Source organism: Pelecanus crispus, chromosome 14 (assembly GCF_030463565.1).
Source record: "Pelecanus crispus isolate bPelCri1 chromosome 14, bPelCri1.pri, whole genome shotgun sequence".
NCBI classification, from domain to species: Eukaryota; Metazoa; Chordata; class Aves; order Pelecaniformes; family Pelecanidae; genus Pelecanus; species Pelecanus crispus.
In genome coordinates, this window is record NC_134656.1 from 13,761,887 (window position 1) to 13,906,065 (window position 144,179).

Here is a 144,179-nt window from a genome sequence, read left to right on the forward strand (position 1 = left end):
GAAGAGGAAGGATGTAGGTTTAGAGTAGGGACAACAGAGTTGAATGGTCAACATTCAGTATGCAGGAGTTCAGGCTTTCATTAGCAGGAAAAGGCCAAGTATTATTGAAAAAGAGGGACGTATTTTATCTTTTCATTTACATGTTGTAGATGGTAATGATGTAATGACTTATTAGATTATAGAATTTTAATATCCTGTTTTATTTGTAGTGGTAGTAACTTGAGGTCTAACTTATTTCTGATATGTGGCAGAATTTTACTGTAATGTATTTGGTGTTAACTTTTTGTTTGGTTTATTGGGTAGGGTTTTCATCCCCACTTCAGGCTGATTTAATTTCATCCTGGTCTGTAGAACAGAGTTTAGAATATCTGTCTGTGTTGCCCTGCCAGTTGGCAGTTCTCATACGGTGGGTCCTCTGCAGTGTTTGGCCAGACCAAATTAGTGCAAATGCTACTCTGGATGCTTTTCTAACCCTTCAAGAGCCTTCAGATTATTCAGAAGGTTATTTTTTTAGTTACTTTCCTGCAGTACTTCTTTGAGTTGTATTCCATCTTCTGTTTAAGCAGCTCAGATATTGACATCCATGGAATGAATATTTACTTGAGAGGAATATAAAGGGAATATTCTAAAACTAATTTAAATAGTGTTAAGATTTTTATGTGGTCTTGAACTTAATACATTTTCAGGGTTCTTCTCTTTTCCCTTGCATTTCCAGTCATACAGAATCTTTTTGATACTTGTGAGTATTGAATCTCCCACCTTTAAGTGATTTTGTGCTATTTATTTCTCCTGCATAGGTCAACTTCTCAGAGAGACTCTTGTTTGTGATTCTGTTGAGCCGCTTCTGTTCTTGCACAGGTGCATTCACCAGTTTATCAAGCTGTTGTAGAAATTTGAGGAAAAAAATCTGCACATCAAACTGAACAGTGAATGTAATATATGCTACCTTTTTGTTTCATAAATTCTGTCAGTGGAGACATCAGAAAATAGTGCTTGTTGGGTGTAAGACCATCCCAGGGAAGCTAGATAGCAAGCTATCACTCAGTGTAGTATAGCTCATGTTTAGCGTTTTTACAGAAATGAACAGCCAAAGGATTTAATTTTCTGTGATGTCCAAATGTTTCTGATGCTACATTTTAAGATTTCTTAGATTTTTCTCCTTCTTCTTTTTTTTTTTTTTTCTTTGTGCTTTTGTTCTGGTTTCCATGATTAGCAGAGGTTCATTTAGCATAAAATGGTGTTATAGAAGTCTTTAATTAGGAGACAGTTTACTCTTGATGCTTACTCTTACGTGACCACATTGTCAGTCAAACTTCTAATTGGTAATTCCAGTGCATATAAATAAAGCTACAATCAGTATTGTCAAAGGGATGGTTAAAACAGCAGATGAATGCATATGCAACCAGTTGATATGAAAAGCCTCAGTTTAATTTCTTAAGAAATGAGCTACTTGAATAAAACTCCTTTACCTGCCTGCTAGTGATTACCTATTAAGTAGTCTGGGTAGAAGTATCAATTTTGAAACTCTTGATTTTGGATAGGACTATGGTGTGTGCTTACATGTGAATGTCTCATAAATATTTCCCAAGAGCACTTTATTTTTCTAATTAGCTTGAACTGCCTCTGCTTTACGTAGCGCTTTAAGCAGTTTTCAGTAAATCAATTCAGTCACACAGCTGTTGTTTAAAACTTTTCCTGAGTTACTGTAATTCTCTGTAGAGACCCAGAATCTCACTAATTAGTGCACTTAATCATACCTTGTATAAAATGCGTGATAATATGGATTAATCATTCTTAGAATTTCATAGAAAAACAGAGTAACAGAAACCTGAGTGTTCATAGCTCTGAAACCAGTTTGCACTTCTCATTTAATAATTACGTACCAAGCAGTGTGTACAGGCTGACACAGAGTGGCCATGCACTTAATTTTTACTTGCCAGTCATAGCTTTAAAAAAAATTAATTTGGGGCTGCAGCTTTTTATATTAAGATTTACAAGTTACTAAGATCAAATATCTATAACAGTTTCATTATTTCTTCCAAAGTTTAAAACAACAAAAAAACCACATTTAAAATAAATATATGTGAAAGGAAATCTAGCTTACTGGGTGTCATTTGTGATGTTAAGATTCAGACTTTTGAGCTGTTTAGCATATGGCAGAGATGACAGTTACAGTTATTGTAAGTGAGTTTTAAACTCATTTAATATTAAAAGATCTCAATATTGAGTGTTTACTTTTTGGTAAGATTATTAATATTAGATGAAAAAATTGAAAAGCAGGCACTTGTTTTTTTAAAGTATGGCCTTTTTTGTTTTTCAGGATGTGACTTAAAATGACTTCTGATTCTGAAGGTCCTCTGAAAAATATGTTGTGCTTGAATGTTTGCTAAGGACAAGTAAGTGACTGATTTCATATTTGGACTATATGTACCTGAATAGTTATTCCCTTACCATTCTTAAAGCTACAATTTACAAATTGTACATGGAAGTATATAAGAAGCATATTCTTAAAAAGGAGAAAAGGGAGGGCAGGAGGGAAGAAAGAAGAGAAAAAAAAAAAAAAAGAAAAAAAGAGAAAACCCTTACTTCACTACTGCCAGAAAGTGAGTTTTCTAAGTTTGTTTCCTTGTGGATTCCTATCTGTGGAGATGGGTATATCAGTCGTTTCTGTGGTCAGTTATAACAAAAGAATCTTTGCATAGTTTCAAGAATATTTTCAATCAGAAATTTCACTGGAAAGCTGTCATACTTTTTATATACGTGTATTTGAGGGAAATATAAGTTTGAAATAACAAATTTTCACTAAGAATATGGAGTTGCTGAATGGAATGCCCTCTAGTTTTATTTATATAAAATAAAATTTAATTATTTGGGACTAGTATTAGCGTAAACCAGTTAGTTTATTACAATTTGCATCTTAAACTGTGTGAATTATGTCTTGATTTTAGAAAGGAAGATTATATTTAGTATTTTAACATTATATACAATTAAAAAATTCCAGACCATCTTCATGATTCATTGAAAAGGACTGGTTTGATTTAATTCTTTGTAATTGGCTTATTGTGGGGAATGCTAAGAGCCAATTTATGCTTTTTCCCTAGTGAATTTTTCAAACAAGAAATCAGCTCAGACAGAAGAGCTTCCAAGCATGCAAGATACCATGAGTACATGTATTTAGTGTAGGGAAAAGTTGATGCTTTCATGGGACCAAAGAAGTGTTAAAAATGTTTTTATGCAAATAATATGATTTTAAAATAATTTAGATATGCTTTAAATTAGGATTGTATGGTTGTGCTTTGTGGGTTTTGGTGTTTTGAGTGTGTGTGGTCAACTATTTCAGCTAAACAAATACAAAACAAAACAAAACAAAACAAAAAAAAAACCCCAAATCTGAAGCATCTAAACGTTTGTATTTTTGGGCCCCTGTTGTGATTTAACCACAGCCAGCAACTCAGCACCACGCAGCCGCTCGCTCCCTCCCCCTGCCCCAGTGGGATGGGAGAGAGAATTGGAGGAGTAAGAGTGAGAAACACTCCTGGGTTGAGATAAGAACAGTTTAATAATTGAAATAAAATAAAGTAAAATAGTAATAATAATAACAACAACAATATAATAATAATAGTAATAATAATATACAAAGCAAGTGATGCACAATGCAATTGCTCACCACCTGCTGACCGACACCCAGCCAGTTCCCGAGCAGCGATCGCTGCCCCCAGCCAACCCCCCCCAGTTTCTATACTGGGCATGGTGGCGTATGGTATGGAATGGCCCTTGGGCCAGTTTGGGTCAGCTGGCCTGGCTGTGCCCCCTCCCAGCTTCTTGGGCACCTGGCAGAGCTTGGGAAGCTGAAAAGTCCTTGACTAGCATAAGCAGTACTCAGCAACATCTAAAACATCGGTGTGTTATCAGCATTATTCTCATACTAAATCCAAAACACAGCACTGTGCCAGCTACTAGGAAGAAAATTAACTCTATCCCGGCCGAAACCAGGACAATATCCACCCCTTATTCTATACCATCTACATCATGCACAGGTCCTACCCTTTCCAATGTGTTCTAATTAATCACCACCACTTTCCCTGTCTTGATATATACACGCAGATATCATTGCCTTTATCTATGGGCCATCCCTCTAAAATGTCCACTGAGTTCATTTAGTCCATGACTTTGGGTTCCATCTGTCATCACAGTCTTTCAGAGCAGGAGAGGTGGTGTGCGGTGTTGGATTGTTGCATGCTGAAGCCAGGTCTGGTTCCAACACTACTGCACTTTGCTCAGTTTCATCAAAGTTCCTCTTCAATGAGCTGGGCGATTCTTACTGTAATAGCATTGATGTGGCATATAGCATCCATAAAAGAGTTGACATACAGTATTATATAGCAATTAACATCATACAGTTCAGTTCATTAGCTGTTTTCACCCAAAATCAAATCCCCTTGATGTACACATTGGACTTCCCATCCTTTCGCATCACCCACCAAGTGCACCCAGGTCCTTGAGCAAAAGCAATCCCACGAATGGGTTTGCCTTTGCCCGAGGCAGGAATAACCCAGACTGTCTTCCCCAACATATTTTTTATGTGCACTACAGGGACTTTATCTCCTTCTACAGTACTTAAGAGTTTTAATTGGGCAGGGCCAGCTCGATTGGCAGATCCCCTGGTGTTGACTAACCAGGTGGCTTTAGCTAAATGCGTATCCCAATGTTTGAATGTCCCACCACCCATTGCTCTCAGGGTAGGCTTTAACAGCCCATTGTATCGCTCAATTTTCCCGGAGGCTGGTGCATGACAGGGGATGTGATATACCCACTCAATGCCGTGCTCTTTGGCCCAGGTGTCTATGAGGTTGTTTTGGAAATGAGCCCCGTTGTCTGACTCGATTCTTTCTGGGGTGCCATGTTGCCACAGGTCTTGCTTTTCAAGGCCCAGGATGGTGTTCTGGGTGGTGGCACGGGGCACGGGATATGTTTCCAGCCATCCGGTGGTTGCTTCCACCATGGTGAGCACATGGCGCTTGCCTTGGCGGGTCTGTGGGAGTGTGATGATACACATTCATGAGTAACCTGTGCAATACTGTCCATAGTTAATTCCCTCCTCGATCATGAGCCCATCTATATGTTGCATCTCTTCCTTGATGGCCTGAGGTGTCATGGGCCCACTGAGCTATAAATAATTCACCCTTATGTTGCCAGTCCAGATCTGCCTGAGCCACTTCAGTCTTAGCAGCCTGATCCACCTGCTGGTTGTTTTGATGTTCTTCAGTGGCCTGACTCCTGGGTACGTGAGCATCTACGTGATGAACTTTTGCAATCAGGTTCTCTACCTGGACAGCAATATCTTGCCACAATGCGACAGCCCAGATTGGTTTGCCTCTGCGCTGCCAGCTGCTCTGCTTCCATTGCTGCAACCACCCCCACAGGGCATTTCCAAAAAGGACTGTTGTGATTTAACCCCAGCCAGCAACTGAGCACCACGCAGCCGCTCGCCCACTCCCCCTGCCCCGCTGCGATGGGGGAGAGAATCAGAGGAGCAAGAGTGAGAAAACTCCTGGGTTGAGATAAGAACAGTTTAATAATTGAAATAAAATAAAGTAAAATAGTAATAATAATAATAACAACAATATAATAATAATAGTAGTAATAATATACAAAGCAAGTGATGCACAATGCAGTTGCTCACCACCTGCTGACCGACACCCAGCCCGTCCCCGAGCAGCGATCGCTGCCCCCAGCCAACTCCCCCCAGTTTCTATACTGGGCATGACAGTGTATGGTATGGAATGGCCCTTGGGCCAGTTTGGGTCAGCTGGACTGGCTGTGCCCCCTCCCAGTTTCTTGTGCACCTGGCAGAGCATGGGAAGCTGAAAAGTCCTTGCCTAGCATAAGCAGTACTCAGCAACAACTAAAACATCAGTGTGTTATCAGCATTATTCTCATACTAAATCCAAACCACAGCACTATGCCTGCTACTAGGAAGAAAATTAACTCTATCCCAGCCGAAACCAGGACAGCCCCTGTTAGGACAAAACCTTCCCAGTTGCCATGTGCTGTTTGGTGAATAGGTCTTTGATCTGCAGCTGCTGAGAACGTGGGCATGAGGGAATAATGCTGGAGTTGGAGAAGGAAACCAGGGCACTGAAAGACAACCTAGCTGAAAGTGATCTAATGAATGTTGTTAAGTTAGCAGCTTTCCAGTTTGTGTGAGGGTGAAGTGAGTAAGACCAAGGAATAAACTACAGTATCAAGCTGAAAACTTACTGCTTACGGTGCTTAGTACTTCGTGATGTCCTTTTGACTTAAGTTCTCTCTAGGAAATGGCTTTAAGAACTTTCCCGATTTCAAACATACTGTATTGTCGACATGCACGTCCTTTTCTTGGTAGACCAGGACAGAATTTTAGGAAAAAAAAAATTTTTTTTTTAGCCTGTCAAAATATTGAAATCCTGGCAGGTTGAAAAATGCTAGTCCTAAATGTTGGTGATTTTTTAAAATTCTGTGTTTTTGCTTGGAAACCTGTACATATGTTGTTGCAGTGGGTGGATTAATGATTACTAGAACTTGTTTTACCCGTCATGTGCAAAACCCAGTACCTTTTTAACAATCCATCTATAGTTTTCACTGAGAAATGAACAGACCTCATGTGAAAACTGTATAGTACATTGCCAAGGATGTAGAAGGGTGCTCCTTATTAATAAGGACAAATGTTTTTTCAACCCACTTATTGATAGGTAAAAAGGTCTTTGGTCCCCCCCCCCCCCCCCCCCCCCCCCCTTGTTTCCCCTTTTTAATAAGTGAGAAAAATTTTGGAAAATTTAGGATTATATCTGAAAAGATAAATCAAATGGTAATGCAGAAACCAGTACTTAGCATTTGCAGATAACCATGGCAGTTTGGGACTTTTTCTCCAAATATTGCTGCCTTTGGTTCCACTCTGCTGGTGGGGTTAGGAACATCAGTATAAAGTGGTTCACTGCTGCTACAACTGATGGAATTAAACAATGTCTTGCTTTGAAGAGTTTGAACCGTCTCCTATATCATCTTGGTTTTTCTCAAATTTGCTTTAAGTATAAACTTTGGAGGGCTCTGGACATACTTGCTTCCATTCAACTTTAACATTCTCTATTTCATACAGATGTATACCTTTCAAAATTATTTGGCAGGAGCTAGGGCTTTGTTTTCTACAAATAACTTCTGGAAAATCATATTGGACAGAACAAAGTGTGGCTTTGTGTCATTGTTTTCAATAGGTAAATGGAGTGTAGCATAAAATGCTTTTATTTTATAAAATATTCAATGAAAATGGCAAAGTATTCTAATACAGTGGAGTAACATGGGCAGTTTAATTTAGAAATTAAAATTAATTGCTGGTGCTGATGACATCAGACTAGCAAACATTTAAATATTATTATATATATAGCAATTATTGTTCATGAAGTACCTGGCTTTAAGATTTGGCAGTCCCAAGAAATTTGCTCTATAAATTATATAAACTAGGAACAGATAAATTTTAGAAAAATCTAGTTGTTTATCACTGGATAGAATTTATGTTCAGCATTTCTTCATCCTTATATGTAATCAATCTGCTGTAGCTCCTTGCATTTTAAGCAAATACTTGCATAGAAATTTCATTTTCAAAGTGCGTAATAGTATGTATTGATAGCTCAAACTCCTAATACAGTCCCACTGTTAGTTATCCTTCTATGCAGTAGGTTTGCCATCCATTTTTTGAGCTTGTACATGCAACTTCTAAGAAAAATAGCAGAACAATTTTCAGATTTTTCATGAAAGTGGTTGCTGTCATATCTGTATTTCCATTATTCTGAGTAAGAATAATATTTTGTGATGGAAGATTATCATTCCTGTGTTTTGGGTAATTTATACTTATCTAAAATTTAACGTAATTTCTTATGTTTGCCTGGTTTTATGTAGTAGCTGAGTTATTCATTGAGTCAAATTAAGCTAGTTTGTAGATTTATTTTAATTACACAAGTAACGTAAAGAACTTCACTGTGTAATTCTTTCCATTAAAAAATGCTTCGCTTGGGTAGATAATACGGTGCAGTGTAACTAGCAGAGGAGTCTTTCTAGCCAGCATTATGGGTTCCCGAGCAAGAAATAACGCTATTGCCTGTTAGCTCAGAAAGTAAGTTTACAAAGATGGCTGTGTTAATTTTCCTTTGCTTTTAGTATAAAAATCCATTGCAGTTTTAACTTTTGAAAACTGTGTTTTGGAGCTGTCTTTTGGAATAATTAATTCAGGAAAACTCCCCCAAGCCCCCCAAATACATTTCTTTTTGGAAAAAGCTTTTTGGCCCATTAGAAATTATAGGTTGCTTTTCAATGAATAAATATAACACCTGGTACTTTTTAACTGGTGATTTCTTTTATTATTAATTCACCGAATAATGGCTTCTTTTGCTAATACTTCCTGTAGCAGGGAATTAGTTTGACTGTTAACAGTTTGTACTGTAAATGCATCTGTGTTGGGAAGCAGCTCCTGTAATTTCCTTAGCTAAGCAGTTACAGAGTTGTTCTAGGCATTACACGCCTTCTCAGCTTGTAATGATACTCTTAGGGAAAGAAAATACATGTGTAGGAACTCTGCCGCTTCAGGCCTGAATAAACTACCACAAGCTACTTGGGTGTAATAGTAGGGAGACAGTCTACACAAATTACCTAATTTTTCCTTCCTTCTCCCAAGCTTCTATATTTAGGCACCAAAAGGTTTTCTTAAATAGAAGAGTTGTATTCTCTGACATGTATAATGTTTCTGAGACAAAATGTAGTAATTTTGGGTTTCTACTTAATCATATTGTTTATATTGTCATATTCTATTTAATCATTGAGTTATCTCTCAGTACAGGTAGATGTTAAACCAGAAATGATATTTCCATTCTAAATCATTTAATGCAACCCTGTTACCTGCAAAATTATGTTCTGGTGAAATGTCTGTCCCAGCTCATTTTTTTTCAGCTATTTAATGTATTTTAAATCTTTCCTCCTCTTAAATAGAATTTACTCTCGGCTTCCGACATACTTGCTGTGCCCACACCCTTCCTGAGCTGTCCTTATATTTTAAGCTCTTCCTTTCTCTTTCCGCAGTAGCTCTTAACCCTGCAGCTCTGTACTCTGCCCGCGGATGCAGTTACGGGGAGGGAAGCGCCAGTCCTGGAGCGCGGGCCGGTGTCACCTACAGAATGACTCGCAGGATTCAGCCGTAGCTGGGAGCTCTGTAGGCGTGAGATCTTAGGAGCCGGGTGTTCTGTTGAGTGTCAGCTTCCGATAATCAGCTGCTTTTTGCGTGATCACAGCCTGTTTATATAGCGGTTTTTGAAACCGCTGACTTGTTCAGGTCAGTAGTTTTTCATTCAGCTGCTTAATTAAAGAAAATATTATCCCTGCAGTTGTTCAGTGCTGCACTGTCATCTAGTGGCTCACCAGCGTATTTTTCTTGAACTTCACATAAGATGGGCCACTATAAATGTATTTGAGAGGTTTTTGCCCTGGAGGAATATATGATTGAATGAAAGTGTTCAGGCTTGCTCTTCCATCTCTCTGTATATTGGGTTTTGTCTTACTCATCCTGGTTTTGTATCAAATATTTAGATGTAAAACCAACTTCTTCTCTGTGCAGTCCATGACCATAGTTAGGGAGTTAGGCATCTTTTGTAACTGTTTATTTCAAATGCAAGATTATGTTTTACTACTGTTTTTAATTTTATTGTGATGTGCAAAGTATATTATCCTTCCTCTCCTAATTGGGATGAGGATTGGTTATGAATACAATATGTTAAGCATTGTAACATTTGCTTAGCTGCAAAGAGAACTTAAAAAAGAATTTAAAGAGCTGCCATTTGACTTCTGAGCTTTGTACACGTGCCAGAGTAATCCAGTGTGTGCTCCTCTGCAGTCAGCAGTCCTCTGTCCTGTCTAGCTTTCAAAGGTTTGTACTGCTGTAAGAAGAATGTCCTTTTAAATTCTCCACCCGTAGCTAACATCTTGCAATAACAGTACCAGCTATTGCAAGCAACCCCCATGCTGCTTCGTGCAAATACGTTCTTGTGTGTCTTTGCCCTTTCAGTTTAGACTTTAGAAAGAACTATAGCACTATTATTTTTTGCCACAAAAAGCCAGTAAGCAAAAAACCCAATCAGTCAAGGTTAGTACATCAGAAGTAGTACACACACTTCTTTTTTTTTAATTTAGATGTCTTGTCCTGGAAGCACTTAGTGGACTAGGGGCCTTTCTAAGCGGTTGGTTTTCTTTGCTGCAAAGGTACACTGCTGACTGGTGTTTAACTAACTTCTTGTTCACCGGCGTGCCCAGATCCTGTTCTGCAGAGCTGCTTCAAGCCAGTTGGCTACCAGCCTCCGATACCTTAACATAAACTTCACTTAGATGAAAGCCTGTCTGTCAGTTCCTTGTCCTTGTGATATGTGATCACCGACTCGGGCATCCTAAGCCAGTTGTTTTTTAAATAACTGTAGTAACTGTGGGTTTTGCTTGTGGAGATCCTTAACTTTTTTTTCCTGAAAGATTTATTAGTGCCTGGGTTATATGTTATGGAAAAGTTTCTCTCCAGCTGACAAGTAAGAGTGTCTTACCTAAATGTTTAAGACCAGTTACTGTTGTTGCTGTATGGTGTAAAGAACTGCAGTCTGAACTAGATTGCAGTAAATTAAATTTACATTTAATATGGAAATTTCTGTAAGAAGGATAAAATAATGCTAAACTTCTAACTCTCCAGATCTGTCTTGTCATTGTGGCACAAAAAACCAAATACAAGTTATTAGATTACTTTATAGTTCTAATTATGTTGTAAAATACTCTGGCCACATAAATAGCACAGATCCATTAAAAAGTTTTTTTCCTCCCTCAGCATGTCATTGGTTGTAGCATAGCAGGATCTGCTATAGGTGTCTTCACTCCTCTGTGACTCTTTTCCTCTTGGGGAGTGAGGGCAGATGAGTGTCATGGATATATAATCTGCCAGGCTTGTTTAACATAATTAGCCTTTAACAAAAGCAACCTATTATTTTATTGGATTATGGCCCAATCTTTGCTGCAGAAGCAAGAGAGTTGAAAGAGTTCTGAAGTCTTTGCTTGCCTTGTCCTCAGGGTTAGAAAATTTATCTTCATTTTAGAAGGTTTAGCAAGAGCTGTGAAGTTTAGACTGTAGTAACCTGTTGAGTTAGAGATGGTAATAGTAATCTGTTGGCTTTATACCAAGCCAAGCGTGAAACTCTCATTTAAGCCCACTGATTTACTTCTAAGGGTGGAAATTATTTGTGGCTGCAGTGGTTACATTACATGAAGAGGAAAAATGAGCATACAGAAAAGGAAATTTTATTCAACATTTCTGTGTTTTCAGTGTTCTGATCACCCATCCTTTGTCGCCTTAAGAGTATCGCTTGCATTTGTCTTTAATGGTATCTAACTTTATCCTTAGTATTTAATTAGGTTTTGGCATAACGTATTAATTTACCACTTTTCTTTTCAAGTTATCTAAACATACATTGAAACATTGAGAATCTTTTTATTTTCAGGCAAATTGGAGCTATACAGTGGTCCCAGTACTATGGTACAAAACTTTAAACATCTCTGAATCAAATTAAGTGCATTTTTTACATTTATTTTTGCTCACATGATACAAAGCTTTGTAAAGCTATGTTTTGGTAAGATACAAAATAGTTTTTTAAAAAAATGGTAACCAAATTTTTTTTTAACACTAAAAAGGTATATGGATTTCCAGTAAAAATACTGACTAGTAAATCCAATAAAAATCAGTAACTTACCTGAGTAAGTTCTCTGCGTTTTAAATTATTATTTTGAGAGGTTCATTCACAATTCTTATTTTATTGCTTTTAGTTGCTGATGCATGGTCAAGATGAGTGGATTAGGAGAAAACTCCTTGGACAGCTTTACCAATGAGTCAAGGAAGCGCAAACCATTGCCCTGCGATACACCAGGTGCAAGGTAGGTTTATATAAACCTCTCTCTTTTTTTGTGTTATGAATTTTCAAAAATTTCAAGTTTTCATTGCAATTTAGAGTAACTTCTAACTAAGCATTTTGTTCAGTTGAAAAATAGGTCAGCTTCTGTTGTGAAGATATAAAACTTTACTATTATGTGTAGATATGCCAAAGCTGATGAAATATACTCTATAATTAGACTCTTGCAGAAATCTTAATAGATGTAACGAATCACTGTTTGAAGCTGTGATTGCAAGGCAAAAGAAGAAAAACTTCTTGCTTCACAGAAATTTCAGAGGCAGCATCTTATATGCGGTAATTGCTTTGGCAGGCCTCATTTCAGGTGGTTATGGTCAGCACAGAATACTGTAAGAGGTTGAGCACTTTTTTTGACTTCCATTTCTCCAGATTCGTTCTTTGCAAGCTCATCTTGAATTTTGGCATTCCGTGCTGTCTTCCTACCCCTGACTCAACTCTGTCAGGGATTGTTTTCTGTCCCCTCCAACATCATTGCTTTGCACCACATGTTAAGGGTTCTGTGTTATCCTTTCATGTTCTTGTTCCCACAGAGTATTAACTTTTATTAAATTTGTCTCCAGTTTCACCAAAATACCAGGCATCATGTGTACTCATATTTCTCCCTTTTATATATGTTCCCACTGTCCTATGCTAATTACCTTCATCATGCAACAGATCGTGTATGAGATCCTCGGATTCTCCCATTGTATCCCAGTATCTCTTTGTGAGGGTCCTCCGTTCCCATTTCTCTTTCCTTTTGTCCGGTGTCTGTCTGTCCATTCAGGAATTCTGTGTGTCAGTTTGTCACCCTTCATTAGCTTTCTTTATCTTTCAAGCCCCTGCTTTGTCGTGTGTTTGTTTTCTCCAATGTTGGTCCATGCATACTTTCCTAACTCTTTCGCTTGGTTTCTTCTCAAAGAATATACGTTCTTTTGATTCCCTCCATGTGCCCATTCTTGCCTCTTCCCTTTGTCCCGAGTCCTTCTTTTCCTACTCTTGGCATACTCTGTGTATGACACTGTTCTCTCTGTTAATTTAGGCTGTAGGCAGTGTCTTTACTCAGCACACTAATCGATGTAGGAGAAGGAATTTCAGAGAGACTTTATCCAGCAACATTAGGTTGTCTGGAATTCTGATTTTCTTGGACGTTGAGGTGGCATTTTTGTCCTGATGCCTAGAAATTTCTCTGAGGTGTCACCTTCTGTAGTCTTCTCGTTACAAGCAAACCAAAGGGATTTCATAGAATGTTAAAATTTTGTTTCATTTGTCCAATAAATTACAAATAAATCTATTTTAAGGCTAAAATGTGCTTTCTGTATGAGTGTTATGGTTTTATAACAGGCAATTGCTATTTTCATTAAATTTAACGATAGAGTTAGCACAGGAGGATTTTTTGGATGAGTAACTTTCTCGTATTCTCTTAACATAAATTTGTACTTAAAGTTCTTAAAAAAACCCACAAAACCCAAACCAAACAACAATGTAACAAAACACACACCGCCACCCCCACCCACTCTCCTTCAGATTTATGTTTGCTGGAAGTGTTACCTCGGTTTAATAGGTAGGTGTTGCATGAAGTACATTTAAGTTCACAGAGTGAGCACAGCTTTTGTATGTGATGGTATGTAAGTGTATGAAATGATGTTTTTGGTTCCTAGTCTGACCTGCAGTGGTGAGAAGCGTCGGCGTGAGCAGGAAAGCAAATACATTGAAGAACTGGCTGAACTGATATCTGCTAATCTGAGCGACATTGACAATTTCAATGTCAAACCAGACAAATGTGCTATTTTAAAAGAAACCGTGAGACAGATTCGACAGATAAAAGAGCAAGGTACAGCTAAACCAACATAAATAATTTCATTTTCTTGTCATTCCTTTTCCAAAGCAGTAGTTACTTGGGAAATTGAGTTGTGTTTTTCACAACAGCATGTAACTGAGAAAGTCTTCAGACTTTGACTTGAACCAGACCTTTAATATGCCTTAAATGATTTTCTGTTTAAAAGCAAGCAAGTATTTACCATCACTTTTTTTACTGGGAGTAGGGGCTTTAAAACTTTGTTTGGTCTTTCTTACCAGTTTCCTGAAAATACTAGGAAAGCTTGAGATAGTCCGCAGAGAACCTAAAAATTTTGTACCATCAGCTGGTACCATATACCAAATACCCACTGGTGTGAAGAATATATACTGTTGTCTTCCACTTCAAGGGACTTCATGCTTAAAGGGACTTTAATGCTTTGAACTAAATTTCTTAAAAAATACCTAGTTTCTTATGGGGCACACTTCCAATCAGATGTATATTAATTCTTATTGCTATTTTTTCCTATTATGTTTCTATGGACTTTGCTTTCTTGTCTTGTGCTGTTTAAGACATGCTCCCTAAATGTTTAAGTATTGGACTCCAATATATTTAAAATGCATTTAGCTTGAGATGAAATAATTAAATAGTGCAGTTGACTGTACTCAGGATATAGTTAAGTCAACAAAGGAGAAAATAGCAGTGCATCAAGTTTTGGTAATTTTTGTCAGCTAGTGTAAACTAAGTGTTATAGTAATATTTTTTTTAAATGGGCAAGTATATGCAAAACCTGGTTTTTGATATGTATAGTGAGGGGTATATATATATTTACCTGTCTTGGTAAATGGCCACATCTTTTGAAAATGTATTAAAACAATTCTTAAAAAAAAAAAAAAAAAAATCTTAACTTCGGTTTTTAAGGTTTTTCTAGTGTAATGTAGTGTATTCTAATGTAATAACTCTGTTTGATTATAGAGTTGAGTATGTGATAATCTTCCTGCAGGATGTTGTACTCCTCTTGTGGTCTGCTTAACCAGCCAGCAAGTACCACAGAACAAAGGTTACTCTTTGTTTTCTGTAATTCTGCTGCCTGGTGTGGATTCCCATTCCACCTTCCCCTGCAATAAATTTATTTAGGATATTTTGATTCTTAAAATATAATTTTATTACACACACACATATATGCATACATATATTAACGTGAGCCAAAGCCTTTTTGTAGAACAATGGTGATGGCATCTGAAAACGGTGACCAATGATGATGAGGTGATCAAAATAAAACCAGAAGGAAGAGATATGTATAATGAGTGTGTTTAATGGCCGTTGAAAGATTCAGTAGGGATTCATCAGACAGATGATCTCAAAAGCAGCAGAAGAAATATGGGTAACAAAACAAGTTGATCCAACTTTAACTGTCAAGTCAATTTATGTAAGCAAAGGGGTTGGCATTGTGTAGCCATGACATTTTTTCTCATCTTAAGCAACTAACAATACATGAGACATCCTCTCTTATTCGTACCTTTTTTTGCCTTTGTTCACATGCTTCCTAGAATCTGGCTTGTAATAAGAAAATGTGGTCTTGATATGAAATGTTGCTTTACTGAAATGTATCTTTTGGGTTTCAGGAAAAGCAGTTTCTAATGATGACGATGTTCAGAAAGCTGATGTATCTTCTACGGGTCAAGGAGTTATCGATAAGGATTCATTGGGACCTCTTTTATTACAGGCAAGTACAAATTAGGCTGTAGTAAATCCCTGTGGAAACAAGTACTTAAGGCAGGTGAAAATATTACAATAAAGTCTGCAATCCTATAGTAATAAATAGTATGCAAGAACTACACAGAACTATGTTTGAAAGGGGCAGGAATAAAGTCTGTCATGTTTTCTTAATTCTGCTGAAATTTGCTGTAGAAGGAAAGAGAAGAATAGCATTTGGCTTTTTCTCATATTCTTGTGCAGCAAGAATTCTTTCTCCAGCAGTCATTAGCAAATTACTACTAAAACAGTGCTTAGTTATATGAGGAATGTTTTGCTTTTTTTAGGGGATAGGCATTAAAATAAATGGATGAGGTTTTGCGAAGACTAGAGTTTTGTGATGTGTGTTGGGGTTTGTGTTTCTAAATTGTGAAGCATTTTAAACAAATGTTGACATCAAGTAAAATAACCTAAGAATAATTGTAAAAAAAGGTACATAGCAGACGCCTTTTCTTTATGCCTAGAAAACCAAAACCATATTTACAAGTCCATTAAAAAGCACTTTTGAAACTTAACTGTTCTGCATAGATATTAGATTTTTCTTTTGGTTAAGAAAATACAATATTTTAAGATATGAATAGATGTTCTTCTTTTATCTTGTCACTCACTGGTGGAAATGTCTTCATGTTCATGTCATACTACTTGTTTCTACTGGATTTCTTCTTGTTTCAATTTGCCAGCTACTGAAATAATGTTACAAATTCATTATCTTGTGTTCAAATAAAGCAAGAACGAAATAAGAAGGCTGGTTGTCACTGTGAAAGAGCTCACTGGAATAACAAATGAACAGATAAATTTTTAATATTGAAATCATTCCTTACCAGGCACAATTTTCCTCACAGAAAAATTTAAAACGTCAGCTCTACCCTTGAAAAGAAATGCATGTATTGTAACTTGGCATTTATCACCCATGTAGTCTTTAAACTAAATTACGTCAGAATTATGCAGTGTGTCATATATGATATGTTGTCATGTTAATATTTAGGCATTGGACGGTTTCCTGTTTGTTGTAAATCGAGATGGGAACATAGTATTTGTGTCAGAAAATGTCACACAGTATCTGCAATATAAACAAGAAGATTTGGTTAATACAAGTGTCTATGGTATCTTGCATGAAGAGGACCGGAAGGACTTTCTTAAAAACTTGCCGAAATCTTCAGGTAATAAAAGCTGACCTACTACACTGTTACTAGGCTATTTGAAAACAATCAGAGAAGAAGAAAACCAACTGGTAACAGATAACCTATCAAAACAAATTACTTATACAAACAATATTTGACTATAGAATTATGTTAATTTTGGAAAAATATTACTGTGTGCTTACTAAAGCACACCACCAGAAATAAATGTGCTGGAAATTCACACTGTACTTTAGCCTTTGCAGTTTGTTTACCTGTAACTTAAAACAAGCATACTAAAGGAAACATTGCCTAAAGCCACAAGGCTAGCTGAGGGAACTGCTTGTTTTTTAAATACGTGAATGACTTTTCAGCCCTTCTTTAACTGACAGAAAGTGTCATGTAAGGGAAAGAGTTTTTTTTACTTGGTTCTCAATACTACTACTCCCTAGGTATAAAACTGAGGGTATATTTAGAAAGCATCTTAAAATATTCTTTAATCTCTCTAATCTAGGAACAAGGTATCTAAATTAAGAAAACTCAGTTATGAATTGATTTTATCTGAAAACATTTATAAATTCTTACTGTGTTCTTTTAAGTTAATGGCGTTGCTTGGACCAATGAAACACCTAGACAGAAGAGTCATACATTCAATTGCCGGATGATGGTGAAAACCTCTCATGATCTTTTGGAAGACGTAGGCAGCCACCAGGATACACGTCAAAGATATGAAACAATGCAGTGCTTTGCTTTATCTCAGCCAAGAGCTATGATGGAAGAAGGGGAAGGTAGGGAATTTTATGGAACTACTGTGCACAAAAGAAATCTCCGAGTAAAGCCTTCTGGTATTTGGTATGTGTTATGAAAACTGTAGCTTCTGCAATCCATTTTTAAGTAAGTAGGAACAGAATGCAAAAACTTAAATTCTTATCGCTTATACTTCCATTTTAACAATGAAGGACACTTCAGCTATTTTATTAGATGCTTTAATAGAATCAAATGAGAGAAATTAAAGAAGAAACATTCTTTTTTAAATACAGATTTGCAGTCCTGCATGATTTGTGTGGCACGTCGTATCACAACTGCAGAAAGGGTATTTCCAACAAATCCAGAGAGCTTTATTACAAGACATGATCTTTCAGGTGAGAAATGTACCCAAGGTGAAGGTATGAAGGTATCTTTTTTGTCCGTGTTCTCTTGTTTTAAATAAATCAAGTATGTAAGTCGTGTATTTGTAGTGACTAGCAGAATTCATACTGAGAATTCCCAACTGGTTTTTGCAATGTACCTCTGTTGGCAGTGGAGTATAACGACAACTGGGGGACACATTTTCTGTCTCTTTGCTAGTATGCTATTGTTCGGCATCTTGGTATAAAGCATTACTTGTGTTTTAACTTGGCAGCATTTCAAATGGTTGTCATTGTGCTTTCCTTTACACATAAGAAATATTTTAAATCATAACTGAAGCTAATGAAAGTTCTTCAGAATGCTTGTACAGTACATGAGCTAATGTTTAAAGTGTTCTATGCTGTTTAAATTGAAATATTTATATAATCTAGATGGGCCTTTTTCAGATGCCAGTTGGCGTCTATGGTGTTTGTTTGTGGATATAGTTGGTCAGTATTTTTGAAAATTTTACTCTGTATGCATCCTTTGGGTGCCTGTAAGCAGAGACTAAAGTTACTGTTTTCCAAAGCTCTGGCATTAATCTGTGGGTGCTTAACTTCCTCTTATTCAGTTATCTAAATCCCTTTGAATATTGAAGTTTTAAAAAGCAGCAATATATTCTCACATGGCAGATAATTCATAAATGTAACTTCTGCATACTCAAAATTTGGTGTTAGGCTGATGAATAATTAAAATGGTGACATTGGAGCCTTCTGAAACGTACCATATTTATACAAAAGGATTGGCATAGTCATAAAGGGTTTAACTTGTATATTTTCTTTCCTGTTACAGGCAAACTTGTCAACATTGATACAAACTCATTACGGTCTTCCATGAGACCTGGCTTTGAAGATATAATTCGTCGGTGTATTCAGAGGTTCTTATGCCATAATGATGGACAGTCATGGTCCAACAAACGCCACTATCACGAAGGTAAAAATCTGTTTGCGGTGTTGGTCATGCTGCTTCTCCTGGTGGCTGCATTTTTTTCTGAAAAACAAAAATGCTAAATTCTGCCTGTGTTCATTTTTTTCATATTTTTTGTTAGTGTTAATTGCTGTGACTCATATTTATAAGCTGAAGGAGGATGACCTCTTGAGAACTAGGAATTCTGATGGAAGTTAGTTGTTTTTTCTAATGTGTCTCTTTTGACAATTTCCATGGAAAAGATCAGATGCATCATCTGGGAGCCTGAAGTAATCTGTTTTTCTACAGATGGATATAGCAATGACAATGACAGATATATTTCTGTAACAACATATGATCCTTAATTATCATTAGCTTGTTCCCTTTGTTTAACATTAGTTTGATTTCCTTTTTATTTAATTAATCCTTTCTTTTATTAAGGGATAGCTCACTAAAAGTGGTAAGTTGTGTTGATGCCGCCTTCTTATTCAAGGCACAAGGGTTCAAAATATTTTCAGTGTACCAGTGTTATGTATTTTTTTAATGCTGATTTGATAACCTTGATAGATAGTGAAGTACAGCCACCGTCTTCAGTAAGAAAGATGCTATTTTCTAAGGTTTCTAAACTCTAGGCTTTTTGAATGATTCACAAAGTAATTCAAGTAAAGGGGCTATTAAATACAGAGAAACTCATACTGGCAGAAAATGGAGTTTCCATTCCATTGGAAGTTCTTCGACTTATCTGATTAAATAAATCCTAAATTAACAAGAAATTTAGAGCTCAGATTAAAAGCAGTGGATTGCACATTTTTTTGATTGAAATAAAACCTCTAAACTTAAAAATACTTCATCTGAAGGGTTCCAAGTTTCACTTCTATTCCGTATTAATTACCTGTATATTTTAGTGCAATTAGTACTTAAGTGTTGATTAGTCCTTCTCCCTAAGGAGAAGCCATGGAAACCTCCTGACCTAGCCTTGGAAGTCTGTTAACAAATGTAGAACTTTGCCAGCTGTGCATGGTGAGCACAAAATACTGCAGCATCAAAATAATCTTGTTTGCTTTTATCTTCCCTCTACTAATTTAGGAGAAAATGTGGAATACTTCCTTTTTCTGAATATCTATCGGGGTGGTGGTGGTGGTGTTATTTTTTTTTAAATCTTCAGCAATTGAAGGGTATTGTGTTAAAAATCTGTAGAGTGCACATTAATAATTCTTGGGTTTTAAAATATGAACTATATTTGTGTATTTCCTTTACAGCTTATACACAAGGTCATGCAGAAACACCATTGTATCGGTTTTCTTTAGCGGATGGTACTATAGTGACAGCGCAAACAAAGAGTAAATTATTTCGAAATCCTGTAACTAATGACCGCCATGGATTTGTCTCTACCCACTTTCTTCAAAGGTGAAACCAGTCGTATCTTTTTGTCATTTAAGTGTCATAGCTTTTAAAAATATTTTAAATCTGATTAAAATTCAAACAGAGGGGGAATAACTTGGGAAGCAGCGTTGCATAGCGTACAAATAAATGTGTCAACCTAACGCTGACGCTCCCAACTTAACTGTGTGGCTGAAAGACAGTCACAGTCAAAAAGAGAGGGTTTTCCTCAGTACCTGCATAGAGCCTGTATTATGTATTCATTATTCTTTTGGGTTAACATTTATAATGATGAAACACTGAAAACAGAAATGCTCAGTTACATGCTTTGTCTTACTCTTTTTAATTGCAGACCAATTAAAAAGACAACAAAACTCCCTCAGATGTATCATTGATGACTCAAAGTTAAATGTACCTTAAATAGCACTTCCTGTGACCTGTTCTTGTTGATGGCAAGAATAATTGAAATGCCACTCTGGAGGGAATCTGTCAGCTTCTGGCATTAAAGTGTCTCCAGATGCTGAAAAATGAGTGGCTGAGGTTGTTCAGGGCATCATTAGTGCACAGTGGAACGGTGTCATGCATTGACTCAGGAAGGGAGTAGAAGAAGGAAGATGTTTAAACTGATAAATCTGACTAATGACTGTTGATGAAAGCCTTTTGAAGGGGTGATACTGTATGTACTTAAATCACCTAAAGGACCAAGCGCTTCTGTAACGAATAAATGAGTGGCATGGCTTAGTTCTGCATTTGTGGAAGCTTGAATTCTCACTGCTCTTTTTGAAGAAATATTTGGAAAATTATTTAATGTTATTCTGTCTTTGTAGCACTTGATTCCAAATCAGGTTTTAATTAGTTTTTTGGGGATTTCTGGGGATGTTGTTGAACTTGCAGAGAACAAAATGGATATCGGCCAAATCCTAATTCAGTTGGGCAAAACATCAGAACACCTGTGGCTGGAAACACAAATTCTGTCGGTGGTCTTATGAACATGTCACCTGGTCAAGGCATGCCAATGCAGAACAGGAACTATGGAATGGGAGATCCCAACGCGGTGGGTCAGCTCAGCAGCACTCGATATGGAGGCCCTGGTAATATGGGGCCAGTGAACTCTGGGCCTGCAATGCAGTCCTCTGCTTATCAGAACAACAGTTATGGGCTAAATATAAGCAGCCCACCACATGGTAGTCCCGGTTTAACTTCCAACCAACAGAATCTAATGATATCTCCCAGGAATCGAGGGAGTCCAAAAATGAGTTCACACCAGTTTTCTCCAGTTACAGGTATTTTATTTTTGCTATAAGATTTTTTTTTTTTTAAGCTATCTTTTCTTATGTTTATCTGAATTCCATCTTTCGTCCTTTTTAACAGTTCTGTATGACCTTGTATGTGTTACTTAAATGTAGTATACCTAATTTCATGGTAAAAATTTATTTTAAAATACTTAACTCAATGTGGCAGTCATACATAATCCAAAGGACAAGTAGATACAGACAGTACTGTAGTCTAATAAGTTTGATCTCTGTCACGTGATACAGGTATGCACTCTCCAATGGGATCCGCCAGCAACACCGGAAACAGCACTTTCTCTAGCAGTTCTCTTAGTGCTCTTCAAGCCATTAGTGAGGGTGTTGGAACCTCCCTTTTATCAACGCTTTCTTCACCAGGTCCAAAATTGGATAATTCCCCAAACATGAGCATAGCTCAGCAAAGCAAAACGAGTACCCAGGACTCCAAAAGCCCTTCTGGTTTGTATTGTGAACAAAACCAAGTGGAAAGTTCCATCTGCCAGTCAAACAGCAGGGATCTCCTTAGTGAAAAAGATAGTAAAGAGGGAAATCTGGAGGCATCTGAAAGTCAGAGAGGACCATCTGAAAGCAAAGGGCATAAAAAACTGCTTCAGCTACTCACGTGCTCCTCAGATGAAAGAGGACATTCTACAGCATCAAACTCGCCTTTAGACTCAAATTGTAAAGAATCTTCTACCAACGTTACCAGTCCTTCAGGAGTTTCCTCGTCAACATCTGGAGGTGTATCTTCCTCCTCAAACATGCATGGGTCGCTCCTGCAAGAGAAGCATAGGATTTTACATAAATTGTTGCAGAATGGTAATTCTCCTGCAGAAGTAGCCAAGATCACAGCTGAAGCTACTGGTAAAGACACGTATCATGATGCTAGTAATACAGCCCCCTGTGGAGAAGGCACTGTCAAACAGGAACAACTGAGCCCAAAGAAGAAGGAAAACAATGCTTTACTAAGATATCTGTTAGATAAAGATGATGTTAAGGACCCGCTTTCCAAAGAGTTGAAGCCTAAAGTAGAAAGCGTGGATAGTAAAATGGGACAGTGCAGTAGTTCTACAATTCCTACTTCTAGTCAAGAAAAAGAGATGAAAATAAAAACGGAACCAGCAGAGGAGGTACAGTATAATGTAAAATGATGGTAGTGAACAAACCGATATTTTGTTTTTACAGTGAATGGCTAAATACATAAAACACTCTTTTTAGTATGTGTGCGTAAACATTTCTATGAAAGTTCTGTGCAAAAGGTATGAAACTATACTCTCAGGTTTTATTCTAACAAAAAGCACAAACAAAGAGAACTACAGGATATGTATATAACCAGATGTGCTGTACCGAAGTCCTGGACTAATGCTATCTTTAAGTTATGGTACAATTAAGGTAGCATATGCTTACAAATTATTCCTTAAAATCAGATCTTTAACATCTGCTATTTCACATAGCACGTGTTTATTTTTATGGCTTATTAAGAAATGGAGCTGTTACTGCCTCTCTAATTAGTTGGTAATACAATGGCAAAAAGTAAAACATGATTTCATTTTGAAAATATAAACAATGCACAACAATGTGTAATACTTAAAATAGCTATAGATTTGGTTAATTAATTGGTTTTAGCACTCCCCCCCCCCCCCCCCCCCCCCCCCCCAAATGAGGGAAAATATTGTTCCAAGTACATTTATATTCAGCATTCAAATAAATATATGTATATTTATTTGTTTCAATGTTTTTAGAGCTGAAATTCCAAGAAATGTCATGATATAGCAAACTAGGTCACCATGGAACAACTGCCCTGAAAGCAGCAGTACACTTGTTAGGGATGGCTGTTCTTAAAATTATAAAGTGTTTTGTATTTAGTTCCTAAGTCACATGTGGAACCACTTCAAAGTAAATTAATATGGTCAGTATGGCAGAGTTCACTGAAAACATGTTGATATCTTAGAACTTGGATCTCCCAAGTCAGTAATAACTATGTAAATAAAAAATTACTGCACAATTTTTATGATAGCTAATGGCTGACTACAAATGAAACACCTTATAACATTTTTTTCAGTACCACTTATGGAAGAGTCACTAACAACTGTGCAATAATACCAAATGCGTAGTTTCAGTACTTGCTCCTGGGATCTAATTAACATATTCAGAGAAGCTTTTTCTATGAAGATATGAATCCACTATATATGTAGTTCTTTTTCTGTTAAAACTGCATCTGATTAAAAAAAAAAATTTCTGAAGAAGATTAGGGCTCCAATTGACCAGAAAAATCTGTGGGTACTTTTCATGTGGTGGTGTGTTTACCAGTGATCAAATTAGTTTTTTTGACTATGACAGTGCATTGTTTATCACTGAATGGTACACATTTGTGATGCTGTTTGCTCTCATTAGTGTTTTTATCTTTGTAATTTGTGATGACTGAAATGTTTATATTCAAAGGTGCTTTTCATTTTATTTATGTATACCTCCAGTTTCTCCTAATTCTCAAAATTAGCCAAGCAAAATACTGTAAAAAAATGTAGCTACATGATATCTGAAGTTCTTTGGAAATTGAGAGATAGCCCAGATGTCTCCCAGTTATATCTTTTAAGGTTAGCAAGGAGCTGAATAAAAGCTGAAGGACAGCTATATGATAGTAAATAACCTTGGTATTTTACTGCGTCTTTTTTAGATGAGTGGAGACTTGGATAATTTGGATGCAATTCTAGGTGATCTGACTAGTTCAGAGTTTTACAATAATGCTATGTCTGCAAATGGAAATAACCTTGGAACAAAGCAAGCAGTATTTCAAGGAAATGCCCTGTTGGGTAAGGAATTTCATCTAATATCACTTAGGTTTTAAAATTAGGGTTTTCTTCTTACCTGATGTAAACATAATGCATCCTCAAATCCTTAGAGAATAATTCCTTCATCTCCTGTATCTTCAAGGAAAAATGTAATGCAAAATGGCTAATTATGCTTTCATAGGTTATGTACACTATTAGCTGTCTTGACAGCACTCATCTACTGTATACACAATGAATAACGTTCACTTCTGTTCCTTACTTTATGGGTGGTTCTAGGTTTGTCTGATGTAGATTTCTCAGAGACATGACATCAGGAAAAATGTTTTGTGAGTTGTAAATGAAAACTGAGAATTTTTGTTCCTTACAGATGACTATGGGATTGATGGCAAGCTTTTGATTTCCCATTATTCTATGTGAAAACATCTTGTGGCCTGCAGATTCTAATCAGTACTGCTCCTCGACATTGAAAGGAATGCCCTTCCTTAGTAGGAAGCTGAGCGGGAGGGAAAGATAACCTTGCTAATAGACCAGTGTCATTGCAGGTGTCACTTCCTTTTATAACATTGGTCACCTCTTGATTATATAGGGCAATAGATTGCTGAGGTAACCTAAGGAGGTGAAACGTGGATAATGAAAAATATAAAACCAGGTACAAGAACACCCAAGGCCAGTGATGTTATTGGCAGTGGAGCACAAGGATTTCTGGGTTCATTAGTCCATTAGTTCATTAGTATACTGTGCTCAGGAACACGCTGCGCCTGGATTCAACCTGTTCCAAACAGAACCATTTGACTTGTTTCTGTGTCCACGTCAGAGTTATCCAAAGGCTGGGCAGTCCACTTACATATATCAAGGAGTCTGTAATACTAGTGTGTTTCAAAATGTTAAAAACATGGTTCATTGCAGAACTGAAATGAAAATGAACCTTTCATGTCTGGGGCCAAAGGGAACCGCATTTGGCTTTTCCTGTAAAAGGTCTTAACTATGTACTCAAAATGTGATTTGTGTAGTGAGAACATAAGCAAAATAACTATTCCTGACTTGTTTAAGGTCAAATATAAGTGTCCATAAATAGATCAGACTTATTTATTGAAGTCATTAATGGTACTTTCTATTTAAAACATACAGTTGTATGCATCTTTTAATTCTTTAACAGGTATGAGGAGTCCCCAGTCTGTGCAGGCTACCCGCCCACCTTTCAACAGAGCCATGTCTTTAGACAGCCCTGTGGGCGCAAGCGCTCCAGTGAGGAATGTCAATGCATTCTCCATGTTACAAAAGCAAAACTTGATGGGTGGAAGTCCAAGAAGGATTGAAAACCAGGAAAATTTTGGAGCAAATCTGGGTTTGTTGATTGTGTACAAACAGATCTCATTGTAAAGGAACAAGCTTTTATGTAAAAATGTTGCAAGATTATAACACAAATTTTGGTTAGAAGAAACCTTAACGTTAAAGAATATTAATTTTACCATCAGCATACAAGTACTTCCTAATTATTATCCCTAGCTAAAATTATAAGAACGTAACTGTTTACCATCTGTGTATTACTGTCAGTACTTTACTTTTGTTTAGGAGTCACATTATTTTTTTAGCATTTTGAGTTTTGAATTTAAGATATGTTTTTGATATATAGAAGCAAGAACAGGTCACAATGGCAGTCAGTCATTAATATTTTAAAATATATTTAGATTAATATAATTGTTTGATGATTTAGAACTTGGCATGGTAAACTTCAGATGCTTTTGTAGGAGTTCAGTGAATTGCTCTGTCATTGGCAGGTGTCCTTGTTGGTAAAACAAAACAAAACCCCATAAAAATAATTCTAAACCCAAAATATATGATGTATTATAGATGAAAAATTATGGCATTTTCTGCTCTTCATTGTAGCAAGTGCTCCCAACAGAAATGTAGCTATGAATCAGCATCAGTCAGGAGACTGGGGCTTGCCAAACTCAAAGGTGAACAGACTGGAACCTACAAGCTCTGCTTCGATGCTGAGACCAGGACCCGAGTTCAGCGCGTCCCTTCCCAGAGCCACGGTGGGTGGCTCTATGTCTGCGCTGCCCGTTCGCTCCAATAGCATACCTGGTACAAGACCGATGCTACAACAGCAAATGATTCACATGAGTAAGTTCTTTCCTTTTTATTGTCCTACTTAGCACAATCTCACTAGTTTCTTAGTAAGCATTCATCATCAGAATCTTTCCGGTTTTGGTAGAATACCAGCTTTTCATCCAAAGGCACTTTGAGGTAAAGACTGTTATTGTTCACTGACTGGGACATTTGATGACTTTTTGGTGTTCTTTTTGTTTTCTTCTGGTGATAACCTGTGTGCTTCATACGCAGATAATTCATGCTGGATCTCCAGATTTTTGGGGGATAATTTCTGTGTATTTGTTTAGTGTAGCAATTCTCTGCTAAATTCCAGGAACTAAATGCCATCTGTGATTATATTTGAAGATACTAGTATTCTGATTAATTTAATTCATTGTACTTGATACAGATGTTTTTTTGTTGTTAACTTCTTGGTAATCAGGGTTTTATAAAGCTTTTTCTTAAGTATTCCAAAACTCTTCTCACATGGAGTATCCAAATTTCATATAAAACCACATTGCAAATACAGGTTCTCTTTTAAGTATTCATGTTTGCATGGGAGAAAATAAGCTGCATGTCTGAAATATGAAGAGAGTCGTAAAGCCTGTGGGATTTTCCTGTTTATATCTCTAACAAAGGTTTAACCTAGAGCGGAAATTGTCCTGTCTAATGTGCCAGTGTCGGCATGCCCAAAAAGGGCTCAGATAGACAGTGGCATTCCTTTTTTATCATGGAAGGCTACCAGGGCTGTTGCCAGTTCTCTTAGACAGACTTACTGTCTCGGTGTGACGTGGATATAGGGCTAAATCCGGAAGAAATTTGTGCAGTCCTGACTGAGTCAGAATTCCTCAGCTTAGCTTCCTAGAAATCATTATTGCTTGGTGATTCCTACAAATGCTGGGAAATAATGCGATGACACAAACTCTATGTAGTGCTGTATGTCTCTGAATAGGTAGAAGGAAGACCGTACTCCTAAAGAGCAAAACGTTGTTACGTACCTTTTGTTTCTTTTCATGTTCACCCTGTTTTAGAATTTAAAATGCCAAATGTTGATGTCACTGTGACTATGTATATTTGCTAGTACCCAGATTTCATTGGCCAGAAAACTCCTTTTTTTTTGGGATGTAAAGTTGCTGTATCTGTCAAGTTCCTATTTTAGGGGCTTAAGGGTTAGAAATAGCAATTCTGCTCTAACAGGGTATCAGCTTTAGATCACTGTCATATTTAAATCAGTGGTCTGTTATACTTCTGAAATTATCTTGAGAGTGAGTTTACGTATGTATACACTTCAAAACATGCTAATGGAAAGCTCGTGAAGCTGCTTGGCAATTTGTGTGATCATGCACAATGCTTTATGTCAACACTGGGAGAGCAAGATGTCACCTTTTGTTTTTAAAAAAACATGCAAATGTTTTACCTCACAGGACCAAATGAGATAAACATCGGCATGGGGGGGAATCCGTATGGACAGCCAGGACCGTCTAACCAACCAGGATCGTGGCCTGACAACATGCTGTCCATGGAGCAAGCATCGCGGGGTTCACAAAGCAGGTAGAATTGGGGAAGGTTTTAAGATAAGTTTTAATACAACTGTTCACTGTTTGTCAGAAGAATTTAAGACCTGGAAAAGAAACCTAATGTAGCACATACAGTGGGGATAACAGATTGGAGCCAGAATCTATTTCCATTTCTGGTGATGACACTGGATATCTTTTAACCCCAGCTCCACAAAAGGCATTGCTGGGAGGCACGGAGAAAAGAGGTGGGAAAATCTGAAATTGGCTCTGTGGCACATGCAGAAGCCAGGAGAAAACAGAATTTACATGTGTTCAAGGATACATGGCAGTTGAGTGGACATTTTAGGACCTAAATTTGGGACTTAAGTTCTTAAGTCTTACTTACTTACTTAAGTCTTCTGGGTGATTACTATATTGACCTGGAGATGATTAAGTACTATGTATAAAAACTATGTATATGCCTTTATAGTCCATAATGGTTGTAATGTTTTTACATTTATAGGCAATTAGTCAGAAACTCTTTGGATGACCTCTTATGTCCAGCACCAAATATGGAAGGCCAGAATGACGAAAGGGCGCTTTTGGATCAGCTGCACACCTTGCTGAGTAACACGGATGTCACAGGTCTGGAAGAAATCGACAGAGCGTTAGGAATTCCTGATCTTGTGAACCAAGTAAGTAAACACAGATTTTGGCCATTTATTTTCCAGAAACCTGTATTATTTTGTTACTTGAAAAGAAAGTGAAGAGGGCCTCCTCACTCACTTTTGTCTCCTCACTTCCTTGTCTTCATTTTCCTAAATCTGCCTTTGGAAGCATTTACACTGAGTAGTGATTTTCACTGGAGAAGCTCAGTTTTGATTAAATTTCTTGTGTGTTACAAAACCATAAAATGGCATCTTCTTCTCTAAGTTTATTGTAATATGCCTTGGTATATGGGGGTTCTTTGGGTGTAAATCATTATAATTCTATAAGCAGAGAATTGCGTTGGTTTTCTTTAGTAAACTGTTGTCAACTGAGCTTGGGTTGTGAAATATTTGACCGACAGTGGTGTGTTAGTGAGTAGCACACTTCCATCTCCTCCAGTTCCAGCTTGAATTTGCATGGCTAGCAAATAGGAGAAAGAAATTCTATGAATAATTTGGAACTTGCTAAAACCCACAAAAATCACATTGTCATTCGTACAGATAGCAGTTTAAAAGTGTAGAACGGCTTGAATAATGATACTGGTCTGCAGCAGAACTGATTTTAAAAAAAGCCATTATTACTACTAATAACTTTTGCTATTTCATTTGTCTGGAGACAAAACTAATAGTAACCTGTCCATGCTGTGTTCTACCCAAGAAACTATTGGTTGTTGCATGCTGTGTTAGCTTTATTGTTTCTTTAGGAATTCCTACTTAAAGAATATACTGCTAGTGAAAACACTTTTGTATCTGTTGAAGGGACAAGCCTTGGAACCCAAACAAGATTCATTTCAAGGTCAGGAATCTTCACTTATGATTGACCAGAAGGCTTCGTTATATGGTCAGCCCTATCAAGGGCAAGGGGCAGCAATGCCAGGAGGTTTTAGTAACATTCAGGGACAACAGCCATCCTTTAATTCAGTGATGAATCAGATGAGCCAACAGAGCAATTTTCCACTTCAAAGTATGCATCCTAGAGCAAATGTGATGAGACCTCGAACCAACACACCAAAGCAGCTCCGCATGCAGCTCCAGCAGAGGCTTCAGGGGCAGCAGGTAAGCTTTTGCTCCTGCGTTTACGCTTTCTTCTTGTTTCGGAATGGAACGAGGTGCACGCTGAATTGTGTTGCTTCATGAATATGAAAATTGACATTACAGCAGATAATTGAAAGGGCGGATCTTTCATTCTGACAGTGCTTTTCGCACTGAGTGCCTAATGGCTATAGGAGTGAAAGAACCTTTATTAGGACAAGTGCTTCTCCTTCATCAGCCTGCTTAGCTACAGATTGGATTGGCTGCTGCAGCACAGAACATCGTTGCTACTTAAAACGGTACTCTTGCGCGATGTAGCTCTGGATGATCTCTTTATCCATGTTAAGATTTAGTGTTTTTTCTGAATCCCACCGATATCTTTAAAAGGGCAGCCGCATTTCTCCTGTAAATGTTACTTCTTTTTCACTGTGTTTTCTAACTATAATCATTTGGGCTTATTGAAATATGGGTTTGCTTTCCATTTATTGGTTTGATGTCATTTTAGGTATTTTCTTAGGATGAAAGTGAGAGTAGATACAGACACATAGATCTTAACACTGGGTTGAAGGCACTGCTTAAAAACTGGCTGCGTGATTTCAGCATTGAATTCCCCATGTGAAAATGCAGTCCTGCTATCAAATACAGTGTACAATTAAAACTCGGAAAACTGAGATAGTGCTGTGTGGCAATGTTTAATCCTTAGGAAATGCCGTGTTCTCTCTTGCTTGTTCTGTGACACTAATTCAATCTGTATGGGTTTTTGTGATGGAGAGGGAAGGAGACAAAATTTTATTATTTTAAGCACAGCTAATGGTTATACCCTTCTGCCCAAAACATGATTTGGAACAAATAGATAGTCTGCTCTACATCTATTCTTAAAAAGTGCTAATTTCAAGGGAAGGAAAAATAAAGCCAGTTAGTGCTGCACTGTTTGGCGGGTTTTTCTTTTTGTGTGTGTTTGAGGTGCTTAACCAAATAGTGTGATACTTCAGGTACATCAAACAAGGCAAACATTAACCATTGCACTTTATGGATTCAGGTGGTCTGTAAAGAATGTTTTTTTGGAGGAGTTGCCGTTATAATTTGCAAGCTAATAGTGCTGAAATGTCTTTTTCCAAGTTTATGAATCAGACCCGTCAAGCACTTGAAATGAAAATGGAAAATCCAGTCAGTGGTAATACCTCAGTGATGAGACCAGTTATGCAGCCACAGGTGGGATCGCAGGTAAGTAATTATTACAGTATCCATCTGAAACAGTAATTTTTAAATGGACACATCTATTACACGTCTGTTTAGAATTTGGACCTTCTTTCATGGTTCCACAGCATTCCTTTACGTTTTGGTTTTTTCCCCTGTACAATTAAAAAAAGGTGGTTTTTTACCTCTCTTACTCATGATATTTCAGAGGGATTTGTTCATTAGGTCATACTATCAATACAGTGTGCCAATAGTCTTTTCCATGTAGGATATGATAGCTAATCTACTTTATCATCTGTTTAGCACAGTGACAACTTAATGAAAACCTTTGTCTTGTATTCGATGATTTTTGTACTGGCTGTGGGTTTTCTTAACTTTCTGCTCTGGTAATGGATATACTGGGTCTTAGAGTTAGAAAGAGTGTACATGGTTTGATTGATTCTGACATGATTTCATTTGTAGAAGTGTTTTCTAATATGATTTTTCTTTTCTTTGGGGGATAGCAGCAAGGTTTTCTTAATGCTCAAATGGTGGCTCAGCGTAACAGGGAGCTAATAAGTCATCATTTTAGACAACAGAGGATGGCAATGATGATGCAGCAGCAACAGCAACCTCAGGCCTTCAGTCCACCACCAAATGTGACTGCCTCAGGAAGCATGGATAGTGCTTTGACAGGCCCTCCAATGGCTCAAGTTCCTCCACAGCAGTTCCCCTATCCACCTAATTATGGTACTAGTACTAACATGGCGTTTTTTTGTCTGTCGGGTGTTCTTTTGCCTTTCTTAATTTATTAGTAATCCAAACTACCTAAATACCAATCATTTTGAAAAATGGAAAATACTTCTACAAAAAAAGGATGACTTTTTCCCTTCCCATCATTGCAAGAAGATAAACTAAAAGTACTAGGTGGTGATAACTGAAGTATATTGTCTGTCCTTCTTTTAAGGAATAAGCCAACAACCTGATCCTGCATTTAGCAGAGTGTCAAGCCCTCCCAACCCAATGATGTCCTCAAGAATTGGACCCTCCCAGAATCCTATGATGCAGCATCCTCAGACAGCAACAATGTACCAGTCCCCGGAGATGAAGGGCTGGCCATCAGGAAGCATGGCCAGGAGCAGGTGAACTTCAGACTTATAACCTGTAGCTCAAAAACTGTCTTTCATTTTGCCAACAGTAGAAGCTATGTTAAATAGCTTGTAGTAGGAAAAGGATTTAGAAGAGGGAAAAATAATTCTATCTCTAGTGTCTGTATTGTCCTTGATCCTGCTCTGGTTTAGGAAATAGACTGATTAAATGTATCTTATGTATAGCTCCATTTATTCATGTTGGACTTCTGCAATCTTTGTAACTGGAAGCAACACTCAGTCTTTGAATATTGAAAAAATAACTTGGGGGGAAATACAAAAGTTCAGAATAGTATTACAGTGGACAGTACAGCCCTAACAGAAGCTTCCAAAACGGTTACAATAGGAAATGCGTACACATACTTCTGTGCCTATCTAATAAATTCAAAATTCCTTTTGGTGGGGAATTTTCTGTTTCTACATTAAACAGATATTAGGCAGAAACAAGCAAATGTAAAAATAGTTTTATCTTTCACGTGTTGACAGCTGGTGCAGGGAAGGCAGTGTATCAGTGTGTAAACTTCTTAGAAAGTGATTTTATTTGCCCTTTTGTGCTTCAGTTCTTTCCCACAGCAGCAGTTCAGCCATCAAGGTAATCCAGCAGCGTACAGTATGATGCACATGAATGGCAGCAGTGGCCATATTGGACAGATGAATATTAATACCATGCCTATGTCAGGGATGCCTATGGGTCCAGACCAGGTAAGTTGTACATAAAGATTGATGGAAAGATCCGTTGACTCATTTCCCACTGAGTACAACTTGCTTCAAGCCGTTCCTCTGGCACAATGTTGTTCTGTTATCCTGTTTGTATTTACATCTGTGGGCCTACCATTTGTATGTCCCATTATTTCTGATGATGTTTAAATCAAATCCACAATGAACCCAAGCTGTGTGCTGTGATTAGCTGTTGACTTTGAAGTATCATAGGTAGGATCAAGGCTTAAACTGCACAAAGGATGCTTAAATACTTCTGAGCCTGGAGAAAGCCCAGAGAGCAAAACACGGAGAGTGTGAAAAGCATCTTCAGCAGATGTAAAAGGTTAAATACAACAGCTCTCATCAGCTGGCCCAAGAATCCTGGTAGCATGGTATCCTTCTTCTAGCAGAAGCTGATTATGATACTTATAATACCGTACAGTAGCTTGTGTATGCATAGCAAGAAACTATGGAAAACTTCCTTTGTAATGAAGTCTAATGACATCTGCTCCATTTTCCACCGACACTGCTCCTAGTCAATGGAAAGGGACCCATTAAGCAGCCACCTCCGTGCAACCCCTCCGCGGCTGACAAAGGCGAGAGGCTGGAGAAGGAGCTGGCACCTATGAGATCGTTTAGAGCACTGCTAAATTAGAAGGCAGTGGATTCTATGGTGCTGTGTTAAAACTGTCCCTGCTCACTGCAGGGGGGTTGGGCTCTAAAGGTCCCTTCCAACCCAAAGCATTCTATGATTTAGGCCCCTTATTTAAGGGAAGAATGAGCTAATAACAGGCACTCAAAGAAGGCTGAGATACTAAATATACTTTTGCTGTAAGCCTTCCACAAAATACCAAGAGATGAGCAATGTAATACTGAGATAAGCTAAATATATTCAGATAGGAAGTACCTCATGAAATTTTATCTAATCTAAGGAACCTAAGGAAGCAGCCAGAATAATCTGAGGACTTCTGGGGAATAACTAAGGTACTGGAAGACTTTGATATAATAAGTACCTTTTATAAAGACAGCAAAATGAAGGTGAAATGTCAGGTTTTCCAAACCCATAAGTCATACAGTGAAGATACCCAAAGAACATGTTTAGGAAATTCTGGGACAGCATTTCTTTTCTACAAATTTATCTTCAAAGTGGAGCACTGAAACGCTGTTGTTCTTAGAAATTGACTGTCAGTACTTTCCTCTTCAAAATGCAGTATGTTGACTAGTTTTTTCAGCAAAGGTGTGGTTTTTTTTCTCTGATGACTATTTCTTCTTTTCTTTCACAGAAATACTGCTGACACCTAGAACCGTATCTTCAAACAAGAATGCGCTGTATTAATGATGCACTAGTGTTATAAAGGAAAGCTACGCATTCTTCATGGCAACTAGTACTGGCCTTACAGAAATAAGTTATTTTTCCTGTTAATCACCATGATGTCCTAAGTTACTTCATTCAGAGAATAAAAAAACAAAACAAAACTAAACACCCACCCCGCCCCCAAACAAAAAAAAAACCCCAACCCAACTAAAAACCGTTTTAGTAGAAGCAGTCTCTGTATTACTGTATATTGTGGTGTACAAAAAAGGTCATAAATATTTTTGGCGCTCTGCCTCTAGAAATGTGAATTTGGCAATGGCATTTTAGTAGATACATGATGGGTAGACTCCTGGTATACCTTATCTGTTTACTGTAGCTATCCAAAGCCCTTTAACTACAGGCAGACGAAAGTGCCTGGAGAAGTCACGGTGGTAAGAATTTTCTGATTTCTCTAGTAACAATATCTGACAGAGAATGTAGTTCCTAGCCTTGACTCTTTTATAGTAATTCCTGAATATAAATGCTGCTTTTAATCTCTCACCCCCAAGAGCCAGGATTTCCCAAGCAAAGTAGCAGTGCAAAATGAATTGGCACATACTAGTCCAAAATCCTGTCCATTGAAGCCAAGGGGTAAAAAGAGAGGATAATAAATTTAAATTATTTAAACAAACACAATTGTGACTAATATTTACATATTGATGTGCAGCTGAGTGCACTTTATAAAAGACTATATAATGGATTAATGCAATATCTTTGATAAGGACTTAATATGAAGGTAGGGTGTACTCATGTTCCTTCTCAAACACAATCTCTTAAGAATTATTTGAAAAGACTGCATAATGTAATGTTTTCTGTGTATGGAAATTAGAGCAATAATCTTTCATCTTTTTGAAAACAACTTCAGAAAACTCAAGGCAAGGCACTGCAGTCTGAATCAGAATTTTGCAGTCTTTTTGTGAATAAATTTTGTAAATATGATCTTTAAGATAATGTATTATATATATGACTTTTGTAGGTCACTAACTCATTTTTGCAGAGTTTGTGAGGCTAAATATTTAACAAAATTGATTTCTGTAAACTCAGTGTAGTTGAGGTCCAAATAGAAATTATTTTTTTTTTCTTAATTAAATTTAATGACTTTTTGAAGCTGGGTGACTTTGGCCAGCATCTTTCTCTTCTTTGGTCTTCAACACTTCATTTATTTTTACATCTTTAACATATAGCTTTTTATAAAAGACCAGTTGTTAAATGCTTTCTCCACCTGTGAGCACTTTGTTACATTTCTTTTTACATAAGGCAATTTAAGAAAAAGGCTCTGCATTGTAAGCTGTTATTGACTTGTCAGGACCATCATGTCTTTCTATAATATGTTGCCTTTTCAGTTGATGAATCTGGATTGTGTCGTTTTTGGTCAATTCTAATGAACTCTAAGTGTTCTTCAGAAAAGTTTGTCTGTTGCAAAATATTTGTTGTTACGTGACATCCAGAAATCTTTAAGGATATTAAGCCACACTTTAACCAAATGTCTGCACCTCATTGCAATGTTCTAATAGTAATGAATGTATTTTCTAAGCAGGTTTCTCTCATATCAGTATTTAAGTCTGGTTACAGATTTATTCATATTATTTGCTGATAGGTCCTCGCCCCAACCCCCGATTTTGGTTCCTTGAAATGAAGATCCCTTTGCAGTTTTCCCAGTTTCAGGCAGTTACAACGAGTCAAACCTCTCAGCTTCCATAAGGGATGACCCAGAAATGTTTAAGATGTGTGGTGCTTTTGTTCTGTTGTTCACTGTGTAGTGGAAAACTGACTTCTCCCAAGTGAGGGGGGGGGGGAAAAAATGGTGTTCTTGATTGCTTCTTCTTGGTACTGTAAGCAAGAGGTGGTTTTATTGTTCAGCATATTCGGCGATCTTCCATTTTAATACAAATAACTAGAAATATTCTTTAAAAGTTCATCCTTAGCATACAGCCAGTTGTGTTCCAAAGGGAATGTCGATTCAATCAATCTACTTTATGCAACCCTGTCTCTGCAATTAGTACTGAGTTTCTAGATTAGGCGATAGTATTTATTTGAAACCTTCAGTCCAATTCCTGTGTGTTTTTTAATGCAAAACTTTTAAAAGCCTAAGGAACTTTTATCTTCTTTTTTATTTCTTAGGACGTATCTGTTTGTTGAGTAAGTGCTGCCTACTGAAGTTGAAAGGCAACAATCCCTTGCTTTTTATAGCAAATCAGAGTAGAACAATCTTTTATATTTTGTAGTTGTTCATTATATTGATGGAAACTACAAACCCTGATTGCTTTCATTAGGTGAGCTCTTAGACTATCTACTACTTTATACATCGTGCCCTTTTAATTTTTTTTAAATGAGTGATTCTATTTATACATCTATGTATAACTGGTACCTGACTGGTGTTATAAAGGATCATCATTTTCTCACCTGTGTTTAGAATGTTGGAGCTTTCCAGTACCTACTTTTTTGCTGAATCCAAAGATTTTTAGTTTAAACTTGATTGGGGGGGGGGGGGGGGGGGGGGGGAGGGGAGCATTTTTAAAATGCTTTGATGACATCTTTCTTGGCAGCACTGATCCTAAATACTGCATCTAGTTTGAAAATCTTATCTTTGCAGTAACTAAAACTGACCTTGAAATCTGTTGACATTTAGTATCTCCACCAATTCTGTTTTGGTTCTGTAGCAGCAGATTTTTCTGAATGTTTTTAAAAACCAACCTGTGTAGCGTTTTTCAACAGTAAGAGAACAAGTAGTACAGCCACCTCTGATCACTGCTGCATAACAGGCATTGTTTTGCTACATGTCACTCTTTTGATCACAGAAACCATGTTTTTATAAAATTCATACATAGTATTTTTTTCCAGTCTTGGCCTAAAATACTGCTTTTAAAGTTAGAAAATCAGGAGCATTTTTCAGTCATAAGACAAAACTATTTGAATGTTGTACTGATTAGCACACATTTTATTTTAGAATTTATGTGCAGACTACCAGATGACAGAATGATACAGCAAGTATGAAACCATGTAATTCTGAGAGCAATATTTTAAAAAAATTCTCAGGAGAAGGCATACAGTATTGAGAATTGCATTTAAGTTTAGTTTACATTAAGTATTGCTTGAAATATCTGTATCTTTATGTTGCAAAACAGAAAAATCACAGGGACTGATTTATATAAGAGTTGGTTGTAAGGTATTACTGCTCTTCTGATTTTTGTGTTTGGATGTTAATAATAATGTAAATAAAGGTTTCTATTTAAAATCAGAACTTGGTGACATAGTGTATTAGCTGTCTAATACTTTGAGGCCGATAACTGTATCCTGGAAAGGTCAGAGAAAACCAGTGCTATTACCGATGCAAGCTATGTATAGCAAACGATTTAAATGTTTTCCTAGGTGGCCGTGAAAGCTCAGGGAGTAAGCTTAGACCTTCCACCGATGAGACCCATTTAGCAACTACAGTTGCACTGGCACCGAGTGGAATTTATGTCTTTTTCAACTTCGCTAGCAGCCTTTAGCAGAGCTGAATGGCGAAGAGGTGGGAGCTTTCCCCAGAACTTGGCAACAACCTACCTTGTCACATGCAAGGCCCACAGCTCCACATTTGGTATAAAGGGACGGGGTAGCTTTTCAAGCTTCTGCCTGGTGTGCGACAGGAGCAGTAACACTGGCCACGCAGGCTTTTGGCAGTCACGCCCCCATCTTGTCAAAGACTATAGGCTGAACACAAAACAAAGGTAAGTGCAAATTTTTTTTAATCTAGCCTAGTATTCTGCATACTCACTGGGAATGGTAGACAGCTAACACTTTTCTCTGGAAAGCAGCAAAAATGTGTTTCTATTGGTGAGTTTAAATTCAGTAAGTTTTACTTATTTGCGTTGATCATGTAGCAGATGCTTCTGATACTCTCTGAAATCTGTTAGAGGTTATAAAACAAAATCTATGGCTAGGTTAAGACAGACAATCATATATTACTTCCATAATTAAAAAAAACTTGCAAGAAGATTTTGGGAAGTGTATTCAACTTACGTGTGATACAATACAAGCTCAAGCCTAGTTTGTCTATATAGCACATACAATGAAAGACCCCACTGCCCCTTTCTGAATAGTTTTTTTTTTTCCCCTCAGTTCCTAAATTCAAATATATCTTTTCAGTATGGGGGTGTGGTACCAGAGATCTATCTCTCTTGTGAAGTAATTCCACTTGAGTTTCCTAATGTGCAGAACCAGGAGGGGTATCAAAGTAATTTCCGTAATGTATTTTTACACTGTGTTTCTAGAAGTGCAAGGTAAGTTTCTGTTTTGAAAAAAAGTACCTCTTTGTTAAGAGTGAAGGCCACAGTTGGTCGAGTCTGTCACATGAGCTCCCTCCTGCATGCGCCTTTAAAACAGGTAGCAGATTAACATGAAAAAAATTATAAATACAACTACCACCACTAGAGCCTGTACTACAATGTATTTAATAACATCTTTATGAAAATACTCAAATAGACTCTGTACACTGTGCTTCCTTAGCAAAATGATTTTTTTCCCCTTTAAAAGCCTTTAAGCAATAACTGTCATTCAGAACATCTACTTTTTTGTAGACTGAACTATAACGAGATTATTCTTTATTGGCTACAAGTATTGAACTTCTTGGAGCTGCCTGTTTTTTTAAAGTAAATGTAAAAGTTACACTACTGAGCAAATGCTGCTTTCTCAAAGGAATTGTTTTGGTTTTGAACATACAATATAATATTACCACATAAAAAAACTTCATACAAATCTGATTTCATTAAAATTTAAGATGTACATTTACTGAATTTTTTTCAGTACTTTTAAAAATGGATAAATTCTGAAATGCACTATGCAACATTAAGCAACATTTTGAGAAATGGTGTGTGGGCATTCCACTCTTTTTTTATTAACAAAATTCTTCACAACCTGAAGGAATTTATTTTCAAACAGTATATTGATCAATATTTACACAACCCCTCCAAAAATCTGGTGTCCTGTTAGTCAGAATTTTTCTCTAATTTTCCTAGAGGTGTCAATAGGAAGGACAAGTAGTTGTGGAACTAAAACGTATCCTCAGAGGAAATTTGAGAATCACGGTGTTGAGAATATTCAGTGCTGCTCACTTCAATTCCTGCATCTCTTAAAAGTTCTTTTCCACTGTTACCTTTACCCCAGTTAGAAGCAAAAGCGTCCATGTTTTCTAAATCTTGCTTTAGAGTTATACTTGGCTTTGAAGTTTTCCCCGTGACATCTGAAGATACAGTTGACCTGAAAAACATTTTAAGTTTACTTCTGCTGCCTTTGCGTACACTTTGCCCCCTGGGATGGCAGTCGTCTTTGGGATGCGGCTGTATTTCCTCTTCTGGCCATCCTGGATCAGTGTTAGTGGTGTCTTCTTGAAGTAAAACGCCTTGTGAAGCAGGTGAGGTATAATCCAAAGCAAAAAGCAGGTACAATAGTGGATTTCAGAGACCTGTGGTTCTGACGGCATTTCCCATAATTTCACTGCATCTATTTAATTCACTCACCAGTGCAAACGTTCTATCTATTTCAGCCTCAAAGTTTATCCAGTCCTCCAGGCTAACGTTATAATCCTTTCTGAAGTCATACACGTTTTCATTTAGTCTGTACATGGATTCAAGTTCTGGCCAGTGTGTATCCTCATGGAGGTGCAGCAGTTGGGGCAGGTTAGCCCTCCCAGCCTTCCCACAGTTGGCCTCTTTAAAATAAAAGAAACAGCATTTAGCGTATAACATTCTAGAAAGTTAGAAGGTATTTTTAATGGTTCCGTGCAGGAAAAAAACAATTGAAACACTGTGGACCACCTATAAAAATGCAGCAGGTATATCACAGAAAAAAATCCAACCCTGTCTGAAACTTCACAAAACTTGTATCTCATTAATTCGAGCTTCATTTTGGTTCTAAAGCCAGTCTTGGATCTCTTCAGCTAGGAATAAAAAATACTACCTTTAAATGAGCAAATCCTCTTGGGTGAGTCGAGAATGCCAGACTGCCTATTAAGGTACTTGTACATATTTTTTCACTGCACAGTTTGAGAGCACCTTACGATTTTTAATGAGCTGAAGTCTCAACCTTCTGTTGAGGGGAGATTCAGAGACCGTGACTGGCATGGCAAAGGTAGCTACTTCTCATGTCTTTGAATTTGTATCTCACCTTCGGGCTCTGGCAAGTTGAGAACTGAGTATCATCAAGTTTTAAAGGGCAGTTAAGTAAGCAAAAAGCAATCTTAGATTTTTAGTATAATGTCAGAATAAAACAAATGCACAGATTGGTCTTGTAGTCTACTTTCTGTTCTAACTTTTTGTGCTCCCAACACATGAGGCTGTGGTTGGGCAAATAGCAAGAAAATACACGACACACTCTGAGAAATTACAGTCAATTTTGTTCTTTCTGGATGGTGTGGAAGACCACTAGGTAGCCGCTACAAGTTTAAAAATTTAGACAAAACCAACATAATGGTCTCTAATTTTTAGTGGCAGTTAACCAGAATTGGTTTGTTCAACTGGGCATCCACCTTTGCTCAAGTTTGACGTTGCCTTGACCTTAATGCTCCTAGATTCCCAGAAAGCACGTGCCGAGCTTTTGTACAGCAGTGGTTGTCTGTAGCGATGGCAGTATCGTATTTCTTGTGTAATTTAGAGGACTTCCCACTTAAACATTCCATGAGAATAGATGATGATGATGATGTTAAAAAGGGTGTTGCATGCAAAAAGACAAGTGAAGGAAAGAAAGGTAAGGAAAAGCTTTTCGTGAACTGCTCCCAACTCACAGTGACTTGGCAGATGATGGTCTCTTCACATCTGGCCACTTTCGACGCTGAAACTGCCTAATTTTCAAGCAGCAAAAGGAGAAAAAAAGTTAACCATCACCAAGAAAACCACCAGCACTACAGTCTGAAAGATGAGGAAGGAAGAGAGTTCAGCCTGAATTTTGACCACAAAGATTAGAACATGCTGGAACACTGAAACAGAAATAGCTCCAGTATTTCAAAGCAACTGGGATGGAAAAATCTGGCAGACGCCATTCCAGGCAGTGACTGTTCACGTGGTTCCCAATCCCACACTCCTGACTCCTTTAGCATGAAGGTAGTACTTCAGAAAAATAATTTAACTATTTTTTTTAAAACGTACCTGTACTGCTCGTAGCTTCCATCTTTAAGTCCTAGATGAGGAAAAAAAAACACCAATGTTACTAACTATTGCCTGCAACAGAGTAAGGTATCGGGTAAGGCACAATCTAAAAAAAAGACCTAAGACTATGAACAGATTAATGCGTATTGCCATCCATCTTAACTGGAGCTGTTATTTTCATATTTAATCCCTTACTCTAAGTAAAAGAGGTTGTAAATTGGGGTAGTTATCTTTCTTTGAAACTTTTCTGTAAGTGTCCTTCAGTGGTGTATTTAAATGCCAAAACCTGTTGATTTCAAAATGTACAGCTCTGTGTGGTGCACGTACTAAATAAGACCCGAATTGGTATTTTGGGCTTGAGTGGACTCGGGTAGATAACAGTATTTTTGGGGTGGGGGTCTTCAAGCTCTAAAGGCTATACATTTTTTAAAAATAGCATTTCTTATGTCAACTTAATTGTACTAAGGGGTAAAAGAAATGCAATGTAAAAAGAAGAAATACAAGTAGCTGTACCTTTTGGTTTGCTATCATCATTAAACGTAAAAAAAATCACAGGCAGTATAAAAAACAGATCCATTGAGTAGACCCAGAGAAAACATAAGGGGTAGGAAATGATGAAACTAACCTAGAACAAGAGTGGAGACCCATTTTGCTTTTGGGAATTTAAATCCATAGTTACAAGAGCACGTCTTTCGGTAGCATAACGCAGCCCTTCTTAGATGGGCGTTATTTCACAACTACCTTGCAGTAACACAAGTAGGGGAAAACTGATCAGCTTAAGCACTAGCAACCTTTTTGAAGTTAAAGTTATTTTTAAGCCAGTTCACCACAAGAGCCTGCCCAAAAGAAGTATTTTGAAAAATTGTGCCTTCAGTTGGAATGCTGAAACTTAATTGCCAAACCAGTCGCCCAGAGAGGTTGTGCAGCCACCATTCTTGGAGGTTTTCAAGACAGGACTGGATAAAACCCCGAGTAACCTGGTCTGGCCTCACAGCTGACCCTGCGTTGAGCAGAAGTTTGGACTGGATGAACTCCCACCTGGAGTCGTCCTCCGAGTCTGTGAGCTTGGAAGCAGCTATTAGGGTATTCTTTCCCCCTTTCGCCAGTCTTGTTCCTTCCTCATCTCCTTCCCCTGCATCTCAGCAATACTCCTCACTATACTATTTAAGTATCATTTTTCATTGATATGACGTAACACAAATTGAACAAATATAAAAATGGGAGCATGCAGCCATCAGCCTCAGCAGGACATTACTAGTATAAATAAATACTAAAGTCCTTTTGACTGATACAAGTTTCACAACGATACGGAAGAGCCCCATTTCTTTTGGGGAGTTTTTGAGTGTAATGGGAGAGGCGCTTACCCAGATCCATGTTCCTAGTTCTTGGATTGCACTGTTTATACCCTTTGCAGCTCCTCAGTTCCATGAGCTGGACGTGCAGTTGATTGAGAACGTCTCTATCTAGCGTATTCACCGCATTAATTAGCTGCAATAAACAGGGGTTCTTGTTAGTAACTACTGCTCTGTAGTTTGGTACCTTTCATACATGGAACACATGCTGTTTATTTGTAACGGAAAGAAGCCAACTCGTACTACGTTCAAAGATTTAGGCCTCATCTACATCCTGCAGCAATACCGCGCTATTTCAATTTATCATCGGTAAGGCACGATGATGTATTTCTAGAGCTGTTCTATGATCAGGTACCTGATATGGATCGGTATTGAGATCAAAATACTCCAAAAATCCAGTAGCAAATTCACAAAACAGGAAGTTGTGGGTCTCGTTGATTGTCCTCAAACACCAGTACGTGTTGTTGTTGGCACTGGTACAGGCACAGAAAGGGCCCACTGCAAATTGAAGAGTTAGAAAGACATCAGCACTGTTTATTACTTTCTGTTTCTGGTACTACTTTATTCACAGACAGTTACTCTGTCTGACTGCCAAGCTTTAAAGCAGAGAATGCCTTCCAGCATCAGCCTCTTGTTCTACGCGTACCTAACCCACACGACATGGCTAATTTAAGCACCATCTCGGCTAGTTGCTTCTGTCTGCTCTGGTTGGGAAACGTTCCAGCTGGTGAGATGCTGCACATAACTCTACTGTACACAGTATCTGCGGGTTTTTATTTGCAGTTGGTTTTGGGTTTAACTCCCTTGTCTTTTGGGCGAGGATAATGCCAACACTGAAACAGAGATTATTTAGTACGAGGAAGGCTGCGTGGCTTTGGCGACAGAACGGATGATATCGCTGACTTCTAGTACCCGGAGTCCAGCCCAGCCGAGCCAGTGCCCGCCTACCTACTCCTCAGTTTCAAGTATCCTTACGTGTCCACAGGGGAGCAGTTTGCCAGTGTTGGTTGTCATGGGTGAAGCAGGTCAGACCAGGCATGCTGCATGTGTCGTTATTTTTTATTCTCTTAAGCAATTTGCGCAGTTTCTTCTTCCGTCTTTGCTCTCGAAGCAGCCACAGCCTGTCTTTCTCCTGTAGGGTTTTCCTGCACACATGAAACAGTAGGGTCATGCAGACTCTGTTATACTTGAAAACACCTAAAAAAAATGAAGCAGCTAATAAAATAAGCTGCTTTGAGGGAATGAAATAATGGGTATTTTTTAATTATTAAATGGCTTCTCTTCCAGATGCCTCTGGATATAACTCTTTGCAGTTCAACATCACTGAAAAAAAAAAGTGAAGCCAAAGGGGTTTATAGGCTTGCCTGCAGTCTGTGACCTGACATTTCCCAAACCAGGAACCCTCTCTCAAATTTACAAGCATTTCAATACGGGCTTAGTTCCTTGCCCAGGTGTCTGCGTGTTTATTCTTTTTAATACAGGATAAATGAAATACTGCTACTTTTGCTTAGTTTGTAACTGGTGTGCATGGACCCAACGTTAACGTCTTTGCATTTCCTCTTCCAAAGGAACAGGCCTTCACTTACTTGAAAGGATGAAGACTGGATCCCTTGTGCCTCAGTTTGCTTTTGTGTTTTGAATGGTAACTGGAAAATAAAACCAGCATTGTTGATGAGCAACAGAAAGACAATCGCTCCTCCTGATAGCATGCTTCCCGACTGGATCTGAAGCAGATTTAATCCTGTGTCACTTCTCCCCTTCAATTTAGTCCTGTATGTGGTGAATGCAAAGCAGCCTTGCTAGATGGGGCCAGGCACCTCAGAGCCTTGTTGTGCCTCTTGCTTTCCTGGGATCACGCGTGCACCGTGACATGGGTGCTCTGACACTGTGTTGCACAACGTACCCAGATTATTCCAGCTACAATTTTCAATGTTACTTGTCATTGGTTCTTGTTTCCCTACATGGGGCAGATAAAATCAATAGACTTATAATTCAATTACAACATTTTTTCAACGGAATATTCACTAATCTGTTCAGATGATGACAAGCATAGACCTCCTTCCTTCTGAATGAAATAATTTAAATACCAGTTGTACTTTGCAGGGCTGGTTTTTTCCTCCATTGTTACTAGCCAGAAGTTCCAGGAAAACTTTACCAAGATGCATGGAACTGTCCCAGCAATAGCAGTGTCTCACATGCTCTGAGATATGGAGGGTGACACACGCATTCTAGCTGGGTGGCTCTACTGAAAACTCCAGAAACTCACAAGATTTTGCAGAAATTTCATTTCTGTGTAGTTTGCAAAGTTAAAAAAAGACAAAACAGCCATAGTCAATGGCAGTGTTTTCTGACTGATAAAGCTACTATCCACACAAATCAGCAAAGGCAAACTAGAAGTTCGATAAATGTTATTTTCTAAGCAGTGCATCGGAATTTAGCTGACAGCTGAAAATTCCCTTCAAAACAAATCTTCTAAATTATTAATGCTAATGGGAGCTTTAATAAATGTAATCCTTACAGAAAATCAACAAAATAAAATTACTAAAGAACTACCTATCTTCAGTCAATTTTTTTATCTTGCACAGACACTGGGTATTTCATTAACTAATCCTAAACGCTAAATCCTGATTCGATGCAATTCTGCAAACACTGAAACAGATGTAACTCACGTGATTAACTTATTGATTTCAGTGGGATTATTCATCTGAATAATGCTATGCACAATACAAGTGCTTCCTATATTGGGCCTGAAAAATATAACATTCTTTACATTTACTATAACACATTCACTAATAAAAATAACTTCATCGTTACAGTATACAGTAAATAAACTCAGTTGCTAACATCAGTTTGGAAAGCAGTGGAATATGAAATAATACGAACTTTGGGGGGATCTGCCATTTAGACTGACACTGATTTCATTTTTAAACACTCGTTGCCATGGGTTCCATGGATGGGTTGACACAACCCAAGCAATTGGTGTTCTCCATATTTTAGTCATCCGCTGCTGAAGCTGCATTGCAGAACCCACCCGGGCCACGATGACCGCGCACCCACGTCTGGAGCACGCTGCGCCTCCAAGGCTTTAGGTGTTATGCTCAAAACCTCATTCCGTTACACCCACGAGACAGAGACTTTCATCCGTACCCTCTCTTAGAGGCTACTGAGTTAAAGCTGCTTTAGCCACAGATAACGGCACGGCTGCCCTGTGGTTTTGAGTCCATCCAAGTGCGGCTTTTTTGGCGATACGTGTACCGCTGCTGGCGGCGGGCTCACAGCAGCCTCAGAGATTGCTCTGTGATCACTATGAGCAGGAGCAGCTGCTCCTCGTTTCGGAACAGCTTTCTCAGGGGCAAATTCTGTTTGATTTTGAAAGATTTTCTGCTGTGCTTTTTTTGCAGAGCAAGAGCTTGCTTGCTCCCCAGAAGGATCCAGGTGTGCTTGAACCTTCCATGCAATCCGTAGGCAGTTGGCAAATATTTGGCTATATGAGAAACCAGCTATGCAGAGACCTTAATGCATAATCACTATTTGAGCAGTTGCACTTAAAACTCACAAATCATCTGCACCGGGGGACAAAAAGATCTGGGGCACTAAGTCGGCGGTGGTTACAAAAATACAGTTACTCTGCACCAGCCGTTAAATTCCTGCTTCTCCCTCCTGGCATAACTGCGAAATATTGCAGTGATTGCTTCCTATGAGATAATCCATCCAGCCTTGAAGAAAATGAACGGGAAGAAACGCTCTCATCTCTCACCCTATTATTCCATATACTTTACACGTTATTCTTTTTAAAATGGATTTGTGTAACACTGCACCATACTGACAATTTGCCCTCGCGCAAAGCAATTTTTCAGAAAAAAGCCTACGGCTTAAAACATTAAGCTCTGGTGTCTAACAGCAGCATCTTCAGCCCAAGAGCATAACTAACTGGTTTGCGAGCCGTGTTACGCGTCCGGTTACGTCACCACCGCCCGACACAGAGGCGATTACCCTCCTGCCTGGCAGAAGGTGGGCCCTGTGCTCCTGCAGCGGTCCAACCGCCCCAGGTGTTACACAGGAGCGCAGTAAGTAGGCAGCCACTTAAAACAGGTTCTCATCTCTCCCGTGAAGACACAAATCAGCTACAGCTGCACACCACGAATCCTTACTCTGAAGTGCACAAGAAATACCTGATCTTGTTACAGTCACACTCTTCAGGTCGCTTCTTCTTCAGATGACCTCTCACCTCCCTCAGGTTTTTTATTTTATTTTGCAAAGTTTCAATCTAAAAAAAAGTAAAGATACAAGTTAAAAAAATGCAGCATGATTTAGTCTTGATTCTAACCTTCTCAAACCCATTCTATTGTCACCAAACGCTTCCTTTTCACCTTCTGCCATGACTCCCACCACTAACAAGTGCTTTCAGATTATCTACCTTTCCAAAAAGAAACTACAGCAGGAGGAAGGCTCGCGGTGCGGTTTGCCTGCTTCCGTTACTGAATGTGACAGCGGGATGCGGCGTGGGGGAAGGGGGGGCACAGAGCTGCAGGCAGCCAGCCACTCCTGGCTCCATTCTGATCTCTCCTCTTGTGCCCTACAGCACATTTGCAAGGGGAGAAGGTTACTCAAAGGAAAATGAAGCCCTTAAATTTCAGCCTGTTATGAACCTGAAAGGGGATGGGCAGGGAGTGCTCTGGAGTCCCCTCTTCAGAGCTTCTGACAAAGAAAAGCAGCAAGGCTCCGGCATTTTGCATGGCAGCCTTTAGCAACGTCCGGCCACATGGGATATGGATTAGCAGTTAATTGTGCCACCCACACGGTTTATTTTTAACTGCCTGGTTTTTTTCAGTAAATGAAACTCCTGCTTTTGTTCAGCCGAGCTCACACACAGCGTGGCCTGTCTCCACTCAGACGGGTATTACAGGCTTCTACCTCGGTTCTTTACACAGCAGAAAAAACCCAGGTAAGCCAGTGTGAACCACAAAGTCACTGCAAAGCTGCCCTTAGACATCAGTGACCATAAGTCTACTGGAAGCACGCGGCTGCTGAAGCACAGGCAGGACAGAGCGTTCAAGAAAAATACACAACGAATCCAGCCCTGCGACCCTAAATCAGAAGCACAACAGGATAGGAGCGAGCTCTCATTTTGGCACTCCGTGTAGCCTACATTTTCTGAAGAAAAAAGAATTAGAAGAGTATGGCGATATTGAAATTGCCCTTTTTTAATCCTAGCAGAGCTAGTAAGATTTTCAGTATCTATCTGCCTTGCTACGTGTCAATCTGTACCATAAAAGGCATCCAACAAGTTCTTTGCTGTGAAGTCATGTAATCTGGTAAGAGATTACAAAAGGTCCTTTCTTTATGCTTCTCTTTGGCATTTTTTCCACCATTATCTGGTCCTTAGAAGACTGCCTCTTTCATACACAACATGCATCAAGGGTTTGAGCTTGTATTCTTCAATATTAGTGACAAAAATGTCAGATTAAATTTTATAGGCAAATTTCATAGGGCAAATTATCTCCAGGTGCTTCATATGCACAAGCCTAAGGAAAATTAATTCAATTGCAAAGTGCAAGGGTTAAACAGAAGCAAGCAAAATAAATAATTCTAGAAACTAATGAAGCTCACTTCTGCTTGGGCTTATGTTTGACAGCTGAAGGCATCTTTTTGAGAGGTACATTGGGGAGCAGGGCTGATAAGATGTGAAAAAGATCCAGATGAAATTTTTCCCAGGATGGGGACACTTCTCTCATTTGTCTCATAAGGCTTATGACATTTCTCAGCTGGCGTTGCAGTTTTCTCCTCCACTCAGCATCTTGTCTTCACAAACTTGTAATAACTTTATTATCTCTCAAATACCTGTTCTGAAATCAGCCAGCAAGTTCAAAAGGTTCCAGGGAGAGACACAGATACCCAGAGGCAGATAACAAAGTCACAAACAAAGTCAGCAGGATCCTATCAGCCCACAGAAAACCATGCTAAAAACACACACTGAAAATGCATGACGGATAACATCACTGACCTCGTGGTCAATATGAAGTTTATGGTCCTTCCAAGCTTGCAGTGACCTGTACAGATCCGTGTCGCACTGAACGGTGTCATTCTCCAGGATATAGCACCTTGGCACGGGAAAGCAAACGATGTTTATTGTTGTGGATACACTCATACAGAGCAATGCAAACAGCTGGTTTTAATAACACAGCTCCAGGACAGATGAGAAGCCAGATTGGAAATGACACGCAGAATTCAAAAAACCAGTGTTCATTCAAGAGGAGAAGAGCGTGCAGCCAGGAAAGAAGTTTGGGTTGGAGTTGCCATGGAAATTTTTCAGAAGTAGAAAAATTCATGGAGAATATTCCTATCAAGCAGAACCTGTTGAATGCTTAATTTCTGTATGTAAATTGTGCTGCACAGAGTGCTGGCTTATTCATTAGGCTGTCTACATAAATAATCTCTACTAACTAGCAAGCACAGAAAGCGTTACTCAGAAGCAATTTCCCAATGCATAATTAAGTGATACAGGGGTAGGGGCAAGGATAAAGTATTTCTTTATAAGATGTATTACTACACCATAAAGAAGGGGGGGGAGGGAGAAACAAAAACATTTTGCTGTTTTCTACAAAAGGGATAAAATTTTTCAAAGACATCTCCCTGGCTTCAAAGGCAAAATACCCTCTGAAAATTGTAAGTGCTTATGTTTCACTAACCTCTAATGCAATCCAGATTTTAAAATTCTTTCAAAAACAACCAAACAACAAAAAAGCTTGACAGATTTACCCGAGAAGTTTATTAGGAATCAACAAATACCATGGTACTAATTTCTGAATGCTTGTTTAAATTAAAGCTGAGTATTTTCAATGCTCCTTTATGTTCTTTTAACCACCTCATGCATGTTGTCCCACTGCCTTCTTTTCTGCAAGTGTTCCTGGGGACTCCTCAGGAATTATGTGCAACCTTCCTGACAGTTCCTTGTATGGATTTGGGATTCACCCAGTAAGGCAGCAAAAATCAATTTAACTTGTTCAGAAGAAAAGCACAAATGGTGATTTATGGGCCCTGAACATTCACGAGAGCTGGGGTAAGAGGGCACAATCCTCTGATGTCAGCCTAGCTACGTTTCCTCGTATTAGCGAGTCTCTAACCCTGTAAACAGAAGTCAAATGGAAACAACTGATTTCAACAGCCGCTAACTGGCTCATGCACGTTTACACGAGCTAGTCATTAAACAATTTAATGCACGTAGTCAATAATAATTGGTGGATTTCCTGATAATTCACAAGCACAAATGGTGACTAAACTAATTAAGTACAGTGGAAGATACATCGTCAGACCCTAGCCTTGCACACTGAGGAAAAGATTTTTAGCTATTCAAGTGCCCAGACAACTCCCTCACCTCTCTCTCAATATGCTCCATTTCCCAATACTCCCGGTCCATCCAACTTCATTCATAATACAGGTGCTCCCTTCCTAGCACGGGCTACAGAAAGCTCCGAGAGGCTGCCTCCTCCCTTAGGAGTGGTTTGGTGTTTGAAATACAAAGCCACCACTGACACGAAGCCAGGTCGTGCTCCAGTTAGAGCCTTCGGTCTTCAGCCAGGCCAGGTCACCCGCTGCACACTCAGATTTCCAGGGGTAGAGCCTTTCCTGGTTTCACCTAGGTGTACACACAACGGTTGCAAATAGTTTTGCTTGTCCTCGCTGGAAACGTGCCCTGATCAGTGATTACTGTCCCCAAAGTGCAGGAGACATAAAAACACTGCTTTAGTTCTTCGGTAGCTTCATGGGCCTCTGCACATGACAAAACTAAAACCAAACCGAAAGCTGTCGTACAGATGAGAGTAAGAATTTCAGTGAAGCTAGAGTGGGTATCCAAAAGGGACACAATATGCTTATCACGAGTTAACACACCCACTTATTTAAAGCAGCCACTTGAGCAGCAAAAGCTTTGAGAAGTACCCCGCGCGCTCACCTGTGCGTCACTTTTATGAGGTTAGGGGCTGTATACTCCGCAATGCCACCGGTGCCGCTGTATTCCCCCATGTCTTTATCTTCCTCCTCACGAAGAACAGCCCTCTGCATCTTGTGCCGCTTGGTGATGTTTCTGGGTAAGACGGGTTGGTATCCATCCTCTAAACCCAAGTTATAAATGGCTCCATTCAGCTCAACAGATACAGAACGGATGGAGCGATTCCGGACATAGCTTGGTTTGTATTCTGCATGGAAAAGGAAGGGAAAGGATTAAGAGGGGGAGAAACAGCACGGTACAATTTGGTCCTCTTCGTGGTTCTTGGGAGAAAAAAACCAGCCCATACTGTGACATTTGCAATTAACTGGATGACAAACGGTGTTTGCTCATTACCTTTTGCATGGGTAGATGGATACCTTGAGGCAGCAGACGGAGGGCAGATATAACGCAAACGCACAAGGATGGCAGAGGGAAGGAAAATGTTCTTGTCCAGTCCCACGTTGAGAGCAAACAGCTCATCAAAGAGACTCGGCTCTTCCTGCCAGGAGTCACCAGATGGCAGTAAGACCTTGAAAACGAACCCCGGCAGTTCCCGACAGCAAGGCCTTGGGTCACCCTTACAGACTGGTTCTCTGCTGTTTTCTACCGTCCACCGTGCAACGCTCCACTGCTAGGATTCCTGCAACGCTTCCCTGAAGTTGTCCCAAGTATTCCCAGTGGTTAACCCGAGCCTTTTCTTAATTCTATGCTCGTTCTTCAGGGTAAGATGCTTGATTTTTTTCAGGCGGGACTAATATCTGAATCTACTTTTATCCACATCTAATTCTTTTCTTTGCAATTATTTTCCTGATGTGCAGACCAGTCAGTGAGTTTCTACAGGAAGCACCACCTTCCAGTGCTGTGCACTCCCTCAGACTTTGCTTCTGCATTTACAGCCCAAAGGCAAAATGAAACATTTGCTACGAATTGTAACTACGCAGTATGAGATTCACATTGATCTTTTCACCATTAGTGCTTTCCAAAGTTCTCCGTCCCAGCCCAGATCCCCAGAGGTCCTCTTCTGTTTGGTCTGGAATGGCACAAATATATCCTAGTTATGGAGTCTAAATCCATATCTGAACTTCCCTACTGGGTGATGGGGTCCATCTCTGACGATATTTCCTGCTCACCGCCAACGACTGCTGAGGGTCACTCGTTACACTAAGCATAATCATCTCATTCCTTGAGAAAAAAGTACAACCTAAGCACCATAGCCTCTCTTCTCCTCCCTGCTGAGTGCCTGAGTCTTTGCTCTGTACGTGACGCTTAGACTCATCTAAGACATTACTGGAAACAATCGAGTCCCTTGGCTCCTCTGGTCACCTCTCCTTTACACAGAGCCAAAACACATCTCAAGAACGGGACTTCCTTCTGCAATCTGATAAGGGGAAAACTCAACCAATGTGCCAAATGAGAAGACCGATCTTTCTTGCTATCCCAAGCTCCACAGAGAAACCAACTTTCTCTATGGGATGATCTCCACAGTGAAACAGTCAGGGGGAAAAAAAAAAACCCGAGTGGGAGGTAGAACAACCAAAATTGACAAATATTCATGTCAATTGGCATGCTTTGGCATTAACGCAGAGTGACTTTTTTCAGAAGCCTTACATAAATTCCAAACGGATCGCAAAGTCTCAAAAGGCATTTTTGCAGACTGTGGGAAGAGAAATTAACATCTCCTCCCACCTGAAACTGGTCCAAGCACTATATTCTTGTCAGCGCCACACACAGAAAGTAGCATACCAGCTGGATTGTCTGGCTTTGCACATTTTCCACCTGTGGTTCAAAGTTTATTACTGATATTAAGCCAGGTGAGTCACTGCCGAAGGGAAAAAAAAACCCACCCCAAAAGACCAACCCTGTTTCAGGCACCCAGTCGGGAAACGTTTGACTACATGAGAAGGAAACTCCCATCTTTTCAGAAATAGAAGTTCCAAAAAGCTACACCCTAACAATTATATTCAAAGTATAAACTCCCATTGCTTTAATTGTTCCCTCATTTCATCTTGTTAAGCTCAGCCAACTAACAATTTACCTTCCTTCCAAGCCTAATATGCCAATCCAGCATGTTGGACCTCAGCAGATCGCTGCAGGGAACTGTCGTCTACACACGTCCCTGAAGGATTGGAAGCCAGGAGTTACTCCTCCCTTGCAGCCAAACTAACCCAGCCTTACAACGAACAAATTGGTCTGGAGTGAGACTGCTCGTAAAGGACTTGTATCGCTTTACTGCAACGTGCTATCCACAGTGCTGACTCAGCGCTATGATTAATACCAAACTCCATTATTTTCAGAGGAAGTGGTTAGAATATTGAATAGGATCAATATTCATCTGTGCTGTGCTCTCCCACCTGCAAAGTGCACCGCAGGCATAAATACCAACGTCTAATTACTTATTAGTCGATCCTCCCCCAGGATTAAGTTTTACTCTCCAATTCATTTACCTGTGTATGCAACCCACAAACAAAGTCGATCTAGGGCTGTTAAATATTTGGCCCAGAACACCTCTTCAAGTTATTAAAGTTTGGCTTTGGTAAGTTCTGTGAGTCCCGATGCCTCTCTTCCTTTGGTCTCACAGAAGCCAGCTGTCTTACAGATGGTATGGCTGAAAAGTTGCATCCTCAGAATTGAGTCTGGAAATGGAGTCTGGAGAATTTTAAGCTTAAGGAAGCTAACTATGTTTCAGTGCTCCACTCATCCAGCTGTGTCTTTTTGGACCACCTGACAAGCATGCTTGTCTTCGCTGGAGCCTGAAACAAAGTACACTGTTCTGGTCCAGATTTCCCCAGACTGTCCAGAGACTCAAACACACCTGAATTTTTACAACTATTTTTTAGTAGCATCTCAGGTTTCAACACTGTCTAGTGAAAGCACGAACTACAGTATCCAAAATTATTATTCAACTGAATAAAGCAAGGCAATGTTGTATTATAAAACCATAAACTTCATATCTGACAAACATAGAGAGATTATCATAGAATGCTTTGGGTTGGAAGGGACCTTGAGAGATCATCGAGCCCAACCCCCCTGCAGTAAGCATGCCCAGCCTTTGGGCTTGTATTTAACTCTCCTCACATCTTCATCACTCAAGACTTATTACTTATTTTGCAGCCACCAAATTAATGATTTAACACTGAGATCATTTGGAAATGATAGTTTTCTCAGGGGTAACTGAGCAGACTGTAACCAACTGTAACTACTGTATGGCAATTTCACCAAAGCAGGAGCAGGACTGCTCAGCGGAAATGCTGCAGAAGACAGAGAATTCTTGGTCTTCCCTGTTGACACTTGCTCTATGTAGGTATTTTGGATCCGATGTATTTTCCAGCATCACAATGACGATAGAATAAGCCAGTATGCAAGGATTCTGCTTCTACACGTACCACGAGGAAAATATTCACCACTGGTCTCATGAATTCCTGCTTGAAATTTCCTAGTAATGTCTATAAATTTTCCAGAATTTTGTAGAGAAAAAGCATTTTTTTCTATAACACCAAAGTGAAATTAGGCACTTTGAAGTAAAATTTTTTAAAATGTCTCGAGTGTCTAGAAATATGGATGAAGGTTTAGAGGTGTTTTTTCTTGTGCAATTTGTACCTAGGGATTTTGAGAAATCTTGTTTTGAATCTGTATCCTTAGATATTTCAAAGAGGAAAAAAAACCAACCCAAAACACTTTCTTACTCCAGTTTCTCATAACTGCCATTAAACTTCAGATGCATTATCTTTAAAGTAGCTGATGTTCAGGTTTGTGGGTTTTTTGGGTTTTTTTTAATAACAAAGAAGGTCATTTTGCTCCAGCATTGAGACCACCTCAAAAGAAAAATGAATGACATGAAAATTGGAATAAAAATGCACTAGGCCCTTTGTACACACTTCTGTTTGTTGTTTACAAACCTGTGTGGCCTATCACCATTTCTCTACATTCAGCTTAATAACTCCTTTAATCACATGCACTTGTTCATCACAGGAGGAGGAGATCAAATCCACAGCAAGAAAAACATAATAGGCCACAACACCGCCAAAGATTTTAAGTGCTCACTCTCACTTTAAAGTTTCTTCCTACTGCAAAGCTTTCTTTCATCTTTCTTATAAAAATAAAAACATACTAAAGAAAACAAAGAGGACACAGAAATGCAAACATCCCTGACACCCAAACCCAAATATACCAAATATTAATGCTTATGTGTTTCTAGCACCTAAAAGCTTTGCAGGCGAGTTGTGTATATGTACATGGCCCAAATGGCGCGTACGTGACAGGACCCTCTTCTGCAACTGCATTTACTCAATTGAGAAAACATTGTGCCTGCTAAGTGCATTGGTGCACATGGCAATGGGTCTAGACCATGCCTACAGTAGAAAGTAATTATTTTATCAAAACATTTGGTGCTCCAGCCCCTCTATCAGCAATTTAGTCTGGTCTTTTAGATCACAGGTTCTCACTACACATAGCTGGTTTTAATCTTTCTGGAGGACCAATCCGCATAAGCCCCATCAGGGTTTGCAACACACTTGATGCACCCTAGAAGCAGGGCAACCAATTTAGTTCTCTGCAAATGACTGTAGATTAAAATCCGTCAAAATTGCTCTGCAAATCCATCTCTATTGTGCATGACAGAAGGCAGTGATCAGGGTGTTTCCTTCAACTACGCTATTGCTGTGAACTAAAGCATTCATGTGGATGTGACCCTAGTCCAGTTTGAAATTTCTGCGTTCTATTTAGCTATTGTTCAATCTGATGAATAGCATTCAAGTAGGGCTGCAGTATGATCCCATGCACTCATCAAATTCTGAGTAGCAGACTCCAAAGATGCCCTCAGAACTATGTAACCCAGCACAGACTGCACTTTATCCCAAGCCTCATGAAACAGGGCATAAAAATCCAAACACACATCATCAGTATTCAGGTCACCCTCTTACCATTCACAATCCAGTGAGGCAGCTTTCTAGGTAAGCGGTTTAGAAAAACCTTGCTATGTTACCTTGACTTGAATTGCTTTGTGCTCATTTGCGTTCCGTGTGTGATTTATTAGATAAGTGCATGTAAAAGAATAGCCAACACCAAATCAAAGAGTATGTCAATAGGTCCAAGGTAACCTCTTCCACTGTATGGCACACCCTGGACGTGGGCAGAGGGAAAAACAAAGCGTCTGTGGAGTCAATTATTTTACTCAAGACACAAGCAATGGGAACGTGATTGTCAAGATCTTATCTCATGCTGCTACAGTTTATGCCTTATGGTTCAATAAGGCAAGTGAGCTGAAGGGTGCAGTATAAACTCTGCCTCTTCTGAGCAGAACACAGGAAAAAAACCATTCTGATCCCTCTGCTAGAGGGAGCAACCTTCACTTTTTTTGTACCTCAACCTCCTTCATACATAAACTAAAGGTAATTATACACTTAACCGCCTCCTCTGGATGTTGTGAAAATGAGTTAATGTTTAGGAAGCACGACACAGATGAAAAGTACTTAAGTGAGTGTTAAGTATTATCAGATAGCATTGTGTTGCCCTCACTTAAATTGTTTTCCTCTTGTTATTTAAGTGCCTTCGATCTACTCCTGTTATTTGACTCCCCATGTGTGAACTTTCTTCCTTGCGATTTAAAAAAACAAAAAAGTTAATTGAACAGCAAGTTCCAGTGTTATTTAAAGATTATCTGCTGTGCCACATATTTAAACAGCAAGTACAGTTGAGTAATTTCTTCCTGGAACCAATAATTTTTTTCAACTAAAAATTATCTTAGTAGGTACTAATCAGCTTGCAAGGCAAATATAATGGGAGAAAATCAATTTAAACTCTCTGTTTGAAGCTTGTGCCATGTCATTATACAGAAAGACTAATCTGCTAAATAATTAAGGCTCTGTATTTGTGGAGTGAGACGAAAGAAACATTACAAGTGAATAAAAATTCTGTGCTGCCGTTTGCCTCCTTAATCTATAATTAGACTATGTACTTCAAATATAGATGTTAGTCTGACTAAGATTTAATACAGAGCCAGTGGAATGGGCTTTCTGAAAAAGCACCTGATCTGTGCCAAGGAAACTAGAAACAGAGTCATCCCCTTTGGACGTGATCTCTGGTTAAAAGTCAGCCTTGTCTCTGCTGACTGAGCACAAGGAAAGGATGTCAGAAGCTAGCAGCTTCTGTAACAAAGCACGCGCATCCTTATTAAAAATAAAATACTGCAGTAATGGCTCCAAGCATTGCAATACCTACTGAAAATTGGAGTATTTGCTGTAAAACACTGTTTGTGTTTCATGGCCTATGTAAGCACGCGGTACTTGCCGTTTCAGGGTGTGTACTGCATTTTCCATTTTTGAAAGAAATAAATATAGGACCCTATTTTGGATCATAACACTCCTCTTCCTACAGACAAGGATATTTCCAAATCCGATTGTCCAATATGTGGCACACTGTTTCATAGGTAGATACACAGTAAATATGCTGATAGAATTCAATGCCCATGAAAGTCAGGACAATTATGCGTGTTAGCAAACAAACTCATAACAGTTTTCTAAGGCAGAGAGGCAGTAGGTTTGCTTACTTTTCTTGGAGAAGAGTTTCTTTCTCCGACCGACATGGCTCAGCTTGTATTCATTCTCTTCACAATTGCAGTCTTCACTATTCCTGTTGTAATATTTGGGCAAAATGTTGGAGGTGCCTTTGCTGTTGCCTACAGCTGCCAAGTTCACCATTCCCTTGCACTTGTGTAGCTTGAGCTTTCCACTGGCATCTTCCACACACTGCCATTTCTGGAAGAAAAATTTGGTCATTAAAACCCTGTCCCAACTGTGCATTGTCTAACGGCCAGCTCCGGTAATCTATCAGAGATTGCCCGTTGTAGTAAGCTGGGGCTCATCTATCACCCACTACCATTTTTTGTAATCTTCCATTTTCAGACAAAACAGGAACTCTTTGGAACACTCCTGCATTTGTTTCTTGAAGGCAGAACAATGGGAATTTCTTAACAAAATCAATACTACAGCTAAAAACATGGAGGTGACAAGCGACAACTTTCAGAAGCGTAAACCAAGGACGTTCAAGCCTTATCCACAGGTTTGAAAAGAACCCTTTCCTACCAGCAAGTGTGTCTGTCAGGCTGGCAGGAATCTACGCCACTATTATGCCATTAAACCATCCCCAAGCTCCAGGCCTGCATATAATCTCAGCCCCAGCCCATACTCTACAAGAAGGGAAAAAACTTTACAGAGAAGTCTCGTCTTTCCTAAGTTCAAATGCCTGATGGTGGGATGATTTTATCCGAGTTGTGGATTCCTTACTGTAAAGATCTGGTCTGAGCTGGTTATCGAGACTCGTTCTACAGTTAAAGAAGAGGAACAGTCACTCCCAAGGGTATAATTCACTTCATCCTAAAGTGGCTATATAAAAGAGGTAAGAAAAAGGATTGCCCCGCAGAAGTGCCTATTTCTCTTCACTGACCTTTAAAAGGGTCAGTATGACTGGATCAGCTATGGAAGTCTGTAGTTAGATGAGTTTATCTCAATCTTGAGTGTTTCTCTTAATAGCTTTGCCCATTCAACACCCTTGGGCTTGACTAGCAATGGTGAGCTGCACTGGATGACTGTGAAGCAAGAATCCCCTCCCTCCTCCACTCAAACCAGAGAAAATCTTGTCTCTCATCTCCAATTCCTGCTGTTACTCAAAACCTGAAGCAATTTGCTTATAGCTCCCTTTGTGCTGCTGTCAGAGCTGTGCCAAGGGCAAGGGAGTTTAGCCACCTTCAAGCTGGCTCAGAAGTTTTACCCACTTCCTAGATACATCACAAAATCATTTCACCTACTCCTTTATTTATCAACACACTACTAGCTACAGAGCTAGGCTTTGAGACACATAAGACAACCTCACAGTAGCAGTTGCAACAGAGACTCTGGGAGACACTTCAGCTTTTTGCTGAGTCTTGAGAGGCATTCTTCTTTTTCTCTATTACAAAATCCTAAGTGTGTGCCTCCAGGACTCACTGGAATATTGAGAATTTTCCAAATAAAAGAACAGAATGAAAACCAGGAACAGCTCCCAGATGAGATGACATTTTACAGCAGCCTGCAGCTCTACAAGGGAGATTCAGTCACTTCAAGTCCCACAGAGAGGTGCACCCAGGCGAGGACAACAAAGCCTACATTTTCCATTGAAATTCACTCCATTGTTTGCATGACAGCAAAGTAAGAAAACACTATCACTGTGCTTTTATAATACAGAATTTAACAGGAGTCAGAAGTGAACTGGCCAGTTACAGTGGATTTATCTATGTCCACAGGAGAGCCTCTCATTTAAAACAATCAGAGTTTTATGGTGTGTCCACTTATTTCCTCAGACAATTGGATGCCAGGGTCCTGAGCTATAATTACTTCTCAGGTGCAGATATTGTGTCCAACCTCCTGCATGATCCAAGCCTTGCACTGATGCAGATAAACCTGGCTTAACTTTCAGCACAAGGAGAGAGACAATAAGACAATAAGACATCGGAGTCAGACGTCTTTGCATGAGTGTCTTCATCTGCAAAGCATGACACATTTACCTAGATGGGGTGTAGAACAAAAATAACCTTTGAAGAATAAATTGCCGAGTCTTTTTTGTTATTATTTTTTATAAATGCCTACCTTTGATTGATGCACAGACTGAGGTTTGAAGTAAAAGTTATTTTACTAGAAAAAGCAAGGGTTTCTTTCACAAAGAAAAAAAGATGTAAAAATGTTTGTTGCTGTTTCCCATTTCAATTCATCTGAATCTTATTTTTGAAAATATACCAACAAACTGCATTTCCTGCTCAATAGAGCTGTATGCTGTAGGTGTCTGATACATGAAAAATGAAGATTCAACAGAGGGCAAGTTAAATGCCATGATGAGAACTACGTAAGTGCTCTGATGTGTGGCCCAAAAATATTTTTTCTCCATTTCTTTCATCTCCTGTCAAGAAAGTGACGCTTGTTTTTCCCCTCCAGGTGAACTGGAAAATATCCTTTAATTTTTGGTGCAGTTTAAATCTTTCCAAGGCAACTGTATGCTACAGTGAAAACATCTTAAAGGCTTTGCTGGAAGGGCACATTGTATGCATTAACAGGCCCACTGCTCAATGACTGCAGTGCAGAACTACGTAAATTACTTTAGAAGCAAACATTGAACACATGTGGGGGGAACAACAACAACAAAAAAGTCTCAAGCTTTTACTTTTTTCCCAAAACAGCTATGGGCATGTGTGTGAACGTGTCTGGGATTCAATGACTCACCCCTGGTCTGCCCGTAAGTACAACCACAAACTCTCCAGGTCAATATCAGGGCTGTATCAGTTGCAGTCGTTTCCACAGGATGCTCTCAAACTTACAGAAAAACAACAGTAATTGCAAGGGAACTGTGAAAACCTGTGCTTGACAGTCAAGGAACTTTAAACATTGCGAATCCTGGTATTTTAAATTGGTTTGTAGTGCACAGCATACCATCATGCAGAAACCTGTGTCAAACCCTGGAAGCAACTAAAATACTTTGTAAGAGGTAACCACTTAAATAATTAGATACCTATATGAAGAACTCCAGAGTGCCCCAGAGGTACTTTGGCTCACAGGTACAAATGATAACCATCCAGCAGCAAAACATAATTACTTATAAATACTGGAATAACTCAACCAGTCAAGAAAACAAAGTGCCCTTAGTTCACCATTTGTCCCTAACTTCTCAGGTCTTTTCTTCATTAGACCAAAAGATGTGTACTTAATTAAAGTTCTATAGCTTGTAATATCTCACAAGAGCTAAGTCCTGAAGGGAGGGCAGTTTAACATAAACTAAAAGTCAGTGGAAAACCCAAACTCCCCCACAGTCTTCACCTGAGCTCATATCAGAACTCCAGAGGAAGAACCTGTCTTTCCTCCTGCAAAGCCTTACAGAACAGCTACTCAAGCCATCAGATAAATGGCTTTTGCAATACATCCTGAAGTTCATCAAGCTCACATTGTGCAAAACTTTCCAGACACCTCATTTAATCATTAAAGCTGTTCCAGCTGGAGATTTCCTACCATCTTCAGGCAGGCCAAGTTAGCTGCTGTGCTTGTGCTTTCTGCTACCTACTGTGCTGGGCTTGTTCTAACACTTCTACTCCATCCTCTACCCTACCTCCCACTGCACAACACATGCTACTCAGTTATTTGTGTGCAAAGCAGAAGAGTCTGGGCTTTAGCTTAATGAAGAAATTAGTGCTGCTGAACAGAAATCTTGTGCAAAGGCAAAAAAAAAAAAAAAAAAAAAAAAAAAAAGACAGTTTGTAACATATATTCTCCCCTCTAGCCCAAACTACCTGCTATATATATATATCAACAAGAGTAAATTAGGACTTGAACATCTATGAAACATGAATCTTAACAGCAGCAGCTATAGACTGAACAGATGCCCTGTCTCCCTCCAGTAACACTATTCACCTTGAACATGCAGATGACCCCTTAGCAGAAAAAGATGTGTTGTATTTTTCTGTGTGTCAAAACCCCATTATTTCCTTCACAGCCCCCATCACCATAAAGTGGTTTTTGCATTATTGTGCATCAATGTCTTCTTACTGCTACAGCAATCACAGATGTTAATTCAAAGTCATTACTTGAGGCCCCAGCCAGAAATAAATAGCCATGACCTTCCCTGTAGGATTTTTTCCTACAATTCACTTATTTCCCTCAGTGAATCTCTCTCAACTGACATTGTTTTCTTTGGGGAAAAAGGGCTGATCACACAAGCCTTGCTAAGAAAAGATTCCAGTTGAAACATACAGCTTTCAGAGCTGAGCCCTAAATCATCATGCTGTGTCTCATCAGCTCCTCTTTTTGTTAAGTGAAAGAGATTCCATTCCCTTTTACAGAGAAGTGAAAAGTGAAACTGTCTGATCAGTTAGCTGCCAGCAAGGCTCCCTCCCTAACAGTTTTAGGAATATAGGCTCTAGGAATCAAAGTTTCTGCAGGATAATAAAGTCCTCTATCCCTGCCAGCAACCTGACCACAACACTTCAGCAATATCCACCTTCTTCAGTTTATGCAGATGCTCTCTGAACCCCATCCTTTCTGTGACATTGCATGATGAGCTAGAGAAACTCCTTTAATGCCTAGAAATAGTCTAACTTCCAGTCTGAATTAATTTATGGGTAGTCAGGATACATTTTTTTCTTGTATGAAATGGTACAGTTACAGTTTAGTTAGTATGAAACTGTTGAAGCTACAGTTTAATTAGCTCTTCTCCTTCGCTTTGGTTTGCTCCTTGTGTTATTTTTTATTAGGCTAATGAGGACAAACCAGCAAAATCCAGAGAGACACGCAAGTCCCTTCTCCACAACAGGCAGAACTGCTGCTTTTGCTGGCAGCTCGTCCTACTGCTCAGATGTTACAGGTTTCAGGAAATAGTCAACTTGAATTTCCCACTCTGTCTCATACACGTTACTACTTCTCTGTTCTTGTTGACTGAAAATAATTGGCTCATGTCTTCTGCATAGCGTCTCTTAGATTCATACAGATAGATTCCTCTCCTCTCAGCTATTGTTTTGAGTGAATATGCCCAGTTCCTTAGCTCTTCCTCAGAGGTATTATTTTCTTAATCTTTTAACATTTTTGTTGGATTTTTTTATTGTTCCTCTCCCCGTACCTTCTTCCAATTTATCCATTGGCAAAGGACGAGTCTAGTTTCCTCTATTTCATGTCATCAGTACATAAATAGCACTGCCTGGTCTTCATGCCAACCGGACATTATTTCGTTACACTGGCTCATGATTTTTGGAGATTCGGGCCTCTAGGCTCTCAGCTCAATTTCAGTTGTCAAACATGACATATCACTCAAACCTTAAAACTGTAAGATGGATGAACAATTTATTGACAGAAAATTTGGAGGGCTTTTTAATGCCCCAAACTGTAGCTGAAGTGAGGCAGGTGGGACAATCAACTAACACACAAATGAAAAATCAGGTATTCAGCTTAAGATTACAATTATATAATTCATTTATTATTAATATAATAATTGGGTTGTGGTATCAAATGGTCCCAGCTGCTGTGTTAGGTACTGCAGAAGCTAAGGAGCGAGTGCAGCCGAAGCAGAAATTACATTAGTGGTGAAGGAAGAAACCAGCAGCACCAGAAGAGGAACGGATTTGTTGGAGGCCCCACGTTGTCTGTAACAGCTCTGAGACTGAAGCCAGCCTCCCGACCTCCAGCTCGTTTTCTTTTGTACTAAACTACACTGCTGCTCATGTCAGGATATTTAAAAAATTTGGCAGTTTTATTAAATGTTGGTATTGATTTTGGCAAGCTACTTGCAACATACACTACATGACAAGGAGTTTAAAAATCTCACTTAACAGGAGATGCAAATTTCTTGGTTTTGTGAAGCAACAACAAGCAAAAAACCCCATAAGTAAAATAGCCTCTGGAAATCATTATAGGCTATTTCTGGCTAAAGGAGGAAAACAGTTTTGTTAATTATAATTCCTGATAAGGAATACAATCCTTGAATAACAGCTCTTAATAAATCATCACTATTTTAATTTTCATGGTTTGCTGCCTCCTAATGTTACCAGTTTGAGGGCTGATAAAATTTTTAATGTATGAAGTTATCAACAAGTCATTTCTTGTTGCAATCACAGATTAAGAACCGGATCCTGAAAGTTGCTGAGCACGTGCAACTGGCACTGGAATTCAGGAACTCCAAAGATCCACCCAATGAGCTATTAAAATTATCTGGATTCTAGCTGGTTTGATATGCTTCACTTATCAACAGAACCTAAATTCTTTAGTAACCTCAGGATATCTCTGCCGGGTACCAAAGAACCGGACAACCACAGAAGATACACAGATCAAAAACTTTCTTCCCGGTTTTTAAAGAAATTCCTTATAAAACCTGACAGCTTCCTAGGTCTGGCTAACGCAGGTTCAAGTACAGTGCCCTCAGGAAAAGGAGAAAATGCAAGTAATTTTTTCTACTGCTCCACCTTTGACACTAGGCAAGGGCTAATGATGATGATGGTGACAGGAATATGATCTAGAGGTACCATTTCTGAATTGCTGTAGGAAAGGACACATTGATCAGAACAGTTTTCATCACTGCTATGGCACGGTATGTCAGAGAATTGGGGGGACCAACTGAGTAAGTGACATACTTTTACTTGTATCTTCATGCTAGTTACAAAAGAGAATATCCCTTCATGATCCTGGTACAGCACAAAGCAATCAGAGGGAAGACTGTGCATCAGAGATTTCATTTGCAGAACATCTGAAGGAAACAAAGTACAAATTCTTGCATTTTGAACGTTCTCCTGGTGAAAACTGTCACATAAAATATTTTTAATGCTATTTAAAGGCAAATTCTATTTGTATCAGATTTGCACACAGAGATTTGAAAATAAAAAGGATTTGAAAAGGAAATAATGTGAATTCAGACAGCTATTTCTCTTCACAAGTTAGCAATATTATTGTACTATACTAGGTCCTGCTAAAGACCTTTTTTTTTTTTTTTTAACATGTACAGCATAGATTCCCTATAGCAATCAGCAGTGCTGCAGGTATTGCATGTTTAACAAATGCGCACACAGTTGGCAAATGACTTAGAGAGAGATTTTGTGCAGCTGTTGTTATGATACTGTGGAGTTGCTGCGAATACTCTACAGAGCAATGCTGATATCATAATTGGCTTCCACAAAAGCACATTAATGCAGGCCGCCAGATAAAAGTGGGTCAGCTTCCACTTACCAGCCAGTTTAGAATGAAAGGCCAAACTACACTGAAGAGAAAAGATTTGTATGGAAGCCATTAGGTAGTAGGATAAATGTTTTTTATTTCATGTGGGAAGAAAGAGCTCATCTCTTTTAAATCCTTGAATATAAATGCTGAGCTGCTCTTTCATCTGAGCCTACAGTCACCCTTTGTTGCATGCAAATAACTAACACAGACCAAACCCTACTAACTGGAAAAGAAAACATGGCAACACACAGATTCCCATTGCACTCGGAAGAATTTACATATATTAGTGTTGCCAAAAAAATCCCGCATAATGGACTCTGAAACAAGGTTCTAAACAGCGTGAATAGCCTCATCTCCATGATCCTGGTGCTCTCTTATCAAAACGATTATAGGTCAAGGAGGGTGACAGAGATTTGCCAAGGAAGAGCATTTTGTGGTGATAGAACTGTATTCACAAACTTGCACGCTCACAAAGCAGAATTTCAAATTCCCCATCTCACATTCAAAGCTTTCTTTACCTCTCCTTTACTCTGAGCTCTGTCCTTGTCTCTTCTCATTCACTCCCCTTCTGAGTCTTTGTCCTCCATTTGTGCTTCTCGCCTCCTGCTCACGCTTCAGATTCCCTGGCACTGCTCAGACTTTTCTGTTCATGGAATAGCAGGTCCCCAAAACTTGCTTAAGTCAAAAGAAAGAGTCCCAATGACTTTAGTAAGCTTTCACCTAATTCTGACCCAGACTTCTCTTCATCTTTGCATCGGGATGTGAAAATGCACCTTTTGCAGTGAACGCTCCAGATACTGTTAAATGCATAATAATAAAGTGTCCTGCAGGATCAGGAGACATCTGCTAAATAACCACTGTATCTGTATACCACAAACTCCCCCGAGGCAGCGGTACGTTACTCATTTGGGCTCGTTCTACTTACTATGCAGAGCTGTGAGCAGCACCAGCAAACAGACAACACCCATTTGTCATTTGAGAAGTTAGTCTTGCTTCACTCTGAAAAGACTTTTGGGGGCACCCATATTTAGACACAATTTATCCTCAAATAAGCACATTCATCTCCCACTATTCCTGCTGTCTAGACAGACTACTAGGACATATTCTCTAGAGCAGGGGTTAGATGGATTGAGACTCCCTTGAGAGCCCTTCCTAGACTCTAATTGACTTGATTGTTAGGCAATTTTTCCTGATGTCCAACTTAAATTTCTTTTTTGCTCAATTTCATCCTATCACTTCCAATTACGTCTGACTGAACTGCTCAAAACAATTCTTCTCCTCTCTGTCTCCTGACAATGAGGATGCAGCACACGCACCTCTTATTAGCACACCTTCACTTCGGAATTTATTGGCAATTCCGAGTACGGAGTTGACATTTTATGCCCACTTCTTACAGATGTCAAAGATATTTTATTCTCCATGGAAGAAAACATAAGCCTGTGAATGTGTGTAGACAATACAGGGCCTTCCCCCTTTCTTCCATAACCGAGACATGTGGTAATTAGAGTAAGAAAGCCTGAATGTAGCTAAGTTACCTTATGCAAAGAGACAGCTTCAGTGACAACACGGACTTGGAAAGTCTCTTTTCCCCTCTGTTCTTACAATAATGTTCAAAATAATTGGGACGATGAAGACAAAAGGAAGAAGTTGAAACATCTCTCAAAGGGAAAATACTGATGGAAAAAGAAAAGCTGTATTTCCCAAAACTACTTACTGGATGATATTGTAGCAGAAACAATGACTTTTCCCCCAGTTTCTCAAAGAACATTGCAAATTCAAAAAACAATGGCTTGCTCCCACCCATCTAAAATTTCAGCTCAAGGCATCTGATGACAATAAACTGCTACAGTTCAGTATTTTTAGGAAGAACGGTCCGTTATAATCTGTATCTCTGTATACTAAATCTGACAAAGAAGCTGCAGGAAGAAAAGAGCATCTGGAAAATGCTTATACATATAAATTGGATCCAAACACCTAAAGAACAATGGACTCATTTCACAGGTGCACTGAACTACAAGATTGGTAGAGCCAGAAGCAGGAGTCTGGCCTCCGACAGCAAATAATGAACTGTTGTAGCCTGAGTACCCATTACTGACTATAGCCTTGGTAAGATGTCCGGATCATGTCTGCAAGACCGGTGATATTCCACAGACTGACTTACCCTGACAGCCCTCGGAGCTGCCAGGATATGAGGTAATGCCAGTCTAATAACAGACACATTAGCACGTGGACCCATCTACCTTCACCCCTTTGTCCACATGTCGACGGGCAGAATGTGTTACAGTCCTTGGAGGGGGGTACTCTGACCGGTACCTGCATGAGAAGGCAATGGCACAGAGTCAATTTTGCCATGTTTCCAGAGGATGAGAATTCCCCCAAAAGCAGAGAAATCTCTCCAGGAGTGGAGCTGCTGGAGATAGCTTTGCTGTGCCTTTGCACTGCTCTGGTAAATTTGGAAAACCTTCTCCTGTGCTGAGACCATGTATTGATACTACTCTAAATTTTTTTTCCTGAATTTCTTCTACATAACTTGGATTGAAAGTAAACATATTTTCATATCTACCCAGAACAGTTATGTAGCAAGAAGAGAAATGACACACAATCAATGAGCTTTCTGCCCATATACACACAGACTGCCTGCAGTCATAACCACACATGTGTTTTCACAGTATATTTTTGTTAAGAGGAGGGATATATTGAGTTCACGGAATGTTAGGTTCCCATTATTACATGTAATTCCAAATAGTAACAACAAAATCAGTTAAATTAAGAATTCAAAGCAAAGGGAGCTCTATGTATTTGGAGGAGGCCAGTCTGTTAGGTTCATTGTAGCTTCTCAGCACTAACGAATCCCAAACCACGTCCTATTTGGGGAATCATATGTTAAAATAGGCTAGGCAGCTCTGTAGTGGAGTTCCTAACTGTAGTCAGGAATTAATACAGAGGCACTTGAATCAGCAATTTCCTGACTGACAGTCGGTCTCATAAATGCTGTAATACAGTTTTGAGCAAAGGCCACAGAATGAGCCATTTGATTTATAAGCTGGCACTGATGACAAGGTGAAGGACATTGTCACACTTAAGGTGTTAAGCTTAGCCCAGCCACAACCGCTTGCTTTCAGTCAGGGGTACAGTCCTACCTGGCCAAGCTGTTCACAAGCCGTTTGATACTCAGCTCGCTGACAGAGGTCTTTCACGCGCTGGTATTTGGGTAGAAAGTTTTCTTCTTGGGCATCTACCTTCTCATTCTCCCTCTTATGCAGCAGTTTACTGGAAAAGAGAAAAAAAAAGATTTATTTTTGCATTAATATTAATTCCAAGATACACATCCAGTTTGCTGAAAAGGCTCAGAGGAGTAGGTTAGCTGCTAAGTCCATAGCATCACTGGTGGCCAAAACCGAATAGTCCAGTAGAAACTAGCACTTATCATCATCTCCAGTAACACACAAGTTATTCATATCATGCTCTCAGGGAGCCTACAAAACCACACAAAAGCGGGACAGTGTGTTTCATGTCTGATTGGCAGGCAGTAACAACAGTCGATGCAAAGAGACCATATCCTCCTCACTCTAAGGGCTGCGTGTTGCAAATCCTTCATGCCCCATGTTACGCACTAAGGCAGAGACACAGAGATGAGCACGCCGAGAGGAAATGTTATTCATACTCCCATGATACAAGCAGGAGGGTCGGGGAGGGGCAGCAGCTGAAAGAAAAATGGGATGCCTTTCCATCTCTCCGCGCAAGCACAGCTCCCCCCAAGAGCACATTTACGCGGGCTGTAGGCAAAGGCCATACATCCCCTCCTATCACACAAGCACGGCCATTAGGCGTACTGCAGCCGCGTCCCTGCTGGCACAGCTAAATGGCTTTGAGTCTGTGGTAGAGCGCTGCTTTGGCTTTAGCTATTCAGTATCCTGCTATTTAAAAAGACTGGGCTTGGTGGTTAACACTTTCCTTACCCTCTTTCCACTAGGAACGAGTCTCTCCACACCTTCATCTTTTTCTTTAAATGGAACCTAGGAGGAAACGAGGAGAGGAAGCAGCCAAACCAGTAATCAACTCATGCCCAGTTTTCTCTTCCACCCCCAATTCAGGTGAGAAACATTACAGATAACTGCACAGGGGGACATCCAGCTTTATGAAGCAGGCACGTATGCCTCTCCAGTGCAAATTATGAGCAAACATAGGACAGATTTGTTCTCACAGGGACAAAATCCACAACAGATTCACACAGTACAACTATTTCAACATAAGCATGTTTAAGGCACAGGGGATTAACTGAATTGTCCTTGATCACAAAGGGTCGTAAATTCAATCAGGATTTCCTGACTCCAGTTTGGGCTCTTAACCTGCACACTACCCCCAACGTATCCTATTTTAAAGCAGCTGCTCCTTTCCCCCGCTCCCTCCACCCAACTACTTGTAAAGCAAATCTCCTTCTGCCCTTTTTCTGCTGACTTTCCCTAGCATGCATCCAGTCTAATTCTCCTCCTCAGTCTTTTTTCCAATGAAAGTATTGATGGAAGGTCTCAAATAATAACTGTGCAATTCTGAGTGCTAGCCTGTCTTTACACTATAGTCTGATACACAACCAACACTTTCAACTCAATTATTCTAAAATGTATTCAATATGAAACGCTTTGCTATAAATGATGCCACAGAGACATTTAAAATCTATAACTCACACAGCTAAAGACCTTCGTGTGTAGCCCTCTCACTGCTACGCAGATTACATTTAGTATACCCAGAAGCCATACATGCCATATAGCTAGTATATGAACCCGATAAAATGAAAATAAATAACTGAAGTCAGTCATATATTGCAAATTGGTCTTTAGATTTTCCAGTGAATGATGTACTCATATAGATGGTAATTTTATTATATTTTTCTTTAAATTTGCTGCGTGTTGCTGAATACTTGCTCAGTCCCCTGTACAAACACATGCATGTTTACACGCACGTTTTTATTTCTTACCTATTCACTGGTCTCTCAGAATCCAGAAGCTTCAGAATGGATTTACCATCCATATCAGATGGAATATCCAATCCAGCAATATCTAGAATTGTAGGTGCGAGATCAATATTCAACACAATGTGAGGATTCCTGAAAAAACATATATGAGAACCTGGTTTAAAGTCTATGCAATGATATCAAGCCACACCAGCTCTTCCACAAAGACCAGGGATCTGAAAAGGCTTATTTTGTGACATCTGCAAAGAAGAAAAGAGGACACAATCCAGTTCCTTTCCATGAGGGGAAATGCAGAATACAGGCAAGTTGTGTCACCTCAAGAGGGACTAATATGAAGATTTAAAACTTTAGCACAGAGCATTTTTGAGAAAGCAAAGTAGTTCATAAGGCAAAGTTAGTTAATTATTGCAAAAGAGGGTTCAAAAGTCTTTCAAAACATGAGAAAGCATTGGAAAAACTCCTTGGGTGTCTTATAGAATCAAAGGGTCTGCCAAATTCGCTGATGACGTTATTAAAAAAGTAGATTTGGCAGGTAGCGCATGCTTTATCTGTTTCAAAATATGGTATAGAAATAAGTACCTCAGCTCACATCACATGTTCTGAAGGGAACATGAGGAGAAATATATTGCTAGATGCTACAGTAAATAACTAAAAGTTGCTGTTAATGTAGAGTGTGAGACAGAAAAAGGAAAGCAATCAGGAAAGAAAAAGCAGAGAGGAAGCAGTTATGGAGGGGGGAAAAAAAAGCAAAGCAAAGCACAGCCTTAATTGAAATAATGTCAATCTTCCCAAGTGCACAGTTATCCATTCTGCAAGCACTTAGAAACAGCCGTGCCCTGTTACTTTAGCGGAGTAGTGGCATATGCTCCTCAGCCCCCACAGTTAACAAGGACAATATTTGAACTTAAATTGACTTCAAATTTGGTTAAAACATTGGCATCAGCTCCAGAGGAGTACAGACAGCTCCTATCCCCAGATCCCTTGAATGCCACAGCTAAATGAGTGTGTTCATGGATCGGAGCATCACAGCCTGGCATTCAGTAGCTAAACGAATGCCCAAATTTCCAACCGTGTGACTTGGTTTTACTCTGGGTCTGGTTTCACACAAGTGTTTTCAGTTTATGTTGAACCTTCCAAACTTACTTCAAATGTGTCTAGGACAGTGTCGTGTAATTACTCACAATATTACATATGTACATACTGTTTATCAGCTGTGTACTATTTCTTTTCTTTATTTCTTTAAAAAAAAAGAAAATCAAGGAAGGCACTCAATTTCTTAAAAGGCGGGGGGGGGGGGGGTGGGGTGGGGGGGGTGGGGTGGGAGAAAGTGAGCACGCTGCTATACAGACAGTCTTCTACAGCACTGAACATAAAGAATCCCCGTGCTGTGATCTGCAGGCACAAAGGAACGATGGGACCAGATGGGCTGCTATACGTGTCTGCTGTACACGTCAGTGCAGAATTCTAGCTCAAAATACAGGACAGAAGAAAGCTGCTAAAGTCACACTAATTAATGAGGCACCACTTAAAAATTACTACACTTTCGAGCAAGCGAGCAAACAGGCACTGACAAGAGCATGGATGACGAATTAAATTGATGTACCTAATTTGATTTTAATTACTAATAATTGTGGTGTAGCATATTTGGTAATAGAAATGAGAGCCTAGTAATGACTTGCTACAGTGACTGCTATTAAATCTTCGTTGGTATCAAAAGGGAGTCATGACAATTACTCTGCAGGAAAAACATAAGGTTCACGCAAAACATGGAAGATTGAAGTTCTACCATTTAAAGAAAATCAGGCTAAAAGGGAAGATCAATTTATTATCTGATATATTCCCCCTCCAAGGTATTTTATCCTGTTCTTCCTATTTGTTGTACTGCGACAGGCTCTGTTCTGTTAGACTCTGTCAGGCTGACTCCTCTGATTCAAACAGAAATATTTTTTCATCTCCAGAAGCCACTGAAAAATAAAATTCAGTGGGAAGGTTTCACAGCTTTGACATATGTCTGGGTGTAAAGATCCTTGAACTAGAGCAGCCGTGATGTGGCTGGTCTCTAGCATTGCATGTTGCAGAAAAACTAGCTCAGTCCATTGGGCCACATTAACGTTGCCTCTCCAGTAAGACCAAAACCGCAGCTGAAGTGAAAGAGAGCATGTTCTTAGACGGCTAATCCGGCTCGCTTGAAATTCTGCGCTGCTGCACACGAACTTCTTTCAGTGCTGAGGCAGTACGTTTAATTCCACCTGAGGAATCCCTCCCCTGATCTTCAGAGAAGTAATATTGTTTATTTCACATGCATAACTGCTGTAAATAAATTAAGAGACACAGTGCAGTATCTACAGAATTTAACATTTTTGTGCTTACTGATAATGTGAATCAGTGAATTTAACCAGCAAATGGAATGAGACTTTTTTTATAGCTATTTGCTATAGTATTACACGCTAGATCTGCTCCTCTGTGGTAAAGAAAAAAATTGTGTGGAAGACTTTGTGTGTGTTCATTATGCTAAAACATGCATACTGATATAAATAAAAGGCAGCAAATTATGGCACTCTGTCCAAAATCATTACTTAAGTGCAAATATTTGCTATTGAAATAATTGCTTAGAAAGTGTATTTACATAATTTCTTAGCTGATCAAAGCTACCATTTTAATTAACAGTCGTATTCTGCATGCTTGCGTGCATCCGACAAACAGCCCTAACCACGTAATCTCAAAGGATGAGCCAAAAAGAATCTTTGTGGATGACAATATATGAACTATTATGTGCATTCTGCTTTATAAACTGAAACAAGTGACTCCACTAAGTGATTTAGTGTCCGGCAATAATTATCTACTGTGGCAGTGAACATTATGCAATATATTTTTTACCTTGAAAATGTGACAGTTATGTGTATTATTTGCAGTCCTCAAAAGGAGGCAAATAAGCGTTTCCTAGATTGGACATATTTCAAAGTGGCTTTTTCAGCTACATCCACAAAAGCGTAGTGGCTTGTGCTGCACACCTATGCAAGCAAAAAGGCAATGGCATAAAACCTTGACTACGTTATACCAGCGCATGCTATCAGTTCTGCCGTCTGAGTAGATGTATTTTTCTGCCAACGATGAGCAGGAATTCAGTCAGGATGAGAGAACTTTGTGCCTCCATTTGGATTGGATGCCAGGTCAATACGACTAGAGATGTGAACATAAAGGATTTTTCTGCTCGCTGCATACACATACACACACACAACACCCAAGAGCTTACAAGGATCCAGCCTCCACATTTGGACCTCGGACATAGAAAGGAACTCTGATATCAAACTCATATGGCATGGACTTTCCTTTCACCAGCCCAAACTGCCCAATATGATAACCATGGTCTGCTGTGTATATTATATACGTATTGTCCAGTTCACCTGTTTCAACCAACGTATTGTAAATCTGAAAAAGAGCAAAACAAAATATGAAATTCATTCCACTGGGTACTATATGCAGAATATTGGATTAATTTTCTGCTTATGTGTAATATGCAAATAAATAACAATGCTTTTACTAGGCCACTGAGTTATCACAATGAACTATTCTGAATAATCCATAACCACATAATAATTTTACTAACTGAATATTGTGGCTATGACAAGACAAACTTCTGTTTTCTGTTTTGAGGTAAACACATTAGCATGCCATATTTTCAGAAGTGTTTGGGTTCAGTATTTTGCATGAGAGCTGTCAAGATAGTACTAAATACATATGGTAACAGAGATAAAAGCTTCAAGGTGATAAGCATTTTTGAAATTTTCTCTCCACCTTTATCTTTTTTCTGCAGCAAACAATTTTAATAAAATGACAGCATTTTGAATCTCACACTTATTTAAGCAACAGTCGACGATCTTGCCTTCAGACAAATGAGTCCCCATTATGCAGACTATTTGCAAAATCTCTTCCAGATAAATATTACTCAGTCATACTTTCTCACTAGCTGGAGAACTAACATGGAGAATTAAGAGGAACTTTAACTCTGTGGTTGCTTCTATGGATTTACATGAGAATCTTTTTGGGAAAAGTACCAACTTGAGCATACAGATCAATTTTTATGTGACATTTTCACTTGCAAACATACGAAGGTGGTGGGGCACCACCAAAGTCGTGCCTCACACAGATCCAGAACACATCAGCACAGAAGAAAACAAACTCTTTTGTTGTTGTTGGCTTGGATTTTTTGTTTTCTGTTCTTTTTTGGGTTGTGTTTTTTTGTTGGTGGTGGTTGTTTGGTTTTTGTTAAAAAATTTTCGAAGACTATTAGATGCATATAATTCAGTAGAAAAGATCAGGCTAACTTGGCAATTACAACTAAAAAACCAACCCAACTGATTTTGCCTGCAGTGAATCACTCAAAGTGAAACCAATTTACTAAACAGAAAATCAAAATAGCGTAGTAAAATAGCCAGTCTCCCCTAATGCTGGTATCTGATCCATCTAAGCAGGTTCATTAGTGTGAAGCAGAGATCGTACTTGCCTGAATCAGTAATTAGAAGACATTACTAACAAGCTGATGCAATGCCATCCAGATAATCTCATCTTTGCCTTACAGGACTCCTCTCATTTTATGTTCTACCTTTTTTGAATAAGAATGCCAAAAGATAAGCAGTAAATTGCAACACCTTTAAATCTGTCTTCTTGCAACTGGAAACCCATTCTTTTTCAGACTAGCTTTTAGCTAATTCAGATGTTTCTGTTCAAGACACCCAGCTTGCAGTAAGAGATTTCATTGTTACATAATGCAGACTTAATTTTTTTTTTTTTTTTTTTTTTTTAAAATCTACCTATATATTTAGTTCTAAGATTCAACATCCCGGGCCTGGTTTACCGTGGGATTATTCCAGTTAGGACTCCTGTAGCATCACATTTGTTGTTGCTCTCTCAGAAACTCAGTGTTACAGGATCAAAATAGGCTCACAGTTAGGTAGTTAGTTATTTCCAACAGGTTGTAGGATGACTTTTCACTATCAGATTATAAGTTTTCAGAATTTATGATGTACATTTTTTCAGGTGATCCCTCCCTCTTCCCCTTAATCAGTAGTGGCTCTGTGGCAACAAATCAGCTCGCTCACACTACCCAACTCATGGTACCTGTCTGTAGGAGATGAGGATCCTTACATATTGAATAGAGAGACAAAAATCCTCCGAGGTAAAAGGATTACACACTATTCAAAAAATGATGCAGTCCTCCCTCCTCCTCCTTCCTTCCCCCTTATCTTAATATACAGCACAGCTTGGAGCTTAACTCAAGAAGCAAGCACATGTTTAGCCAAAAAAAAAGTGACCACTAATCTTACCATCTCCATAGAGTCGTCCACAGACATGAGTGTTTGCAGGCGCTTTCTCTGTAGCATGTTAGTGAACTCCATGTGTATAGGTTTCATGGGACCTGTATACCTCATTATCCAGTGCTTGTCTGGGTTTGGAGCATAGTTATAACTGGGAGTACTACGGAACAGAGAGAAAACCAGAATGTTTTAGCAGTGTAGAAAAAAGCCATAGCAATGTATACCAATAATTTCTATTTGATCAATACTATAGGACTAACTCTCTGAGATGCACAAGAAAATATTAGATTTACTTTGGAAAAGTCTTATACTTTTATGTTCTATACAAAATATGAGAGACTGAAAACAACTCTGTATGGAATAAAATCTATTAATAGGGTAAATATAGATTGTTTTTGAAGTGTCTTCAGACTAACATGGATACATTTCAAGGCCAAGAGACTAGCCTCAGAAGTCTAACTCCACAAGTATGATCTGGATGAAGCATGTACTAAAGAGTTCCTACTCATGTCATTGCTTTGCTTTCACTCTGCCCACATTAGCACCAAATATTATGGCTTGTGCAAGCTGTTTAACAGTAACTACAGAACTTGCTGAAAAGGTTCTACCATGTTCTTTAACAGCTTTTTTGAATTCAACATGTCTGGCTACTTGAATACTTTCACACTCATGTACCCAGAGGAGCACAGGGACCCTACCTGGCGGTATCAAACTGCATGTGAGCTCATGGCAAGCAGAAGTGGATACATAGCCGGATTTTAAAGACCTGCCAAGAAAAGCAGGGGTGAGGGAAAAAGGACTGTATTTTGCAGACACTTTTCCAGCCACCAACTCCTTTGGATGATCCTTTGTGATCATCGGAAACTTTATAATTAAAGTCCCTGCAAACTCCCAAGAGCTGGATTCAATGTCCTCCTGGAATCTCACAGCCTCTCCAAGTTCTCACGATCCTGTGACATCGTTAAAGTGATGAGGAGAAATAGCACTGATTGTCCATACTTTCATGTTGTTGGCACTTCCAGAGATTGCTTTTCTGTGCATAATTATATTGCTCTAGGTTAGCTAGATCTAAAGAAAAGATTTATTTTGGTGTATCATTACCATGATGTTGACTCTCTGCATCGCTAACTCACTAGAAAGCTATATTATAGCTTACACTTGCAAGAAATATTATTTTTACCTACTATATCTATTCCTAAAAAGTTTGTTATGACTTAAGATTGAGAACCACGTTTGTCAATTTCTTCATATCTTGGCTCAAACACATCACCTGCAGAGTCTAAAATAGTAAAAATCACTTTTCCCAAGCTATTTGTTGAGGTTTCCTTTTCCCATTCAAAGCAATAAACTCAGTCTAGGCAAATGTGTAAACCAAGAGGGTGACACAGTAACACAGGAAAAAATAGCAGATATTCAGTTATTTTCTCCTTCCCAACACACAATTTCCTGATAAATTCAGCTCCTATTTGGCACATATCTACTGTTGGTTTTGTGTATGCAACAGAGCAGCAGGGTAAGTTATTAAGATAAACAACAGTAATATAAGTTGAAACTTCTCCTTGAAATACTGTATATCTAATGTATCTTTGAATATGACAGGTAGTCTTAAGAGTTTTAATATAAATATGAAATTACTAATCTGACAGTGAAATATTTTATGCCAAAAGCCTCTCAGATGCTCTCTGAAAAATGTGCGTAGGCGGCAAATGGAGGCTTCTTCGTATAGGGAGGAAAGGGCTGGTGTTTATCCTCTCTGTATTGTTAATAGCCTCTTGAATTTCAGAATGTTATTGTGGCTGAAATAATGACATTGCTCCTTTGAAAATGCTGACAGTTATGGAAACTGTTGCTATGTGATGCCCAGAATGAATCAAAAATGCTTGGCAAACTCCTTTTCAGCTTGCTTTGTGATTTCCTGGCTGATTTGAAACCTCCCGCTGTTTAATCCAACCAAAGCCCATGATTTTCTTTGATTACTACAAATGTAACCCTCTTACACTTAACAGATTTGCCTGTCTTATGGGAAAAATACACAAATATAACATTCCTAGAAGTTGGTTAAGATAACCTCTTCAAATGTACTCGGAAGGTAAGTCCTAGTCTGATTGCATTTGACCTTGGAAAAGACGGGTGGTAAAATGTACCCTCTGTAGAAATAACATTTCTGATCAGTGTTAAACTGCCCAGCTGTTGCATTCTCTGCAGCTATCGGTATAGGCAGTAAAAAAGGAAAACCAGCCATGTAGCCTAGGGATTTGCTATGTGAATGCTCATTGATGCGAATAATTTTCAGACAAGAAAAGACTGCAGATGCACACGTAAAGGAGCTCTATAGAACGAGATGGAGAGGGACTGCAGTATAGGGTGGAACGGTCACACCAGCTAGTATAGGTATAACAGCAGCAAGAGAGTAACAGCATAAATTAGCAACAGGAGTACATACCAGAGTTCCCAAGCAAAGAAGTACTCTGTCAGCCTATGCTAAAGTCCAGAGCACTAACTTCCAGCTATTATTAGCAGTGCTACACAATGCAGGATGTATGCCAACCAGCGTAAGCACTACAGTCACACCCCCACTTTGCTTTGTGGATAAAGCTCAAGGATCTGCCTGCAGACTTTGTCAGCACTGCCCCAGAAGAGGCACAGAGACGTGCCGCAGGGTGTACCGCCGGGTGTACCGCCTTCTGACCCCAGGACTGGGCAAAGACTTCATTCAGGGTCTGGCTCACTGCTTCAGGGCAATCCATAAGAAGCGTTCTACCTGTGCTCTGATCCTTCCCTACCATATCCACACGGTGACAACACAGCGAGGACTGCCTACACCCCGTCATCATTGACAGATTTATCTGTTGCTGAGGCATCCCCTGGAACATGGGAGCAAGGGAAAAAATGGAAAGTAGAGAACTAATTTGTACATACAGTGAGGGAATGATGCGTGTTCTGCATTTTCACATTTAATCTTAAACCCAGGCCAATGAAAACCCTTACAGATTATTACTATGTAGTGCCAGGAAAATTGTTTAGAATAAGATTGACAGTTTCTTTGCCCAAGAGGGACATAAAATCCTATTTTACGTTCACATCCAAAAGAAAAACACAGTTCCTTAATCTACTAAGATAATTTGTTTCTTTACAAACAAAACTCGTTTCCATGAAGTGACACTTCCTGTATAATTGTTATCATTGTAAGAAAAGTCATCTACAATTAAAAACAGTTTTGTGTAACTACTTTATAATCAGGAATATAAACCTAGTTTGTGTGAAAAATAAAATTTAAACTATGAGCAAAAGAAAAATAGATTTAGTTTATATTTTTCATTGCTGGCCTTCCTCAAATCTTTCTACTCTTTTTCATTTGACTAGCATAATTAAATTGCTACAGGATGTTGCTTGATAAATTATTATCATCTCTAAGATAAAAACGTCTTCCAAAGGAACTTCTAATAAGACTGAGGTCAATACTGGGTATAAGCTATGAGAAGCTGCTCATTTGGCGTTTCTATAATTTTCATTTCAAAGAAAATAAATCAGCATAAGATGGCAAACAAACACGAAATACCGCATTGCTGTATATCTAGGACACAGATTCTCTTTGGTAGCACAGCACAAAATAATGAAATATATAATTCTAAGTTATGCAATACCTAGACAACAGAACAAAGGAAGCTTTTTCTCTCAGACTCTATTTTAAATAAAGTGAAAAAGCTCAAAGGGATTTCACTGAACTTTGGCCTAGTCCTGAGCAGCTTCGGCTACCAGCTGATTTTTATTTCCATTAGTTCCCAGTTCCTTCACAAATTCAAAATAAAACAGAATTCCCCTTAAGAAAGTAAAAAACCAGGGCATGTAGGAAGAAAGTTACAAACGTTGAACATCAATGAAGGCATGAAGCCAGTAATTAGAAAAATATTGGAATGTTTTCAGTTGTGCCAACAGGTGATTTGGGAGAATGATTTATTTTATCAGCATGCGAGGAGATGCCTGTAATGGAGCATTACAGAGCTGTACCTGTAAAACGTCTCTGTGCTATAAACAAGAACATCACGGAGCTTATGAACATGTTAACTTGGGAATGGGGTGATGCTGCTTTGGGGACCTGTTCAAGACATTGTACTGGGTCACGTACAGATGTACCAGCTCATTCAGAAACAGCTTGTCCAATTTGGTGCTGCAGGCCTGTATTTCCTTTCTTTCCATATATGAAACAGCAGTAGTAAGTATTGCATACTATGTGATTTTTGGTAATACCCACAAAATAATATAGTTTACACATAAGGACAGGGAGATTACAGCCCAAGAACCAGATTTTGATCCTCCTGGTCAAAATAAAACAGTGTTTTACTTCCAAAAGAGGCTGTAACAATGTCCAATGAATTCAACATGAATCTTTCGATTTATCTGAGTGCTACAATTCTGAGTTCTAGATGCAGTAGCCATTCTCAAGATACTTGTACTAGTCTGAGGAGGTTAAAAAACCTCAAAACTCTTCTTAAATATTTGTGACAAACTTATGCCAAGAGTATTACAAAGCAAACATCACTCTCCCAGAGGCACCCGGGACTTCTATACTCCTGAACCTGGAAATGAAAGGGTTTTACTTTTCCTTACATGTGTTGTGAGGCATTAGGAAAGAGATGTGAGTACTGAGGGGCTGAATCTTCAGGGCCGTGAGGAGCGGCATGACTTATAACCATCAGCACAGGCCTGTGAGGATACATCTTCTTTGAGATTCTGAAGAAGGTAATACTGTCATTGGTAATCAGATCAGTTAGATAATCCTGCAAGCAGAAGTAAAAGTATAATGAGACACTTGAAAAAAAATTCCAAGTTGCAGGGTGAGACGGGAAGGGGAGGTCTGAGGTCTCATAAGAATCAGGAAAAAAGAAGCTGCTTCGCTCAAAATGGGAGGCGGAGGAAGTAAGTTACAGATGTTAAAACTTCAAAAACTAAAACCAAATCATTCTTTCTTCACTGTCTAGAAATATGAAAAGCAACAGCCTCCTCTCAGAAATGAATGACATTAAAGGAGATCAAATAGGACTCTTTCTTCCCAGAGCGTGTAATTACATTATGGAGATCACAATACTAAATACAATGACCAGGTGTTAATAAAAAAAAATAGAAAATTACAAGTCGATTTCTTTGCTTTTTGGCATCAGTATCGTCAAGGTGTATACTCTGACCTTACATCACAAAAGCGCTTTGAAAATCCAAATGGCTTGATGTTCGTTTTTCTTAACCTCCCTCTGAACCAGAAGTCACTGAAGCTAGAAGATGCTGGGGTAATTGGACTGAAAATTTCACTCGATGTTACAGACACAGTGACAATCCGATATAGCTCTACCAAACAAATTGCTGAGAATTCAGAAAACTTCCTTTGGAAGATATGGACTATCTGTTTTCTAAGAAGTATCATTATCATTCTTCTGATATCTGCTGGAGCTATATGGATTAAAGACAGTATTTTTAATGACAAGCCATGTTCTCTCTTAGGCTGCATCACAGGAAATGCTGCAAATATAAATACCCCTCAAACACGAGTAGGATATGAAACTTCACCTTTAAAAAAACGAAAATAACAACTGTCACATCACAGCTGAATGTAAAAATCAGACATAATGTCTGTCTCTGGTCAAGTGAACAAGTACAAGGCATGGTACATATTGGATTGCATCTCCTTTATGTCCAGCTTTCTGTCCATGGTTCCGACACTTGCTCCTCTTTGCCACTGCCAACGACCTTGATCTGAGAAGTCAGCTTATCAGCCGCCACAGGAAGCCTTTTGCATTGACTGTATTTACTCTCCCCGAGTTATGCCCCATGTATCCCAGAAGAAGGCTGGCAAAGTCTCCATTTATAATTTTACACATTGGTCCCAACAGGAGGCATGTCTGTTACGGAACTGCCATGATTATGACTGTTATTGGTAGGATATTTTCACTCATGAAAGCAGGTGTAAATAGGCATAATTCCACCAGAGTTAACCGAAGGGCCGCCTTTCGTAGGCGTATGCAGGGGAAGGGAGAATGTACAATAAGCCAGACCAAAGCAGAACTGACTTCTGAACGCACTCTCAATACCTGAGACCATACCCATAGCTGAGAGAGAACACTGGCGTGCTCTCACAAATCCACTGACGTTTAGCAAAAATGCGCCTGTTCTTTACGCTGCTTGGTCGCTTTCTAAGTGCCTAACTCATCTTTGATTTAGCCACTACAGGAGCATAGTTTTCAAACTTCATTTTGAAGATGAAGGTTTTCACCTGGTCAAAGCGAAAATCATTCAAATTCAACATTGCAAACCCAGTGTTTACCAGGCAAAAAGAGCAAACAGAAACATTTCCCTTAAATGATTTCTTTTTTTTTTTTTTAAAAGCTCCAGACTGTACAGGCTGTAGTAGACTGTGTGAACGCGTACAAAACTAAAAATTCATCTGAAATAGTTGGCAGAAACTGAAAAAGAAAAATCAGAGTAGAATATATCCTGCTAGAAAATCTTTTAAGAATTTACAAAGATTTGATTTTCAGAGGATAAGTCACTTTGGAGGACAGAATCAGTAATGGGATTGTTATAGTTTTCCACTGGCACATAAAATTAACATTAACTATGTCAAATAGCTAGGGCTAAAAAATAATCTGATTATATTGTCCACTGCTGGAAAATTAAGTTTCCAGCAACAAAAATGGCAGAAAGGAAAGAGAAGCAGTCTTGTATTTCAGCTTGTTTGTTCATTTGAACTCCAGTGTTAACATCAGCAAGTGCCGCTGCTCTGCACACTATCATCTGTTTATTACCATAGCTGTATATTATGCGAGAATATGAAGATTATCAAAACATTTATATTTTCATCAGACTTTTTTTTTATTTATTACCAAATTTGGTAAGAAAAACTAAACCAAATTAAACCCTAAACATTTTCAAGTACTTCATGCACAAACCAGAGCTGGGGATATTGGAACGTAGAGTTGCCAGTTGGCTCCTTGGTACAACGGGGAACAGTGCCCTGCGAAATCACTTGCCTGACTTTGTTCCACGTAAGAGATATTTCCATTGTACCATTTTTGGTACATGCTGTAAAGATTAGCTCTCTCATGCTTTGTAGATCAGAAGGGAAATAAAAGACAAATAATTCTGTACATCAGTTGTCCTTTCCCCTTAGCAGCTGGTGATAGAAAAGGAAACCCTAAGAAGCCTGTTAGGTTTTATCTTTCAACACAAAGTACATTCAATTAAAAATGGCAAATGAAGGGGAAGGGGGGAATCACACCGACATCAGCCTTTTAAAGAAAAAACTGACCATGAACGCATTGCTAATGAAACACAGATATGGAGGCAGGATTTGTGCTCAGTAAGAGAAAGTGAACTGAATCTCTGTTAAGCAAATACACCTTACAAATTAGTATTGCTCCAGAGTGAGTCAACTTTGTAAGTTATACGCTACTTAAACTACAGCAGTTTATGGATAAATTTATTTATCATCATATGTCAGAGACAATTCAGGCCATTTTAGGAATTCACAAAAGCTGGTTCCTTTGGAAAGGTAACACTTTTGGCTGAAATAAACACACTCCTGACTGCAAACAGGTAACTGTTTGAGCTGTAACATGGCCTGGATGAGGAAAAAAGTGATACTGCATTTAACAATGCTTTGCCAAGCATTTTAGTAAGTTTGGCCGGGGTGTAACATCCTTGCAAGGATATTAGGAGACATACGTGCCTGTAACAATTCATGGAGATATAAATTTAACAGCTAAAATCTCCACTCATTCAGGCTTATCATAAGATACACCAAGATATTATGAATTCTCCATCGTATTATGGCTGTGAAACAAGTTCTTTAGACTAATAAAAAGATGGGTCTAGCTGGAGGGAACTGGATTCTTATCTCATTCACGCTTGTGTAACTCCACTGGAGTCAGTTCTATACCAGGGGAATAGATGACAATCTGACTCAGCACACAATAATTAAAATACAAAGCACAGAAACAGTTATTATGCCACATTTAAATCCATTTTCACATCTTCAGCTCATTACACAGTCTTAGGTCGTTTTGGTTGTTTCCATTGCCGCTAACAATGTTTTCAGTAACATGACCCTCCCAGAATGGAAGATAACGGAAAGTCCAAACATGACGCCTCTTGGTTTGGAGCTGATGTTACACATAGCAGCTTTCAAGTACAAAAAGAATTCTTTGGTTAGACTGAAACCATGAAGCATAGCTTTCTTGCAGTCATGTCCAAACATTAAAGAAATAGGAAGAAATCAATAGGACCTACCCTGGAGTAGTCAAATCCATGCTTCTCCTTCACTCCATTTCTACAGAGTGTGTAGTTGTAAAATCGAGAGTTTTTAAGTAATCCAACCCATTCTTTCCAACCAGGAGGCACATAGGAACCGTTGTATTCATTAAGGTACTTTCCAAAGAAAGCTAGAGGTAGAGAAAACAGAAGGAGAGTAAGAAGGTGTAACAGAAACACTTCAAAGACACCATATTTAACCATATACTTTCCTTTCTGTCCCTTCCGAGAGGAGCTTTGTTTTCTTCATTCAGAGACATTTAAGGTAAGAGATAAGTTTGGAGTTTTAAGTTTGCCTGTTTCTTTATTTCAGAGCTCCATAATGCAGATCTTTTGATTTACAACCTATGTATGAGAGAAACTGGGCCACAATTACCATTATATTTTCTTTAGTGCCTGATACATTCAGACTCAGACGGCCAAAACAGAGAACGCTTAGAATAGTGCCAGTTGCCACATTATCTCATCCTACTCTGAATCACCCAATTTAGCTACAGTTTTCATTTTGGTTACACCCACTTAAGCCATCTCCACCTAAGGAATTGGCAGAGGCAGTGAAGTCACTAATAGGAGGCTGGCTTGGGAGAGATGACGACAAATGAAGACCGTAAATATGAGATGAGGTTTCAAATTTGCTGCATAGAAGAAACAAAGCAGCAGCCTGTTTGGCAGAACAAGTGCAGAATGAGTACAAGGATTCTTACAGAACACAGGGCAGGCATTCGAGCCATCCTCCCAGAAGAGCTATGTGTATGTTAGCCTCGCTCTGTAAGCCACAAGACACAAATTATTTTCCAATAACTGGTTTAGGAAAAGGAAAAGCATTAAGATTTCTATGAGAAGAACACAAATGGTCTACAGCATATGATGTACCCAGTGATGCTTTCACACTGTTCCAGTAAAAAAAAAAAAAGATAATTTGAAGGAACATACTTTTCAGGATTAGTTTATATGTTTTATCATCACTATGCAATTACAGGATAAATTATACTGGAAGACTCCATTAGTCTAGCTAGTTTTTTAAAGCTTAAAGGCAAAATTCTGCTCTTGGGTCTGCAGACTGCACTGCAATTCAACATCTGACTTTTTGTGATCAGAGCTCAGATATTAATTTTTGAATGGTCTGGGAATACAAGTTAGCATTACCATCACCACAGTGACTAGCACAAAGATCTTTACCCTTGCTCCACTTGACATAACAAATCTTTTTAATCCAGAGGCATATAGTGCCTGCAGCACCTCATACTGACCATCTATCAGTAAACAACTATGCTTCTATAAGGACAACAGAGTATCTGAGACTCTGATCTTGGCCTTAGATTAAAGCTCATCTCAAAGTCTAGCAGATTTGAGCAACAATTTGCACTTCCCAGGTTCTTAAAATTTTTTTTTTAAGCTTGCAGCCTATAATGTCTGATAGTGCACCCTCCTGTACTTACACACATGCAAGGAGCAACACTGTGAAAAGTAGAACAGCTTTTCAGCCACTGTAAAAAGGGCCAGCCTCAGTGAAGTAAATGGATTTGTGTCTATTTGTAGTAGGCTGAATATCAGCTGAATATCAGTCCAAAGACAGACTCGGTGACAACAGTGAGAAACAGGGATACAAAACAGAATGTGAGAGTTCTCCACATCATTACTCAATGTGTGTTTTTCTTTCCTCAAAAAATGAGAAACATTATATTAGCAACATAATAGTATAAAATAATATAGTGGAATGGTATTAAATAAATTTACAGGGAGTATATTGTGCACTGAATGTCCATAAAATCCAGCTCAAAAAGTGCTTAGGTAGAATTCAGAACCATATTTTGAATCATCTTCCTGAACAAATTTCTATGTATTCAATTAATGTGTAAGGTGAGCCAAAAGAAAGCAAATGTTTGAGATCTTTCAAAGTGTTCAAAAGAGATGAAAGTACTGACAAAATGAAGATCTATACAACAGAAGAAGGGGAGCGCATATCTATCGGGACATAATTAATAAATTCCTTAAAATTACACTGTGCTTTCAAAATATTTTGCAAAAGCAGGTAAGGTGTTATGCTATTTTAAAGATGAGCCACTTACAAAAGGGTTAAAGTGACTGATAAGCATGCTGAAGAAAAGAATTTATTTCACTGTCCTAAACTACCTCATAACATTTTCTTTAACCAAGCAAAGTAAACCAGCAGCAACGAACAAAGCAAAATCTACTCCACTGTAGGTGAAAACTATCACATCACTCAGGGACTACATTTACACAGTATATACACTATTTCAAATTATTTTGCTTTGTGAACAACTTTAAAAAAAATTTAAATTTTAAAATTTAAAATTTTTAAAGAATGAAAGGCAACTCACAGTGGTTATGGGTAATCAAACAACACAGATGCACATTTTTTTCTTGTCATGGTAACAGGAAGACAGGATTGAAACACTGACCACCGTCTACAGCAGCAGGTATGCACAAGGCAGTCCAAAGCCTTTTGTCCCGCATTCAACATATTATATCCCAACAGAGATATATTTGGCATTTCTGCTCACGGGAACCAATCCGTTCCTAAAACCTTTGACTGAGCCAGCCGAAGAACTCAGGAAAGAGGCATTCTGTAAAGAATTACTTCATTGTTATTCTGCAGAGGCATTAAAGGAAAGTCTGGCGGAAGTTCCTTCCAGCACCTTTTGCATACCCGCCATTGTACATTCAGGATGTCTTTATAATCTTTCATGGATGTCAAAGTGCTTTGAATAATTTTCTCTGCTGTTTCCAATTTTCCATTTCACATCTTTTTCTTTTCCCCCACCTTCTCAGCCATTTAAATGGTTCTTATTCAAAAACTTTTAAACGTCACTCCTCTGCAGTACAAAATATTGGGTTACAATAAACCTCTCTTGATGCTGGTGAAAGATTTTGATTTTGGACTGTAAAGACTCTCTCTAACACAATTTTTCCCCTCATCAGATTAGTTCACCACCAGAGACAGCTGCTCACTAGAGTACACATGCCTTTGGTACATCCAATTTCAAACTGCTCCAAGATTTCATTTATAAACATTCTCAGAGGCTGCTGTTTGATATGCTCAGCCATGTTCCTATATCCAGTCTACAAAGTGATCATTAAAAATCATCCAAGTGGCTGTTTTTAATAAATGTGGCAAGAATGTGATTTTCCTTTGCTTTAAACACTATACAACGTAGTTTCTCCTAAGGCTACACAAAACAGGATATGCAAGAATTGAGTCTTTTGTACACCGTTACCGCTTCCGCAGGGGTCCATAACCTTCTAAGGTTCTTTTCTCAGAGTCTCACCCTTCGATGATAAGCACCTGGAAAATTCTTTGGTACAGAGTGGAATTTTTACAAGAGGTTTTGTTTTTTAAACTCTTCCTGTAAGGAAAATAATTGCACACAAAAGAATTTTCCCCGTGCTATCAATTAATACAAAGGTCTGCTCTGAATGTAGCACAACCGCAGCTATATTGAGACCACAGCTCATTGCTTAAAAAGCAGACCTAGCATATCGTCAAGTGTAGTGTAAAAGCACAATCAAAAGAACAGGCATCTCAAGGCATCGTTCACCGCCGTTGGAAACGTTCAAGCTAGTTCTATCATCTCTCTCTATCATCTACCAAACTCTACAAGTTTGTTGGGTTTTTTTTCCCCCTTTTTTAAACACTAAGGCTTTTCCTACTACCTACATAAAAATACTTAACACAACTAAAATACATCTACAAAGGATATTCACAAAACTTTGCATTAAATTGAAAACTAAGATAATTCAAGACGCATCAATAAAATCATGCAGGGGATCATTCATCCTTTTTTTATTCCCTACAGATTGCCCAACACTGGGAGTTGGATATATCAGACCTTTTCCTGTTCTCAAACTAGAAACAGGAATGCAGTGGAAGTCAACAGAGATTCACCAGTGTAAAATTGCCAGAGGATCAGAGTTAGACACAGAATTTCAGTCTTTCATTCACTTCCCTTGATTTGGTAGCTTTGATTCTGACCATAGTTAGTTGTCTCTTCAGACACAGTTCTGCTAACTACTGGCGAAGATCACTTATCCATTCCACTAAAACCCTGTTTAACAGTATGATCATAGGATTTATGCTCCTTTTAAATAAAGTAAGAAGATGAAATCAAGAAAGGAATGTATGAGAGGAGTACTGGTAATAACTTCCTGACAGTGATATGTTACATTCTGTTGGGAAGCAGTGAAAGATAAAGCTCTGCTACACGTAAAGCCAAGTCAGACTACGCACTTGAAAAATATACTCCATGGAGCAACGTTAGCCTGGCTTCAGGGGGACCGAATAACCTTTTCGGCTGCAAGGAGACTGTTGAGAAGACAAAGCCAGGCTCTTCATGGTGCTGCATGGTGGGAGGACAAGAATGAACCAGCACAGATTGAAACAAGAGAGGTTCAGCCTGGGTGTAAAGAAAAGCTTTTTCACAAAAAGAAGAGTCAGAGAGTGAAACAGGTTGCTCAGACTGTGCAACTCCAATCCTTTGTGTTTTTCAGGGCTAGGCTGGATAAAGCCCTCAGCAACATGGCCTGGGGCAGGCTTTGAGCAGGTGGTGGAAAAGAGACCTCCTGAGGTCCCTTCCAACCTGAATTAGCCTGTGATCCTAAGATGGACTAGGCGACTTACGAGGTCCATCTTCAGTTGGATATACATGATTCCAGGATTCTAGAATTTAGGAATATATTTGTAAATATTCATGCTCTCCTAATAAATCCTGAAGCTGAGAAAAAGTAGAATTCAGCTTTTTGTTACTCCTGGACAGTAACCTCAGTATTTATACCACACATCTTTCCTCCTGGAGTCTTCTCTTCATATCCTTCGTGCTACTTAGCTGTAACCACATATTAGCACCCCATTAAATTGCACTTACCACCATGACTGTGAAGTTAAACTTATGTTTTAAGCTATTAACCCTCTACATTTAAACATGAATGTTGTGCATTAAGTACTTCAAAGACGTATTTAAAGCACTGTTTTTCTGTCATATTTCAACATCCAGCTTTCCAGGTATTAGGTTTTGAGCTGCAAGTCTTAGTTACTCATAGGGATTTGTTTATTAGTTTTAGTACATCAACTATGTTTGAGCAATCCCTTAGTTTTGGATGGAGAGGGTGCTGTTTCTGATCTTATTTCTGCTGTATACCTAGCAAAAATTACTTTCAGTACTTTTTGTCCTCTAAGAAACAATCAGAGGAAAGCAGAGGAGAAAGCACTCTCAGCATGGCTAAGTACGCATGTAACAAGCAGTAAGCTCAAAGGTCAAGTCAGCTTTGCATTCACATCGTGGCCAAATATACTGTTAGACTGACAATGTACAATGGAATAAACCCAGTGAAATTAATGGATTTACAGCAGAAGTATGGGGGTTTTGAGATAAAATCCTGTAATTTAGTATTAAATTTGGTTCCATGGGAAAGATTTTTCAAGAGACATCAGTTCTCATTAGGTATCAAAATAACTGACCAGGTTTTCCAAAAATCAGTAACTCCTAAGTGCTGAAGTCACCTGAAGAAAACGGTCCCAGCTGGCACCTTTAGTGACAACAGGAAATATGCCACTACTGCAAAGATTAGAAGACACGGCATCAGTATTAATACCTCAGTGACCACAGTAAATCTAACGGGTTGCATAAAACATACAGGGAGTTCCTAAATGTTAAGAGTATTTTTAGGGAGGAAAAGAGGGGCTTATGACCACATTTTGTTCTCAGATCCCTTTAGTTCCATCGGTTTCAGGATCTAAGGAAGACTGGGCTCTGAGTACTTTTTTGCTATTTCTTTTCCTTTTTATGTCTGCAACACTCCTTGCAATGATGAATCCATTGAAGTACTTAACCAGTTAGACTAAGAGGAGAAGTGCAGGTGTATACACACATTTTATTTTAGACTATCACACACGATGGCCCAATTTTTCTCTAACCTATAGCACACTGATAGCACAAAATTTTCATAAAGATCACACGCTCCATCCACCATCACAGGGACGTGAAAAGAGTAGTACTAAAGGCAAGAGCCTTTACATGCACAGCACTTCTCTGTAACTGGAATAAAAATTATCATTACAATCCATGAAACATAGTAGTTGTATAAACCATGTTGTACGGTGTCTGGTAACCACCGCAGTTAGAATAGCCTACAGGCTTTCTTGTTATGCCAGGGAACTAGTCTGATACCTAGCAGGACAAAGGCAATGCACAGTAATCTTCATGACACCTTTGTTTCTCTTCCTGAATTTGCATTGCACATTCCTCAGCTGTGGCCAAGGATCAGTGCCAAGATCTATTTAATGAATCAAGGGAATTGGCTGAAGGAGAGCAGATGAAGCCAACTAAAACAAAAGGGCTCAAACTAAATATTTTGAAATGGTCAACAAGGAATCAAACTGAAGAATGCTGATGGGGAGCCAAGTCTTGCTTGTCCTTCTCAGGTGAGTGAATTCCCAATGGAATTGGGGCCAAAGCCCCCTTTCACTAACGCCTATGGCACAGCTTATGAAAGTTTAAACACAACTAGAATTGTAAGGCATAAATATCTTTCTGAACATCTCTCTCACATATACCCTCTGAAAGTTAAAGAAAAAAAAAATCTAGAAATGGCAATCTTCATATCATCAATCTTTATTACAATTCAGGATAAGATGACTTAGTGTATCGCAACAGCATCCTTTCCTATACTGGGCAGCACAAGAGAAAGCAGGAGTGCTGGCTGCCTGTGGGGTTTCGAGCACTACTCTACCACACAGCTCACTGTCGCTAGTCAGGCTGCTCACATTCCTTGGTGGCCAGTCCTGACCATTCAGATTTTCCACAAAATGTTTCCCAACATCAAAACCACCACAACACCAGACATTTTATTAAAAATTTACCATGGGTATCACTCCCCCCTTTTATATATCATGGTCACAGAAGAATCTTAACCTTTAAATTTTTCCTCCTCTCATCATATGCAACATTTCTTCCTCCACACATAAAACCCAAAAACCTCCCCAACAGCAGACTGTCAGACCTTTTTTAACAACAAACAGTCTGAGCAAAAGCTTTTCTAGCTTAATGCTGAATCTTTACTAAAATACCAAAGTCTGCACCATGCTATTTGGGCCAACTCCAAAAGAATTTCATTTAGAGCCATTTTGTCTACAGGATTTGAAGGAAACCCGATTGCCAAGTTTCAGGGAGCTACCGAGATATGCTATGCAAGAAGAAATACTTGCTTTAACAAAGCTGGTTTTTTCCACCTAGCAATAAACTTGGAAGAACACTACTAAACGCATTAGTTCATAAATAAAAACAATAAAGGCTTACTGAATCCAATTAGGAGAAAAGTCCAACCCTGGCTCAATATAACCACAGAATTCCTGTCAACAAGATATTCACTGAAGGAGAAGAAATCTAGGTTCTACAGCAATTTATTGTCTGTATGTTTACCTTTTACTTTTGACAAAAAAATACATTTGACACTTTTTTTTTTTTTTAACCAGTCACCTCTTACAGTCCTGAAATGCATCCATCTAAAAAACATATATAGTCCTTCCATGCATAACATATCCACAAGGATGGGAAGAACTTGGAAGATGAGACAAAGGTCTCAGGGCAGTACTTTGCTACTAAAACATACAAAAAGACATGAGGATGTTCCAATTCAAAGAAATTGGAATTCAATGTCCAGAAACTGGAATTACAATCTATTTGCAAAGGTTATGCTGTGGGTGCCGGCGAGTCTTTGAAATCATCACTGTTCTCCTATGCACTTTATTAGAAGACGGCATACAGCTTATTGTTCTATCTTTGAACTTCCGTATCACGATGCTTTTCCAGTGCCCACTAAATTGTGTATGGCTGCTGTACAGGGCAAGTATATAACCATGTGGGCCACACAGAACACTCACACCTTTAGGCATATAGGAAAGACAACTTAGGAAAACTGTATTCAGTAAATTACATTACTAAATTAAATTTGATGATTTTTAAAGACTTCTGCAAAAAAGCCAGCATTCTGGAAAAGCAAAGAAAAAAAGAATGCAAGAAGATACCACGAGGACTTAAATTGCTAGCTGGATAAAACAAAAGATCTTAAATTGGAGTGAGAAGGAGATAACCTCTTCTCATTTTTGCCTGATAAGCTACCTAATACTGAACACAAATGGCACTGGAAGATGAAAAACTTAATAAGCCACTAGGTTCTTTTACTTTGTAAGTACCGTCATCCTAAAAGATGTGAACTAACAAAGATTTTTAAAATATTTTCATAATGTGCAAATATTCTTTTTAGCTTTTAGTGGTTTTGAATGCTATGAAATGATTATCCTATTTCTGAAGAAATATCAAGCTATGAATTACTTCGTGCTTGAAATGATAAATCAGTACGACAAAGCCATTATACTTTAAATGCTAGAATTGGCATCCTATCAGAAGAGTACATTATAGTAGCAGAAAAGAAAAAGATGAGGTGTTTCTCACAATCTACAACATTTTATGTTGAAAACAGACAGATTCAGGGGAAGAAATAAGAGAAGGTAAAAGGAAACAAAATATGACTGGAAATAAGGGAGCCACAGGCTTATTTCTGTAGTTGTGGATGCCTTCATCTCAGACTCCTGGGAAAGCTCTATTGGATTGCAGGCTATCTCGTGGACTTTACTGAGTGAGTTATTCACAGAAGTGTATATATTCACCTCTTCAGGATAGTTAAAATGTGCATCAAATAACACAGAGCTACCTGCAGAAGACAGGTGATAAAGCACTAGCTGTATAGATAAGTTTCACCTCTAGAACCTCTGCATAATCCTCAGGAGACCACAGCTCTACTTAACACGTTCTCATTTTAAGGTATCATACATCATAATATGTTTAAAGTGAAATTACTGATGCTTAGAACTCAATTTGTAGAAACAGAGGGGAAAAGATGCATGCATGTTTGACTGGAAACCAGCTTATAGTACAGAACTGAAGTTAGAGCTGGGAGGGATCCGGGGGGGGAAAGTCTTTCACATGCATGAGGCAGGAAATCCAGAACTGTCTCTTGTTTGAAAATGCCATTCTCCAGAATATTTGCAGGATGTTCCAGCTCAATAATTCATCGCCATGGATCAAGCCTGCCAGTAGTAGTAACATGGACAGAGTCAGTGGATTTGGACTATACATCAGGACTCTTCTTATGTCCTCCCCAGCATAGACCCTTGGTTCCCTTTTCAACAACAGCTATCATGATATAGCCACTACGCTGAATCTTTTTTTCACACCATTTTCAAGTCTAATGGTCTCAAACCATCTAACAGATACAATTTGACAGACCTTGCTAAGATAGTATTTCTATATAGAGAGCAAAAGATCTAAGGAAACAAATTTACCTTCAAGATAATTCAGAAACCTGATACCCAGTTTTGAAAAGTCACCTAGATGCCTTGGAGATGAATACCATAACACTGCAGTTCTTAATCGTGCAAATCACTTCTAAAAATTAAGTCTGACTCTTAAATCACTTGGTTGTTATTTTTAAAAATGGCCTTCAGTTCTTCATCAGCTGCAAAAGCTATCTGTCCTGCATACAGGACATTACTTTGACTTGGATAATCTGTTTTCTTTATATGCATGTAACATGACAGAGAAGTGCAGCATGGCACAGTGGCTAGGGCACTGGTGAGTGAATAAAAACTTGCATCTCTTCTTAATGTTGCTCTTCACCTGCATATGACCTTGCAGAAAGTACTTCACTATTCTGTCTCTGCTTCTATCTTTTGACTCTTTAGGTCACCAATTATTCCCTACCAAGCAATTATACACAGAGATCAACTTCAGTTACGTTTTTAAGTATTTCTGTAATAAAAAATAGCAACCAGCAACTATTCTGGAGAGCAAATTCTACAGCAGGGAGCTGATAATCTAAGATTTTTTTTCTCCTGGCATGTATCTAGATATTGAAATCTGGTCACATATTTTTCAGGTTCCTTCCTTCTTTAATAAACATTTACCAATAGCCTTTCTCCTCTTTCTTACAGTTTAATGTTAAAATCACTTTAAAATGTCAAAGGCTCAGACAGTGAAGTAGAAAAATAATTATCTGAATGCAGTCAGCCACTGTGTCTTCTTAGTCTAATATTAATGGGAGGAAATGGAAGATTGTCACTGAATTTTAATGATTTCATTAGTTAATTATTGTAAAGCCCCATGAAAGTGCTAAGAATGATTATTACTTTTATTCCCAAGAAATTTTTTATAATGGCAGAGATGGACCTCCCACAATGACTTTTCTCTAGGTTCAAAATACATGACTGGTACAAAATGGCACATATTAATTCTTTGCATAATTCAAGTACAGACTTACCATCAGAGTGAGATACTGACTTATCACCATACAAATAGCAGTTTTTTTCTTTGCTAACAGGTTCATTTAACTGGATAGGGCTAGCTGTACTATAGGGTACTGCTCAACAGGAACAAGGATGGTAAGTTAGCCAAAACGCGTACTGCATTTTCTGCATACTGAGCCACACTAAGCCCTACCCTAAATTAACAGAACTCTCTCAGAAGATTCACTGAAGCAAAAGCGTCCTTCTGCCAGGCTGAATTTGGCCCACCATCCCTAATTCTGTTAAATTTAATAAGATAAACATGTCTTTTCATTTCCTGACTGCAGATAAGGCTGACAAAATATTCTGGAATCAGGCACCAATTTTAAGACCTAATCATTCAGCCAGCCAGGCAAATGGAAAAGAGAAGCTTTTCTCATTAAGTAATGTCTAAGGGAAAGTTTAAATCTGTATTCCAATAAAACATCTTGGTATTTGTTGCTGCAGGACCCAAGCATGCAACAATGCATTGTGCATTTTCAAAGCTGTCTCACAGAAAGAGATGTGTATGTTCTTGGAAAACAGCGCCTTTTTTTTCTGTAAATGTTTACACAGGAACCTTTGGCAGGGAAATTCCCTGACATTCAGAAATGTTTGTCACAGGATCTCTTTGTTTCTTTTCCATTCTAATCACCTCCTGCTCCAAGTTGAAGTATTAGCGTCCACTGTTTTAAGTTAATGATGATTCAGATGTTGCTTACACTGACTTCTAAAGACTAATTCATCAATTGGCTTGGTTTGTTTACATAAATTGTCCTTCTTGCCTAATTTCCCACAATATGTAATAGGACAATGATGTGAGGAGGTCTTCAAAATCGGCCTGATTGCTTAACATACCGAGACTGGGAGCTTGCTGTCTACTCGTAGCGGCTCTGCAACGAGAACACAGCCCTTCAGTCGCTATTCACCACAACAGCATTTTTCAGATTGCGAGACAGGTTAATGCAGAGGAAGACACACCTGTAACGCCTACTGCCTCAGTGGCTTCCATTGTAGAAGGAAGCCCCATCCTTTGCACTGTCACGATATTTATTTTAATTGAGCCACATAAAGTGACAGTGAGCCCTATGCGTGATGGTCGAAATCCTGGCTGTTAAAGCCAAAGACAGAACTTCCCTCGAGCTCAGCCTCTTCCTTTCATCTCTGTTCTGCCACGTCCAGTGCCTGACAAAGTTGGTCAAACTTTTTAAAGTGCCAAAGTTGAAAAATAGAAAACTGACAACCAAGGCTGAAACTGAGAAACAATTACAGGAAAGTCGCCCCTTTTCCATCCCCCTCATATTTTTTACTTGCAACTTGTGCAAGAGAAACCTGCACCACAGGGCTCCCTCCTGCCCGCACACCACCGGCACGCTGCTCAAAGGTGTCAGCGGCAGCACAAGCCTGTATAGATCCAAACCACAAATGCCAGCGCCACAGGGAAAATCCTACAGTGCAGAAAGAATGGTCGCCAGCAGAATCATCTTTTGCAACAGAACAAAACACAGGGAGATCACAATGAACAGAGAAGAGGGTAAGGAGATGTGAAACGAGCGGCAGAAAACAGAGGGAAGGTTAAGTGGAGGAGAGTACAATTTCTCCCCTCAAGTTTAAACAAAAGAGAAAAACACAGGGAGAAGGCCTGGCTTATGAATTAAGAAAAAAAACAAACTCCCTTCCAAAATAATAGCTTTCTCACTCCAAGGTTGTGAACTTAAATATAAAAGCAAGCCTCAAAAGGCTTCATCCCTCATGGCCTCTTTTTCTTCTCCTTCTTCAAAAAAAAAAAAAAAAAAAAAAAAAAGGATCAAGAAGCTAAACTGTGTGTTTGCAGTGCAAACCAGTACTACCACGGACCTCAAAAAAATAATTTAAAAAACTCTACAAATGAACTCCTGTGCTTTTCAGAGCTTCCTTTGTTCACTGCAGTCATGTTCAAGGAGGACTCCCGATTTCAGAGAAACTGTATTCATAATCTCCAAAACACTCTCCTTAGCAGGTTACTTTTGAAACTTGAGAAACTGAGTGAACAAGGTTCTAAAGTACAATTTCCTGCTGTTTCTGAAGCAGGTAAACCTGATCAGATCTTTTGGTGGGGTGTGGTGGTGGTGTAAAAAAATACAATCTTACTGCTGACATCCTTCACAGGGCATAACTCCAGACTTTACCCTGAGATCAGAAACACCAGCCTCCAATGATGGCAATTTCCATTTAAGTTTGTATAACAACATATCACATTTAACTACATGAATGAGGATCTCATTTACACCTGAAGATTGCTTTGTACTTGTAGAAGTACTATTTCTGTGTGTTCCAATAAATTTAGTTACAAAAATTGAGAGGTAGACTGAAAATGTAATTTAGATTCACCAAGATCTTGGGTCTAAATTTAAACATTAACTTGATGTAAAAAAATAAGACATATGAATACCAGGACACTTGCAATAGCTATGCAAGTTAATAGAAATTGTAGGTGCTCGAAATATAGTTACTAAATATAAAAATTATTACAACAGACAAACATCAATAAACACAAAACAAATAATCTGTGAAGAATAAAACATTAACCTTGTTGTGGTATTCATATGATCATGGGTATTAGTGCCAGGAATGATAAATGGAGGGAAACAGCAACCAATTAACAAGGTATGTGCATTTCCCCTAATTTATTTCTTTCCAGATTAATTTAGGTCTTTAATTTAGAAAAACAAAACAAGGAAATTACCTATTTGTTTTAAGACCAAGACTTTGCAGCAGTAACATGTAACACTCACGTGAATAGTTAGAAAGAAAATAATTATCTTGTTACAGTTATTATTCAAGATTTATACTAGTTTCTGGAAGCCTCAAATACTATAAATTCAAAGAAAAAAATGTAGACTATCAATAGCAATACTACAATACTATAGTATATATACTATAAATAACACAAATAGAACCAGGTTTATGACTATTTCTCATCATGACAAAAGGCATTAGCAGGAGAAGTGCCAAAACCACTGTAACGGGCAAGGACCTAAGTCTCACGTCTGGAGAATGCAAGAAGGAAATAGGTGTGAAACACGTGCTGTATATTTTCTGAAATCCTTTCTGCAGGATATTCGTTCCTAAGCAGCACTGCATGCAAAGAGGATCATTTGTTTCTCAGGAGTACATTTAATCTTGCCTATTATTCCTCAGTCGTTATTTAACCTGAACACCTTTCTGGGAATGGATTGTCTGGAGAAACCAATCCAGCTGACAGATCTGCCCCGAAGTGCAGAAGGAGCAGTCTCTTCTCTTGTATTCTTAGTTTAATATATCTGTTTTATGAAAAATTCAAATCAGTAATTCCTTTCCATAGCATCTTTCTTGTCTGTTCTGTGCACTTCAGGCAATTGTAGGGCATATTCTACATGTGCCATGCCTTCAGTTCAAGCATGCACGTTATTTTATCCTTCCCAGCTTCTGAAAAAAGTTGTTGTTTGGTTGGTTTTTTTTTTTTTCAATTTCCTCATGTAAAAGTACAAGGAAGCTAAACCGACACGCAAGACTGAAACTCTGGCATTCTGCACTGCTGCAGTCCGTTATGAGAATTAAAATATTATATACATTAGCCTCTGTACTAATAAGTCTAAGGAAGCCTGCAGACGGAGTCAGCCTTGATCTTACCTGTCCTGTATCCTGTGTTGTTGAGGTACACTGCAAACGTACGTATTTCATGCTGAGCCTGCCAGGACGGAGAAGAACAGTTCTCGTTGTTGGTGTAAGTGTTGTGGTTGTGGACGTACTTCCCCGTAAGAATAGAGGAGCGAGATGGGCAGCACATGGGTGTTGTCACAAAGGCATTGATGAAATGAGCACCTCCGTGCTCCATGATCCGCCTTGTTTTATTCATCACTTGCATAGAACCTGGAAGAAGAAAACCATCTCAGAATTACTTTCTTGTTTCAGTCACAGAGCTAACTAAGAGCTCACGTGTTACATCAGACTAGAATGAAGCGCAGGTAGTCAGGGCACTATAATCTCACAGTGAACCCAAATCCAAAGACATTATTCTCCCCGCTCTAGTGAAGTTTTCCCATTGTTTTAAGAAGGGCCAATTACTGAAGCCCTAAGTTAAGATTTGACTCAAACCTGTTGACATAGATCATAATGCTTTTTTAATTTCTCTCTCTCTAAGCTCAAGATTTACCACCGTAACTATCTGCACCACCTGTGCAGCCTTTCTGGAGCCACTCGTACCTTTCCAGTAGCTGCAGGCAAGAACGAGCATGAATTAGGCTGAGATAATGTGGCCTGAGGGTGAAACTCACTTTGTGCAGCAAGCCTGACCAAAGTTTGCATGTTCCTTAAGCATTATTTAAAGCTTCGTTTCAGAAGATACCTGATGCATTGCCTTTTGTGCCAACTCTCTGCGAAAGGCTGAGGGTTGTAATCACAGAACCATTGAGGTTGGAAGGGACACCTGGAGATTATTTAGTCCAAACCCCTGCTCAAGCAGGGTCTGTTAGAGTTGTTCTCTAGGTAGAATGTTCTTTTCCCTAATGTGAGGTATTAGCAGGTATTGATTTCTGTAACTTTCACTGAACCAAAGACAAAGTAAAGCCCTCATAATAATTCCTATAACCAGCCCACTAAGTTCTATCTGTCCGCTTGATCCATTTTGATAATAGTGTTACCTAAAACTCTCTAAATTTTCTTAGGCTTGGTTCTGCAGAATCAGATTTTTAGATGACTACATGATGTTATCTGTCCCAAGTAGGTTATAACCACCATCTAGAAACAAACAAGCAAGTTTAACTGGCAGGGACTTGGATGAACTGGGGTAACAGGAATACAAGTCTTTTTGCCAAAAGTTACTAAAAGCCACCCTGCTGCCAAATGGCTGTTCTGTTTCCTTTTTAAGACAAGGCTTTGGACAAAGACTGGATCTTTACCACAGACATCCACCTAGCTAAATCTGGATCCATATCAGTTCTTTCTACATGCAGAAACACCAAGGATCAGAAGAAAAAAGACATTTAATTTCCCTCACCTATCAGTGCCTGATGGTTAAAACTGCATCAGAGTTATACTTGGTCTAGGAAGAATTTTCATTTTCCAAAGAATTTGTAATGGCACCTGTTACCAGCATGACCTTGCAAAGCAAAGTAAACCTTTCCATCACTAACCCTCCTTTCTTGTTATGAGCAGGGAAAGCCAACAGACAACATGGAGATGAAGGTATGGGTTCATGCTTGAGTAGGGTTGGGGCTAACTTACCCAAGATTGAGTTGGATTAATAGTTCAGCTTTAATCAATGCATCCTGCAACCATCTGGCACAAACTGTATGTTGTTTCTGTCAATAAGGGGTTTAGGTTTCTTCTAAGCTCTTTAGGCAGGGATTTCATTATGAAATTGCAATAGTAAGTCGATTTGATACAGGGCACATTGATATAACCAGGAGTCAAAACCAAGAGGGAAAATGGTCATAAGCCACATATGAAATCTGACTCTGGCACCATGAAAGAAGGTTAATTTCTACTGTAGGTCATTTCACCTAAAAATTGCCATGGTATTAATTGTCTTGAGATCATTTTGTTGGAATGAATATAAAAATCTGTTTGTGCATTTTGCAGGTCAGAGCATATCTCTGCCACATCACTTCGTGACAAGAACCAAGGCAGGTTATTGCACTCCCCCTTTAGAACTTGCTAAACTTCACATATCAAAAAGAAGTTTCTGAAGAATGCAAGATTTTTTGTTTCCATAACTGTGGGATGTTAGTGCTCAAAGGCACTAAACAACACAGTTAACAATTACAACAGTCAATTATACATTATGTAAGCCTGAAAACTGTGGACGATGTCTTATGAGCTAGCCCAAGTATAAATAGGCAGACCAAAAGAATGTTTTGTCATCCCAATATTAAAACACAATTTAACAACCCCTTTAAACGACAGAGGCATCTGTGCATAAATAACAGTACACGTTAAGACTCCCCTTGGGGACAGTAACCTCCTTTAATAAAACTGCTGTAATGACAAGGCCCTATATATCAACAGTCTTTAATACAAAAACATATGATCTAATCTGCTTCCTCAGCTTGAGAACTAATACAGAATGACAGATCAGTGGAAGGTAAAAATCCAGCATACTCTTCTGTACAATCTTAAATAGGCCAGCTTTAAATATTTTAAACAGCATTAAACCAGCCAACCAAAACTTATTTTCTACAGCTTGCCTCCAATACAAACATAGAATTATGAGAAAAAGTAGAAATTGATCTTTCTGTGGCAGAAGATTAGTTATGTGTTAATCAGCAACTGGAACCTCACCAAATCACCTTTCGAGTTGGAAAACCTTCTGGGGTTTCATTAGTGGATGTACCAAGGGAAGTCATGCTCTGAAGTGTCAATATTTAATTCAGAAAATGTTCTGTTACCTCTCTAAAACCATTGAGAATATATAAAAATTATTTGGTAGTTAAATGTGAAATTTCTAAGCTATTTTAAAAAACTATTCATTGGACTACTGTGAAAATATGAAAGTTTAATCAATTTGATGCATTCCAGCTGCTCACTGGACAAAGTAAAGCAAAACCTAGGTTGAAATTCCACTTGAAATTTGTGTGGTATACATAACTTTGCTTAGTGTGTCTTCATAGGGCACTTTAGGGATAAGGCTGATATTTTGACTAATATTAATGAAGAAAATATACCAATTGTTTATGAAATAATATTGACTTTCTCATTAGTTGTCTTTTGTTGTCAGAGGTCTTAAATTACATGAGTTTTAGGGAGCTCCAGCTGTGGAAGAACTTGTACTAAGTCCCAAGTGACTTAGCCTACTCTGAAGCACAATTTAAGAAGCGGTATCCATAAGCAGATAAGTTAACTGAACCCCAGAATGTCAATTAACCGTACCCTAAAGCCTTCAATTTTTATCCTATTTGAACCTCATTGGACACCCTTTTCACATCTTCCTTTCCTTTTTTTTCCCCCTCATATTTAATTTTAACAAAGCTCTAAGGCCCTAATCTCCATGTATGATAACTAAGAAAAACTTATCTTCCATGCCACTTCTGCAGCTTTTCAGAGAAGATGTAGGAACATACAAATCCCCTCTCACTCAGATTTCTCTAACGTGGCTGAAATATCTTCTAAATAATCAGATCTTTCTCCAACTATGAGATAATGAAATAAGCTGGTTTGTTAAACCACAGCAATATGGTAGGCAAACCTAATTAAACTGGAGATGCTGAGTCCATCACACAGGGGACATCAGCATTATACCAACTTGGACTTTAATGGGGGGAAAAAAAAAAGTCTTTGTTTCTAATTAATTCTTTCTCCTCGTCAGGATATTCCTCTTCTTTATACTCTGCTTGTCAGTACAACTCTTTTGATTAGACAGTCAACTGAGTGTGCATGTTTCAGCAGTTCTTGGTGTTCCCATTTGTCTTCTCCCATTTGTATCCATTACAATTTACACTCGTTCTCCTTTGACCTGGAGATTCTGCATCCTTTTCATCAGCCCCTCATCAGTCTTCTCCTTTTTTCAATACAAGGCTAAGGTTTAGTTTCCCAAGTAAAACTCATGATTAACAGTAGTGCAAATGGAAGGGAAAAAAAAAAAAAAGGGGTGGGGGTGGCGGTGTACTCCTTTCAGGAAAGGACAACATTCTCTTTCTGGTAAACTCCACCTGCTACTGGTACATTGTTAAATCTATCTTCAATTAAATAAAGGAAAGGCTGTTAGAGCACTTGAGTTTGTGTCGTCTTCCCTTTTGCCTCACAAGTGGCCACAGAAGAACAATGAAAGCTACAATACCCATCAGTTACAGAATATTCTTGGAAACGGATGAAGTCTTAGTTATGCACAGCTTTCTCTGCTATACTTTCATAGCTTCCAAGTTTTCCTTAGCTTTTATTTGTAATTCATATCAGTTTTCATCTTTCTTAAATCCATTAACCACAATCCCCATAAATGGCAGTTTTGATTAACTTGGACAGCTCACCAGACAATAGACAAGAATAAAAATTAATTCAAACAAATATTTGGTCTCACAAAGCCATTAGTGGCAAATGACGAATATCAAATCTCAGCTTCGTCAAATGGATTTTCCTTAGTTAGATCCTAATTTGTGTGGACACATGCCCATTATGCTTGAAATTGGAAAGCATCAGATTATCAGAGAAGAGAAATACACTGCCCAAAGGACTTAGACAATTGCATCAGAAACAAGCAGGCTAGCATAAAATAGAAGATGATAAATTTTTTAGGACCACCTTCTGAGCCTGCAAGACAATGTACTTAGGTTCTTTTCGATATACATTATTGAAACAGCTTTATCTGTGATCCAAATAACCATTTTAAAAAAAAAAAAAGGTGACAACAACAAATCTTCTGATCCTACTAATTTGAATTACGTTTGTATTTGGTGGGGTTACTGCCATAGCGGGCTTTCTCACCACCTTTGAGAAGAATGTGACATCTATGAAACTGCAGACATGCAGTCATACTGATAAAAATGAGGCATCTGTAAGAATACTGCCATGTTGCTGTGATTAACTTCTCAGCTAAATGAGTAAGTGTATAGTAATACAAGTTGATTAACTTTACTATCGTGTTCTGTTTCTTCTGTGAGGTCTGTTTTCCAGTTTTCCCCATCCATACTAGAAATTTGATGCAGTAACTGTCAAAAAAACCCGCCAGACCACACATATACAAGCTCTCATCTTTCAGATGATCCAGGCTTTATACTCACTGAAAAGCATATTTCTAATGCAAAATTACTAACATAAACTGGTTTGTGTTAATCACTTCTAACTACAGGTAACATTTGGTAAATATAAGCTTGTTCAGGTAACAGAACAAAACCCAAACGCTGTCAGTTAATTCATGATTCCAAATCGTTAGGCAAAGTGCGTGTTTAATCTTCATCTCCTTTCTTCAACAATTAACACAGCATTAAATAATACAGTAGTAGAACCTTTTCATACTAAGTGATTTTGGTCAGTAATTAACTACACATCTAAATGGACAATACCAAGAATAGTATGACTATGTTAGGTAACATTTAAGTAATTAAAATTAAAATTGTATATGTAATGAGTGTCTGCAATTACACAGAAAAATTTGGGTAATTACACAGTGCAATAATCAGTTATGAATTTAAACCTACTGCTTTGGCATGTAGCTTCCCAGGTTATACTTGCAATTGCCAGAAGCATAGTTTAGGTGTCTAGGTGGAGACGGATAGGCAGGAACCTCGTATTTCCACAGAAACAGGAAGTTTAACGTTTTAAGTTGATACTGACTTTTGCTGTCCTTGAATAGCATGCAGATGGAAAGTATTTTCTGCATAAAGGTAGGTTTAAATTTTGGCTATGTGTTCTGCTATCATTTTTCACACTGAGAAAATAGATTATTATTTTGAATGCAAGAATCTAGCTTCAAGGAAAAGCAGTGCCATACTTGTTAGCTAAAATTCTCTTTACGTTGGGCTCTTACCAAGTTCTACATCCTGATCATCGGTAAGAACAAGGATGATGTTTGGGCGGATGTTTCTACGGTCTCTTTGAAATCTTCCCTTCAGACGCTGATTTAACAGGAAAGCTGAACTTCCATCCAACAGTGATAAAACAGTCATCATGAATAATCCAAGGACAACACTATGTTGTGCCATATTGTGCTGATTTAGTGTTCCCTCTGAACAAGGTAGGTTAATGGCTTCTATTTCTTTTTTGTTCGCAGGTCTCCTATAAGGGAGAGGGAAACAAGTATTTATTTATACCTTGACCCCCCCCACCCCCCTAAGGAACAGCACAGTTCTCACCGAAGAAGTGAGGCGCAACATACTTGAAATGATCTAACTCCTAAGGAAAAAAAAAACCCACAAACAAAACACAACCACAAAGCAACTGAATGTTTTTCTAGTGCCAGCTAGAAGCAGAAACTTGAAAAATTCACAGTTCATAAGCTGTTACCAACATCGGCAATGAAGTTTTACTCTATGCTCCAATTTGGCGGCAAGCTCAAGGATTTAGCAGGGTATCAAACTCTTACTTTTGCTTTGATACATTATAAAAAGCAATCGCCTTCCTTAAGGTTCCGGGATGTTTTGAGATGACATTTTTGTTTATTGCATCAAAAATGCAGATGCCAAAGAAAAAAACCCACATCTATCCATATTTTTAAACAGGACTGTAGCAAAATTTACTGAGTTAACAACACATTTGCAAATTCATAGAGGATACTCAGAAGACTTGTTATACACTGATTTATCTTACAAATTTCATTAGAGTGCAGAGCTGCCCAGATCTTGGAACTATGGTATGATACTGTTTGAAGTCTACTACAACTTTGATGTTAGTGTGATAACCCTTCAGCATTTCTGTTGGTTTCCAAGATTACTTTTTAAAAAAATATCATTATTATTAATGAATACATTTGAAGGCCCATTATTGCAAATGTTTGGGAATGGGTGCACCAAAATGACTTGCACTGCCTATGACTTCTTTCCATCATAAATACAATGCCCCAAAATTGACTTCGCAAAACAGAGTACATCTAACTGGTACTACCCCTGTTAATGAGCCAATAAAAAAATCTTAGCAATTCCTACAAGGAGATTCCAAAAAATGCATAAGCATACTGAAGAATTTTTGAAATCATAGTTTTGCTCAGTGATCTTCTGGTATAAAGGGATTTTCTCTTGCTTTCAGAAGTCAAAAGAACAGTATGAACTGTATTGAAAATATCAAGTACTAATTATTTCATCAGATCCAGCGATCAATGAGTCAGTTTTTGATGAATTCCCTGCTTGCTGCCTGCCTTTTCCTGGACTGGTGCCAACGATCTCTTGTAATGCAGTGAAAAATCAATTAAAAATGACACAAGGGAGACTATCTGCTTTTTGAAAAGACCAGAAATGCCTGAGTAGAAAGAACCTAGCACAGTGTGTTGTACCCAAAGAAATACATTGGCTATTCTGTCCCTAAAGCCACTTGGGAAAACAGTTTTTCCTCCAGCAGATTATTTCATAGCCACATTATTACTTCATCTCTGTCAGCGTCTGCTCTTTGAGATAAACTTTGATTAAGAAAGTTCTCATGCAATAGCAAAACCACTGGTCTGAAAAATTATACTCAGCTTCTATGCTTATTTAAGAAATGCATATTGAATTTTCATGTAAGTCAACAGATACATAGCTATAGTATGATGCGATATTTATTAAGGCTGCTTTCCAAAAATGTACACTAATAGGGTTTTGAGGAAATAAAAAATTGTTCTTCCTTACCAGCCTCTCCAGTGAGTTTCACAGGCAGGTGAAATTAACTTTTTTCATAGAAACTAAAAATTGATTTTAAATATCCTAGCACTTGTTCCAATGGGTAGGGAAAGAGAAAAGTCCAACTTCCTAAGTTTACAGATAAAGCTTTAGTACCTCTGCTGCAGCTCAGAGATTTGCCAGGCTATAGCAGAAGGAACACCGACAAGTCCTATCAATTTTCATTCCTTGTACTCAGAATCCCATCTGCAGCAGTACAACTGGGAAGAATCATGTCAGATGCAACGTGTTGCTACTCTCCAGAGTAGTCAAAAGCAGCTTGAGAGGCAAACCTGGATCTGTTTCAAAAGGGGAGGGCGGGGGGAAAAGTTAGTTTAGGAGACACATATTCCTGGACATCAGCTTTTTGGGGGAGGGGTAGAGAAATGGCTTTTGCTCTTCTGAAATGACTCCATATGTACTTCTGTTTAAAAAAAAAAAAAACCACAAAAAAACCCCCAAACACACCCCAAAAAAACCTAACCAACCAAACTGACAATGTAGATGCTTTCATTACACACAAACATTTTTCCGAAGGTCTAAAAGTTAACGTGTTTGGTTTTCTGCTCTATACTAGCCAATAGCTTCTTGGAATAATAGCATTTGCTGACTTTCCTTGCAGCATTCAGAAGGCTGTCCATTCTTGTTATACCTGCTCATAGCTACACTGGCTGTACTGTGCATATTAACAGTCTTCCTTGCATTCTTCTCGCTTCTTTTAAACAAATGCATGGAAGTAACCTCCTGACCTCATTGCCTCTCTCTTCCTCACCATTTATTGCCCCTCGCTCACTCCATTGTATCTAAAAATAGAAGTTGTCCCCAGCTCAGAGAGCTGCTTATCTATCTAGAAAATACTTAACGCATTTGGGGTTGTACATAAACTGCTGTTCCACAGCTATTTCATCCCCGCTTGTATACTTATGGTTAAAAGAATTAGTTATCTCTGAGAGGATACTGCGGGTGGAGGAGAGAATTTCATGTCAAGTACAACAGGCATCTTCTACCAAACCTGTTATCTCTTTCTCAACCCCCTCCTTGATGCAGATTTTTCAACTATTCCGATGTGTTATGTCCCTATTATTATCAGGGTAAGTACTGCTGGGAACCAACTCAAAGTATGTAATTATGCGCAAAACTCATACCAATAACTAGGTAAGAAAATTAAAGCAATTTTAGAAAATAACCTATTTCTTGAAGTATGTATTCATAAAAGACAGACATGCCACAACTAACAGCATATATGCAGTAAAATCTAAAAGCCAGCTTTAAATAGTTCTCAGAATAGCACAGAAGAGTCTCTCGCACGGATCGCCAGTGGTCAAATATAGATTGATTTCGTTTTTAACCCCTAGTCTTCGGTGAACTTCAGGGAAGGATATGACATACAGTCTCTATTAACAGTTCCTTCCCCATTTCTGTCAACAAGTTTAATCTGCAACTCATAGATAAAGCCAGAAGAGTTCCACAGCAGTGCCCCAATCTGCCTTCACTTTTAATATAGCCCCCTCTCCAGCGATGCATTTCGATCCGAGTGGTACAGATGGTCTGCTGCTTTATGTGCCTCTGCAGGCCATCCTCCCATATTAAAGATGCTTAATCTGTAGTGGCCCTCATGAGAATTAGGTATGCCTCTTCTTTTCTCCCAGATTACACACGTGAACTTGACAAGTCTGGTCACTCCTGGTTTATATTTAGAAAAGTGCTATCAGAAATTTATGAAATGTTCTTCAGCTGGGGCATCTAGCTGAGCTTTATTAAGCCTATGAAACCTGCTAGCAGGCTGCTTCAGAGAAAGTCTGGTCCTCTTATTTTCTATGGTTTACGGTCGAGTTTAACAAGTCCCTGACTCCCTTCATAGCCTGAATTAGATACAGCTGCCTCTTTTTGTTCTTAACTCCTGCTAGTATGGGGAATGAGAATAGAGCCAAACTTAATTCTCCTGTGTGGCAACACAGAACATTACACTAAGTCACATTATAAATGTTGAAGAGATAAAGCCAGACTTCAGTACGTTTATTCTATTTATAAAAGAACGGAGCCAAGTTCTGTTCCCAAGTAGCATTTACACCAAGGAAAGACTTCTTTTTAATACTGCCCTCAGTAATTAGTGTTAGTTCTACAGCACTGCAGGCAGGACGCGCAGGGATGACTGGTGTCAGTCCTACCCCCAGATGGTATCTTCAATGTACTATTGATTGGCACTGCTTGGCACAGATGTAACAGGCACTGCGTGCAGAACTAGCGACTGGCAGCGGCTCGCACACTGCTGTTCCCAGCCTCGTTAATGCAGGTCCTAGCACAACTGTCCCATGCACAAGCCCAGTGCAACTTCAAATAATTAAGTTATTCCAATATAGTCAAGAGGAGCAGCTGACTCTTCCTGTAACAGAAAAGGTACAGACATGTAACAAATTAATTCTTGTACCAAACACCTAAGTTAACCCTGCTTTGAGCCTACTTCCAGAAAGCTGTTTCTAGTTATGTTTACATTAACTGATCTTTCTTTTTCAAAAAAAAAAAAAAAAAAAAAAACCACAAACAAACCAACAAAACCCACATACTGCAAAGCACTAAATACAGAATGGGTACGGCAAGTTCAACTCGTCCGGCAGCCACCACAGACCAGGGTAACAGCGTGTAAGCCACAGAGTGGAACTGCACAATAAGGGAAAACTGGCTAGCAAGAAGCGCTGCACACCTGCTCTATACAGGGCTGGAGCCAACACCAGGTGTATTATTTAAGCAGACTTAGGTGTGCCTTTTGTCCAATGGTTAAATTCATTGCAATACACGGTGCCGGAGCCATCCCCTAGCAACCAACCCAATTAAAACCACTTTGCCAGTTAAATGGATTCAGCAGCGGTGCTGCTGTTCTTTTAACTCTTGAGTCACTCCTATACATCCAGGCTTGGTGACGGTAACTCCTTTTTCACTGAAGCTGTCAACCATCATTTGAAAACATGGTATTTTGTTTGTAAGAGATAAACACATTTTTATAGGTGGATTGGGAAGGATCTTGCTTGCAATCAAACAAGGTTCTCGGAGGAAGGCTGGTATCAACGGTACTGCTCTAATCTAACAACATGCTGCGTTTTCTCACAGTTTTATACTTTGATTTTTTTTTTCCCCCCAGGCAGTCAAAAATTTACGAGAACGTACAAAATCAAACCCCCAGTGCTAAATGTGACTCTCGAGGATTACAGTTGTGCTGATTTACCTACACAAACTATGGCTAAAGTATTTTTATTTGCAAGTATCTATAATTTCTTCAGAAGAAGTCAGGAACAGAGCTTCCAGACTTATTAGAGCACTCAATTACTATTCAGACATGTTCTTCTGACTTGCTTTCCTTATGCTGGTGAACTCTATATCAAAGCTAAGTATTTATCACAGGGAAGCCTACCTGCATCACAGACTCTCTTACTATTCTGTAACTTTATTTGAAATAAAATTGCATTATAAATTAGTTATAGATTTCCCCAGGACTTGGTATTTTAAGAAGTGATTTTAAACAGCACAATATACTTTCCAGGAATCCATACTATTCTTTCTGTTTACTGCTTGCATGTTATTATTAGAGCTTCCCAGTGATACATGCAAAATTAGTCAGCCCTCAGATAGGGTAAATTGCTATTTGGATCCCCCAAATCCACAATAATAAACATGCTTGTCTGCACCACATGCAATGATAACCCAAGAACAACTTGAAAGAGATTAAGAATTATTTCCCTATTATACTTATTATCTTTGCATATTTATAAATAATAGAGACGTACGGTCTTTGACTTTAAAGATAATGACATTAACTTGTATTAAGTACGGTAATAACCACAGACATTCACTTCTGAAAGTACCAGAAGGGAATGAACGCGAGTGCTTTGAGATAGAAAAAGTAGGCAAGAACAGTTACTGTTACACAAACGCATTCTACCAAGTAAACAGAATTTTCTGTAGCCGCATACAGGGAAAAAAAAAAAAAAAAAATCACGCTGCCTACGTACCTATGCAGATACACAGAGCCGTTCAGATGCAGGTATCACCTGGGCACGACGGTAACTTGCTGCATGAGGAGCAAAGCGCTACGGCACCGCTGCCTTTGGAAACCCCGCTCCGCACAGGCGCAGCCCGGCGCGGCCGGCACCCAGCGCCCGGCACCCGGCACCCAGTGCCCCCGGGCGGGCACCCGGCACCCAGCGCCCAGCGCCCAGCGGGAGGAGCAGGCACCGGGCCCGCCGGGAGCACACCCGCTCCCCGCCCCGGGCCAGCAGCCCCCGGGCCCGGGGGGCTCCCGCCGCGCCAGGCGGGGCCGGGCAGGGGCAGCGCCGCAGGAGCGGAGCGGAGCCCGCTCGCCGCCGGCCAGCATCCCCCGGCCCCAGGCCCCGTCCTCCCGCAGCTCGCCCCGCTGCCAGCCCCGCCCGTTCCCCCTGCAGCCGGGGCGCGGGCAGCGCCGCCGCGCCAGCCCCTCCGCCCCCGCCCCGCGCTCCGGCCGCCCGGCTCGGCCGCCGCCAGCGCCCCGGGCTCGGCTCGGCTCGGCTCCGCTCCCCGCCGCCCCGCTCCAGCGCTCCCTGCGCGGGCAGCGCAGCCGCCGCCGCGCACTCACCCGCGGAAGCGCATCCTCGGGCCGCGGCCGGAGCCCGTCCCCGCAGAAGCGCTCAAGGGAAGCGCCCGGGCGGGTGCTGCCCCCGCGGCTTCTCCCTCCTCTCCCTTCTGCTCCTCTCCCCGTTTAAAAAGTTCATTTGCCTCCAGGATCCTCCTCCCAGGACTGACGCAACGCCCCGGCGGCGCGCACAGGGGAAACCTGTTCCACCAGCCCGCCCCGGGCCCCGCAGCCCCGGGCCCCGCAGCCCCGCAGCCGGCGCGCAGCGGGGCCGGCACCGGCAGCCCCCGGCCAGGCCAGGGCAGCGCAGGGCAGCGCAGGGCAGGGGCCGACGCGGAGCTGCCGCCGGGCGCACGGAGCCTTTACGAGCAAGGGGCAGAGCCCACGGGGGGCGGGGGGGGCAGAGCCCACGGGGCGGGCAGGGCGAGTCAATCGCCCCGGGCGGCTCCCGTCGCTGGCCGGGCCCCGCCGTGCTCCCCCCGCGCACCCCCCGCGGAGCCCGAGGGCCTCAAAACGTGCGGACGACACGGGCCCCCCCCGCCTCTGCCGCTGAAATTGAAGGACCCCATATGCATTAGTAATTAAGAAAAGCTTAATCAAGCTCTTCCAGGTAGGGGCTGTTTACAGCAGGTGCCATCTACGCCACTTGGAACACGTTACGTCCTACTCCTGGGTGTCCGGGTAGATATCTAAATATGTAATATCTTCAGTGGATTCTTTAAGGACCTCTTAAATACACATCCTTCAAAGATATCGGTACATCAATGTGGTAAAAAAATGTAAGAGTATAACATTTTCTTCTAGCGTTCCCCTGCCAATAGTGTCCCATTCAAGCCAGGTTACCTCGGAGCTTCCCGACGCTCATCGCACCTAACACCAAACTATCCATGCAGGAGGCCGCAGATCACAAATTCCAGTGTATCTGGTAAGCTGTTATTTTGAATCTGTATCTTTAAAATATGCATTAGAAAACATACAGCTGAGAATAAGAAGAACTTCATGCCACTATTTTTATCATAAAATGACGCTACAGTGGAAATGGTTTATGTGGTTGAAAATGGACAGGATATACTGTTCCTGGGCAAGAACAACAATCAATGGAAGAGGAGGAGTAAGAAACAGGTCAGAGAAGGAAGATTCCATCATTTCCCTACTCAAGTCAAAACACACTTACCCAGCTGCAGAACCAGTGAGGAAATACGATGGCTCCTGAAAATGCTACAGGAAAATAACTAGTTGTAGCTTTAAGGAAAAAAGCCAGAGCAGAAGAGACTCACACAAAGATGTAGAGAGTCCCAGAAGTAAGTATTTTGAAAAGCAATGCAAGATATATATATATAAATACTTCTGTTCCATCTATGATTTATTTGGATTTTTGCTTTAAACCAAGCATTGCCTCCAATTACTTAATTCGGACTTTGCTGGAGAAGGCTAATCGTCTTGAATCTGTTTTCATTGTTGGCTACGTTCTTGGCTACCTATAGATTTGATCCTAAATCAGCAAAACCTGAAATGGCACAATTCCTCCAAATACAGGCGTGTCACTCCTAAGGTACCCTGCGCGCTCCTGTACGGACGGCAGTAACCAATGCAGCGGAGCACTCCATGTCAGTACAACCGTGTCCACACTAGGGGCTGCAACAGTATAACTCTATTGGTATAAATAAACCGCTCCCTAACAGGAGCGGGTAGTCCACAGTAACACAAAAGCTGTGTGTAAAACAGGAGCTACGTCTTGCTAACATTTTGATAAAATTGTTATATTGCTTTCCGAGATAACATTCGACCTTTTGCTAGCGACTTTCATCTCACAATAAAACAATTTACAGCCAATTTTTCCAACGCACCTGTGAGCTACGATGTTCTGATTCTGCACAGTTTAGACACGAATTAGTGTCAGATAAGGCAGCGGAGTCACCCAGAGCCACTCGCAGCACAAGGCCAGGAACGCAGCGTTCCGCCCTCCTAACCACAGGCCAACAGCTTGCAATACACAACCTCTGCAAACCACCTGTAAAGTAACTACCAAGCCAAAAGAAAACACAAAGCTTGCTACACAGTGTTCCACATTTTACATTGGAGAAGGAAACGGACAAGCTCCCTCTTCAAAACGTAATTTTTCTAGAGCACTGTAAATGGGATTTTCCATTATAAGAAACACATGGCCTAATATAAAGCGATGTTCTGAATTTTCATTAATATCAACTACGAGCAACAAAGATACTAAAACTAGTATTAGTGACATTAGGATAGCAATCTAAATTTGATTTAACATCACTGGAAAATCTGTCGCAATAGATCGCTCATTTCAACAAAAGGCTATATTCACCTCACAGGGAGTGCATGTGATTTCCATTAATGTTAATGGCAGTTATGCAAGTGCATTAAGAGGATAATATACCCCCTGGTCTGAGACAACCCTGCCCAGTGAAAGGTGCTTCCTCTTGAAGAGAATGGGGTTTCCATCTCATCCATTTCAAAAGAACTTGTTCTGGCCCTGTTACAAACCAGAATGGATAACAACTATTATGCATACTTGGTGAATAGTTTCCAAAGTTAAAGCAGTTTAGTGATTTCAGCCAGTTTTCCCATTGCCAAAAATTCAAGGGAGATAGATGTATTTAAACCACTGTGGTTTATTTGAAGTCTAGTGCAACAAAATCATGTGAAACTACTGGTAAAACAAGATCTGAAAGCCTACTGGTGCAATGGGGAAGGAAGTTTTTAGGTGTCTGCTTTTTAAATAAAACAAGCTCTTTTCATTCACTAACTGGAAAAGGATTCCATTGGTGTATATGGATCACCATAACCGATCAGGAGTTCAAAAGATAAAATGAAGCAGCAAGATCATTCCCTTTCACTCCCACACCAGGGCTTTTTCACTGGGCATCACCAACTCAATTTCAGATCTCTCTCCCAGTATGCCATTTAACAGCTTAGAGTTATTTTACTGTACCTCAAATAACAAATGTTGCCTATTATCTAAATAATTTGTCTAAAAAAAATAATCCCAGGACATACCTATTAAAATTAGGAGATAACAGATGTGCAGGCATTTTTTTAAATATCATCATGCATCTATCTGCATCATTAGGCATGTAAGTCCCTCCAAAAATTTAATCTACACTTTCTCTGTCTACCTTACTTCCAAATAGTGTGGCACAGAATATTATATTGAATGAGGCACGTTGGACTGTTAACTAAATGATGGGTTTGCACAGAGAGGGGAACCACTTTGATCCCCTCGGCAGACAGTGGGGATCCAGACCGTTATCTTTTCATCAGTTCTGAGATAACGGCTGAAACTCAAGGGTGTGACAAGCACCCGTGGGGAATTGTCCCCCCATAATGGAGCACCGTAGGAAGAGCAGCACGTCAGCGATAAACAGCTTCTGGGAAGTGAGAAGACAGTCAGAAAGAGCCCGAAGTCATTAAAAAACCACCCCCAAAATAGAAGATAGGCAACAAGCTGCGCGAGGCGTGTCTTTTTCACTGTTGCCAAAGACGCTGTGCTTTCAGAGCTCAAATATTGCTCTTCTCATGTTACGTGAAATAGAAAAGAAGGGCTGGCTTTCACATTTTTACATACTTCAGTCGACGCCTTCCAACTCTTCTTCAGACTTGCTAATCTTAATCTTTATAGTAACTCATCATTTGTAAACCTCTCATACCACTAGTCATTTTGATTTCTCCTCTCCGCTTTCTTACTTTTTAATGTACCCACATAAGCTCTGAGTCATCTTTAAAGAGACCTAGAAATAAAGCCAGCAACAGAACATGAGTCTGATCTTGCTTGCTTCTCCTCAGTGTAATTTATTACAGTAATCAGTCCAGAGTTATACTAATTACACTGGTCAGAGACCTTATGGCAGTATAGAGTTTAGTTTCCCACTTTTTCAACCAGCTGCATTTCAGTTGCATAAAATGGGTCAATACTGCTTCAGCAACAAATCGGCATGCTATTAGGAAGGCATAAACAGCACAATATGGTCCACTCCTTGATCCCTCACATGGCATGCATTTTATATCGCAGACTCCAGCGCAGTATGATTTTGTGGGCCATTGCTCCACTCTTATCTTTTAAAGTCAAGTTGCACTTTCTATAAATACGCAATCGCATTATGGGGGAAAACGGTTTATATGTTTTGAAGTACTATGAAAATGGAAAACGGGAACACAGCCAAGAAAAGCAAAGGAGAAGGGAAAAATTCACCTTGCGTGATTGATCCAAACGCTAAGCAAAGAAATGCATTATAGTCTTCAGTGTGAAAATTAAGATTAGGTATAGTATACTGTATGAATTTAGTTACAACTATGAGTTTACAATGTGTCAAGACTTAATATAATTCTAGCTTAAGATTAATGAAATGAATTTTGATCATAGCTCACAACAGTGGATGCAAGTTACTTCCGAAATATTGAAGCAGCAAAGATGATGGGGAAGTTGTAACAGCAACAAAAGTAACACCCCAGTGCACTGATAAGTGATAGCTTACCTATTTGGACAACAAACTGAAAACAAATCTTTCCTAGAAAGCCAAACAGAAATTCGTAAGAAAACACTATTAGAATGAACCTGAAGTTCACATACAAAATTAATATATGTCTTCTGAGCATTAATATTATTAATAAGACTCAAAGCTGCATCTGAAGATCTATATAGAGGATGTAAATTCAAGGAACCACTGTCAGTCACACAGCCCCATATAAAGAAGGGAAGAGAACAGTGAAAAAAGCAGGCCGCCTTTTTCCCCATTTGTAAATTACCTTTAGAATAGCTGCTTGTAAGCCACCAATGATTTAATAATTTATTTTAATAAAGAATTTTTCTTTTCATACAGAATTCAGATTGGTTTTTTGTACGTCCTGATCCAATTTTCCCTTGTAGGCTTTCAACATCTTAGTATGGCGCGCAGGCTGCCTCCTATTCTGACACTTGGATGTTGAAAATGTATGGATATGGAGCAAAGGGACAACAGTCAACTGAACACATTGCTTAACTAATGATTAGCTGCAATCTCAGCATGCGGCGGTATGTGAAAAATGTGAAAGACTATTATATTCACTTTTAGTAAAACTCTTAGAGAAGTCAATAGCCATTGCCCTTATTTAAATAACTTTTCTTAAGAAAATAGTAAAGTATGTAACGATAAACTACTCTGTGCCTATCTAACAACTATGCTCTGATTTGAAAGTATGAGAGCAGCAAAATGCATAATGAACTGATACAGGATGGACAGAGCAGCAGGCCTCACCTCACTATAACACTGCAATGTTCGTTCTCTTCTACGGCCCACTGTGCATTTAACGTTAGTCGAGGATCTCTCCGTGTGACCACACTGTCTCCACCTATGTCCGGTAAAGCACTCCTGGCACCCTGGAACAGTCACCTTCATCTCCTGCCCCTGAGCAGCTCCCAGCTCGGAGCAGGTATCCAGTGTGTTACGTACTCTTTGCCATACAAGGGTTTGGTTTGCTGGTTTTGGGTTCAGGTGAATTTGCCGCACCTACCGCAGGAGTACCTTCCCTTACAGACCTCTTCTGTAGGCACAAAGTCCAAAGGGATGGGATGCAACTGGACTTCATCTCCATTAGGAAAGCTACAGCTTACTGTTTACTTACTGTGCTTTACATTATGTCTTCTAATTATTACTGTTTAGCAGTTCTCCCTGTCTACCTCAAATACTTTTAATAATAATACAAGTATTTGGATCTGACTGAATATTTATATATTCTAAGCTGGACTTCAAATGCACAATTTTAAGAACTATTAGGAGAGTAAATTGCACAGCTGCCAGCATTTCACACACACAAAGGCGGTGAAGTCATTTTCTTGTCCGGTTGCCTCAGTAGCACAAGTGAGGCGAAGCTTACGGTGGGATGCGGTACCTGTTATTAGATCAACTGCTACACGTGGGAAGGAACAGACACACCCTCGGGCATATCAAGCACTTCTTCAGGTCTGAAAGAAAAGCCCAATCTTCAAAGCTAAGCTGCTCTAACTAATGTGTTAATCAAGCCATCTGAAAGAAAAGTAGCTCGTATCTCTGATACCAGAAGGCTCGCTAACAAAGAAAGAGGAGACACAGCTTGCTCTGCTAAAACAAGAAGTAACTCATCTGAAAAATGCAGACTTATTGCTGAGGTGGGGATACAGCAGAAATCAGAAGAGAGGTTAAGAAAATCATAATACCTATAAAACCAGTATCTCTAACAAGTCTATCATTTTTACCTTTTAACGGAGTCATGAATTTTAATATTGAGGCTTATCTTTTGAAAGTGCTTTGTAGATGTCTCTTGAGGGTCAGGACTGATTCATCAGAGAGAGAGCGGTTACTTTATGAGAAATGCTCACCTACCCATCATTGGCATCTCTCCCTCATTGATCATTTGCAAGGACCTTGGGGGTTTCTTGACTCACTTTCCGTAAGGTCATTTGGTGCATTTGGTTATGCAGGTTATTTCCTCTGGGGACTACGGAGATACGTTAGCAAGTGGATACACGGTTTTGATAGTGTTCTGGTAGCTTCATTACTCTCAGTACAGGTAACGTGCAGTCATTTGAAAGATTTAATGCATACATTATGTGTTCTTAAAATATAAATAATTATTTTTTGAAAAAGTTGCTTTTTAATTAGAAATCAACAATTTCTTTTTTTTTTTTCCCTACGTCCCAAGGGCAGAGATTATTTATATAATGTCTAAAGGACACTAAAGCCATCCAAATGCTTTCTACTTCATTCAAGACAATGAGAAAAATACTGAAACAGAAACACGTCCTGCCCCTGCTAAAGAATGCTTTACTTTCATTTCCAGAAAGTAGAGTTGAGTCTACATGTGAGCTTTAGCATCACTCCTCTACCTTTAGAGGTTACAATCTCCTGTAAGGAAGTGACAATTAAGGTTCCTGCGTGCAAGAAAACCTAGCTCATGACTACACTACTACACTATTAACAGCCACTGACTTGGATGTCTGAAGTGTGCCTTGCAACCCTGTTTCTTCCTCTTCTCATCTTCTGCGTTAAATTTTTTTTTAAACATTTGTATAAATAGATCTGATTATTGTTCAACTTTCAAAAATTTCAGGCTGATTAGAGTTGTCTAAAGCACTAAAAATAAGCCTTCAGCTACTGTCTGTGTTCAGAGTCCTGTGCAATTAGATTCTTCTTTCATACTTTACATAACGATGAAAGATTCCAATTCTGTAATCTGACTAGCATCCTGATCTTCTACCTAATTATCTTAGTTTCAACCCTTTATTTTCTTTCTATCACATAAGTACCTATTTCAGGTGATTTATATCTATATTTTCTTTGCGTGTACAGCATATTACAAAATCCAACTGAGTCCCTTTGCTATTCACTACCGTCACTTTGAGTTATTATTTGTAATCATAATTTCTCTTTTCATTTGAGAAAAATACTTAGCTCTATGTCATTTTCTCTAGATTCACAAGCAGCATCCTCTCTATTTGCCATACAAAAAAAACCCTAACTCATCATCATTGTAGGAGCATCGCTGGCTACAGCTATATTTGGCAAAGAACAAATTCAGCCTGATTGGTCCCTCTAAACATTGTTTGGTTTTGGGTTTGTTTTTTATTTTATTTTAAAACATCACAGCTGCCCTTTCTGGCTTAGAATACGTATTATTTCTGATTTCAATCATTCCTTGGAAATTATGTCTGATCCTGAATTCAGAGAGAATTTTATTACTAACTTTAGTAGAAGCACAGTCTGTATTTCTATCCCTGAAAAGCTTCCGCATTACCAGTGAGCAACAAATTACAGGTCAGATATCTTACATATAGTAAGTCTCATTTACACACCTAAAACGGACTGAATTGATTTTTTAGAAGTGGTTAGCACCCACAGGAAAATTTATGTAGCCTTCCTTAGGTCCTGAAATTGTAGCTGAACGCTCCTGACGTTTGGCAATGCAACCTGTTTATTAGTTAGCTTTATGTTATTTGTATGCCTCATCACTCTCATGGTTGATTACAGTAATAAGTCTTGAGAAACTTGCTAGTCTCAAAGTATAACAGAGATCAGCTACCTCCCCTGCCAGATAGAAGTGTCTGACATGAGAATATCAGTGTAATTCTTCAGGAATTGAAGAGCCTATTTTTCAAGACAAGGCTGGATGCTCTTAGTTGGAAAAAGTTCTTACCGTACACTGAAAAGTTGATACGTAAACTGCAGATACAGAGCAATTTGTTAAAATGGGATTTTAAACTCAAAATCTATTTTTGCAGATTTGGCTCTTAGGTTTTGCTGAATAAAACCATGCAGTATCAGCAAAAAGCTCCTAGAGGTACCCATTGAATCATCACACAGATTTTTAGCAATAACAGTGGTAAAACCAAAAAATGTAACTACTATCCTTCAAGTATGAACGATGGTAAAGCACCACTCAGTATTTATAACTCAGCATTAAAATGTTTTGAATGCTGTTTACTAGCAAAGAAACAGGTCAAGACAAACTTTAGGCTTAATAATTTCCAGCTGAATGGCTTTTAAGAAGGCTAAAATCTTTTGTGAAGTGGAATGTTTTATCTGAAGACCTCTGGCTGTAGTAGTAGGTAATTCCAAGGTGGATTTCCTACTCACCAGCAGATTTTTGGCTTGCATATTTCTAAATGCATGGAAGATCACAGACCAAATTTTGTTCTGACTTGCACCAGTTTAATACAAAGTAACTGAAATAGCCTACTATATTTTACCAAGAAGAAAGTATTTTAAGTGAACAGAAAAATATTTCACCAAAAGCACCGTGACACACTTGCTAAATGAGAATCTATTCAACACCCCCAGTTTTATGATTAAAGCCTCTACAACGCCTAGGGCAATTCTAAATTTTTAAAAACTATCTTGGGCATAAAATTCTTGCAAAACATGGTGGTTCCAATATCTAAGATAAGGAAAAAGGAGAAATATATGCAAATAATATCCCAGTCTCAGGCTCATCAAGTCAAAACCAAAATGAGTTCTATCAGGTAGCACCTGTTTAGAATGCTTGCTTTTCAATGCTGCATGAATTAGTAGATATTTGAAACTTAAAGCAGTGTGTCAGCTGCCAGAAGGAAGTTGATAACACTTCAAATGCTAACAGTAGAAAACGTGTTAATTATTTATGGACAGTAATATCTCTTAAAAACCATCTTTATTTGAACCATATTAAAACTGAATGATAAGAAGTTAGAAGTAATATTTCATCTCCTTGTCCAGATCTTGCAACAAATTGTTTATGCCCTACAAAGACTGTGATAGACTTTTCACTAACGACTGGGATAAAGTGTTGTCTCCAAATATAACACGTGTATCTTTACCTTTTTTTTTTAACGTAGATGTCTACTCTATTAAAATTCAAAACAGTCAAAAGGAAAAGCGCCCAAATAGTCTTTCAAGATACGGAAATACTTCCGTTTAGTAATAATATGTGCAAAGGCAAAAAGGTAGCATTTTGAAAGTGTTCTTCCATTTCAGTCAGCAATTTGTCAAAGCCAGGATGAAAAGCGTAGAGATGAATGATATATATTCATTTGATATATTCAGCTGCAATTTTTAAAGACAAAAATGTTAAGGTTGGGACCTTCTCCTCCCAGCTAACTCCTCCTCCTCCTCCCCCCACCTCATAATTCCTCTTTCTTATCCCACTGCTATAGATATGCCTAAAATAAACCCCTTGGATCTGAACTCCAGACAGGCAAGGGCCTAAATTTGCAGTTTCAATCTTTTCTTAAAAATCAGCCAATTCCATACACCTCAAAAAAAAAAAAAAAAAGTTCCCATCTGGAATTCAAATCACTAAGGTTAGTATTGTTCTAGAGCTGTTTTGGTTTGGCCGGGTTGTTTGGTTTTTGGGGGCTTTTTCTGCTACGAGGCATGAGTTTTTGGCCACAAATTTTAGTTTAGAACAAGATATTTGGGCTGAGCTGCTTCCTCTGCAGCTCAGTGTAAATTCAACCTGTATCAGTGTATGAACTGCACATCCCAATCATCCAGAGCAAGCCCATACAGAATTGCCTGGATGAATCCAGGTACTTTAAAAGAAATTCTGCAGAGAGAAACAACAGGAAAGCTCTTCCAGAATTACTATTACAGACTGCCAGGTCTGAGTATAAGGTGTGAATGGCCAGCCATTTCCCAACGCATTCGATCTTTTGCAATCCATACCCTAAGCCTGCTCTTTGGCTGATGCTGCAGAACCAGGAAGATGGCATCTGCATCAGGACACTACGTTATCATATGGCAGTGTAGTTCAGATCTGAGGTAATTTTGCAGTTAAATTAAACTTGACTATCTTTGGCTTTTTCTAGATGAAAATACAAAAGTTGTAATTTTGTTAGATTTTTAGCTTAACTGGTTTCGCATATCTTACAGCAATAGTAACTTTACTTCTTACCTATTGCTTTTCATAATTAGATCTCAAAGGGTTTTACAAATTAGGTATGGCGTATTTGTTATATTGATTGAAAAACTGAGCTGTAGAAAGGTAAAATGACTTACTCACGGTCAATTCAACAGGTCAGTGATCCATCTAGGAACAGACATTCTCGGCTCCAAAATACTGTTCTATTTGGCTAGCAGTTTCCAACTTGAAGCCCATGGACCTCTGGGGTTCTGCAGATTAAGTCTCTAGGCTAGACAGTATGTAATAATTTGCTTTGCTTACCATAGTTTCCATACATGCATCAGAACATATCCACTATCCCGTGCTAACAGCTCTCCTTGGTACTCCAGCACATGGAAAGTCTTTCAGATTAGTGTTGCCAACCAAGGTCTCAGACAATTATGCTCTGAACTGTCACCCACTCAGATAACCAGAGCAATACTGTAGGGCTAAAGGCAATACACACTCAAATAATGCTACTGAGGAGCAAGCGTATGAGAACTGCCCTGTACTCTGGAGAAGCCTACAGGGTAAACAAGGTACCTATGTGTGTGCACATGCGTCTGTTGGGTGCCAACTAAGGTACGCTCCAGCACTTACTGCAGTGGGCAACACGCACATATGTTCTGGCGGGCAGGGTGAGGCAGAGGAAGGGGGAGAGGGAGAAGGACAAGAGGAATGGTGGGGTGCAATGTCCGAGGAGATAACCACCTTCCTATGCAACACACAGACCTATACGCCAACTGGTGTTAAAATTAAGACAGGAACATTCCTTAATGCAGACTTAGTAAAGCAGTTTATACTTTCCATATCTGGTATTCTGGGCTGTCTGAAGACTCGGGTAGACACATCCACGTTGGTGACACAATGCTCAAGTGCTCAATTGCTCAAGACCCATGAAGTAAACAGTTAGAACAGAAAGTTTCAAAGAATAAGTAAATAACTAGGATTCTGATATAATCACGTTAGGTTCAGGTACTTACAACTTATCCAAGCCCTGTCCAGTTTGTGAGGAGAAAAAGGACAAGCAGGAAATTACCAAGGTATTTAAGATGGAAAGTCATGATTCAGATTCTTGCTACAACAGTCAACAGGCAGTCTGTTTACTTTGATCCCCTAAGGATCTGTGCTGGTTTTGGCTGGGATAGAGTTAATTTTCTTCATAGTAGCTAATATGGTGCTATGTTTTAGATTTGTGATGAAAACAAGTGTTGACAGCACACTGATGTTTTAGTTATTGCTGAGCAGTGCTTACACAGCATCAAGGTCTTTTCTGCTTCCCACCTTGCCCCACCAGCGAGCAGGCTGGGGGTGCACAAGAAGCTGGGAGAGGGGGGAACACACAGCCAGGACAGCTGATCCCAACTGATCCAAGGGATATCCCACACCGTATGGCGTTATGCTCAGCAATAAAAAGCTGGGGGAAGAAGGAGGAAGGGAGGACTTCCGGAGTTACGGAGTTTGTCTTCCCAAGTAACCGTTACACGTGCTGGAGCCTGGCTTTCCCGGGGATGGCTGAACACCTGCCTGCTGATGAGAAGCAGTGAATTAATTCCTTGTTTTGCTTTGCTGGCGCACATAGTTTTTGCTTTACCTATTAAATTGTCTTTATCTCAACCCACGAGTTTTTGCTTTTTTACCCTTCCTATTCTCTCCCCCATCCCACTGCGGGGCAGTGAGCAAGTGGCTGTGTGGTGCTTAGCTGCTGGCTGGGATTAACCCACAACAGGATCACAGGCACGGAGCCCAAGAACAAAAAAGATGCAAAAAAATTTGCAGCCAAGTGCTCAAGATCCAGAAGAAAATACCATGTTCCAACTGAGTCCCTTTCATCAGTCCTTAGCTGATGCTTTTGCTGTAAGAGATCTTAAGAGACTAAGATGTTTATTAAAACTTAAGCATAATGCAGATTTGTCTGTTGCAGAGTTGATAATAGGCAATGGTGATAACTCACAAAATTTGCATAGCTATACTAGTTTGTACCTAACTCAAACTGCCTTGAGGATGCCGACACATACACGTCATACACACCGTCTTCAAATCATTGAGATGCTCCACTGCTGCCAACAGCATCTGAAGTTAGAAAGCACTGATCATCAGTTTTTACCCTGCGATCAAATTTGAACATCAGAGAAACCTCAAGGGCTTGTTTTGACTTTTGAAAACATTTCTTTCTTAGATTAGAACCTTTTTCTTCAAGTAGCACATCTTTTCTTTCCTTCCCTTCTCAACAATCTCTGCAAGTTCTAATTTTCCACACACATTCCCAGCTGTGAGCATGTGGCTGACAAATCTAGAGGTACCAATCACCAGCTGAGTGATTGAAAACTCTTTGCTGCTGGAACGATGATTAAAAAACCCACAATTCTACTGAATTTTAGGGTGGCCTGAATGGATGAAACCAATAACAAAAGGGCTGCCTTTAAGCCATTTTGCTAGTTCAGACATGTTCAAAAATGTTGTTTGGGTAACTTCATCCCAAGAGACTTTGTGCTAGATCAGGTATCTCTTCTCCTCCCATAGTTCACCAGAATAAATCATGAGCTTGGTTCAATCTGGCAAAAAGACAGATCTAACTCTAGTTTATACTTCCAGATAATCCAGTAGTGCACAGATCTAATCTTAATGATCACAAATGCATTCTGCAAATGTTATTCTCCTTGCTTTAAAACAGAGCTAGGGAGTGGGAGTGTTAACATTTGCTTATCAGACCTAAACACAAGGCAAAGAGACTGAAACTCTATTTAGCAGGCTGTGTTACAGAGCAGCAGCTCCTTAGACCTTTTACAACAGTAATCTTATAGCAAGCCTTCTCAAAAAGTTTGTAGCAGATATTTCTCTTCCTTCAGTTTGCAATGTGCTGATCTTATCCTCTCACTGTTAAGGCTGATAAAAATGAATTCAGAGAAAAGTTCACTAGACCTGCCCCAGTGGCTGTAACACTCATGAATCAAGGTAAGTTAGAAACTTAAGTTCCTTAGTAGCTTCATCAGTTTAATGAAAAGGAACAATTAAATACTGTGGCCAACAGTTATAGCACAGATATAGATACTATTAACTGAAGTTGGATTTTTAAACCTTATGTTGTCTAGCTGCTTCTGATTTTATTTAAGATACACGTCAGTCCCTGATTGTCTGCTTTCCACGTCAGCTCTGTGACACAAACAATCTGTTATCTCGGTGCTTCTCCCCACACCACTTTTACTGAAATAGACAACATCGTATAAACGGTCCAACCACACTGGTCTGAGGCAGTGTACATGAAATTGTAGTTTATGTTTAGCGGCACTATTATGTGAGATTAGAATAACCAACCTCTTTAATTTTTACAACCTGAAGTGTATTGCATTTAAAAATAGTCTTACAGGCCATTCTACATCTGTGTTTATATGATGATGAATCCTTCTGCAATTTAAGCATTGAAATATTTTGTCTCCATTCTGACACATTATCGTAAAGTGTAAGGATTACAGTAAGGATGCCTATTCCTAGGGGCATAATATTAGCTGCGTACGAGATTGATGTTGGTAGCTACAATGAAGCATAATACCACCATCTCTGCTATAACAGAGCATTAGAAGTTCTCTTGCTGACCTACAGCTCTAAAAATAAATGCCGAGTGACTTGAATAGCTTTGCAGCAGCTCCTGAGTTAAAAAGATTGGACTACAACAGGCAAATTAAATACAGCGTTGTGAATTCTTCAAGTACAATTAAAATGTGTATAATCTGAAGTTTGCATTTTCGCATACTTTCATACATACCAACACTCAGACAATGCTGCAATTCGATATTAAACGCACATATGAAGCTACATGACAAACACAGGTAACACTCAGGTCTCACCCTATCTTGACCTCAAGGAAGAAATGGTTTTCAAAAATTTGGACAATGCTCCTATGCATTTAGCAACTATTAAATTTTAACAACTCCATAAATCAACAGTGATGCATCCTCAAAAGCTTGTAAATACTCTCCAGCACCTTTGATATTTACAACTTATTAATAAATATTAATAAGTATAAATAAGTATTAATAAATACTTCTTTCTACCTTCTCTGACTTAGTAATACACATGGGAACAGTCCTACCGTGACTTACCACAAAGGTCAAGCCGACCTTTAAGTAACTAATTCTGGGGAACTGGATGAAGTCTGAGTGGGTGCCTCAGTGAGCATCTTCAAACAGGAAGATATTGTTTGTTTATTATGATTGTAAATTATTGCTTCAGATGTTTATGGCCACAAAAGGCACCTTGTTCTCCCAGTACTCATTTAGAAAACAGTCAAAAGTAACAGAAAGCAACCATCAAATCTGAGAAACATAACAGTAACACAAAGCAATTTGTGAAGTTGATAGCCACTAGTAATACACGGAATCGATAAAAGTCAAACTGTTTTTATTTCCTCTCAGAAAGCTTCCTTAAAAAATTAGACTTGGGGATGTAAGATATTTCATTCCACTATAACGTGCACTGCCATTCAGCTCATGCTTTACCTCCTGGTCACATCTACTTTCCCGTAATTCAGAAACTCTTTGGGATGCAGTCTGACTATCTGGTACTAGACCCATTCCCTCAGTCGGCCTATAGGCAGTGGGAAAACAGCATGTTCTAACACTGAAGGCAAGCAATTGCAACAGGAAAACCAGGCTGGAAAAAGAAACAAACATTCCTGGACAGAGGTGTCAACTAGACCCAGATAAGTAAATATTCTTAGGAAGAAGAGACAACTAGATCCAGATAAGTAGGTAGAAGTAGTAGTTAGTAGCCTGAGTTTCCTCCCTCCAGTCAGCCATCTTCCTCAATTCAGTCAACTGAAATAATATGTATGATTAAAGATTTTCTGTGAAAGCAAGAGGTTAGGAAAACAGACAGTATCAAGTATACACTCGATGTTTTTAGACTACACAGAACGCACTTAAAAGAAAATGAATGGAATACTAAAGTGTCATCTTAGTTTACATCTGCCTATATTGCTGCCAGTATTTCTTCATACACAGCAGAAAACACACATAAAATCTTCTCCGCCCACCTGATGTGATCTTGCCAATACAACAGTATTACATAGTGGCATCTAAATAGAGACTTACCATGTTCTTGTGTCAGCAAAGTTTTTAAAGAAGCACTACTAGAGATTAGAAGTTTGTACGTAAGATTCAGTGTCTTTATCAATAGTTTCAGGGGCAAACAGGAAAAAACGTTTTGAGGCAAAAATTCAGAATCTCAATATTCTAAAGCTCTGGTCCCCAACAAACCGGTTTAAGCATATAAGCAAACACGGGCAGCGGAGACTAACCTGAGGCTTTCAAGTTTGACAATTTCAAACTCATTCTCAGAAATACACAGTTCTGCTCATTTACAAGTTAGCTAAGAAACGTAGTTATCAGCCCTGGTGTTCTTGTGACTGACCACTCCTACTCTCATTTTTGCAGTGGGAGCCAGCATAAGGTGGCGGTCATCTGTTCAAAAGCACAGTGTGATTGATTAGAAAGCAGCAGTACCTGACCTCTACTTTGAGTAGCTAATTAACAGGGTGCAAAACATTTGCATGTGATGCTATCCATCTCATTTTACACACGCACCAACATAAATAATCATACACATGCAGAGCAACAGGGAATGAGATTCAAGAATCCCCAATTCTTCTTGTTTTTCTGACAAAACCTTTCCCTAGTGAAAAAAATTCAATCCTTACCTCCATTAAGAGCAAAGTGCATGTCAAATTTCTTTTTTTGTAATAAAAATCTCACCCCATGTAACTTTAAATAAAAAGACCAAATCTACTGAAACCAAGGATTGCATTGCACATCCACTTCTCTTCCCAAACCAAGGATGAACAAGAGAATTAACCTAAAGTGCAACTGTTACTTAGGTGACAGCATACTGCAAGATGCTAAGACATTATGCTGATCTGAGCGGTGTAAGAATCAAACAAGAACAGAATGGTTTCAACACTTCAAAAAGCCATTCCAAAATTTGAGACACCTAAGGTCAGCAAACGCAATGGCTACCAGGCTTGCTCTATTCTGGGATATGACAAATGATCTCATCTTTCCAACACGCTTGCTCCAGATTTCTAGACAAGCCATAAATTTACAGTACATCCAAAATTGGTGCACTGACTGTTTGCAGCACAAAGCTCATATCAACTCTACTTCCCCTGATGTTCTCTCATCTTTATCTGTCAAACTGAAGGCTTTATTAGAATGCCTTGACAAGCATTTATCCATATTTAGTTAGGAACTTTCACATTTTCCCCTCTATTATTCTTCAGTTCTGTTCTTCTCCTCTTATTGTTCTCCAGCATATTTGGTACACTGCAAATACTCAGACAGAGTATGCTGAATCCATGAACTTTCCCCTTAAAAAAAGACAAAGAAAGAAAAGTATTCTACACAGAGCCCACCTTGTGTAAGCTCACATTCTTCCAGTCAGACCTTAATTCAAATTACAGCATTTTAGGAAACACTAGCTTACAGTTTCTGAATAGTTGATTGTTACTCATCTAATACGAAAAACTGTGCCATCCAAAGTGTGCCATCCTTTCCCCTTTATAAAAATGCTTTTCTTTACAATTATGCATGAATGTAAAACATTTTTTAAATTAACTACATACCTAATTCCTAGAATATAAGATTTCCTCCTCAATCATATGCATTATACTTCAAAACTAAGCAAGTTTCAAGCCTGTGATACTGCTTGCACTATTGCTTGAAAAAAGCCCCAACCACTTAATTTCCAGATTAAGAAGCACCTGAACAGTAAAAAACATAATAGAAGGTACTTTGACCATATAACAGAATTCAAGCAGTAAGGCTGTAACTAGTGCTTTATTCTGAGCTCTGTAGAGCTTAGCATACAAAGTCTGCATGCAGGAATCTGCCCACCTAAATATCTGCCAATAGAGGTGTTAAAATGAAAGCCATCCTTACACTTATGGCAGCAGCATATACTCATTGCAGCAACACACTCTCCTTAGCATGACTCCAGAAAGACCAAATAATGGTTATTGACGTTTCTAACAATGAAAACTTTGAAGTTCTATTTCTGTTTATAAATTTTCCACTTATGCACTAAATACAATGGGGTTTACCCATGCAAACTCCTTGGACAAACCTAACCAAACAGCATAACCAAGCAGATAGGGTTCTACTATTATTTTAAATGGTAGGAAAAACAACCGGGTTATATTTGGTAAGCAATATGCTGCTGTGTCCCTCCCTCAATGATTCTCAACAGGATAAGATGCCAGGCAAACAGTTTTCTGCTGTAACACTAGGAAGCATATCCACTATACATCTCTGGCATTTTTTTCTGTTTCAGTTACTACTGCTGTTCATTTAGGTCACAAGGTACAACACTGTGTTTTTAGAGGCCAAGGTTATTTGGTGGATAGCTAGATGCAATACAGGTTGCAAATGCACATTCTACTTTAGAAGCAGCTTAATGTGAGTATATATGGGTGCATCTATCTGAACTGATGCAAAACTGGGAATTAAAAAATCCTCTTGCAACCCTGTACATCTCTTGTGAAATTAAAAAAAAAAAAAAAAAAAAGTGAATCATAGCTTGTCTTGTGAACCTCTCCAGGAACAAATATCATCACATACTGCACTGTCTGAGGGAAAAATATGGCATCTACAAGACTGTTTCGAGCTTTCAAAGGAAATATGCCCTGACAAGCTCAATAAATGAGCCAAAGTTTATATGCAAGATATTCTGTGAAACTCTAGCTTGGAAAATTCCAGCACAGAAGAAATGAACCCTTTAGGAAAACTGTTCATTTCTAAAACAAATAAATAGAAAAAAAGACAAGAGGGACAAATCACAAAACAGCCAGGTTTATGTATTTAAGAAGTAGATATTAAAAAAAAAAAAAAGTGGATCATCTTTTTCTTCAGCTTAAGGAGGAAAGCTTTTTATTTCAAAAAAGCACAGAGTAAGTAACAATGCTTCTTTAAAGCAATGAGCCTCATATTACATATTTATCAGGCACTCTAGGGAGTTGTACGGTGAATACATGCCACATATTTTAGAGAGAAGATACTAATCTGTTTATACTCCTATAAACCACGCTGCCATGAGCAGGCGTAACAGCAGGCATAGTATATACATGGGCCTTATGAGGCAACTATGAAGCCCTACATGATAGACTATTGTCCATACTCTGACTTAGATAGCAAATTCATTTTATATATTGACTATTTCCTTATTTTCTTGGTACATCTATAATCAGGAGTCTTGTCATCTTTAAAAAAAAAAAAAAAAAAAGAAAACACAGTGGAAGCCTTGTTAGGGGGCTGGTTTATGTAGAAAGCCACGTAGAGAGCAGAAAATTCAACCTATATTGTTGGTCCTCCAGCCTCACCCTTGTTTGTAATGAAGGTAGGTAAGTGCAGAGGCTGCATCTTTTTATGCATTTCTGTGGGATGTAGCATCCTGAAGTCTTGATTAAAATACAGTCTCTTTTGGCTCTTCTGATATATAAATTCATCATTTAGAAGATAAAATACTACAAAAAATCCTAACAGCTGTAAGGTGTAACGCACCTGCAAACAAAGAAACCCATTTCAAATGCCCTTTGAAATGTACTGGTATTTGTTAGAGTGGAGTCTGATACGCCAGGCTTGCATTTTTGCACATACCTGTCATTTCCAACAGCATTCTCTGCTACCCTAACTGAATCAACTGCTTCATTCCTCATCAATGCACACTTTTGTCTGTGAAGTATCAGGCTGTTTTCATGATTTATTTATTTCAAGTCATTTGGTAGTAGCTAAAAAGTCAATAGGTGCATGTTAAAATGTTTTTTCTTAATTATTTAAGGCTTCAGAAGATTTTAAAAAAAAGAAATCTTAACATGAATTGAGCATTCACTAAATAATGCTCAAAGCATAAGAACCCCTACAGTCCTTTTAAAAATAAATAAGGGACCTGACAAGCTAACTTTGAGAATAACCATCCGAATAACTAAGATTCCTAGGAACAGTCTGCCCCTCCTGATACAGGTTCCTCCTGTTGCATACTGAGTAAAAATTGTTGATATTGGTGCACTGACACTGACAGATAAGCAACACCGAAGATGTATGGCCACCCTCTTCTAGCCTTTGGCGTTGCAATAATGTCCATTGTGTGATTAATGGACGCTGCATTTGTGAAAAGGTGCTGTCATCATTAAGGATTTCTGAAACAACATCTGTTCCAACAGGTTTTTAATGCAGCTGAGGTCAGCACTGAAAGATGTCAACACTAGGACCTCCTGAAGCAGCTCCTGAGGGACAAACAGTAGTGAAGATGCAGCTGACATTCAACAGCAAGAGGTACCTCGCTTGGAACTGTAACTCTTCCTGATTTTGATGGTGTGTGCAAATCAGTAGAACAATATAATGAACTGAAATGAAGTTGGCTCATAAAGAGTACACAGAGTGAGACTCTTCTAGTAAAATGAGATAAACAAACTGCTATTGAGTAAATAAAATGTTATTGCCTAGGAGGACAGAACAACATAAACTGATCAAATGCTCATTCTGCTCTGCAGAGAAGTATATTAATACAAACGCTTATCAATCATAAGCTCCAGAAGTTCTGTTCCAGATGAGCTGATCAACAATGTTTAAAGAATAAGAAATTTCTTAGCTAACAAATTTTGTTAGAACTTTCTGTTGAGTATAGCAATACCTTTCATATTAAACAAAAGTTTAGACTGTTTAGAATGATACCAGAACTGATCCAGTAGCAACTTCCCACACAAACAATGCCAGCACAGATAAATTTCCTTCCTCAAAGTTCCCCACTGACATTCCTGGAAAAAGCATGACACGTGATGGTTTAGAAAGCAAGTTAAAATTTGTTTCATACTTCATAAGAAAGTTCCAGGACATCCTGTATGCCAGCTGCTGAGTAATTTTAATATCTTGCTTGCAGCAATTTTGAGACCATGAGTCATTTTCAGAAGAGCAATATGAACAGGGTATGATTGGCATAGTTACCACGTTGTTTGAGATTTCATGAAGCCAAGCCTTCCAAATAAGCAATAAGAGTTCTAACGATGTAGAAACTACTTCCCTGTATCCACAGAAAGAACTTGCCTTGAGGAGAGAAAAAGTTGCTATCAAGCAACCTTTGCTGCAGGTAAAAGACATAATATACTTTACATGTACAGGGCAAAGAATCAAATTCAACTTTCACAGGTAACAATAATCACAAAGTTTGGTATAGTTTATCTATGATTAAGTCAGTTGACTTACCAATGCCTGAGACTTAATCGTGTGTTTGCCCAAGGAACACAAGGAAAACCTATGCCCATATTTCCAAGATGCTTAATTGTAGATCTTCAGTTATTCATGATATATGCATAAAGAGGGGTAGAAGCAGCCTCAGGATAAAGGTGAAAAAAGTCAAGAGACCCTCCCCGTGCATCATATATAACCGACACATGCTCCCACAATACGGAGCTGTTGGCAGAGACGAGCATGCTGTCCTTTCCGGAGCATCATAGGCTCTCTTCAGCTCCCCGCACCTGACATTCAGAGTCAGAGGGTTAAAGACAACCTGTGATCCTGTACTAAAAACACAGAAATACCAGCACCACAGACCAGGAATGAGAGTTAGAGGGCTGAAGTCCTCTAACCTGCTCTCTTCCTCTCTGTCTCAACTCTGTAAACTGGTGACTGGTATTCAGTGTCTGTGTGAGGAAGGAGAGTTTGTACAGAATCCGTATGTGACCTCAGGAAAAGAAACCCCCTATTTTTCCTGTTTCTCAAACTTGGAAAGCAAAACATTTTTTTTTTTTTTTAATAAAACATTTTTTAAACTATAAATTTACCTTTAGCTATTACGAGATCCTCAAAGGGAGTTTGAATAAGAAACCTTTTCTTTTATAATACTTGAGGGAGAAGATTCTACATCTTAAGGAGTTCCTTGCAAGGCACTGACAGCCTTTCCAGAAAGGACTGGGCAGGGGTGTACCCCCTCGGGGCAGTGTGCAGGATTCTCCCTGGCTACTTTCAGATGGCAGGTAGCATGCTATTCACCTGAGCCCTGATAAATCAGAGTCACTTTAAAACATAAGAAGTGTTTTCCTATTGATATGTCTAATCCCCTGATGATTCAGCTGCATAGGGAATGAGGAGTTCATATGCCTTTCATTTGGTCACAGATTGCCTGAAGCGCTCTTTAATACAGAGCAAGCCCACTGAGGAGAAAGACAGACACATTCCTTCTGCCTGGTCAGACTCCGAGCCCTCAAAGCAAGGGCCTGGGGAGTGCAAGTCATTCTGTTCTGTTAGATCCCAATACTGGGTTTCACAAGTGGTCCAAGCATTTGTGAAAAGTGAGATTTGTGGCAGAGCCTAATGCAGAACACTGAAAAGAGCTGGTGTGAGAAAAGCCACAACAACTTTCCTCACGATAGGAAGACAGAATCTGCTGTCCAATTTTGATGTCACTTGCTTGGCAGCATTGGTCTGTCCTTGCAGGGCCCAAGGTCACAAGACTTTGCTTTTAGGGAAGTCTTCTTCCTGTGAGAATCTTCCCATCTGGGTTAAGCCTCACAGAATGGAGCTGCAGCTCTCAGGACACTTGAGAAATTCCACGTGCCCAACTTAAAAGTCCGTGTCTTAACCGTGCCCATAGCCCTCTGACTTAGCTCCGTGCTTTCCCATCTTCTCTGCTGCTGCACTGAGGCACAGAGGTGATGTACCAAATGGAATGGGGAGCAAGAGTTCTCTGGTCACTTCACTTCAGAAAAGTCGTGGGAGCTCATATAAGAAGTCAGTACTCACTAAAATGAATAAAGGTTAAAAGACAGGATGGCTGAGAGAAGTTCAGCTGCCAATTTATTCCACTGCTGAAGGCAGAAAATTTGATGGCCTGAGCTGCAGCATAGGCCATAGTCCCAGAGCCGCTAGCAAGAACGCTGGTCTACCTCCAAATTCCACACCTACGAGGGAAGAGTGATGAGATATACTACAGCAGGATACGCGTGTTTTGGTTTCTGAAGTTCAAAATCTAAATTTGGTTTTAATTTTTTTTTTAAATAATTTTACATCAAAAGTATCACTGATGTTAGTTCACTGACTGAGAAAAGGTCAACCCAAGAATGTGTCTGCCAGAACATATTTGTCTCAGCTATGTTTCAAACTGGCAGAAAGGAATAATTAAGATGGATCAAATAAATGTAAACTGTCCATATAGATGGTAAATAAATCCATGTGTTTAGATCCTTTCCCCAAAACAGCTCCAAAAGGGAGCAAAAGCCAGAAAAGATGAGAAAGAGAGAATCGGGCACAGAATGAAAGCCAAGAAGAAACAACACAATGCATGTAATAAAATTTAATACAGTGTAGTTCCCGTTCAAATGGACCTAGGAGTTCAATGATGCAGCCTGACTGGTCATACCAAACATAAACGAACTGCCCAGGAACACAGATAACACCCTACTCAGCAGGATTAGGAAGCAAATCAGTCACAGCCCTTCTTTGTGCTGTCTTCCTTCTCTTTACTGGCAGAATGCAGCTTCTGACAGTGCTTTTGCAAGCTCTTCAAGAAAGCTGCTTTTTATTTCTTGCACCGTAGTTCAGTCAAGAATGTTAAAGCAAAAGGGGTGGATTAACTACTTGACAGTGACTGGGAAACACCTCAGGATACAAGCTCTGTTCTTTGAAGGAAAAAGGGTTAAAATTAAACCAGCTGATTTTAATGGGACTGAAAGATCAATACCAGACCCCACGGCAAATTAATAGTATTGGTAATAAATGAAAAGAGGTTGCTGCCAGAATGCTAAGAAGTGTCACTGGGCAAGGGATCTAGGGATCCAAGATGGCTGCAGGCCGTTCTGTACCAGCTTCCTGACCTCACCGTGAAGGTAAGTCAAATATCAGAACCACTAGATGAAGTTAAATGTACAGCATCTCTCAAGTTCCACAGAGAAGACACAAATCCTCCAGAAGGGATCTGTATATGATAAGTGAATTCCATGTATTTATGGAAGACATACATATGTATAAGGTAAGTGGATTCCATATAAGTACTTCGGGTGAGGAGAGTACAAAAGAGTAACAGATCAGAGTAGGAATTTCTCTGAAGAGCTAATAGGTCATGGGAAACACCAGGAGTGGAGAGATCTCAAAGTTAAAGGATTTTTTATAGGAAGAAGCAGGGAAGCAGACACAAGAGACACAATGGCGATAATGAAACCCAGAACAGTGATGATGCATCCCATTAAAAACCACAAGATGAATTTAAGCATCTAGAATGTAACTGTGTGAGAAGGTGGTATTGAAAACTAAGGTAATGAGTTCCTGAATTCAGAATAGTTGAAGTTACCCAACGCTTCTCATACTAAAGACAGAACAAGTCCTAACACCAAGTTTTAGTTTATTCAAAGGCAGAAAGAAAAAATGGAAGCTTCACTACTGCTCTATTTCTCCTACTGAATGAAAAGCCTTTAAAAGTCTTCAGCTTGCCAGAAGAGATTTCTTCACAGAAAGAGGGGGCTGCAGCCCCACATCTGTGGAGATGCCGCTCTGTGCTGCACCACACAGTCCTTAGGGACCTTCTCCTATTATGTCTGTCCCAGGAGAAGACTTCTGTGCTTCCCTGAGCTTGTTCACACCCACACGCTTTTAGCAATGCAGATGTACTTCAGTATGTAGGGATGGCTTGAGATATCTTAGACATTACTCTTTGCCAGGCTGCAAATTTAAGACTCTTAAAATATAGGATTTCAACCAAAATCCATAGCACTGTTTCCTGCAGGAGCTGGGCTGTCCTGGAAGGTTTTCTTCTCCAGTATGGACTACTTCTAACTCTGAGAGGCTACAGCTCCAAATAGCCACCAAACCTTTTCTAATTATGTAACACTGACACACTCTCCAGTTCTGTATATTCTCCTCTTCTTTGATAAGCAAGGTAAGGAAAACTGTTCTGTCTCTAGCTAGTCTTCTGCTTTGTCAACAGCCAAGCGAAGAATTAACTTAGAAACACTAGGCACTGTTGAGCTTCTATCATGAAATTATTCCCATTATCCCGTAGAAGCTCTAACTTTTAAATGATCTTCTTTGCCGTATATCCTTGAAAAGTTTCTCTTTCCACTTTTTAAGCAATATTCCTTTTTCCCCCCGTTTTAGTAAGTATAATTACCAACTCAGTCCCATCGTACAAAACTAATCTATGTCAGTCATTTGGTATCATTTAAACATTTGAATATTGGCATCCTTGTATGCACATCCATAGTAACTGATGCTGGCTATGTTTTTTTCTCTGCCAAACAGCCTTAACAACTTTAAACTGTACAAGAAGCACCCAATTCTAACTACAAAGTTTACATACTGATTTCCTTATGCAGCATGTATTCAATACTACAGAATAACTGGACCACAACAGGCAATGATGAGGAGGTAAGATTCCTTTCACTGCATTTTAAACTGGCTGCAGCGGATGCCTTTTTTAGTCCTTGGAAGATTGATGATTCCATTATTTGTAGTACTCAGCAATAAATCTCTGAGTTTAGGCTAAAGTGAGCACTTTTCCCTACTTTGCGTCTTCCATTACACTGTTATTCATCATGTTTAATCATTCATTTACCTCTGACTGGTACGGCACTTGGGGAGGACTGGCACATTATTGATTTTTGACTTTTACCCTTTAGAAGCTGGGTAAAGGGCTTTGCAACTGCTTAATCAAAAGTGACATGACTAGAGCAGGGGAGCTGCAGACCTGGAGAAACAGCACCTAAACAACATGCCAAGCTATGACAAAATGAAATTAAGAGTCAACAAAGAAAGCAAATTATAATAAACTGAAAATTAAAGTGGATACCCCCAGGAGACCACAGAGTACCAAGCACTCCTCTGCCTAGCAAAACACATATCTGGGAAAGAAGAGACTAAGCCATCACAACAAACAAGCCTGAGTCAATCTGTTACTTTACAGACTTTGACTCAAATGAAATACCTGAATGGAACTAAGACAAGTTCTTGAACAAGGTTACTCATGCTCATAGCTCTTCTCTGAGCTGTAGCACACACACGTTACCTGGGACAAGAGTTAGCTAACCCTCATTGCACGTAGTGGTATCCATGCTCTTATTCTGAGCCACAGTTTCCAAATGACTTCAACTTAAAAGAATGGATTTAGCTACTTGAAGATTTTCCCTCCTGTGGTAAGCTTTTGAATCTTTGGCAACACAAGTTAATTCTAAGAGGTACCATTGCCCATACAAAGCTAACAGCAAGATGACCACTGTCACATGAATGAGAAGAATTAAGCATTTTGGAAGTTGAGTAATTTAGTTAGTAATTAAGGGACTTTTTGTTAAAAGATCTTTGCTTGGAAGCAGAGTTCAAAATTAATTTTCAACTAATATCAATTTCCACCTGTTGGTTTGGGGTATTAACAGACCGAATTTCAGAAATGCTGAGTGCTCCAGCAAACATAATTGAAACCATACATGCTGAGCACTTCTGAAAGTTAGGCTAGTGTCTTTCACTCAGATTTTCTCTGTTATCATCTGAAAAAGAGAGAGGACTACTATTTAATGGATGAATTTTTGGTGCTGCAGGGCATACACAAGATTCTACCTTAAAACTAAACATTACAACAATAATAGAGAGAATTCTATTCCCCACATCTCTGCCACATGTAGCATCATTACCAAAAGTTAAGGAAGAATAGAGATGTGTGGATGGGAGGAAGAGGAGAGAAGGAAACAGCTCAAACTATCCCAAATACCCAGCAGAAAGATACTTGGCTGGAACGAACTGTTGTTTCAGTGATGTGATTTAAACAAAGCTATGGTGGTCAAAACCACCTGAAGGACTTTCAAGAGGCAAGTTGCTCTTTTTACAGCCAAGTGCTGCCCCATCTCATTTTTCTTTTGAGATCTGATACTATTTTCCATTTTTTTCTCTTCTATATCTATTTTATTTTGTCTTCTCTCAGTTTTGCTTCTGCTCTCTGCTTGGTAAAACACAGCACAAACACTGAGACTCATTCTTCACTGGATTATGCCAGTTTTAAGCTATGGTGACTAAACCAGTGAATACAGAAGTTAGAAAACACCACAGTTAGTAACACACAGATAAATATGACCTATTGGAAGACAGTCCATATGCATGTTGTAAACCAGAAGTCCCTGGCCCACAAGTTTATTAAAACCATTTGAAGCAGTCAGTGGACTTGGTGATTAAAATGATCTGATTAACAAAGCATATTTTTTTCCCAAAAATTTCTTGACAAAATTCCTTCAGCTGAAGGTTTTTAAAGTGACTAAGTTGTCACGGGATGAACAGGAGTCCTAGCATGTGACTTAAGTGGTTGAAACAGGAAAGGAAAGGTCAAAACAGATTGTTAGTTTTACATGGTGGAGAAGACCTTTAGAAGGGACCTGTGGGAATGTATATTGGGACCCACACCATAAAATATATTAATAGATGTCCTAGGAACAGATGAAAAAGTGAGATGACAGCGTTTGTTCATGCGACAGGTTTTCAGGGTAGGTTAAATGTAACAGAAAATTGCAAAAGAATTTCATAATATTGAGTAATTGGCAATAAAATAACAGGTGAAATTCAAAGCCAGTAATGCAAAGTAATGCATGTGGAGAAAAACAAGATTAACTGTTCATATACTTCAGTGAAATCTAAAGTAGATACTGACTTTCAAGACAGACTTTCAGTTGTGACAGACAGTTGCTTTGCACCCATAAGGTCTCAGTCACGTACCCTACATCCACACCACTCGCCTGTCAGTAACTCTTTAAGCTATGGCTGGTCTGGAGGAAGTAGTTCAGGTCACATGCCAGTCACCACTCTAGTATCTCCAACTGGTTATTAAAATAATAGATTTTGGCAAAGGCCACCGCAAACTTTCTAGTATAACTTACTTTGTCACGCGAAATGGGCATATGCAAGATAGATCATCCACAGTATGACTTTAATCTGGCTCAAAGAATTCAGGAAAAGTAGTTGTGGTATGAAGGTGGCGTAGTGCAGGGGAACTACTCTTCCCTGCCTATGTTAATTGAATGGAGATCATAGATAAACTGTTTATGAAAGCGAAGTTGATCTTTTAAAATGTGATAAACGACACAAGAGGTTCAAGAAAGGAAAATCAATAATAATGAATCTTTAAACACAGTACACATAAACCTGCATGTGTGCAAATAGCGTGGGATAACTTGCCTGGCCAGATTTTCATATGCCTGGCAAAAGATACTCAAGAAGAGAGGGTCCTTTGGAAGAAATTCAAAATTGAGTATTTCAAGACTGTACCATGTATGCAAATTACTAGTAGATTTTCAAAGCCTTGCCTGGTTATACCTACAAGTTCTCTGCATTGCCAGTTTCCCACAATCTGCTGCATTACCATGCAACTTTATAACATAGGAAAATAAGATTACTGTGTTGCTAATCCATGAACATCAATAAGATTTACAAGCTCTTATATCAAAACCCTTTCAAAAAGGAAAGTAAAAATATAAACTGAAAGCAATCAAATTTAGGAAATACTATTGTTCATACACTGTAATTCATGTATAGCATACTCTCTTTAATTGTATGATTAAAAAGTATTTTCACATACGCTTCAGCATAGAGAGTACAATAACAAAGTACAAGGTATGTATTTTTGAGGGTGTTTAGTGTTTTGGCAGATCAGAAAAACAATTGGTAGAAAGGCCTTCTGAACCCCCCTTTGCTGGGATAAATCATGTCCAGTCAATCTAAAGGACAGCACATGCAAAAACTAATTGGTCAGAAAGTAAAAAGAAGAGAAAATGAAGTTAGAAAAGTGACAGGGCTTGTTAGTTTTCATGACTGAGCAAGATCATTAAATCAGAAAGACTGTTGCCTCAACCTCCTCAAGCCAAACTAAGTCCCTGCTTCATATGAAAAGTTTTTAACACACTAAAAACAAAAAAAAAAAGAAAAAAGGAAAAGACAACGTTTTCTTAACTTTTTTTTTTTCCTAGAAAGCAATTGTATAGTCTTCCCCCAAAATTCAACAATGCCAAACTGCCAGAAAAAGTCCAAAGACCTTAACATATTGCAAAGCTCTTACAAGCCCAGGCAGAGTGAGCAATGTAATTATAGGAGATGTCACCGGTTCCTTCTGTAACAAGAACGTGTATTCTATTTCCTGTGGTCTGTCGTCAAGAGAACTGTAAGGCAGTGTCCTATAATTGTCATCAGAGTCGTGCTTTCAAAGAACCTTGAAAAGATACATTTCATTTACAGTACAAAGCCCTTATTTGATGTCTCTTTCTTCCTGAGCGTTGTTGTTTACAGCAATTCTGAGCAATAGGGCCTCCTGTTTACTCAAATGGAAACATATGGTGCTACATATCTGTGATAAGCAACCATTCTGACAGGCATGACAAAAGTTCAGCATCACCTTCCAACCTTACTTCAACCAAGTCATTTCATGAGCTCTCTTCATTTGTCTGGATAGTCAGGCTAGCTCGTAGTATCGCTGTGACCAACTTCAATGCAGGAGTTTTGAGCAAATGGCAGGGAAGTAACAATTGGCTCCACAGCTGTATGCAGCCAGATCAAAAGGATACTGTTCACCAAATACTGTCTGAGAAAAAGACAAAGTTCTGTATAATTTTTCATTATTCCGCCCCCAGTTAAAAGAAGACTATAAATAATATAAACGTTTCTCACTAATCACTATGGCACATTTCTAACATTTATATACATCATTTTAAAAATAAAAATGTCTTCATCTTAATAATCCTATCAATTCATGTTCTGCATGCTTTTCAGTTCCCCACTAACAGAAAAAACAGCTCTGGAAGCAGAATGAGCCAATGCTTACAATAACTACTTTTCTGATACTATGTGGGAAAGTGCTGCCATTTTACTGCAGTCAGATGTTGTGGAGTACACTACACTGCAATAAGAGAACACATTTATTTCCCTATTATATTTAATTATTTGAGTAAATCAAAGCAAAATGCTCAGTGCTCACACCAATCAGCAGCAGTAAATCTCAGTAAAACCAGTTTAATCTGGACTGCTATTTTGTATGAAAAATGTTACTTTTTTAATATATAAATAGTAAAACCTTTTGGTTAGTTGGTTTTTATGCAATTGATTTAATTTTATGTTGCATTGCAGAAAATCTGAGCCAAAGGAGCAGGGTGGAACATAGCTGAGATGGTGGGCGTGTATGTCCTTTTTGAATGGGTGGCTGTTTATTTTTCCAGTAAGACTGGACCACTGCTATCCCAGTGACATATAGGAAGGACATATGCAACTCATCAAATGCCAATCAGGAACCTCATCTATGCAAAGCTGTCAATAGCCTCCTGAGCACAGCCAAGGTTTCTGACAATTGCTTTGTGATTACACTTTCATAACTTGGCTCAGACAACAGAAACTGCGCTGCATTCCTACGGCTGAAAACACTGGCAACTATCAGTTAGGTGTAGCACAGGTCGTCTTCATGATCCCAAGACAACACCTAGATTTTCCCAGATTGGCTCACTACTGCTTACTAGAGGGAACGGTGGTAAATTCACACACAGAAACCGCAATATGCAGCTTCAGTCAAACAAAAGCACTTAGGTTTATGGTCCCTTGCTTGCTGTCCTAGGGCAAATAACCTGTCACCACCACTTCTTTACATCATTATCCTACGTTGCCAATCTCTACACAGTGGCTGAACACACAGCTAGTGCTTCACTGAGCCTCTGGAACTGCTATACTCCAGACAAACTCTCTTCAGAATTGTCTGACTTAATTCTTTGTTTCCCTGTTGCTTACCGTCTTAACTTCTTTCACTCAACATCAAACATAGTTTGAACACAAGAGCCGAACCTATTTGCCAATATGACATAAAATGAATATCCACCATTCTGGTTCAATTCGAATGATTGACATGATTATAGCTCTCAGCAATGAGTTCCCCACACAGCCTAAAAGTCTGAAAAGAGCAGCAGCAAAATTAATGGAAGCCAGGAATGGAATAATGGAAGCTTGTTAGTTACTTAGACCCCAGAGACCTTGAATTCCACAGTTCCTGGTTGGCATCGTGCATTGAATCGTAGAAACATCCAGAGCGAACAAAACCGATGATGAAGTACGCTGCATCATACGATACCTGCTCTGACTACTAAGCAGTTAATTCAAACCAGTGTGGAGTTTTGAGGATGTAACACATAAGCAAAGTATCTAAAGCTAAAATAATAAAGTGCTGGATGTAATAGAGCAGACACATTCCAGTGTGATAGTGCTAAATCATTATACTTGGAACAAGTAAACTCCTCTTGTACACTGAACCCAGAGATAACCTCAGAGACAGCAGGAGAAAGGCTGTCTTACATGACAGTTTTGAACCATAGCTTGAAGACTAAATAGCCAGAACCATAGCACACCTGGTTCTCAGGGCCCAGAAGGATACTAACTGGTCAAAACCATTTATTTAAGCAAACAGGTACATACCTAAGGTAGGCAAATAGAGAGCCCCCTAACTTGCTAATGGAGCAACTAACGTGTGGATGGCTGCTCTTAGTGAAGATGTAGCTGCACATTTGTATTGCTTTTTCAGTGGCTACACATACATGCTTTTCTTGAGTCCAGTTGCATACTGATGCAGACTCTGGCATGCAGCTTGGAAAAAGAAAAAAGAAAGCTCATTTTGGCAACAGGAGGCCTTCCTGAAAGCACAGTAACTGAACTCTGACACTACTCAGCTTCTCTGAATCAACAGAGCCATTCAGTTTGGCATCTGCACAGCAAAGCTAATCACATTCAGTGTTTAAACTTTGGGGTAGACAGTGAGATGAATTAGAAATCTGAATTCCTCACAAGTAAAATAGGAAAGCATTGGTTAAGTTTTGAAAAGCCAAAACTTTCCAAGCATCCCTTAGATGAGAAAAAATCGAGATGTTTACTTTGGAGTTTTAACTCTCCACCCAGTAGACAGACATTCTTCCATTAGTTGTCAAAACAAATACATTGCTGTCCTAACACCTCCAGTATTTAAAGTTTACTTTGCTTTGCAAATCAATTATTAAAACTTCTCTCTCATGAAAGACACTTCCTTTTCAGCATTTATTCCTCATTTATAGCACTCTAAATGAACTATTTTATAAAACAAGCAGTATTTCCAATAAGGCAAATTAGTTGAGATAGGTAAATCACTGAAACTCACTGACAAGAAGGTTTATGAATAATTAAGTAGCTCATATACAGCTGCATTACCATGAGCCTCTTACTCAGATTGCCGTATTTCTCAGCGTGACATAGGCAAGACTTTGTTTCTGTAGTATAAAAAGACTCTTAATTAAATCTTCATTCTTCAGCGTACCAAGATTTATCCTTCTTTACACGAGCTCAGATTATTATAGTTAATGCTGAAAAATGTTCATTTTCTGCTTAAATTCACCAGATTGCTGATAGGATTTCCTTACAATTCTTTGTTCCAACTTCTATAAATAAAATGCTACACATTCTTTAGGTAGAAATTAAGTGCACTACTCCAGTCTTCAGAGTAGTCATCTGAATATTACCATTCTCAAAACATTTCCATTTTAACATATTGTTAGTATGTTGGAGTGATCTTAACCCGCAGCCATAAAATTCCACGTAATTGCCTATGTCTTAATGACCTCAGGCTTTGAATACAATCATCGGTCTTTGCACACTGCCTGCCACTTTTAGTGCTCGAGTATTGACATTGTATCTCTTTTAGGTTCTTTGCAGCCCTTTAATGACTATGCCAATTAATAATGCATCATTCTCTCTCCTCTAGCTAATTTTAATTGCTGTAATTTATGACCCTAGACAATTCTTGCACTACAGATGTAATCTATACCACCATGACTGAGTTAGAAGATCACACTCTCAAGGTCCCTAGCAGATAAACAACACAATTTCAAGTTCATAGACATCATCTACAATTGACATCAATTACTGTTCAAGGAAACAAGTCATGACATTACAGGTAAAGAACAGCTCATTTTTATGTTCTGGAGCAGAGTGGACTTCACCAGCAGGGCTTTGACAATTAATTACAGCTTCACAGACAGTGCTTTATGGACATACTCAGCTACTTTGAAAGGGAAAAATCCAACTAAAATTAGCAAAGAGAGGTTCTGCAGCTCTTCAACAGGGTGAGGTCTATACTGGTACATGGATATTCTCAGAAATATATGAATAATTTTTATTTTATATACCTTTGAGGTAGTATTAGATTGTGGCATAAACACTCTAGTTCCTTGCTGAAAGCCTGAGACAACGCATAAGATGAAGTTCAGTTTTTTATTAAAACGTGTTTGCAAAGCTCACAGATACAAACAAAATCACACAGAAAAAAAAAAAAAAGAAAGATGTTTCTAACTAACCTCTACTCAGCTCTACAGACAGCCCAAAGTGAAGGGTATAACCGTGAACTATGTTTGTCCCATATTAGATTATTATTTAGTTCATCCCCTTGCCAGTATTATGGATGCCTCACAAATCATATTCCAGTGTTTCACTTAGTACAGCTTGCTTTGATCCACAGCCCTGTAAAGTTCAGTCCTTCCATTTTTACTGTCATCTCTTACTACCTTCAATCCACCTCATCAAAACCATAAATCTCCTTGTGCCAGTTGCTTCCACTTCTCTTGCAAAGCCAGATATCTTTCTGGCCCAGCACATCACACCCTAGTCTCCCTAATAATCCTCCTCAAACACATTGGCCTGTTCATCTCTGTCCAAAGGACACAAAAGCATAAGACAGCCTACAACCTGTATCTAGATGCATCTAACTATGCACAGCATAATCCACTCAGTTTACCTGGTAGATTCTCACACTGTACTAGAATATTTTCTATTCTCAGTGACTCTAAATCCATTAAAAATATAATACAAATGTCAGTTTTGGACAAAATCATTTCCAAAGACAAAAGGTTCAACATTAACAAGGTTGGAAATCCATGAAAAGAATGTCAAATGGCTAACTTGCCTGCTACCTGGCTAGCAAACTGTTTACACTGGGTGTAACGTATTTGGTGTTCACCAAAACATAATGCTATTGCAGATTACTTGAAGACTATTCAATCCTGCCTGGGTTCAGTGTTGTAACCAAATGGGACTAAAGATCCAGGACATAATTTGGTGTTTGTGTTATTGACATAAGTACTATATTTCATAGGGTACAAAAAGATTAAAATGATGGCCCTCAAGCACAGCAATAACCATAATTCTTACACGACAAATGTGCACCCTGTTAAACAATCAAATAAATTTACTTGTACAAGTGTTGCAGACAGTGTAATTTGTCCCAGTCATCTTTAATTGATCCTTTCTCTTTAAACACAGTGTTGTTTTTTAATATATGGGATCACTAAACGAAAGACAGAATGAAAAGCAAAACTTACTGTGGCTTGCAATGCATCTATCATCATTCAACTTCCAAGTGCCTACTAATGAATCCTGGAAGCAGTACACATCTTTAACTAGTCTCTAGTGAACTATATTCTTATATGCTATCCTCAGAACTCATCTAAAATGCTACGTATATTTACTGGCACAGAGCCAACGTTGTCGCATTTCTGTAACCTGTTTCCTCTCTTCTATTCGAGCTGAGGCACTCATTTGCTGTTATTACTTCTATATTACTTCTAAGAGCCAGAAAGGTGAACGGGTGATAGAAACAGACAGGTAGGGTGGAACAGAATTACACACCTGCATACCCCACTCTGGAACTTGAAAGTAAACCTAGAAGCCCTCAGTTGCTGAAGCCCCCTTTCTGTCAGCAAAAAGCTATTTAGGTTGCCGGCAAGACGCACCTCAATGTTTTCATGCAGCTGGCTCATAAGCAGAGGATAACAAGCTGTTACTACAGCACTTAATACACTCACCAAGTAGTACACAATGGTATGAACCTGAAGGTTCCCATCACTCTTCTCACAGACTGGCCTGCAGTAGTCTTCTGCAAGACAGCAAAACCAAACAAAACAAAACCAAAAAACCTCAAGCAGCAACAAAACAACCCTCCACCACAAAAAGCATGTTTCACTGTAAATGATTACACTTCTGTTGAATGTCTGAAAAATTACCTACAGCAAGGCTTTTCCACAGTTCACAGCTAGATTACAAGGGCCACCATTTCCTGGGTGTTTAACTATCTCGGAAGCATGCTCAGGTACATGCTAAACTGCAAATGAAGCCAGAGATGTGCTAATGACAATTATGCTGTAAAATGCTATAAAAATGCAAAGTCATCTAGATAAACCAATCCCCAAATTCCTAAGCTAATCACTAAATTTTAGTCTAAATTGCATTGCACCTATCTTCCCCTTGTCTGAAATGGTGGCAGTAATGATACCCAATTTGAAATTACTCTAATAATCACAAAGTATTTAGATATCATGTTGATAGTCACTGCAAAAGAACCAAGTTAATAATTCTGCATTCAGGTTCACTATTATATAGTGCCTGATAAGGCAGGCATCAGGACAGTGAAAAGAGAGTGCTGCAGTTATCTGATGCAGTAGGCTCCATCTGTCCTGCATATTGAACGAGGGAAAACAAACATTTATGACATGGTCACATACAATGATAAAATACTTGCACAAGGGACCAAACTAAAAGAACACTTAAGTGCTCAACTTTACAAGCACAGAATTAACTTTAAAAGGAGGGGTGTGCATGTTTAAGTATTTAGCTACAGCAGAACTTCAGCTGTTAAAACAGTTGTGACACTCATTTACAATCAGTTCAAATTCAAAATTGCAACTCGCACATAAAGACATTCGTATCTCTTTCATCAACCTCTCTTCAGCGACAATCAGTTTTCGCTCCCCCACCCCTTGGAGCTTAATTTTCCAGTAGGCAGAGACAAAGCTGCAGCTTCTGCGGACCACGCGCCCTGCTGTAACACAGTCAAGGAGCGTACAGAAGTATGAT

The 144,179-nt window shown here is 39.1% G+C and overlaps 2 protein-coding genes across 4 annotated transcripts; one reads left to right on the plus strand and one right to left on the minus strand.

Annotated features, from left to right (window-relative positions):
* Window positions 1-2,324: 2,324 nt before the first annotated feature.
* On the plus strand, window positions 2,325-34,203 carry NCOA3 (nuclear receptor coactivator 3). Its single transcript, XM_075720996.1, has 22 exons — window positions 2,325-2,396; window positions 11,872-11,979; window positions 13,652-13,824; window positions 15,414-15,514; window positions 16,529-16,703; window positions 17,261-17,449; window positions 17,702-17,803; window positions 18,621-18,761; window positions 19,994-20,141; window positions 21,009-21,397; window positions 21,653-22,533; window positions 24,078-24,213; window positions 25,349-25,537; window positions 26,080-26,319; window positions 27,711-27,837; window positions 28,306-28,477; window positions 29,249-29,545; window positions 30,641-30,745; window positions 31,222-31,447; window positions 31,665-31,839; window positions 32,406-32,547; window positions 33,828-34,203. Exons 2-22 carry the CDS (start codon window positions 11,882-11,884, stop codon window positions 33,837-33,839), a joined length of 4,218 nt encoding a protein of 1,405 aa, XP_075577111.1. The 5' UTR covers window positions 2,325-2,396; window positions 11,872-11,881; the 3' UTR covers window positions 33,840-34,203.
* Window positions 34,204-39,556: 5,353 nt separating this feature from the next.
* SULF2 (sulfatase 2) lies at window positions 39,557-102,641 on the minus strand. Of its 3 annotated transcripts, none has more exons than XM_075721070.1 (20): window positions 102,467-102,641; window positions 96,640-96,879; window positions 82,632-82,783; window positions 78,963-79,132; window positions 74,364-74,514; window positions 72,293-72,468; window positions 69,043-69,171; window positions 68,027-68,083; window positions 67,208-67,337; window positions 56,903-57,110; window positions 50,323-50,566; window positions 48,376-48,472; window positions 46,544-46,638; window positions 43,958-44,017; window positions 43,347-43,516; window positions 42,727-42,869; window positions 42,384-42,507; window positions 41,020-41,041; window positions 40,659-40,715; window positions 39,557-39,587 (listed from the first exon to the last, which is right to left on the minus strand). In XM_075721070.1, exons 1-20 carry the CDS (start codon window positions 102,639-102,641, stop codon window positions 39,557-39,559), a joined length of 2,631 nt encoding a protein of 876 aa, XP_075577185.1. The 3 variants fall into 3 exon arrangements, with proteins under 3 accessions (XP_075577185.1, XP_075577184.1, XP_075577186.1); XM_075721069.1 differs by having other exon boundaries at window positions 41,020-41,050; XM_075721071.1 differs by lacking the exon at window positions 40,659-40,715 and having other exon boundaries at window positions 41,020-41,050.
* Between the last annotated feature and the right edge of the window lie 41,538 nt (window positions 102,642-144,179).

Excerpts from the sequence above, each read along its gene's own strand:
- NCOA3 (XM_075720996.1), top strand. The coding sequence starts at position 11,882 with ATGGTCAAGATGAGTGGATTAGGAGAAAACTCCTTGGACAGCTTTACC. Across the intron at positions 15,515-16,528 it reads TGGGACCTCTTTTATTACAG|GCATTGGACGGTTTCCTGTT; the intron begins GCAAGTACAAAT and ends GTTAATATTTAG. Across the intron at positions 29,546-30,640 it reads AGAGGCTTCAGGGGCAGCAG|TTTATGAATCAGACCCGTCA; the intron begins GTAAGCTTTTGC and ends TCTTTTTCCAAG.
- SULF2 (XM_075721069.1), bottom strand. The coding sequence starts at position 102,641 with ATGGCACAACATAGTGTTGTCCTTGGATTATTCATGATGACTGTTTTA. Across the intron at positions 48,473-50,322 it reads CTCATAAAAGTGACGCACAG|GTGCTATATCCTGGAGAATG; the intron begins GTGAGCGCGCGG and ends TCCCGTGCCAAG. Across the intron at positions 46,639-48,375 it reads AACTTCATATTGACCACGAG|ATTGAAACTTTGCAAAATAA; the intron begins GTCAGTGATGTT and ends ACTTTTTTTTAG.